Source organism: Corvus cornix, chromosome 9 (assembly GCF_000738735.6).
Source record: "Corvus cornix cornix isolate S_Up_H32 chromosome 9, ASM73873v5, whole genome shotgun sequence".
In the NCBI taxonomy this organism is placed as follows: Eukaryota; Metazoa; Chordata; class Aves; order Passeriformes; family Corvidae; genus Corvus; species Corvus cornix.
Window position 1 is genome coordinate 19,099,452 of NC_046339.1, and position 144,179 is coordinate 19,243,630.

At 41.1% G+C, this 144,179-nt stretch overlaps 1 protein-coding gene across 6 annotated transcripts; it reads left to right on the forward strand.

The window, feature by feature from the left end:
* Positions 1 to 8,025: 8,025 nt before the first annotated feature.
* Positions 8,026 to 89,068, forward strand: SPSB4 (splA/ryanodine receptor domain and SOCS box containing 4). Of its 6 annotated transcripts, XM_039557095.1 has the most exons (6): positions 8,751 to 9,002; positions 24,413 to 24,562; positions 25,605 to 27,139; positions 28,733 to 28,840; positions 31,064 to 31,920; positions 87,757 to 89,068. In XM_039557095.1, the coding sequence occupies exons 5-6, from the start codon at positions 31,227 to 31,229 to the stop codon at positions 87,882 to 87,884; spliced, it is 822 nt and encodes a 273-aa protein (XP_039413029.1). In that variant the 5' UTR covers positions 8,751 to 9,002; positions 24,413 to 24,562; positions 25,605 to 27,139; positions 28,733 to 28,840; positions 31,064 to 31,226; the 3' UTR covers positions 87,885 to 89,068. The 6 variants fall into 6 exon arrangements, with proteins under 6 accessions (XP_039413032.1, XP_039413026.1, XP_039413029.1 ...); XM_039557093.1 differs by having other exon boundaries at positions 25,605 to 28,840; XM_039557097.1 differs by lacking the exons at positions 25,605 to 27,139; positions 28,733 to 28,840.
* The last annotated feature ends 55,111 nt before the right edge of the window (positions 89,069 to 144,179 follow it).

The window sequence follows — 144,179 nt, forward strand, 5'->3', positions numbered from 1 at the left end:
GCAGTAACAAAAACACCCCTGCATTCCCTACACTGCTCCCAGCACAAATCCAAACTATAGCCCTGCACAAGCTACTCTGAAGAAAATTAACTCTACCCCAGCCAAAACCAGCACAACTTGTGGGAGCAGCTGTTACTACAATACCACCTTTTCCCCCATCTGGCAGGCAGATGGGCTAATCCACAAAGAGCCACTATTTGTTCATGGATCAATTTTCAGAGTCTAAAGCGAACAACTGACAACCTTTCCAAAGATGCTGAACATGTCCATGCCTGGGGAATGTTTCACAAAACAAGAAAAGTCTTTCAAGACTTTTAAATATTCCTCTTCCTCTCTCTCTCAGAATAGGAAGAAAGAGCACAGTAAAATTTTTAAATTAGGAGGTTGTTTTGTGTACCCATATATGCAAGAGCTCTGCATTTCTTTATTTCATTCTATTTTTAAAGAGAGAAAATATTACAAAAGGAAAAAGGAAGGACTTTTCTTTCCTAGACAGCAGGTAGCTTAAGTATTTTACAAATTCGGCAAGGATTGTGATCAGAAGACTGATATGCTAGTTTGTATTGACCTATGATCTCTCTGAGTTTTTGGTTTTCCTGCTGACATTCCTGGTCTTTATTTAAATATCTGGGCTTTATTGCCTGTTGAATTACTATATCCTTGCTGTTTAAATACGATGTAAAACATTCTATCCTCTCCTTTTTTTTTTTTTTTTAATTTTTAGAGAAGGGCTAGAAGTACCCTTGGTCTTTCAGAGTTTAGTTAGCAGTGGGATGTATGCCAGAATATATCTGACATTATGTAAACTGCACATTAAGCACCATAACAAAAAAGCTCCATTGGAGGGCAACTTGTTACTTTATGAATCCTATTTTTAAATCAATCATAAAAGATTGGAAGATAAGGGAATAATGGTTGAGTGTGTCAAATGATGCAATTGTTTTCTTTGTCTGCTCAGACCTTGAGTTTCTCTTCCAGAAGTCAGCCAGTGAGCTGTGTCCTCCCTGACAAAGAGTAAACCAGAGCAGTATCTGGCTGCAGCCCATGTTGTTTTCCTTCACAGAGGTGGTACCTCTCTGGTGAGGCCTGTGCATCGTCCCAGGTAGGGCTGGCAATACTTCAGAGGCAATATTAACAGTGGGTTTCTGCCCTGTAGGGCCACACTTTCACTTCTCAGCCCAGGATGTTGCAGGAATTGTACCAGGTTGGAAGACAGGAGTGGAAGTGCTCTCCTGGCCCATGCGCATTTTGTGCTTTTCACCTTTGTTCACCATCTGTCCTCGCTGGAGCTGACGTCTGCCATGTGAGGGCTGCCTCCCTGATGCTTAATTCTCTGATTAGATGCTTATGGCACCCTCAAAAAGCCCCCTCAGAAACCCAGAGACAATCGGGTCTCTTTGTAAGGCGCACACTTCCCTATCCCCGTGGCGCTTTTGTGCACACACCCTTCCCAACAGCCTTTTGTGTGTTCAGACCCCAGATGGTTGCCTGCAGTCACAGCCTTTAGCAGAAGAATCATATTCTAATTGTCTAGTGGATAATAAACAGTACTGACTTTGCTTCTGATGTGAATGGATGTCTTCAAGTTGAAGAAACAAAAGATCTCCTGGGGAAAATCACTGAAGATATGTATCACTGTAAATCTTGAACTGGGGGGGAGGGAAGCTGAATAAATTAAAATTCCTTATTGGTTTTGCTGAGGAAACAAGCACTGCAGAAGTTGAAGATTAAACCCCAGAAAATGTAATAGAATTAGCAGAGTGTCTCTTAAATCCTGCTTTCTAGATTACTGCAGCTAAGCAACTAATACAGCCTTTTTCCTATGTTCTAAATTCACACGGGCCATATTTGATACCCGGAATGCTTAGCAGTTTATTTTTGCTGAAACAAAATGCTTTCAAGAAGACTTTACAGTTGCTAGAGTATTCCCAGAAATTTCCAGTGGCAATAGCTGAAAACCTTTGAGGCTCTCTTCCCTCCGTTCTGCCCTTCAAATCAGGGAACAGAAAAATGTGACACATCCTGAGAGTTTCAGATGGAGTTTCCTGGACTTTCAGATATTGGTAGTCAATCTGAGCAAAAAAAGAGTCCACACTGATATTAGTCAGGCTTCAGTGTTAAGTTTGAGCAAGTATTCCAGGGTTGGAAAAAAAGTTTTCTGTTTGGTTTGGGTTTTTTGTTTGGTTGTTTTTTAATGGGATGAAAAAAATGTGTTAATGTAAACTTTTTTAGCTGTCTAAGGCGTGTTGCTACGACATGTTTTTCTAATATCTAAACAGAGATTTTCAATCTTTTTAGAAGTAGTAATTATCATTTTTATCATAGATAAAATTATCATTTTTATCATAGATAAATCATCATTTTTAACATAGAAAGTAGGATTATGAAATAGTAAAACTCTTAGGTGCACTAATAGTTCCAGAATATTATGTATACATATATATTAAAAAAAACCTGTAAATCACAGGTGAATGTCGGGAACGTGCTGAGTAACAGCAGAAGTGTATTTTTATAGAAGGATTTGAATAAATCTGTCTTTGATACAGCTTCCATAACTTCTGGAAAATGCAGGATTTTTCTTCCAGAAGCAAGGCAGAATGCAGGATAAGCTCTGGCTTTTCAAAGAGAAGGATCTTTTTTGGACCTACCTCTTCACTTGTCTGTTAAGTTATATGTTGAAATCTCATGGAAGTTACCCATTAAGCACTTCAGGAAAGCAGTTTTGAAACAAAAGCAGTCTTTTTCAGTTAAAAAATTTCTGGGCACTATGTATGAGAAATATATTATTATTCCTTACATTTCCAGAAATACATCGCAGGGAAATCTGGGTGACAGACCTCCCCACACAAGCTCATGACAGGATTTGAAACAACAGCTAATGTGCTACGGTTCTGCACACTCAAATTGCCTGTGATCTGAAGTATGCACCTTGTGGCTTTCCATAACTAATTATTTTGGGATGATGTATTCACACTAAAAGAAAAAAGGAGACAAAGATCATTGCAGCCACTTCTTGCTAACTATAGAGTCAAAACTTTCCTGTGGGAGGCCATAAAGACCTATTCTCTCACTGGCTCAATGGACAAGAACCAATATTATCAAAAGTATCAATAACATCTGAGTTTCCTTCACTTGTGTAGTAGCTGAGTTAACAGAATGAATACACAGGGAACAAATGTAGCCAGAGGAGTTGGACCCATCATGATTTAGTCTAAATCAAGGGGAGATGCTATTGATGCATCAAAGAGACTTAAGTGAGCTAATGAGGATCCACTTGCACCCAAAACTCAGTGTCAGTATCACTGTCCTGTAGCAAAACAACCACTTTATGTAAAGTGTCAGCAGTCTCTTCTACTGCCTTGGGTTTAGGTGTTTCTGTGGCAGCCATTGTCCCAGGCTCTACATCCATCTCTTCCAACTGAAAAATCTGTGTTTGATTTTTCTCTTGACATCCATGTTCCTACAGTTGCATGTGATTGTGGCAATGTACTGCAGGCAGTGTGATGTAGTAATACCACTCGAAAGCTATGATTACAGTTATTATTAGAGGCCAAAGCAGAGACCACAGAGTCTGGGATGTGAATTAGCCACCAGTCAGGTTCTGATGGGTTTTGTGGCACTGTAATGACTGAAAGGGTCTGATGTAGTTTCAAAGCAAGTCCTAAGCAAAGGCCTTTATGACCTGGACTGCAGCAGGCAGTGGAGGCACAGGCTCAGTGCTTCCCAAACAGGAACTGCCACCTCAGAGACCATTCTCAGACAGAGGTTTCTGTGTTTGAATTTAACTACTGGAATTTGCTCTTCAAGTTATGCAGAACCCAAAATAAGTAAGTAGAATCAGTTTTGGATTGTTTTCAGTACTGTAATAATGATCTCCATTGTTTATCAGCTGACTCTGTTGCATCCTCTGAGATGTCCCTACCCTGTTTACTGCTGGCACAGGCCAAGGAGTCATTACAGTGTTTGAGACAAAACCCCTCCCTAAAAACCTTGTACTCTCTTGTTTCTGTGTTAGTGGAAACTTATGGTTGTCTTTGTCCAACTATATTTTGCCTGAGAGAAAAACTTGAATACCAGCTCCATAGAGAAATCAGCTCCTTCAGATAGTCCTCGAGACCATGAGCTCTGATAGAGATAACACACGAGGAAAATGAAGGGGAAGCTGAGCTGCTTTCTTCTTACCTGAGACCACTGTGTATGTATAGTCTGATGTTTTTTCCCTTATCTGATGTGTTTGGGAAAGGGACTTGACTGTGTTATAGGACATGAAGTACACAGTAAGCTTTGGAAATACATCTCAGAGTGCAGGTAGCTCTGCTTTTGAATAGATGGACTTCTGACATTTTAAAATACTCCACTTTTGCATTGTTAAGTATTTCCGAATGCCATCCTTATTTCTCAAATGTGGTGTACATGATCTTTATGCTAAGAATCTTTGAACTAAGGAAACATTTATGCAAGTGCTGATTCCCTAATCTCTGTGGATTTTTGTTGTTGTGCTTGCAGGGGGATGAATTCTAAGAAGGTAAATTCTAACTTCTGTCCAATGGCCTAGGGGAGCAGATCTCAGCTTCAGTAGCAATTTGTCAGTTCATTAAGAGATGCAGTATCCTGGCTTCCTGGTTAATGGTTTTGCTAGGCTCCAAGGAGCAGTGGCAAAGTCTGAATTCATGGCTACCAAGATATGGCTGGGTCAGAATGGAAACACCCATGCAGAGAACCTCTGTCCAGACAGTGTTTTGAATGTCTGGAGCAAGGTAGAGGCTTCTGTGCTTCTCTGGGTGCTTTCATACAAATGTCCAGCATTCATGGAAGCAGAGCTTTAGGACTGGAATACTCCTAAAGTTTAAACATCTTGTGTGGGCATTTTGTGGACTTTAGATTACTATAGTTAAGGTCACATCTTCACATGTGGATATCTAAAATGCATGAAAATACAGATTTTCATCATAATTTTCAACTTTGGCTCCTCTGTAGGAATGATGACTGGAGTATTGCTGTACTTAAGAGGGCTGTTAGAAATAATATGCATTGCATAAGCACCATAAATGGAAATTGTGGTGCAATGAAACACAGTTCCTTACAATCCATTAATCTCAGATGTGTATTTGTTTTGTCTTAAGGATTTCTAGGTGGGCTTTGTCCACACTGTCCATCAGCTGATAACCTTTTCTTTGTGGCCTCACTCAACTCTCCCCTCTATCTTATCTGGAGTTCACCCAAAACTCCAACCTGCATCTAAACAAGAAGAATTCCAGGGATGTAGATATACAAGACATAGCAGTGCCTAAATGGCCTTTTGTTGCAAGCTCCTTCTGCCTGTGCTGGGAGACAGCTCTGTCTGGAAAGCCGGGCAGCTGCAGGGCAGCCTGGACTGTCAGCAGAGTAACTCAGCCTGCTACTAAAAACCAGAGCAGAGGTAGCCACCCTGAGTACAGCAATGCCCAGAAACCAGGTGGGTAAAATATCAGTGATCTGATGGGTTGTTTTGATGGATCACAGGATCAGGGCTCAGTACTTTTGTGAGCGTGTGTAGGAAATGTTTCCTAATTGCTTCTGAGTGGAGCTGAGGGTGTAGGAAGGTTCACCATGCAGTAATGTGGAATCTACCTTGAAGGTGAGTGTGTAGGGGAAGAACAAATTTGGGCAGTTACATTTTTTTGGCCTGTTTGCTATCAGATGCCAAGACACAACTTCAAATGATGAGTCTCACGTGAGACCCAAGCAGAAAGCAGATTACCATCTTCTTGATCCAAATCAACTTTCTTTTTCCTCACTTCTTTTTCTTAACTGCACCACTTCATGGGAAGCAGTGAACAAACAACTTTGATTCTCAACTCTCTGCCCAGCAATTCCAAGGTGACTGGAGAGGCAGAAGATTTCTCACCTGGCCCTCAGCACCTAACCATGGTGTTTCCCAGTCAAGTATAAAGTGTATCATTCTTAAGATTTCCTTTCCGACTGTGATTTTTATTTTGTGAGGTAATTTCAAAGTAGTGGAAGACTTTGGGGAATGTGAGTAATGCACAGTGCTTATGATACAGCCTGGGTTCTGCACAGGCTTTATGATGCACAGCTCCAGGAACTGTACCTAAAGGTTCATTTTGTTGACTTTGTCACAGAGTTTATCTTGAAAGGTTTGTAATGTTACACAAACATGTGCCTCTTCCTCCCCTCCCCGGGTATTTTACGGCATCAGCTCAAAAGAATGGGTTGTATCTGTACCATGCTTGTGTGTTTTAAAATCACGTTAATATTTTAAAATGTGATTGTTTCCTATTCTTTTACATTCTCATCTATATACAAATAGCATGTTGTAGCCCTCATTAATCAAAATGACGCCTTCTACACCCTCAAATGTTTTCACATTTGCACATGAAGTGTGTTCCCAAAACTCTGTGCTGCCTGATTGATCTCTGCATTGTGCACTTTTCAGACCTATGTGTCTAAAGCTGGCTGAAAAGATACAAAGCTTGACTTCTAATGTGACTTCTTTAATCTCCTTTTGTAGAATTAGTATTACAAACCATGTAGAAAGTCTTTCTAAGTTTGCTTTTTGCATCAAGCTTGGCACAGGCACGAAGAACCACATCCCATCTTACACTGGAAAACACACTGCTGGCTGCCAAAAGAAGTGTTAGGAAACACTGCTGTTTTGGGAAAGGGTGTAAGAGAAAAAAGGCTGTTAAAAACTGAGGAAAGCAAAACATCGTCCATGGCACAGACTTGCCCCACTGACTGTCCAGACATGGCTCGTTCTAGGGATCCTCTTCCCAATGAGTGCCACAGAACTGACATTCGCTGGTGCACGCATCCAAGAGGAGGATTTAAATTCAGTAACTTGTCTGCTGGTAAGAGCACAGATGACTACTCATGTCAAGACTTCCATGTATGTATATATAAACCAGACAAAGACTGCCTGAGGGAATGGGAAGCAGCAGAAAGCCTTTTCTAGGCATAAAGAACTGTGGAACAGATAGAAAACTCCCATTCATCCTTTTTTTTCCAGCTACTGTACATCCCAAAGGCTGTGGGGATGGGTGTGTATGCAGGGCCTGGAGAGGAACTGGAGTTTAATACTCTGTTTAAAATATTTCATTGGGGTTCAGGAGTGTCTGACCCTGGGAGGCACTGCTAGGTCCCCACAGAAGTGGTGCTGCCATTATCTGACACTTTTTCTGCCCACATGGCATGTGTGAAACACAGCCAGTTTTACTGCAGCTCGTATGGAAGATTTCTTGACTGAAGACTCTCAAAGAATTTGCAGAATTTCCTTTCCATTTTTTTTAATGGTCTGAGCACGGATATTTCTCTTGTCTGTCTCAGTTCTTTGCTAAAAGCCTGTCTGAACATTTTAGTAAAAGAAATAAAAATACTGTAGAAATAAGTATCATCATGAAAGTGCAGTGGGGGTAAATTTTGCCCCCTCCATCCCCAGAAGTATAAAGCATAGGTAGAACAGCAGAATTTGAGGAAAAACACTAATCAGAAAGGTTTTCTTCAACTTTCTCAGTTTTTATTGTCTTGTCCTAGAAGACACAGTAATTTTACGTCACCTTTCTGGACTGGTCTAAGGTCTCTAAGAGAAGATAATCTAGTTTCGGGGTGAGAAGTGCACAGCCCGAGCAGAAGCAGCACCTAACATTTCTTGTCTTGAGTGTGGCCCCAAGCACTGCATGCATGAGAGAGAAAACAGCATGTGCGTGAACCTGTGCTGGTGTTTCTGGGGGCAGAGGGGAGGGAAGGCGGTTTAGGGCCGAGCTTATTAGGATTAGAAACCACTGCTTTTCAGGTTGTTATTTACTGGTATCAATGAGCAGTGATGGAAGCACTCGCCTTATGACTGTTTTGTAACTTGCACTGGGTTTGACAGGACTTGCCTTGCCTGCAGCCTTCTGGGAGACTTGAAGCTCACCCAGACGTGTGGGGTTAGTTTTGGCAGCCAAAAGTTTAATTAGAATTTCACCCGCACGTATCTGGCTTACAGAGCCCGGATAACGCAAACCTCCCGGCAGCCCCAAGGACGCGTGTGCTGACTTTTCACGGCAGTGCCCGATGCCCGGCATTAATCCCGCGGGCGATCCCCGCCCGGCCCCGGCTCCGGCTCCGGCTCCGGCTCGGCTCTGCCTCGCACACCATGAGCCGCCCGCAGGGACTCGCTAGCAGGACTTTGGGCACCTCCGCGTTGCTTCCCCTTGCGAGCGGCACGCCGGAAGATGCTGCTGTGCTCTGCCGGAGGTGCGAAGCCGCCCGCTCTGGCCCGTAGGGCGGCGGCGATGCGGGCGGCAGGCGGCGAGGGGAGCGGAGAGGCGGCGGCGAGACGCGCTGCTGAGAAAGTTTGCCGGTGCCCGAGGGCGAGTTTCACGCGTGAGCGGCCGCGGCTGGCGGGACGGCTCGGCGGGTGCCGGAGCCGCGCCGCGTCCGCGGGGGCCGGGCCGGGCCGGGGCGGGGGGAAGGGGCGTCGCCATCTGCTGTTAATTCCCCGGTCATTGGATTAGTAACCCGCGGTGATGAGATCAGCGGGATCGGCTTTCGCGAGGGGGCACGGCGCTCGCCGCGCTCCCCAGCTGCGCCGGCTCTCGCATGAGGCGGCGGCGGGCGGCCCAGGGGGAGGCAGCGCGCACAAAGCCCGGTAGCCGCCGCAGGCCGCCGCCCCCGGGCACCGGGCGGGGCTCCCGGGCGGCCCGGCCGAGCCGAGCGCAGCCGCCCCGAGCCCCGCAGCCGCCCGCAGCCCCCGGGCACGGCGCCCGTCTCGCTCCGGGCCGCGGCTCCCCCCGGCCGCCCCCGGCTCCTCTCGCTTCCCCGGGGCAACCACGGGCAGCCGGCGGCGGGAGCAGCCTCTGCCGGGCGAGCGCGCTCCGGGCGGGGGCACGGGCTCCGAGCGTGGCGAGCTCGGCCACGGTGGCTCCCGAGTTTGTTTACTTGTACTCCGCGTCTCGTCCCCGGGATCGCCTCTCTGCCGGCATAGCGGATCGGTGGCGGTGCCGTGCTGGGGGTTTATGGTAAGTTTGCGGTGGGCGAATCCCTCGGTTCGTGGGAATTCGCTGTTTTGTTGCAGTGTGTAAAGACACGTTTGTGGGGGGCTTCTTGTATTTTTTTTTTTTTTTTTTTTTAGCACTGGGTTTCAAGCTGGTGTTTAAAGGAATACACTTGCGAAGCGTCTTCTGCTTTATAATGAAATTGTTTGCAATAGAAATTAGTTTCCTGAGCTAATTAAGAGAATTATTTCTAGATGTTGGATAACTAGAGATCTACGTTTCTCATAAACTGAATGTATCTGACTTTGCGCTGCCGAACGCATACCCTCTTGCCTAATGATTGCCACAAGCTAATGTTTTACAGTGGTTACTTGGTGCTTTTTCGGGCAGTAAAAGCTAGACCTCAGTTCTAGAAGGAAACAGATCTGAAATACTAAACTATCCTCTTCGTAAGAGTAAGAGGCAAGCTGAACCTTTGTCAAGACAAGCCTGAATTTGTATGCGAGACTTGTGTTTCAACAAAGGAAGGTATTGACTGAATTTGCCCTCATGTTACTTGTAAGAACTCGGAGCCAGGCGGTGGGTTTGCTGTCGCTGGTAGGAAGCTGTTCCTGCCGAGGGACCAAGGGCAGGGGAGCTGAACGCTGCTCTCGCAGCCCCATTCGTTACTGGAGGGGCTCTGGCGTTGATGTGGCAGCGTCCGTGCTGGCAGCAAGTCATTTTTATTTCTTTGTGCCTAGAACTTGGCGTGTAGACTGCTACAGGGTGGAAAGTGTCCTATATAGAGAGATGGCCGGCTACCACTTCAGCTGCCGGTTTGATGTTGGCTATAGCCCTTTGGTGCTGAAGTCATACCTGATATTTTCACAGTGCTCTGTTTGCCTTCCGGTGACAGAAGCAATCCCTGATAAGATATCTCCACGCTGCAAAAGAGCTTATCAGGAGAAAAAAAACAGTCCCAGAGAGTTGATGCTTGTGGGTGAAACTGGCCTGACTTGTGCAGTGTATCTCGAAGGATGCTACATTTTTAATGTTGTTTCTGTAACTAAAGCAGACTGTCAGGGACATGAATATCAAATTGCTGCTAGATTATTTGGTGCTGCTGACAGAGAAATGCCAGATACTGTACGTTCTCCTAACAACAAGCGGAAGTTTTATAACTGGCCTTAGTCATGTAAGTCTGGTTTCCTTGGTAGCTAATGTGCCTCGGTGTCTTGCTGCTAACTCCGGATGTCCTTGGATGACCGTCCTGTGCCTCAGTGTCCCTGCCAGGGCTGAAGGGAGGCTCGGTACTTCCCTGCATCACCAGCATGACAAAACTTCCCAGCTCCGTGCCTTGCTGAGGCCCTCATGTGGGTGTTGCTCTGGAAGTACACACTGGTGCTGTTGGGCTCGAGAGCCCTGTATGCATTCCCATCCCATCCTGCCGGCCTGTTTGTCTTTGCAAATGTCACTGCAGCCAGCTCTGAAGCACCGGGCTTCCTGCTCAACAGGCTCTGGGGCTCGGGACTAAGAAAGCAGTGCCACCTTTTTGCAAGGAGCTTTTCGGAGTTGTGAGACTTTTGGTCTGTTTGGTTGTTGGGTTGTTGTTTTTTTTTTTTTTTTGGGGGGGGGGGAGGATGTCATGGTGGGGTTTGTTTGTTTTTGTTTGGTTGGTTTTTTAACAGGAGCATAAAACCTCCCATGAGAAGTACTGATCAGGTATCTGTTTTCTTGAAAGAACCTGAACTTCTGATTCTTGGTTTGACCAAATGACAGTCATCTTTATTGCTCGTGCAGCATAGGAATTTCTGAATGATGGGACATCTCTCCTGTGACTCCACAAGCAACAATTCATTAACTCATCAGGCTTCATTGTTGCTGTTTTATAACTTTTTATAATGGATTTTCCATGTACCAAGAAAAACCAAGGAAGCTATTTTTGTCTCCTTTTCCTTCACAGTCACTGTTTTCCCCTCTTCTGTGTATAGGACATTGACCTCTTTTTATGGAGAAGGGAAATAATTTTCACAGTGGCACTCAGTGCCATGTGACAGGACTCCATGTGATGGTTACTTTGAGTTGGCTTCTTGTAATTGAGACAGCTGTGGAGTTTTCCTTTGAAGAGCTGATTTGCTGACACATTTGAGACCTAGTGAGAGCAATCAAGGAAGAAGGCATTACATGATTTTCTGAGGTAGTATTGTTAAAAATCCTTGGCTAAAGTGAGTAGCAAGATCATGCTAGATATTCAACTGTCCCATCCCCATAATTCTTCATGGCCAAGAAGAGGAGGGTAGAAAGAGTGATGCCTTATTCAAATTCTGTAAGCCATGCCGTGTTTGAGCTGTCTGCTCTCTTCAGTCTGCTTGGCTGCTCACTACTGCTGCACTGACATCCTCTGCTTGATTCTTTTTGTGCTGGGGCAACTTCAGTGTAAACTTGTGGCTTTTGCAGTGGTAAATCCCAGGCTGAATAATGGTAATGCAGAGTGGCCTTGATACTCGCATCTATTTCCTGCATCAGTTAGTGAGGATAAATGCACTCTTAATAGAATATCTGTGTAAAGAAAACCTGGATGTATTCTCGTCTCAGCAGGTTTCCCAGGACAGAGGATGGATGTAAATGTTGCTGGACTTCATAAATCCTCTCTGAAGACTGAGGCGAGACTGATGGTAGAGAGGAGTGGAGACTGGTACTGCTGGGTGCCCGCCTTCCTGGCGCCATCCAGGAAGCAAAGCTGGGCTTGTGGCTCCAGGGATGAAGGGCTCCATGCTGGCAGAGCTCTGGATGGATGGATGGATGCAGTGTAGTCTCTCTGAGCTATGTCAATTCAGTATGCACCTTGAGATTAGCAGAGATGGAGGTCACACGTGTTGTCCTGGGAATTTCAAGTATTTACTAAGCCAGAATAAATCCATTTTCTGTGATGAAGGCATTGCTTAAACCTGCCCACTGAACAGTTAACCGGTTTTTGCAATCAAAGCTCTTTGTAAAGTTTCTATGTATGGCTAAATATTTGCTTATAATTTGGAAGTTGATGTTGTTGGACTGACTGAAAATAAACGAGTGCTGTGGGTTGAAACTTGCCAGACCAGATAGCTACCTCGCCCACTGTATTTTTCGTGGCGTTGTGTTCATGCTGGTGAATCTGTGTCACTCCCTGCAGCACACATAGCCTTTGGGGGTGACTTTAGGCTGTCTTTGCAACATGCAACCCCGGCGGCCCAGGGCTCTGTTAGCCGACATAGGTTGTGCTGTAGGATAGGATGTTAATGCATCATGTGCTTCCTGGAAGAGCAGTTCATGTTTTCCAACTTTTTAAACTTCAGTCAACTCATGCTCAGGTTGTTTGTGGGGATTGGTTGTTTGCTTTTTGCCTTGAAAAGGTGTGTGTGCATCACTGCCACTGGTGCTAGACTGTGTACTGCCAATATACTGGGGATTGCTGCTCCAGAAGGGCTGAATGCAGCTTCACTGAAAACTTTCCCAAAGAACAACAGGTGTCTGTTATTTTGTTGTAGTGTCCAAGATCTGTCGCTTGAAGAGAGCAGAGTAGTGTACGTGACCTGTGCTCCCTCAAGAGTTAAAGTATTTGAAATGGGGGGTGCTGTCTGAATCCTGCTTTCAGGTGATGTTCCGAATGATGTCGGGAAATACCTTTTCCTCAGCTGCTTGTACAGTTCTACAGCCCACAGCCCTTTAGATTGGATGGTGATTAAGTTAAAATTTAGTTTTGGTTTGATTTTTTGTGTTTGGAAAGCTGGCAGTATAATCAGTAGCATTCACAGCCTATCAGGGAAAAATCCTTGCCCTGAAGAGATTTAACAGTGTGCTCCAGTGGCCTTGGTGGCAGCATGGAAAAATGTATAAAGGAGAGCTTGAAAGTGTGGGTTATATTTTTTGGGAGCAGTCGTGGTTAAGAAAGATCAGTGCTCACAGGGTGCCATGACTTTGGGCTAAGAACTGTCATTTGGCTGGCAATAATTGATTAAAGCTTGATGGCTCTATTTTGTCTTCCTCTGCTCTATTGAAGACTGGCCCATCAAGAGTGCTGAGCAGAGCTTACCACTTTCCTTCCTTTGGCTCTTTTCCACCGGAAATGAAGTAGTGTCAGGTACTAGCCTGTTGAAATGTACATATGTGTGTGTTTGTATTTTTTGGGGGGTGTCTTTTTTAAGTGGATGTCACCTTTGCCTCAGAGGCCAATGTGGAGCAGCATTTTATTTCTGTAGGAATTGGAATGCAGAAATTTTACATAATTTGCTGTGGTTTGGCCATAGCAAAGAAGCATGTGAGGAGAATTTATATGTTTCCATCCTTAGTAAGAGGTCAGGTGCCTGGACTTGAACATGTGTACTCTGTGACCTAAATCTGTTCATTCTGAAGTCATTTGAACTTAGACCAGTGCTGAGCAGTATTCTGTATAATTTCTTGCTTCTCTTTGCTTATTTGTGTATCTTTGGATTGAACATTTTGGGGTAATCCTGCTCCTGACTGGTGTCAGATGACAAGTTTTATTGTGTTGCATTGCAGAGTGTGGTGACTTAGCAACTTTATCTTTGAGGATTTGTCTGAGGCTGAAGCGACAAGTAAGCTTTGGTGTGCAGCATGAAGTGCAGCAATGTATGAAATCCATCTTGGAGCTGATTGCAAGCTAATTCTTTCAGAGCTGTACAGCAGACTCCTTAGATGAGCTTGCTTTCTTGATTAAACTTGTTTCCAAAAGCTTGTTCTTGTACTACCTTTCTCTTCCTGACCTATTGTTAAAGCCAGGGGTGCACTTGTCTGCTGTTGTGCCTTTCTGCAGTGACAACTCCTAAGGAGAATATTGCCAAGAGATTTCGAGAAAGAGAAAAGATTGGTTGTATTTACAGTGTCTCCTCAAAAGAATGAGGATTTGCTTCCTGCAGAAGTGGGTCCATGCCCTGGGACCTAACCATGGTCCAGACTGCAGGAGCTCATCTCCTGAAGCCTCTGCTTGCTGGGATAGGGAGCTGCTGAGGGAATTCCCTGTGGAGGGGCTGGACAGCCTGGACCTCTTGTCCTGAGGCAGCACAGGCGCTGCTGGCAGCCGACTTTGCTGTTCTGTTTCTTCAGTAGTTTTTCTGCTTGGCACCTGAATATGGCCCAGCTCTGTGTGAGAGGGGAAAGCGAGGCCAGTACCTAGAGACCATTCAAGCTCCTTCTACACCTTGCAGCAGCAGCTTCATGTAGCCTCTGTTAAAAAGGGTGTTTCTTGAATGTTCAAAAATCAACATATTTAGAATTGCTTTTTCAAGGGAGCATTAATCATGCGGGAGCACTCGCATAGCTTTAGGCATGGAAAAAGGTGGGATTTTTCAAATCTGATGAAAGGTTTAGGTACTTAATTATAATTTAATTTTAACTGTTTCTCCTCTGTCTCTTCTTCAAATGAATGCAGAAACAAATTACCACCAGCAGACGGATACCTTTTTCATTAGATATTGGAGGTCATAATTTTAAGAGAGCCACGTTGTGCAAAGTATTTACATCAGTGCTACATTTCATACTGAGAATGAGCTGTCCACAGAAATCCCTACGTGGAGGTTGTAGGCGCAGTCATGATCTGTGTGTTGGTTCTAAAAAATAGTTTTGCTCTGGAAGGATGAAAATGGCTTGGAAGAAAGTTGGCTGGTATCTTTAAACACTGAACTAATTCTCCAAAATATTGAGCTTACTTCCCGATTAAACTATTTCATGATAGAAGCCACGCAAAATGAAGCAATAAATTCACAGTGTTGTCAACAAGGATTGTATTACTTCACCTGTGAGAAAATGCCATGACAATCAAATCGATGTATAGCCAAGGAAATAGTTCGTTTAAGTGGTAAAGGGCATTTTGAATTTTGAGCTTTAACTGTTTTTTGAGTTACTAGTGAAACTGTAAACGGTTTCTTGTTTTGAGAATGACTTTAAGGGCAGCTGGGATGCAGCAATTGGGGCGGGGGCCAGTACTGGTACTTCTGAACCTCTGTTTTCCGAGTGTTTTAGACTCCCATATCCACAATAAGCTCTGCTGTCATTTGCTTTTGACAACAGAATCATTGCAGTGTTATGAAGTCAATGGTTGCTTTAAAATAAAGTTCAAATATTAGTTTGCTTGAACTTCCTTGCTCGATGATGTCACTGCATATAGTTTTGTAGTGTGTCCTGTATTTTACTTCATTTATGTTAGTTGCTGGCTCAAGTTATAAATAATCCCAAAATCCAGTGTAGTTGACCTGGGAATTTATGAGTTAAAACTGAAACTTTGTCCTTACAGCATTGCTTGTGGTATTTTCTGACTGAGACACTTTCTTGAGTTAAAAAAAAGCACCCATTAAAATTTAACTAATTCATTTGTTTGATTATCTTGAAAATTAATTCTAATTTAACTTGTAAAAAGGTGTACTTGTAGATACTTCAGATTTGTGTAACATCTTTGCATGGGGAATTGAGTGTCTGTTCCTCATGGCTTATCACTGGTCTGCTTGAATTTAAATTGAGGGTCTGAGAGTGTGATAGGAGCACATGCTGAACTCTTTCTGAGACTGAGGATATTTTGAGGCTCCAGCTAGTTCACTTGGGCAGGGCCATTACTTTTTTCTTTGCCTAGGAAAGGAGCAGCAGCAGTGCCCTTCTGGGCATGTGCTAAACCTGAGAATAATAAATGAAATTCTGATCTTTGATGTTTTCATCTCATGCTTGAGCAAAGTCCCTGTCTGTAGAGCAGATTGTGGGGGTCTGACCCTGCAAGGAGGTTCAGGTGCATCTTGCTTTCAGAAATTATGATGCAGCATAAAGAAATGGAAATGCTATTTTCCTTGTTGAAATCTGTTGTCAAGCATGGCGGAGATGACAGAAGTTGTTTGAAATAAAGACAGTGGCACATCAAAGTCTATAAAAGACAGAAGCACTGCCATCCCAACCTCATTTTACTGTTGCTGCATACTAGTGTTACATCTGGTTTGTACCAGCACCTGACTATCCCTGTGCTTCAGTACCATCAGCCTCTGATGCTGTTAACATCTGGGTAATACTTGCTGTGATATTCTCACTTCTAAGTGTACTGATCATTCACTAAATATTTATAGAGTCCTTGGGTTTTGATGTTGCAAGATAAAAAGGGTGCATTTTTCATCATCTGTTGTATTCAAAGGCAAATAACACATTGAAGCTGGTGATTATTTAAAATATTATCACATCAAGAAGTTCCTTTGTACTTTGGTCACTGCTGACGTAACTGTTTCCAGTAGTCTAGAAAACCTTGCACGTAGTTCACTGCTGGCCTGTTTAGACTAAGATGCAGTGTTGTAAGTGCAGTGATCATCTACCAAAGATGTGAGAATGTGCTCAGGAAGGATTTGTTACAACATGTGTAGTATCTTGTCTTTTCAGATTTAAATAGAACAAGATGTATTAAACAAGCATGAGCATGAGACCTGGAATATGTCCTTGTTGTTTTTAAATTTTTTAGCATTCATATTAGCGTTGTTTGAAACAAAATGTGTGGGTGGAGAGAAGGAAGAGAGGCTCACCTGTGAGATCTCTTGGTAGCAAAGTACTCAAGTGTGGACAGGGAAAGAGAGGAACACAGAACAGCAGTTCTTGAAGGTGATGGGGAAAAAGGTGATTAATTTGTCAAAGGGACTAAGCTTAAGTATTTGTCAGGATTTAAAAAAGGAAACGGGAGTGAAAACAGACTTCACAGGCAGGGTGCACAAAGGGAACCATCAGGAATTGCTGCAAGGTCCAGCTCCTGTGCTGCTCAAACTCCTGTGAGGAGTCAGCAGTGATGTGGTAACAGAACTTCCCTCACCTCAGTAAGCTGCAGTGGGATGGGAGGAAGTGCATGAAGCTGCTGCCTTGACTTCATGCCTAGGGTTACAGTAGGCTTTCAGTTTATAATAATTGGGTTTTTTTTCAGTGAGTCACCTTCAGCATTGATAACTGGCTTGCATTTCCTGCTCTTAGGCTCGGTAACAAGAATCAGCAGCTTGTTTTCACTCAAATACATCTCTGTCTAGCAATGGTGAATAATAGTGCAAGGGAATTAAAAATCCATATGTTCTAGTTCATCACAGTTTGACTGCTGGAAAAAGACACCAAAGGGAAATTCAAGCTGAAATGTCTCAACACTCCCGGGACATGAGAGTGACTGATGAGCTCGCTTTTACTGCTTTACTCCATCCACATCCTGCTAATAGAGGACATGGGAGCAGGAAGTCTTCCTCAATGCAGAAGCCAACCCTCTCATTTTACTCCCTTTATTTTTAGGTTTTGTTTTCCCTGTGGTAAAATCGTTTGGAACCTGGGTGAGCAGTGCCCAGGGTTAGACAGAAATGTGACTCAGTAGTGCCTGCTGCCTGGTGTGTCATTCAGGAGATGAGCAGAGACTCTTTCTCTCACCCTGTAGCTAGAGGCTGGGGATGTAATTCCAGTGTGTGGAGTTCTGACATCGTGTTTTCTTCTGCAGATGGATGAAGATAGTGAATGGATGCAGAACTGTTTTTCTTTTTGTTTTGACTGTTGGAAGAAGTGGAAAAACCACTGGCTAAACCTGACATCTAAATTTAGATGTCTGAATTAGCAATGCAGGAAGCAGTAGCGAAGCAAACAGCTCGGTTCCTCTGGAGCACTGCTGGCTGGCAGGATAGAAAATCTGGGCACTTAACAGATGCAGGCATCTCTTCACACCTCCTGGGAAAAATGTGTGTGGGATGCTTCCTCTGGATAATCCTTAAGCCTAGGCTAAACTGGCAGTTTAACTTTTGTCAGAATTCCCAGTGAAGAGGTTTTCACAAGGGATTTTTTACTTGTAATTTTTTTTTTTTTTGTCTATTTGCATACAGTGGGGTTTGCTTCCACAGCTGTTCTGCATTTGGTTTCCATAGTGGTAAGGAATGTGGTGTGCTGAAATCAAGGCTGAGCCTAATAGTCTATTGTAGAAATAGGATTGTAAGGAAAAATTCAAGCAGTTACTTTATTACAGCAAAGATGTGTGGGTTGATGGTCTTGGTAGAATTCAGTTCAGTCTCATGGTACAAGAAGAAATTTCATTACCTGTAATAATTAGCTTTTGAAATAGAGAGGATTATCTTTCATTTTAATCACCCTGCCTTAATAGCAGGGAAGAAAAACCATTGTTTTATAAGAGTCCCAACTCTGTTCTCAGTGTTTTCTAGAATGACATTTTAATTGAATTTTATATTTACGGGACTGATACTTAAAACTTGTCATTCTCATGGGTTCTTACCTGTTTCCCCCTGTATATTTACCAGTTGTATTTTTAAAGAGTGTAAGCTTCTGTCCTGCTTGTCCTGCAAAAAAAAAATTCCGCAAACAATTCTTTATGAAGAGAATTATTACTTCTAGTGGTCATTTTTAACATGCAACTCTTTAATATTCAGCCACATTTCTCTTGTTAACACAAAGCATTGTATATATATGCTTCATATCCAGTGTGTGAATAGCTTGTAAATAAATTACAAAAGTAGGTTTAAATTTCATGCCTGTACTTAGCAAAACTAATGGATAGTAATCAGTGTAATGGCTGATGATAGATTGTGCTGTGCCAGCAGGGGAACTGGCACCCAGAAGAAGTAACACCAGCTCAGGAGTGGCTAGAGACTGGCTGGTGAACGTGTTCTTCTCCAGATGCTTTTTTAATTCCTTCAATTAACTTGATTAAGCAGCTTAGCTTAAGTAAGCAGAATTTGTGACTTGGAAGTTCTCCCATGTAGTATTTTCCCATTGCCTTAGGAATTAATTCCTTTAATGTCGTGTCTGTGTAAAGCAGGCAGCCGTGGTCGCTCCTGAGTCTTGCACAGACAGGAGATGGTGTGTGCTTAGTATGAGAGGCACACACAGGGGTGGTGTTTCCCCTCTCTGCAGTTGGCTCTTGGCAGAAGTCATAAATCATGGTGATTTCTGCACAGTGCAATTGAATGGAGCCTGACTACTGTATTTTTTTATTGGTGTTGAAAGTTCCCCGTGCTTAGATCACTCTGAATCCTCCATCAGGAGAGAGGAGCACACTCTCTCCTCTGTGCCCTGTGGTTCCCGAGCAAGGGAATTGCTCTCAGCAACCACTTTGGAATTTCCTAATTGTATCACTGGTGTCCCAACCAGGTAACTTGGTGCATTCTCTTTTCTACCCAATGTTTTATCTTCACAGCATGTGTCATTAGACAGGGAATAGGGACAGGGATGTTAAGTAGGAAGTCAGATGGTAGCACAGAGTTCTTGTCCATCTGTTTGCTTTCCTTGAAGACATCCCCTCCTGTTCCAGTAAGGATGGTGGTTATGTTGCAGTAGCCTGTATTTTTTAGAGCACAGAAAAGTGGCCTCAGCTGGAACCTATTTTGTGTATCCTACAGATCCTGATGGTACTGGGGAACCCACCCATCAGTAACTACTGCAGCACAAGCAGGATTGACGGCTGAGTATTGTGGCAGCTGGAGCTCTCTGAGGCTCAGCTCTTGTGTTTACAGCTGCTGGCCCAACAAATTGTTGTTTTCCAGATTGTAAGTCATTCATTCTGGTCCTGGCTTGCAGTTTTTTGTATAAATATAAGTCTTTCTGCAGCATCAGAAGTTGCAGTGTCTTATATAGATTGCCATTAAATCAATGCAGTAATTTCAGAAATTTAGATCTGTGTTTACAGGTGGGACTTTTTTTCTTAAGAGAATTTCAGAGAGGAGCCTGACACTACATCTCCTTTTTCTGCTCCCCTTGGTTTTAGTGTGTTAGTCAGATGATGATGTACTTTGGTAATTGCTCATGAGTCTGCTACATAATGAAAGGAGAGGGTTGAGTGTGTGCTTCCATGATGCTTCTCTTTCTAGCAGTGCCAGGTGGGGAGGTAAATAACAGGGTGCTAAAAAATGGATAAAATTTTAAGCCGAATGTAGCTTCCCAGTATGAAGGAAACTGACAATGGGATATACAGGAAAAGGAGGGGAAGAGATGAAAAGGAAACGGAAACTAGAAAGACTGGGCTTGTAACAAAAAGCCCTTTGCCACAGATGTGATGAAGATATGTTGGGCAGTTGAAAATACTTTTGTTTTCCATTCCCTCCTTCACTGTGGAGGAAGATCTCTGTTCATGAGAGAGGTTCTTCAGGTAGTTAGAAGTGTTAATAGACCTCTGGGTTTTAATGCTTCTTTGAACTTCCATACTGTGTAAGTTACTTTCTGCAAACTTGCCTCAATTTTTGGTCTCTTGACTGTAAATTGTAACAGAGTTCATGCTAAAAATGAAAATGCACAACTGCTCTTGATTCCATGATTCTTGTAGAGATTTCTGTGTCTGCACAGCACTTCAGTGAAAAATGTCAGTTTATCTGTTCAAAGAATGGTTGGAATTTAAACTGCCTTTGATTTCCAGTATCCTTAGACACTTTTTTCCTTAACCTGTAGGCCAAAAGTCTTGCTTTCCTCCTCTGAAGCTATTTGTAGCATTTGTGCAGTATCCCACATGGTTTTACATTCAACAGTGGTGTGGTTTGTATGTGACTTCCAAGTCTTTTGCAGCAGTAAATGATTGTTTGAGAAATGCAAGTTTGCATTTAGGCTCAAGTGAACATCTTGGTTAGTTGTCAAATGATTCTGGAAGGATCTTTGTATAAACCTACTTCATTTTATGCTACTTGTGCTGCTCTTGAGGATGTAGTAAACAAAAACAAGTTTAGCTCTGATGAAGTTGAAAAAAGAGTAATTTTCCTAGTATTCATTCAGGAATGCAGGCTGTACTGAGTATGTTACAGTTTTTATAACTCAGTGGGAAGATGACTTGTTTTCCTGGAGTTAGTCCTTTACTTTTAAAGATATTTCTAAATGTTACTTTTAATCTTTATCATGATGGAAGTCAAGATGATCTGTATATGCCAATGCAATCTAGGTTTTTGTTTTTCCCAGAATTAAAAACTCTGAGCACTTTGTTTTTAATATATTACACCTGTTGCTGGAGCTTAGCTCCTGATTACTGATGGGCTTTCTCTTTGTCTAAAGTACAGCTGATCTAAATTTAGACTGAGCACATTTTTCTCCAGGGCAGAACAGGTCCCTGCCTGAGTTATTGGAGAATCAGAGTCTGGCAGATTTAGATCATATCTGGAAGATTGTCTGCAATCATATCAAATATGGGGGGTTTGTGCAAAGATTAATTGGAATATGCCCTTTTTTAATTTTTAATATAGCTTTTGCAGGACTTCCAGAATGTGATGCTACTTACTTTATTTCAGCAGCAGTACACCTAAAGATTAAGTGCTAGTATATTTTTAGTCCCATCAAAACTTGCATCCTGGTACAGTTTTCTTCCAGATAACTTTGAATCTTTTTTCCCCCCTTTTCATCCAATGCATTAAAGAAGGAAATATAGTTAGTAATTAATTGTTACAAATAAGTTGCTGCTTAAAAAAAATTCCCTGCAGAAGACTGCTTAGCAGGGTGAACTAGGGTGTAAAGTTATTTTGAGAAATACAGACCTTGTGTGTGAGCTTATAGATCAGTCTGTGTTGAGAGTTGTCCTGTAGGTTGGCACAAAGCTGATTTATTTTTATCCATACCTCTATTAGGAAGTCTAGTGTGGGTTTTTTAAAGTACTTTCCTGTGGTCAAAAATACCTGGAATTGTTGGCTCTTGTAACATGAAATTCTTTGAGGATGTACGTTGTTAGGTCAGTAGTAGAGAGATGTAAATGCTACTCCAAGCAGCAACTTCTTTCACCATGGCTTTTCCTCGTTGGAGGCCCTCTCTGATTTTAACACTGCCATGTCTGGGATAGTTTATCTCTACAGAACAGTATTAATTTGAAAAAGCAGCATTTCTGCTTAAATCTGGCTCTAGGGCAATGAAAGAGCCAGAAGCTGTACCTGACAAATTTGGTGGCCACCTACAGCGACATTTTGGCATTGGTGGATCAGGAAAAAGGAGCTGGTGTAATCTACCTGGATTTATGCAAAGCATCTGACACTGTCCCACAGGACATCTTTGTTTATAAACTGGAGAGACGTGATTTTGATAAATGGATCACTCGGTGGATAAGGAGTTGGCTAGAGCAGGATGCCCAGAGATTTTTGTAGCTGCCCCGTCTTTGGAAGTGTTCAAGGCCAGGTTGGATGGGGCTTTGAACAACCTGGTCTAAGGACAGGTGTCCCTGAACCATGGCAGGGGCGTTTGAACTAAATCATAGAATCACAGAATATCCTGATTTGGAGGGGACCCATCAGGATCATCGAGCCCAACTCCAACAGGACACCCCAAGAGTCACACCTTGTGTCTGAGAGCATTGTCCAAATGCTTCTTGAACAGGCCTGGAGCTGTGACCCCTTCCCTGGGGAGCCTTTTCAGTGCCCAACCACCCTCTGGGTAGAAAACCTATTCTTAATATCCAACCTAAACCTCCCCTTACTCAGCTTTATGCTGTTAACCCGAGTCCTGATGATCTTTAAAGGCCCTTCCAAACCAAGCCATTCTGTGGTTCACCACTGTGGAACCCATTCTGGGTTCTCACCAAGGTGTCCTTTGTGTCTTCAGGAGTCAGATTCTTTACAAGGGGACATAACCGTCTGTAAATCTTTAACTCCTTAAAACCCTGTGCCTTTTTTTCCCCAGCCTCTTCTGTATTACCAAGTGCCCTATTTCCTCAATTAATAGCAAACAGACACAAAAATACTACTTGGTAAAATGGGAAAGCTTTTATGAGCATGAGGAAAATAAATTTTGTTGCTTAGAGCTTAGACGGTTTGTTTCTATGATATTACTTTCCCCATCATCCCCATTTGTCTGTGCAATTGTTCTCTACTGACAGATGGGCTTTAGCAGTGGCTGGTGTTTGAAACAGAAAAAATTCATTGCTGTTGTTTAAAAAATGTGGGGTTTTGAGAAAACATTTATTTGTTTATCAGGAAGTAGTTTTGTCTTTTTGTCAGCACTCCAAAGAGACTTGATTTGTTGCCTCACCTGGGAAATACAGAATCATCTGTGCAATCTGATTTTGTCATGATGCTTCCTTAACATATGTAAAGTGTGTTTACTTAATCTCTGTCCTTTAAAATAAGGAACTGTGGGACTAATGAAGCATTGCTTCCTGGTTTTGTGTCTTCTGGCTGACTTGACATGAAATCTTCAGGTCACTTTGCCTGCAGTTACAGCTTTGATGTGAGCTCATTCTCTTCAGGGTTTCTTGGCAAGATGTGGCCTTGCAGCCCAGCCTGGTGTTCCATGTGCTCACTTCCAGGATGTCTGTCCTGTCCTGTAGGAGCAGTTATCCTTGAGCCTGCTGCTGCTCTGTCAGATTGGGCTGAGGGTGGCTATTGACTGAAGTAGCTGAGGGGAAAGGGTTAGGAGGGATGCAGATGGTGTGATTGTGCAAGTCTATTTTCCTATTAAACAAAAGAATACGCTTTTGTTCAGGATCAAACTTGTTCTCATGCATTCATCTCCTGCATGTTTGTGCAAGAACAATGGCTGGGTTCCCTCCAGCCTTGCCCTCCCTTTCACACTGTGCAGCCCTGAGTGAGGGGAAGTGGGTTTGACCCCCATGTCTGTTTATGTCCACCCGTGGTTTGTCCAAGACAGCCTTTTGAGGCATCTCTTCAACATCAGTCTGTTCAGTTCACTGCAGGGGGAGGAATATCTTCCGCTCTTGTCTGCTGTATTTGGCTGGAGGCGTGGTATCTTTGTGTCACTGGAGTTTTGCAGCACTGCTGGAAGTATTAAAGTAATCCAGGTCACATCAGGAACTGCCTCTTGTGGGCTGCTTCAGCTGAGCAGAAGGTATTGTCTGTACAGTGCTGCTTCAATCCAGATGGGAATTGAACAAAGACTTGGATGCAAAAGAAGATGACAAAAGTATCCTGGTCATTCCAGAAGCATTGCAAATTTTAAGCTGTTAGTGAATGTCTTTTTATAAATGATACAGAGGTGAGGCCCTAGAATCATCCACTGCAAAATATACAGACAGGCACTGAGAGACCGGAGCCATCTCTTGTGGAGTCTGGCAGATCTACAGCAGCCTTGTGATGCTGTAGATGCCTGTGGAGCTACTACTAGTGAGTGTTCCTCCTTATCCCTATCCTCACCATGGTACTGCCCCTAGAAAACCAATTGCAGACCAAGGCTCCCTCATGATGTACGCAGGCTTGCCAAGCTTGGAAAACATTGACACAATCAAAGACTGAAGCTTGAGCTGAGGGGCCAAATTTTCTCTCCAATGTGTTATTACAGTTTCTGCAGTTGCATTAAAGTTCTGGTGAATGATTCGGTCAAGCCAGAGGAGCTCTCATCTGTCTGATTGTCACTTTCTACCATCTGCAAGCCTTTCCTCAGTCTGCTCAGGGATCAGCTCTGGCATGTGCCCTGGGATTTGCAGCTGGCTAGACTGAGGAATGATGCTTTCCAGGAGTATTTCTCTCATTTATGGCTTTTTAACTTATTTCATTTTAAAGGCTGACTGGCTCCACTACACATTACAGCAAAAGGAACTGCAGTGAAAGAAAGGCAGTGGGAATGTATTCGGCGACGTTTTGAGGCCATCACGTAATGGATATTCCAATTTTGAAGCTGTAGGGCTACTGATCCTCTACCAAGCCATAGAGGTAAAATGTAACATGAATTGTCTAAAAAGAAAAGGGTTAGGCTGGTGAAAAGTAGTAATGACTGAGAAATTACAATATCAAAACTTAATCGTTCTTTGGGCTTTAAATCTCAGTGTGTGACACCTATTGGTATTACTTACTTGGTGAAGCAGGGTGAGTAGAAATGTAAAATGGCAAATGATCCTGTAAAATGCAAAGGGAAGCTGAAAACATAATTTTCAATTTAGCATTAAGCCTTCTTGGTGTGTTAATTTGCTGTTTTAGTATAACCCTGACACTTGAATATTCAAAATGGTCACATCAGCTATTTGGCAAGTCAGGAAGGTATTCACTGTGACAGAAGGGTGGCTGAAGGGTGAAAGATGAATGATTTTGTGCCCAAAGAGAGAGGAAGATGTAAGCAGAAGCTCATGCCTGTGCTGAATTCAGACATGAAGTTCAGCTGTGCCCCTTAGGGCAGCTTGAAGTGACTATGGAAATTTGCTCCATGGTTTGGGCTGCTGCCTAAATAGATGGTTCTGCCTTTGAGCTTTTAATTTTTTTCCCTCCCTCTCTCTTTCCTTCCTTTTGCCAGAGCCAGTGTTTACATAACTGTCTGATATTCCAGATCAGAGGGCTTATCCACCTGAAAATAACCTGGCAAAATAAAACACTAGATTTTGCTTGCTTTAGTTTTCTGAGGCAGACCTTTTTCAAGGCCATTTGAATGCAGGTGGCTCAAGGCAAAAGGGAAGAATGACTAGGAAGGGTTGGTAGAAAGGAGGTAGCAGCTTGAACATTTGCACCCTTATGGTAATTGTGGGATCACATGGGTATTCCTGTTAAATACCCTGGAAAGAAAAGTGCCGTTTTCTTTCAGGAGCTTTAGACTGAAATATTGCTAGTTTTAAAAGTACTTGCATAGTACAAGAAAGCAATTTTTGTTGTAATGTGTTACTATATTTGTTTTGTAAATTGCGTTGCTGTATTCTGAGAAGGGATTATGCAGAAGAACTGTTTACAGACTTGAAAGTGTTTTCAGTCTTCTTTCATGTTTCTTCAGGATAGAAATGTCTACATTTAAAACCAGCTTTCATCATGAGAGGGGAGAATTCCAGAAACACGTGCAGAGAGAGGAAGGCTAAAACCAACCCAAAACCTCAAGTCAGCTCAGTTCCAGAGTACAGTAGATGGAAGTATTTAAAAATATACATTCCACTGTATTCATTGCTACTCAGGATTCTTTCTGCATTCTTCATCATATGACTAAACTGCTTCTAAGTCGGGTGGTACAGATGGTGTGGTATTTCAGATTATTCTAATTCCAAGCAGCTAAATGCACAGTCTTTTTTAATAACAAGCTTATCCTGAATTTTGAAACAATTACGTTTTTTTAACATTACAGAACAAGTTGCTCTTTATGGAGGAATGTCCTTGGGATTTTCAGGATTTGCATTCCTTTCAGGAATCGAAGAAATCATGACTTATTGCTGCATTGTTCATCCCACATATTAAATGTCATTTGCTAAGTGTGCACACAGCTTAAAATTTTGTCTGTAGCGCAGGATAGCTTAGAATAGCCAAGCATTTTTGTCTGGTTGCTTTGTTACTGCATAGTCCCAGTTTGACAAAGGAAGCCAACACTGTTGATATATTGCCCATATTGAACAATGTTGGATACCAGCATCTATAGTTGAATCCAAGCTAGCCAGCCTTTTTAAGGTGCCAAAAATGTGTTTAATTCATTGTCACCCTCAAAACTGTGTTGTCATGGTTATGTAGCTGTTTGCACACTGGGAACAAAGTTGATAGACACTGGGCCTTGTGCCTTCACATTGTCTGGGTGGGGGTAAAAGTCCTTGTCCTTGAACATATAAACCCTTTTCATTGATCTGCCCAGCACAGCATATCATGTTTTTTTCTTCTTCCTATTCCTTCTATGGGGACTTTGGGGCTGGAGTTAGATTCAGTTCTCAAACACTGAGGGTATCTGTTCTGTTCAAGCATCTGGGGAGCAAACAGTTTTGGTGCCCACAGAGGAGTGGCCTTGGTTCAGAGCCTCCTGCTGCCTCTCTTGGCATTCAGGAGTCTTGCTGGCTGGCAACAAAGCCCACATTGGCAGGGGAGGTGGCACTGAGGTCTGGCTGAAGGAGGAAAAAAAGGAATGAGGGCAAATAGCAGAAAGAATGAGAACTGCTCTGTAGACATTGGAAATGCCGTTGGATAGAGGCATCTCCTTCCCTGTTTTTTGTGATAGCCACTGTCACTGGTCAGTGTCATTAGCTGGGGCTCACCTGCTGCTTCTCACTCTTTGGCTAAGTGTTGTTTTAGCAGGATTAACCTGAGCCCCCTAGCATGTTCCTAATGTAGTTTTGAATTTCGTTTTATGTGGTTCATTTCTCATGCGTGTTTGTCAAGCCTCCTGCTGTCTAGTTTGTGATCCAGAGGGAAATACAACTATGAATGCTGAAAGCTGACTTTGCAGAAGGCATGTTTCTTTTATCAGAGTTATGTTCTACTGATGCCAACATACCAAACTGTTAAAAAATGCACCCTATTTAATTACAGCAAAGTGATGTCCCAGCAAGCCTTTCTCTGGTAAGTGTAATTTGTGGTTTTATTGTGAATAAGTTCCCTAAATATTTTAGCAGTCTGAATGAAGACACTGCTAAGTGACATTGACACACTTTTCCTGTTTGGAGTTGTATTGTTCCTGTACAGTACATTTAGTCTAATCATTGTAGCCTGACAAAGTTTGGCATGAATGGGAAGCTGTGAGACAGAAATTATTTAGGTTGCAAAAGCTAACAGTCTTCTCATCAGAGATTTCCAGGTGCTGATTATTTTCCACAAAATATCTTTTATCGCAGGGATAACTGGTGAAATTTAGTGTTAGTCACTATACCAGTGTAATGGAGAGGTCATACATTAAGCCAGTAACTCCTGTAGTGGTTAGAAATTACTGGAAGAGCAAAGATTTGGGAAAACCTTCAAAGCAAAACTTTACAGTGGAAATTCAGGTCTTTCTATTTCTGAATATTCATGTGTCTGGTGAGAAGATTTAGGCAAGGAAATCGAAGTTTCTCTAAGAGGTGTAAGATTGCAAAAAGTCACAGGAGTCGAATGACACTGTGCTTTGACAAGTTTTTGTTAACTCAGGAGACGGTAAGAAGGTTTTACAACCAAATATTTCTGTGAATGGGTTGAACACTAATGAGTCTGACAGGAATAATCTTCCGTCCCTAACCCACAGCTTTTGCTAGTGTTGTGTGGTGTATCCATCCAGTGCTGCAGACGGGAAGCCAGTCTGGGGTACCTCTGCCAGATGAATTGTTTGTCACTCCCCTTCCCTCTGGGGGAGTGTGCTCGGCTTTCCCAGGAGCTGCTGGGGTGGGGAGAAGCTGCCTGCAGATCCCCGTAGTAGGGGGGCAGGTATGACTTTGCTGGGGCTTCTGCGCTGCAAGTGTGTGACCTGTGGAAGTAGGGAGGGGATGTTTGATGGTGCAGATAGGCTGAGCCCTGGTGAGCTGTGTCCCTCCAGCAGCAGCTGCTGATGGGGTGGAGGGCAAAGTGGTGCTTCCCTGCTGTTCCGTGCCTTGGCTGTGTCTCTGCCATCTGCTTGGTGTAAAAGGACAGGATACAGGCAAGGCAATAGATGATCTGGCCTTTGAGACACATTGCTCCTGCAAGCACCCAAGGGGACTGTTGTGAGCTGCCAGGAGGAGTTTGTGGATGAGTTGCTCCCCGTGGACCTCACATTGCTGCTGCCTGGCTTGGGAGGCAGGGCTACTCCTCACGTAAAGTCTTCCTGTCAACTACTACTCAGCTCCAGCAACCAGAGCTGTCTAACTGTAAGATTTTTCCACTGTTGTTTCAGCCTATGTCCATACAAAGCTATTTGGCAAAATATTCCATTATTTAATTAATTTATGTGGTAATGTTCATGTGTGAGGGAAAACCTAATATTGTAAGATACAGTTTCAAATCAAAGTACTTACCGAGGGCATCCCAGAGTACAGGCAGGGTTGTGTGTGTATCAAGGTACTCATAATGGTGCATTTTACTCCTCCGAATTACTGATCTATCTATTAGAAGCCTGTTTATGTTACAGTTTGGGGCACATGAGGAAGAATGTCTTTGGCTTGCCAAGTGAGTCAATTCAGTGTTTATAATTTCTTGGTGATTTGCCAGGTAAACCTCTGTGCCAAGTTTAGTTTCTCGTGTGATCAGGAAGTGATACAGCAGGATGCACTGAGGACTTCCCCGGCTGTCTCCCCTCAGCACCCTGACAGGAATGTGGTAAAGTAGAACTTTTCAAAGGCATGTAGAGCTAAATCCTATACAGGAATCACTGACATTCCCCTTGAAAATCTGATGTTTTCCCTTTTCATTTCCTTTCAAGCTCAAATAATCACCTTTTTAAAAGGAACTACCCAGTCCCTGAGCATGTGTCCTCCTATGAAAGTTTGCTTACAAGATTTACTCCTGTTGCTTCCCTGTGTGTGTATTAGTGTCATCATTTAATTTCTCGTGGGATTATTGGTGTGGAATAAAGTCCTGAACTTGCTTTGCTGGGCCAAATTGGCATTGTAGCTTTGAAACAACCCACGAGTGCTTCTGCACTACTGGAAATGGGAAGCATCAACTTAAATGTAATTGCTGTTTAAAGCTTTGGATTCCTTTTACATGGTTTGGAAAGGAATAAGGGGGATCATTCAAGTTGATCTCATGTGGAGAGCTCCTGTGAATTGTGAGTCTTCCTGCAAATGTGACATGAGAGGATTGGATACCTACATATATTTTTTTTTCTTTTCAAAGATTAAAATTAGGTGCAACGAGTTGGTTCTTCCACATTGAGGTGTGGGCGTATGCCCTTGTGGGACCAGTCACCAGAAAATATTTTCATGTAGTAACTTAACTGTCATGTGGTTTTAAAAATTCAATTTTTTACTTTTTTTCTTTTTTTTTTTTTTTTTGAAAGAAGGCTTTCACATAACATAGATGTGGTTTAATTTCTGTGTTTAATATGTACAGAAAATACTTTACATGGTATTTGCCATTGGAAATAATATGAGGACTTCATTCACTTCTCAACTTCGGTTGGCTGGTAAACTTCAGAGGGTTTTTTTCCCTAAACTTTTTTGTTTCCTTCTATTGTGATTGCATGTTTCTTATCATCTTTCAGACATCTTTGGAATGGGATAGTATGTTTGGAGTAGAAGTTCTTTAAAAGGAAGAACATGGACTTGACTTACCAAGTGAAGTCTTGCAGGATGTTTTTTGCAAGAACATTTCTGCCCATCTGCTGTTTGGTATTTTATGACAACCCCCTGTCACCTGGGCTCTTCAGCCTCTTGAGAGTGTGGAGATTTTTTTCTTCTTGAAACACTTCATCACTCTGTCAGTAAATAAACAGAGTGGGTCTACTCGGCTATATTTGAGCATTCCTGGACTTGGCACTGATTTTGCTAGAAGACAGAAGTATGTCTGGTGCTGCAGATACTCTGTTTGATCCCATGTCAATCCCCTATTTGAGTTTTTAGGACTTTGTCTTCATCTTTATTCCTTTAGTACTTTTAGAAGTTCTTGATTTACCTCTGCTCTCTGCCTGAGCTCTAAAACGTGACTAAATCTAGATTATCCAGGTTTTTCCTGGTGCTTTTTTACAATGTTCGCCTGTGGAAGCAGAGAAATAATACACTTCAAAATTATGTATTCCCCTTAATGTGTCTTAATGTGTTCTAGGTGAGCTGAATACTGAAATATGGGAACTGTGGATTAATTAGCCTGCTGTCCATTAGCAGGAGGAACATCCCCAGCTGCACTAGATGCCCATTAGAAATGTCTGCCCAAGAACTGAAACTGCCATTCTTCATTTGTCCTTCCATGGCTCCTCTTCCTCAATCCCTCTCTTTTTTTTAGCTTTTTTAAAAAAAAAACAAAACTGAATCTTGATGAATTTATGATGGTTTTCTCCTTTTATTTAATGGCATGATAAGTTTAAAAAGAAACATTTACATTTTGCAGCCATTTGCTGTTGGCTGCATTTGTTTTAATGAGGGCAGAGAAGCTGAAGTCTCTGTCACCAGGGCCCAGGGCAGAGCACATCTGGAAGTAAAAGGGGATTCTGACCTAGTGCATGTCTGAGACTGAACCAAAAGCACAAGTGAAAGTGAAGCTACTGCTGCACATAAAGTTTATCACTGTTGCTGGGGAACAGCGTCTGCCTGCTTTGGGCCCGCTGTGAACTTGGCCAGACAAAATAGGTGGAAGGGCAGAAGGTGGGGAATGTCTGCATCCTATTATGAATTGGAGGAAATGACTGTCTGCGCTCTGTGCGCTGGTGGGCTCCACATCCTGCTGGCAGCCTGGTTAGCGCTGCAGGACACTTCACAAGGAGGAGTGAATTTAGCTCTGGTGTTTAAAATAGCTCCTAGGGATGAGAAGAAGCTCTTCAAAAATATGCTGTGGGTTTTCTGTTGGCTTTCTTAAACTAACTGGAAACTTTCTGCTTTCTTTCAGGAGCATTTTTTACTCTGGAAACATTGCTGCTAAAAAGCTCCAAACAGGAGGAGTAAATCCAGTCGGCTTGTCAGGTCACTGGCTCAGTGTAACGGTGCTTTCATGAGGTGACGTTGGGCCAAAGTCAACTTTTCTTTCTCCTTTGTAAACCTGCAGCCAAGCAATGGGCCAGAAAATCTCAGGGAGCATAAAGTCTGTAGATGTGAGGGAGCCCCCTTATAGACCTGTGAAACGAGAGCTGAGAGGCCCGGATTTTTGCAAGCCCGCACGCCTGGACATGCTGCTGGATATGCCCCCTGCCAAGCTGGAGGTCCAGTACAAACACGCTTGGAATAACGAAGATCGGTCTTTAAATATATTTGTAAAGGAAGACGATAAACTGACTTTTCACAGACACCCGGTGGCCCAAAGCACAGATTGCATCCGGGGCAAGGTGGGCTACACACGGGGCCTGCACGTGTGGCAGATCCACTGGCCTACGAGGCAGCGGGGGACTCACGCCGTGGTGGGCGTCTCCACAGCCGAGGCGCCGCTGCACTCGGTGGGATACACGTCCTTGGTTGGTAGCAATAGTGAATCCTGGGGCTGGGATCTGGGGCGCAACAAACTCTACCACAACTGTAAAAACCAGCCCGGGGTCACATACCCTGTCTTTTTGGAACCAGATGAGTCTTTTGTACTCCCAGACTCCTTACTGGTGGTTTTGGATATGGATGAAGGGACGCTTAGCTTCATGGTCGATGGACAGTATCTTGGAGTGGCCTTCAGGGGACTAAAAGGGAAAAAACTTTACCCCATAGTCAGTGCAGTTTGGGGGCACTGTGAAATTACAATGAGATACATCAATGGACTTGACCGTAAGTGTTACTGCATTTCTTCATTACCCTCTCAACTTTTCTTTTTCTTTCTCCTTTTGCTGTGGACAGTGTGCAGGAGGGAGCAGACTGTTCAACTGTGAGGAGACTGCACCCCATACTTACTGCCCACAATGAATATATCTCTGTTGTGTCTTATAATGATGGTATGGATTGTATCAAAATACCTTCCTTTTTGGCAGGCACAGAGGCAAGAATTCCATGTCCAAAGAAACTGAACAGGCTGAGAAAAAGATACTGAGAAACTTCCTGGGTATATTTAACAGTAAAACTCTTGTTTACTGGAGGATATGTTTTAAATCTGTGGTTTCCAAATAGGATTTGCGGATCCTGTAAAAATTTCCTGTAGTAGTGGAAACTCTTACATGGTGTGCATAAACATACTTGAACACAGGCCAGACAAGTTCTTTCTATAGTTGCCTTCTCAGGACCCTCAGAAGCAGCTGCGGATCCCCAAGAATCTGGAAACTGAGGTCAAATACTGCTTTCAGCAGTTTTTCTGAAAGAGAGCTCTGTTCCTTAGTTCACTTCAGAAGGTACTCTCTGAGGGTATTGTCCAGAAATCCAGTGTTTGGGATAAGCATGAGCTATGTCTGATCTAACAGGGTAATACCTAATGAAACTGTTACATAATGAGGAGCAGCATGTTGCTGCTGTGACCTCCAAGCAGCAGCCCAGCAGAAGGTGAGTTGCAGAAGTGGGTCCTGTCCTGTTTTCCGTGCCCAGGAAGGCATGGGCTCTGCCAGGTCTGTGCCCAGTTCGCTCGAGGCCAGCCCTTCGCCGTCAGCTTCTCAGCTGCTGGAAGCTAGGGGATAAAAGGATGGGCAAGGTAGCAGGTGGAACTTGGTTCTTGTTTAAAACTGTGTTATCTGAGGTGTAGTAGGAGCTACAAATATAAAGATATAGAAACAAGTAGATGGCAGGGCAACATTTTCATGTTATTTTGGGCTCTTTGAATGGAACTTAGTCTTTTAAGAAGACAGTAAGAGCAAGTGTTCAACACTGGCCTTTCAATTAGTAATTTCTAAAAGAATTTACTATTCTTTTCCATTAGGATGAAGTGGTCTACATTTTTTTCTGTCAAAAATTAATTATCTTCTCATTAACATTACATCTGACATCCCAAGTAGAAACATAATTAAATAGTTCAACCCTGCTTAAGATTACGTTTTCCTAAACATCTGTAATAAGCTCTGGGGGGAAAGACTTTTTATCCACAGAAGCTGTGCAGGTTTTACAGCTAGATGCTAAATGGCAGCTTCCCAAGTGCTTTCATACAGGGGAATATCTGAGTATCTTGAGTATTTTGCAATTACTTAGTCGTTGCAGAATGATGTGCTGACAGTCTTTTTTTGGACTGTAGGGGAGAGAGACTTTTGCAAACTGAGTATTTGTTTGCGAAAGCAGTTTTTGTAATACTGGGAATATCTGCCAAACTAAGCAAAGTACAGCTCAGCTTGGTCCACCAAGTCCACACAAGGAGTTGTTCTGCATTCCTTTTGTAGCTTTCACAGGGCTGCTCAAGGGAGCTCTAGAAAGATGAAAACACAGGAGGAGGATGTGAATGAGTTCAGTAGAAATCATAAAATAAAAGGGACTAAATGGAGAAGGATAGCTGTGGTCTGTGAGATGTCAGAGAAAAATTCCTATCCGGTTTCTCGTGGGATAATTTCGCTGGAAGAGGCAGGATAGCTTCCTAAACTATCCCTGAGAAAGTCAAAGTCTCTATTTTTTTTAAGCACGTGAACCCGTGGATAAAAGCAAACTTGTGAACTAAACTTTTATGTAGGCCTGAGTGTTAATCTGATCATGTGAAGAGGAAGTTTAAAGCCTCTTCGCCGTGGGGCAGTTTGACATCCTGGATTCACATAATTTGCTATCACATGTTTGCTGATCCATTACTGTCCTACAACAAAAACAGCATTCAAGAAACCAAATGAGCTTGTTTAGCTGGTGCTCCAAAGCAAACACTGTCTCTTTTCTGCTAAAGGTGTTTCTATATAGCTAGCCCATGTGCAACAATGCAAGCTTGGCTGTGGCACTCTTCATGTTTGCTCTCATTGCACTTTTGATTGCAGGTTTTTATAATTGCTTGTTCTTGTGAAAATCAGAGCAGGTATTGAAGGACAGTTGTGTTCACGAATGTAAATACATTGGAACATACATATATGTGGGGTGTTGTTATTTTTTGGTTCTTTTCTAATCTTACCAATTAGCTCTGTTTTTCTTTTTTTCCCCTAATACTTTTTTTCCCCCTTCTATTCCCTGGAAGTATCTCCTGCAGCTTTTAGTAGATCTGGCCATAGTAACTTAGCTGGTTTTGCAGCTGCTGTCAAGCAGTGCCTCATAACTTGCTATTCAGTGATTGATTGTTGCTGCTCAGAATGCAAACCACAGCTTGTGATGGTTGTTTGTGTGGTGTCCTACAGAGCAAACGGAGACCTCCACGGCAGGGATTTCTAGTGTTTTCAATACTTGCTGCTTAAATTGAAGACCTCTGAATACTTTAAAGGCCCATGTATTTCAGTTGCTTGGCAAAGAATGAAAAGCTTGCAGGAATGGAAGAGTGAAAGGCTCAGATGATGGGCTTTCATGCAGCTGCAATGAACTTAAACATACGTCACAGATGATGCAGGCTTCCAAGTGTGTTAATTACTGCAGAGATGGCAGATTCACAGGAGGATAAGGCTGCAGGTCAAAGATCAAGGACCCGTGTGCCCTCTGGGCTCTGGATATTGCTCCTAGAATAATGCTGTAATTAAAATCAGTTGTACTTCTTCCAGCTGCATCTGATACCCACAGTATTCTGCTTCAGAAACTACTTTGAACATCACATGATGATGATCTGTGACTTTTCACAAGACTTTTTTTCCTTTTTTTTTTTTGAGAGACTTGGAGTTGCAAATATTTTCAGGATTTGGGAGGAAAGGCAGAGGGACAGGATGGAGAGTGCTCATAGTAAGTACATTGAGTTCTTCCCAGCACAAACTCTTTGATCAAATGCTATCAGTACTTACCACACTGATGTTTGCCCAGTTCCTAAGCTGGACAGAAATTTACATCAGCCTTCTGACTTACTGCCTATTGCAGTAATTAGAAACCTCAAATAACATAAAAGCAGTAGATGTTACTTTTCAGATCAGGGTATGTGCTTGTGTACAAAAAGCTGGTCTATTTATATCTGGTGTCTGATGAGGAGTCCTGGAGACTATTTATAGACTGGAACAGAGAAATAGCAAAACACGTCTGTGTAAATGTACATTGCAGATCATGAACTGATCCATTAGTGTTTAAACAAAGCATTGGGAGGACAATCAATGTAACAGTGCTGTGATGGAAAACTTGGTCATTGAGTAGGTAAACTGAACTCATTGCAGTTCTTGCACTAAACCTCCCACGGTCCTTACTCAATTCTGAAAATAATTGTTGAGCTCAGGAAGCTGGAAGCATTTGTCTCAGAAGAGAAGACTTTACTTCCAAGTATGATCTATGAAAAACATTTGTCTGTACCCATTTGTGTTTTAACCTGCAGATCCTTCTTGCAGGATCTGGCCCTCACCAGCAAGGGTCCCTGGGCTCTGTGTCAGCAGTTACTGAGCACTGCCATGCAACAGATCCCCTGCTTTTAATATCTCTGTTTACATCCCCAAAGGAAACAGAAGTATTATTCGATGTATATTCTTTGAATTTACCGACCATGAAGGAATAGGTGGACTAAAGATCATCCGAACAGAAATTTTGGCTCCTGTTTTTGTGTGCCAGTCGCCTGCTCGCTCTGCCTGCAAGTTGGTTCAGTTCAGGGAGTTACGAGCCAGCGCATGCTGCTGTGTAGAGGCCCAGGAGCAGTAGTTCATGTTCCTGGATCCTGGGTTGCCTGGGGAAAGGGTGATGGTCCCTTGGGCTCCTGCCTCTCTTGGCTGCTGGGGTGCTTGCAGCCCACCAGGGAGGAGCTGGGGGTGGTTGTGTACTTCAGGTCTGGGGAGGAAGGAGGGGGTTCAGTGCATGTCCTTTCTGTTAGCTCATACAGCTACAGAACTTCTGGCATGTGGGGTGAGTTCAAACCTTTGGCTCTCAGCTGTTAAGACCACAGTGTAACCCCTGAAACTCTTTCAGACCTGAGGCTCTGTGTGTTTAGCATTTTGAATGAAGGGTGGTGCTTCTAAGCTAAAATAGCAATTTTGGAGCTATGCACAACTTCTTTCCTCTTTCCTACTGTTCTCAGTTTATTTTCATTTGCATTGGTCTAACACACCACAATTGCTAATTATAAGCATACACTCTTCCCCTTGGAGGCCTTTTTGCCATAAAGAAATCTAAGTCAAAATTGCGGCATTATTAACTGCCAGGAGAAATCCATAATCTCTCATCAGACTGGGTTTTCCCCCCACATGGTTTTCAATTAAAATTTTTAAATGGATTTGGTTTTTTGTTTATCTAAACTTGTTTTATGCTATTTATATAATACATTACTCAGGAGACTGCAGTGGGAATAATGTACTCTGAAAATCTGGTATTGCTAAACCTTAAAAAGGATTTTCCCTACAGACATGTAGTCAGAGGATGAAGCAGCAGCAATTAAGCAGCCAATGCTGTGAAGAAGCAATCTTTAACGTTTGAGATAATTTAACAGGAAACAGCATTTCAAGCTTCAAGAGCTTGAACTATTGTTGGGGGTTTTTTGTCTTCTTCTATGTGCACCCCCCATCTCTGGCTTAAGTGTGTTTTTTGTCCTTTAATCTTAATTTGTTGATACTTTCTAATTAATTCTCAGCCTTTTCCCAGCAGGTTGAAATCACTTTATTGTCACTAGAATATGCCACTCTGCTAAGTGGCTTTTCACCCCAGCCACCTCCTGCCCCTTCTTGGTGATCTCTGCATTACATCTCTCTCCCAGATACTCGTCATTTATTTAGTCCCTGTTTCTTTCTTTCCTTCCCCAGCTGAGTTTCTCTTGTTTTCTGTTACCACACTAAGCAATAATAAATTCCTACCTATCTTTTTTTTTTTTTCTTGTCCCCAACTTCAGGTAGTGCATTTTTGTTACTGATAACTAGAAGATCAGATGCAGTATCACTCTTCCAGAGAAGGACATTTCAGATTTAAATGTGTGACTTTAACTGTAATGATGAATGGCATTTGTTTTATATAAGTTTGTCCTGTTAATACCTCCAGTGACAGAGCCTCCTCAGACAATCTGAGGCACATATCAGCTTTACAGATAGCAGGTTTGTTGGTTTGGGTTTTTTTTGTGAGGGTTTTTTTTTTTTTTCCCCCTCATTACAGTCTTGTCTACTTTGTTTATCAGCAAGGAATCCAGTTATCATTGGCCTAGCACGTAAGAAGGTGCTGGGATACTTTATTTCAAGCTCGGTAGTTCCCAAGGCTAAGAACAGGCATCAGTAGTCCACAGCTGGGTTGTGGTTTCTTTGCATCCTGACATACCTGTGCTGTATCTTCCTTCTTTGGTTCATAAAGGTGCCATGGCAACTGCCAAATCTACAGTTTTAAGGAAAAAGTGCCTGATCATGTTTCCACTGATTTCCCATGTATCATGTTTTTAAGAAATAAGAACCTTGAAGAGCAGTGACTCTACCTCTGTTCTCAAAATTGATGTGAACAAGTTACACTGTGAATATTGTACTTACTACACTGAAATAGCAGCTTGGTAGCATTGCTTAATTCTTTTATGAATTTGCTTGAGCTATGATGCTGGAACTGCTCAGCAATATGAACTGGTTATCACAGGTTCATATTAGAAGTGGAAATTTGTAAAGGATTATTATTTTTGGATTTTCTCTATCTCTCTTGTTTTGGGGATTGTAGACTAGAAATCCAAGTTTCAGGGCAAATAGTGGTGCTTCTGTTATTCAATGAAATATTTATTTTATTGCCAAAAATGCACGCTTTTTAAATTAAGACTGTTTTCATACATGTTTCCTCATAAGTTATATTTCTCCTTAAGATACTCCTTTTTTTTGTCTCTCTAGCCATGGAAGTTTCTACCCTTCCGTAATCATAAGCTCTTTTTGCAGATGGCCTCTTTCTCTTAAATCCAGTGTAGCTTCTTTGCTTGGAGAGGCAGTTAAACAACCTGATTTCTAGTTTGAGCCCAGAGAAATTTACACTCTGAAAAAGAATGTGTTGTGGTGAGTGGCAATTCCTACACCAGTCTTCGTATTATGGCAAAATCCATTTTATATGGTAAACTGACAGGCAGTGAGTCCAAAATGAGCATGTCCAGAGATGCTGCTTTATTCTGCAGGTGGTTCCACTGTGTACAGGAGAACAAAGCTAGCAGCAACACTGTGTGAAAATAATGCTGAGGCTGTGCAGTCAAGCACCTGGAAGCTGGCAAATGGCAGAATGGGTTTTGCTTTTTTGCTGCTGTCAATCTGAGCTGGGCAGCCTTATCCCACTTGGTCGAGATAGTTTCACTCTGCTAAAAGGTGCTAGGTTCAGCTGCAAGTCATCCTTTTGTACTCACTTTTTCCTTGACTCTTTTCTCCCCAGTCCTGTGTGTCCATGAGTTGGTGTATTCTGTAGTTTCCCCCGGAGAGCCAGAGTGGAAACCCCCAGAGCACGCCAGTCCCTGTGTTCTCAGGTTCAAGTTTGTGTTACCCTTTGAAGATAGCAGTGGAAAAGCCCTGCTAGCAGGACGGCACTGGATCAAAGCTCCCCCTCATCTGCTTTGGTTTGGCAGTATACCTTCAGTCTTTCACTTCAAACTGCTTTGGGGTGGGACTGATGATCAAATCTGTCTTCAGGTCTGTTATCAAACCTGATTTTTGCTGAAAACCTCCAACACTAGAAGTGTGAGATGGAGCATTTCAGTCTTCAGTGCTGGAACTCAGGGTTGAGGCAGAGGAGATGTTATGCTTGAAGTTATTGACAAAATTGAACTTCATGTACAAGTACTGAGAGAATGTTTTCAGTTGATTAAATGTTAGTTGGTGATGAAATACAGAAGATAAAATGATGACACTACAAAGAGAATTTCTGTTGGTAATTTCCAGTGTAACCTCAGATCAGTTAGTGAAAGCTATACCTGTATTTTCCATGGTCATGCTTAAGAGAACACAAATTTCATTTTGATACATGTGTCAAACTTGTATCATGAGTAACAATATAAGAGTATATCTCTGCTTTCTCTGAACATTTCTTTCTGAAAGTAATAAACTTCAGATGTGGGATGTCTTTGAGCTGGGTTGGCTTTTTTTTCTAAGAAAAGGTTCTTATTAGCTCTGTCTCTGCCAATTTCTTATCACTGGTTGGCCAAACAAATTGTCTTCTTCCAGAGAAGTGATTTGTATGAAACCAAAATGTATTATGACCAAAGTAGGTAACATTAAAAAAGGATAACTTTTGTTTGAGAGTTTTATTTCTCACAACAGACACTTGAATTTTTACAACATGCTGTGTCCCCATTGGAAATGGGAATTCCATTTCTGCATATGTTGGTTTGGACACAACATTTAAAAGCGTGGTGTTCCTGCTTTTCAATAAAAAGTAACTATAGAAGTTAATAATATTCTTGTGTGTGCCACATATCTGCGTGTCTATTCACTGTGCCACTGAATGGGCCACAAAGCTTTGAGACACCATCTTGAAGCTAAAAAAAATCTGTTTCCTCCTCCCTCTGGTTTCAGCAAGCTTGACAGCTACAGTTTATTTGAGCAAGACAAAATGATTAATTTCTTTTAGATCCTGGTACTTTTCATCATTTCTTGTAGTGTTTACCTTTCATATTTTGGTGTTCTGTTAAGCATAGAGGCTGTAATTGCTCTCAAAAATATGTTCCTCTGTCCATCAGAACAGAACAGAATGTGGGGTTATACTAATGCCCTGTTCACATGTTCAAAACTGAAATGCTTTGTGCTTCTGAAAACTCATTTTCAAGTGATTTGTATTACGTAAAATACACTATCTGGAGAGGCTTTTAAAAGATCTTTATGAAAGTTAAAATAATTTTTAAAGGCTTAGGATCTTGGTTTGTTTAGAACCTGGTGCTCAAACAAGTGCAACCCAGCAGCGTGTTTGGGGTTTGTGTACTGTCAGCAACAGCTTCTCTTCCAGCCTCACATTCTGAGCTTTTATATTCTTTGCAGTGTTAACTGCCACCCTGCTGAATTAGCTCATGCACTTGAAATTTTGTAATATTTTGACACTGGTGATGTCAAAGGCTGCCACTTCTCATTAAACAGGCAGTGTTGGGGTAAGTGACTTGGGTTAGGTTGGCGTGGAAATGTGTGCCTTGGCTCCTGAAGAAATACCAGTTAATTTCTTGGTTCGTACTTGAGTTTCACTGCACTGGAAGGTCTCCTCATCACATGTGTGGACTCACTCTGTCTTTGTTGTTTTAACTAAAGCAATTGCTTTAATGTGCTGTGTTGTAGCCATGACTCCAGCCCTGTTCCATGCATGCTTGCCATATGTGTAAACAATTTGCTGATTTTAGTGGTATGACCTGATGGCCTCTGCTTGTATAAACAAATGAAGGCCAAAGTTCAGAGAGATCAGAAGGGAAACTTTAAACATCCTGCAAAATCTGCAGTCCATTAAGTCTATGTTAGTATTTGGTTACAGCCAATCCTTTTGTACTTCTGAGTAATTTGTTCATGGCACGTTTGGGAAAGGAGAGATGGCTTCACCTGGGGCTTGGACTTAAACTGAGAAATCAGCTTCAGTGGTATTTTCTTGACTTGGGAAGGCAATGCTCACACATTCTTCACTTTTCATTTAGATTGTGATTTGGAAGTTAAAGTTGTGGGGACCTTGGCCAAAGGGCTGTAGTGTGCAAAGGATGTGTGATATCATGAAGGACCTGTGACCCACAGGCAACAGAATGAAACGTGTGGCAAGGGAGGAGGAAGAGCAAGAGCTAAAGTGAGAAGTGCCAGCAAGATCTAGGAAGATGTACTTGGAAGAGCAAATGTGAAGAAGGCTCTAGTGCTTAAAAGGAAGAGAGAAAGCAGACAAGTCTGGAAAGAGGGTTAAAGGAAAAAGATGCTGAGATTTTAACAGAAGGAAATAAGCCTTGATGTAGTAAGCCAAGTAGCACATGGAAAAGAAGGGTCAGGACTATCCAATCTCCTGACTGACCAGACATCCCTCCTGTACTTTCTTTACTTTCATCACCAGTTTTTTCTGGCCGGAGCGCAGGAGCTCCGATTCCAACCCCCAGCTGCATGGTAGGGAGTGAAAATTCACCTGGCTCCTCCTGGTGTTAAGCACAGCTATGCTGAGCTTTCCTGGCCACTGCTTGTAACTGCTTGTTTTTGTAAGTCAGACTAAGAGCCTGTATAAGTCAAACAACCTGACACATGTTCCCTGTGTTTTCAGTATGAACTTTGCAGGAATCACTGTGATGCTATTGGCATCTCCCAGGATTTTTTGTCATTCATGACTTTACAAATGGAGTTTTCAATTTGAGTAGAAATGAGTGAATTGTTAATACTTCTGGATCTGAGAGGCTGAATTAATGCTGCATATTTTTGAGTGACATATTCTTAATTTCTGATAGACTTTTATAAGTTCTTAAAATTTTTTTCCTCAGTTTTCTGAACTTACTGTAAATTTAAATCTGTTACTTCTATGTAATAGATCTTGTGTCCTCTAAAATAATTAGCTGAACTTGCAGGTATTACTGATCATCAGGAATATGTTCAAGGCATTTTATAATTTCATTTCAAGAATAAAGCAGAAACTAAATCATCTGTGATGTAAATGTTTTCAGAGTCCTGCATGTAACTTGATGTACTTGAAGTACTGGAGTTCCAACCTTCTAGCGTCATCCCCAGCAGCATTTCTGATAAGAAACTCTGATAATAATTCTGAAATGCAATTCTGTTAACTGGCCAGCATCTGTATGCAAGCAGCGACTTCCCGAGAATGCAATTTTTTTTTTTTTCCCTGAATCACTTATGCAGAGGAAGTTCCAGACTTCCTCTGGCCCATTTTTCCCCCAGCACCTTTAATACATAATGCATACATAGGCTATAATCTTCAAGTGTTCATGAAAATAAGTTTGTCTTTAAAACAGAACAGAACTGGAACAAACCAGGATGGTTTGGACTTCGTATCGAAGTGGGTGATGCTTTCAAGCTGCTTCCCTTGCCACAGAGCAGCAGTTCTGTGCTGCTTCTTACCCACGTGCTGCTGCTGTGGCTCATGATGCCCCAGCTCCAGGCTGGGGTAAATGTCAGGTGCTGCACATGAGTCATTAGTGGTTACGGCTCTGCAGAGAAGGAGCTGAAGGAGGAATTGGCCAGGAATTGACTGCTTCCAGAAAAACGAGCTTGGGGAGGGGTGTCTGTGCATGAGAGGCCTCTCTGGCAGTGTTTGGCTGCTGTCATTAGAGGCTCTCTATTAGAGGGGGAAGCAGCCCATCCTTCTGTGCTGCTTTGGGAGCAAGAGCAGCCATTACCCTGTTGTGGTGGATGGGTTTCTCAGCAACCCATAGGAAAGTGCTGGTCAACAAATCCCACGGCTCCCAGGAACTTCTCATCAGCTGGAACTACCATCTGCTTTCTGTTCCCCAGATTTCTGTGCTGATACAAACTTCCTTAAAATGGCAATACAAAGAAGCATTTTGTGTGTGAAATGTGAGCGTAAAATCGAAGGGTCACTTTGACCATGGTACACTAAATCACTTATTCCCCATTATTGTGAATTACTGTAATTTTGATTTAGAGTGAATTTCTGTTAAGTTCTCATTTGCTTTATAAGACACCCTTAACAAGTTATTGCAGTAGGCATCTTATGTTAAATAGGGAAAAGATTTGCTTTCCTAGGTAGAAAATAAGAAAACATTTTGTAGAATTTCTTGTTTTCCCCTTGCTGACAATTCCTTGCAATAACAAATGTCCTAGTTTGCTATTTTCCCTGTTGTATGCTTACCTACCCTTATAAGCAGGATAAGCTGTAGCCCCAAAACCCCATCAGTTAGCATCTTCTGGTTATGTTCTCAGTACACAATTGCCTTTGCAGTGGTAATATTTAAAAGAGAGATTAGGCTTTTAAACTAGAGCTTTTGGCTAACTCTGCATAATTAGTTTTTGAAGTAGTGCATGAAAGGAGGTGTTTGGTAGGATCTGCTCTTGGAGCAGGGGAAAATGAAAATCCAGTGTTCTCTCTTCTTGAGAAGTTGCTCAGTACTAAGAAAAGAAGAAAACCCCATTTACATAACCAATACAAGAACACACATTGAGTGTAAAAAAACTTTGTTTTTCAGGCTTTTAGGATTAAGATTTTGGGCCAAAAAGGCAGATGGTAAATTCATTTCCCAATGCTAATCTTACAGTAATGTTCTGATCCTCTGTGGAGCTCAGCACGGCCGTGTGCTTCTCTGAAATGCTCTGGCTGCTGGGAAGTGGTATCTCCTTGTGCAAGGAAGTCTTCTCTGCTTTAGATGGAGATGGAGGAGTGTCTCCTTTTTGTGAGCAGGTGGACAATACTGTTTCTCTAGTTTCTCTGCAGGGAGTATGATAAAATGTTTTTTCAGGAGTTGGGGAAGAAGAGTAGAGTGCTTTGGTGTCCTTCTCTGAGTGGACAGCTGTAAATTGTCTCTTACTCATTCTTTCCTTTCTTTAATCTGCAAATGATACTGTCTCTGTTCACACAGGGGCTCTGTTCAGCTGATTCTGCCAGTTGTTTTGCAAAAACAGTATTTTAAAATAGTCTTTTGAGATAAAATGTGAGAAATGACCTTTGAAGAAATTAGGGTAAACCAAGTGAGTCGTACAAATGCAATTGTGCAAAGCTGTCTAGGTGTCTTGAACACAACTAGATTTTACTTGATCCCCTGAATAAACCCTAGAATTCTTGTGTTTTTAAAAAAGAACAATATTCTTTGACTGTCAAGAAGTCACTAGTTTCATTTAATGTGGAAAATCATGATAAAGCTGATTCAATTGTAGAGCTCTCCTTTGACCTTGCAGAATAAGAAGCAGACAAAGAGATGGATTTTCAGGTGGTAGATGGGGGAGGTACTGACTAAAGGCCCTTCTGGATCTTCTTGCTGCCAGTGCTTAGAAAGACCCGATCTGCTTCTGTTTCTCTGTCCAAGTTAGTTGCAGTCACAGGAGGTTTTTAGGGGCTCTCTGGCTTGGTTTGACAGCTTTTTACTCTGTTCTACCTAGAGTGCAGTAAATGGGTAAGCAGAGAGAGCCTTTTCACGGAAGGGCTGATGTTCTGTATTACACAGCACTTCCAAAGAATGAAGTGTTCTGGATTAAGCAGGACTAGACCTGTAATTTTTCAGATCTTTATCTGTTTTTTAGGTAATAACTTGCACATTTTGGTGCATTATAATTTTACAAATAAGCTTCTGCAGACAGAGCCAAACTATCCATGTCTCAAATGGGCCATCCAAGATGAATGATAAGTATATTTCATCTATATCTATCTATATAGCTCTCTCTCTCTCTCTCTATATATATATATATATCTCATTCTTATCCCTTGTAGGGCCTTTCTTGAAATTCTCATAGAACGCATTCAGCTATTTTTGGAAAGGTGAAACCAAATCCTTTATTAAACATGTAATTGTGTGGTGCAGACAGCAGGCTCCAAAGATGTTACTACTCTTTTTGCCAGGTAATTGTAGCAGGGAATTCAGTGCCTCCTGGGGCACTTCTGTCAGCGGTCTCCAGTCATTTCCCGCCTCTCAGGGAAAACAATGAGCAGTAAATGATTTCTGGTTTTAATTAGGCTGACAAGGATGTGCCCTGAAGTACATTAGAAGGCGCAGTCATTAAGTGTAGAGTCCCTGGAGGCATTTCCTGCCTGTGCCTTGGGGCTGCCCATGTCCTGGGATTTGCTGGTATGCAGCATCTAACACCTATATTTTCAATTATATAGTCAACGTTATGTACAGTAGATTCCATTACAGAGGGGACCTCGTCTAGTCTGCGCTTCCCATTGATCCAGGCTGGAGATCTAGTGTTCAGATAAAGACTAAATTAAAAATCTAACAACAATTTCGGCTTTTGATATTAGAAACTGTAACAAAGAACAGGATGATTAGACAGGTGAATATATATGATGATTATTTCATGGAAGGGAGTGTAAGGCTTTTTAGTTGTCTGAAGGTGGGAATGTGTGGGAGTAAGGGCAGTCCAATAGGTTTTGAAATTTAGATACTTCAGAGAACCTGATGAAAGAATCCCTTCTGAAAAACTTGTATGTTGGTGAAGTCAGGCAGTTCTTTTGGGAACCTTCTTTAAAAACAGGCAAGAAAAGATGGAAGCGAATGGTCAGGTTCTAAGTTGGGAGGAGATTATTAGTAGGATTTCTGCTGGGATCTACTCTGCTCAGTATAGTAATAGTGAACTGGAAAATAAGGTGAAGTAATTTACACACAATCTTTCATGGTAGATAAATCCAAATTGGACTCTGAGCAGAATCCTGCAGTAATTAACTTGACAGTAAAGAAGTAGGTGAAGTTTGGTGATGTCATCTGCCCAGTGATGTGTAACAGGATGGGGTGAGGGGAGCAAATGTGCTTCTGTGTGGTGTGTGAGGAGTTCTGTGCAGGATGAACTGTTGCCACCTTGAAAGAGATCCTGGAGACATTGTGCCTAATATGATGAAAATGTCACTAATGAGTCACCCACAGGCTGAATGTGATGTTGTGAACTGGGACAGAGCAGGGAACTGGTGATGTTATTGTGGCCAGCTTGTGTCTTGAGTACCACATGCTCTTGTCCATACCTGCCCTCTCCTACCCCTTCTCCCCAGATGTTAAAACATGTAAATAGATACTAAACTAAATAAATACTAAAAATTAATAGGCTGAATAGGAAGAAAAGTATGGCTTCTGCACAAGGAAAGAATAAATAAACCTGGATCTGACCAATAGTCCCCCTACATCTGTATCCTCGACAGCTACAATTACTAGCTGGCTAAGGGACAGTGTGGGAGCTGGATAAGCTTAGAGGGAGAGTGATCCCTTTCTTTCCCTGATTCCTCTGAAGCTTTATTTCATCTGGGTGATCCCTTAGCCTCTATTCATCTGGATTTCATACTTAGCCAGATGTATATGTGTTTAGGAACCCTTAATAGTTAGTTTCCTAAACTCTCTGGTCTCCTTTTGTGGAGCTGTGTAAGCTTTTTGCATCCAGAGCACGTTGTGGCAGCTTACATATGTGTTATGTGACAAAACACCTCTCTTGGTTTGTTTTGGCTTAACTCTTCAGTCTGAAAAAGAAATAACTGCAGAGAATATTAAAAAAATGTCTGTGCATTCATAAATGGCACAGAAAAAGTCACTGTGGAAGGTTCTGTGTCAAAATCTGATGACTGAGGTGTTCCAGTGAAATACCAGGTGCCTTATTAAAAAAAAAAAAAAAAAAAAATTGAAAAAATCAGTCCTATAAATTATTGCAGTGAGATTATGTGAAAATCAAAAGTATAAATGGGCTTGAAAAGGAATGAAATATATTCTTAGAGGATCTACTGATACTGGTTGAATGTGGCAGTTCGGTTACATCCTTCAGCACAGGAAGTGTCATAAAATGGAAAACAAAATAGCGCCAGGCAAGCTATCATAAAATTATCTGCTCATAAAAAATAGTTGAAATTTTATATGGTGCTTCCTCGTGTATTAAAATAAATACGAGATTTAGCTATATGTTTTTTGAAACACCTAAAGGTAACAGAAGTGAATCTGTGATAAGCACATTCTATGATCTCTGACAGGAGAGACAGGATAACTTGATATTTAGTAAAATGTCAGGTATTTCTGAAGACCACTAAAGCTGCTACAGGAGTTGCAGCAGGGATTACAGGTTTGTCTGGTCATGTAAGGTGAATTTCTTCACCTCTATGAGTAAGATGAAAATAAAATATGGAAATACTACTGCTAGAATTATTTGATACTCTGTTTCTCACATGTGTTTTCCATTACCAAGTAAATGCTTAAAATAGTTCCAGGAGACTGAAAACAAGTTTTTGTCAGACACAGTTTATAAAATAGTTTCAACCACTTAAAATGGAAACAGCTTAAAATGGATTATTATAGGTAAGCCTAAAAACTGCCCTCAATAAAGATTAGACCATGGCAGAATTCCTGCTGTTGCTTGGTAGTGAAGTTAGTTCTGTCTTTTTTCTTGAGCTGAATATGGGCATCTGTTCATACTTAGGTAACCTTTAGACCTAAAAGGAAGCTGTGCATGTTGTTTGCAGGTATCCTTATGGCTACTCACCAGCTGTTCATTCAGAACTGGTCATCACAAACACACTGTAAATGTAAAACTTCCCCTGGTGAAGAAAGGCAGCAGATCCTTTGCCTTCTCTCTCACTGAAGAAAGTAGATGGGAAAATATTCTGCTTAGAATTAAGTGCCTTATTAGGCCTGAACTAAAAATCAGCTGTTCATTCAAACCCAGCACCAGTGCTTCAGCACAGCAAGGGAAGCAAATGCTGCCTCCTGACTAATTTTAGATTGACTTCATTAGACACAGTTTTGTATGAGTTTTGTTGGCACTGACAAATAACTGGTATGGTATCTGAAATAGGAGTTGTATTGAAAAAATAGGGGAAAACTGCTATTGCTAAAATTGCTGATGGGTATCCTTGAAATGGCTCACTTTAGGTGGGTTTTCTCTGACTTAGAGTAAATCTGCCCTTTCTGGTCTGCTTACACTGTGTGTATGTGGATTGATTCCTTTTAAAGATGTTTTTTTTAATATCCTAAATATTTGGTGACTGACACCAGTCTGCCCTGCCTTGTTCCTGCTTACAGTTGGAGACTGATGCTTCATGATGCATCCTTAAAGCATCGTTCAGCATGGGACAAAAGCTGCCTCTTGCCTCATGTCCTTGCAATGCTGTCGGTCTAAGCCTTGGTGTAAGTTGGCTTTCAGTGGGCTGGTTGGCTTTCATTGCTGCTGAATCTGAGGGCAAGCAGTGAAGCATCAGGACATCTTTCTGGCAGTCAGTGTGGTTAGTGTGACTCTCTTTGTTGGAAATCCTCACTTCCACCAAAGCATTGCTAACAAATACATCTCTGAAATAGCATCTCAGTGAAGGTGTCTATCAGCAACACTTTGCTATCTAAAAAAGATGGATTAAAAGAAAAAGAAACACATTTATTTTTAACTTACCTCTTTTTTAACCTGAGAAGTTTATTGGAAAAGATACTGAGTTTTAGAAAAATTAGTTATGGATACCTTGGATCCCTGAACCAGCTGGGAGTAGTTCATTTGCAGATTGACTTATCTGCCAGCAGCCTTAATCTATTTGACATCCATTGATGCAGTCCATTAAAGAAGGTCACTTTTTTGTTATTGCCTGAATTGGAGCTTAAGATTCCAAACTGCCCAACTTTGGCAAGGTTTTACATTCGGTAACCAAGTCTTCTCCCAGCTCAGAATCACACCACCACCCCCTGCCTTGTTTCTTCCAGGTTTTATCCTTCAATAGCACCAGATGTTAAACAAGCTTATGTTTTCAGCAAACCTCCTGGGCCTGTTTATTCTCAGACTGTTGCACTGCAGTGTTGGGGGGTCAGCAGTTGACCTATTAAAAAAAATAAGTAGTTGATTTCAGGGGAAAATTAAATGCCTGAAGTGACAGGTGAAAGTGGTGTGCATTTTTAATGTTTAATTCTGTGTGAGAGAGTGAATGAGGGATGTTTTGTTGTTGGTACCTAGTGATGAGTTCTTGAAATTTAAAAAAAAAATCAAACCGTGGTATTTAATTAATTGAGCAGGAGAAATCGCAGCAGCTTCTACACAAGAGTTTCAACCATTTGGGTTTTTTTACCATTCGAGTTTTTTTATTTGGATGATTGTTTTAAATTCAGTGCTGTTTCAATTCACTTTCCCTGAGGAGGTTTTGTGTTTCTGAGGTAGGGAGGCAGGAGGCCACCCCTTCAGCTGCTGGGGTTGTGCTGCTGGTGCTGATGCAGCGCGAGCACTGGGCCAGCCTCTGTTAGGTGAGAACTGGCGCAGCTTCTCTGGCCTCCTGGCCAGTTTTCCCTTTTTATTGAGGTTTGCAGGGTGTCATACAGGCCACTATGACAAGTCAAATTCAACTTGGTACCTGGTTCACCCTTCTGGCTTTCCATTCTTTGGTTAAGCCCATAGTTTCAGCATTAAGATCTCTTTCAGAGCTGAGTGTGTGTCCTGCTAAAGGAGTTACCTGAGCTTTGTATCTTCTCTACTTTATTATTTTTGTGTCTCTTAAAGTCTCTTTTTTTCCAAGTGTTGTTTATTACACCCTGTAACTTGGCAGTGTGGTCTGTGCAATCCTCTTCTACACTCCCTGCTGCTGTTTTATTGAGTGCAAGTAACCTCTTCAAAAACAAATAATGTAACAGTGATGTGAGGATGTCAGGGCTTTGAAACACTTCATGTTCTTGATGTTCAGGTCCCAATAAAGTGCCAAAAATGCCCAGGAAGGGAACTGATAATATGTTGTACACATCACACAAGGGACTTGACTGTGAAAAACATTGGTTTTCTTTTAACATTGATGTTTTGGGTTTATTGTCTAGGTGCAATTGAACAAAATGGTGAACTACCCCTTCTCCTCCCCCCCGTGCTCTGTGTACTTGGGGTCACTTTTGGTGCTCTGGCCATAGTTCGCTTTTCATCCTTTGCAAGCATTGAACTCGCTTTCCCTTGGGAACGTGAAAATATTGGAAATAAGCAGACTTGGACTGCGGTCACAAGATAAAGAAGGGACTTACAGGGTCAGTGTTGTCCAATGACATTTAATACTTGACTAGATTGCTCCCCGAGCATGGGAGCTACATTTAGATACTGGGGCTGTGTTGGTCATACTGAGTTAAGTTTCAAGAAAAGCATGTAAAATCACACAGCATAATTCTTTGTGTTATTTACAAAGCTCATGTTCTTAAGTATCTGAGAGAGTAACACGTATTTTAATGAAACTAATAAATCCTGGACTGAAAAGAAAGAAGGATAACTTCGTAGTATGGTCACCTTGGGCTATAGGATGATTTTGAAGATAGACTTATTAAATGTTTTTTCATTAAGAAAATTATTTGAGCTTCATATTGGGATTGACTTCCATTTAAATAGACATCAGCATACTTAAAAAATAAGACACATGAAAAATTTGCAGAAGAGGCTTTTGTATAAGAACCAGTTTTATCAGATACCCTTTCTTGTTGTTACTCTTTATTTTTGAAGCATTTGTTGCATAAGCACTCAGTGCAAACTTTTATTTGCTATTAAATTCTATTACAAAGTTCTTTTGACTGGAGTACTACTGTGTTAGAAACACAGACTCTATTATTAAGACATGTCCTACTTGACATTGCTTTCTTACAAGGGAACTTTTTGTGCAGAAAATGGTTGTCTGTCATGCTTCAGGTAGCTGTGATTACTGCAGCGTTAACGTGGCCATATGCTCCTAGAAAGTTCATAAGGCAAGGAAAAAAGCTTGGCACTTCTTGAGCTAAAGAGCTTGTGTTGGGATGAGGCCAAGCTAAACACCTCCAGGTTTATGATTTGCATCTCTCCTCAGCTGTTGGGGTTCCCTGGGATTTGTACCATTGCTCAGGGGCTGCCTGCAGGCACTATGGATCCCACTGTCAAGTAGAACAAATATATGGAGAGTACCTGGGGAGAAATAAAATTCCTATTCTTTGACCTTTTTAAGAGAAACTTTACTGCATCTGCCTTTGCAAACAGTTCCTGTAGGTGCGTGATTCCCGTTTTCCATGAGAGGAAGTGTTGAGAAATGTGTGGGTGAATCCACGCGTTTTTCCATTGCTGTTTAAATGTGCGCTTCAGCGTTAGATTTTAAAAGTATGTGTAAACCAACCAGCAAACCATAAATCCTTATAAAACTTACTGAAACTGTTGAAATGTGTATTTTTCTTGAAATCACACTCAGGCCTTGTTTGTGTCTTTGGGTTTTGTTTAAAAAAGTTCAGAAAAGTTTGTTTTTCAGAAAACTCCACATCAAGTCTTATGTCAGTTTTTTCTCTCCCTCTCCATACACCTACATATTTTTATAGGTATAAATAATAACCATAATGTTCTTGAGCTTGAATAACCCTTTTCTGTCTTAGTCCATCAGAGATGAGGTTGCCCTCTTTACTCAGCTGTCAGCTGCCTTGGTCCCCTCCCTGCATGGTTCAGTGCTCCTTGCTGAATGCTCCTCCAGCCAGAAACCACATCATGCTCTAGCAGTTGGTATTCAAGGAAAAAAATGATGAGAAAGAGTCCTTTGAGTTTGCATGTGCAGGGCCCAGCAGGAGCTGCTGGTTAGAAGGAAAATATGAACTAGAAGTTGTATGTTTTAATAGTGAGGGTAATTTATTATCCTTTGGAACGCTTTATTGGGATACGCGGTAAATTGCCCGGTTGTGTGGCTTTTTACATTTAAGTTCATCTACCTTGATACAGCTGCTAATTCTGCTTACTAGATCAGAGGCAGGAGTTGCAGGGTGATTTTTCCGTGGGAGCACAACTGAGCACCTTTGGAAATGCCCCCCGTGGCCACCGGCGTAGTTTGTAGCTATGGCAGCCGAGGTGACTCTGCTGTTGCTGCTCAGAGCACGTTTACAGCTGTGACAAGGTACATAATGTGGCCATTGTGTTCTCCATTCTGAAATGGAAAATCAGCGCAGGCTGGGGATCTGTCAGTTCCTGGGCACGGTTAGGCAGCTGCTCCTCTCCCTCTGTATCAGATCTGGAAGTTAAAGGTTTTCAGGTACACATGCAGCAAAGTAACCCTTAATACTGGGTCATTTTCATGGCCAGCTGGATAAAGCACAAAGGCCGTGACCGATTTTTGGTGTGCAGAGCCTCTGATGCCCTTGAGTAATGCCTGGCTTGACAGCTGCTTCCATGGATCCCTGTGCAGGACAAGGGCTGGTTTGAGAGATCTGTACCATGGGGTTCTTGTCTCTTTGTCATTAAATACCATGTGCTTACTAACATTTCTTTCAGACAGCAGCTAATGGAATTAAGGGTATTTTATGTCATCTCTACATCAATAATGCAATGTGGGCCACATCAAGAATTGATTTTTTTGGTGTGTGTTTGGGGAAGGAAGTGGAAAGATAATTTAACTCTTGACAGTGAGAGATTTCTTTCTGTTACTCCAGTTTGATGTAGATTCTGGTTGTGACCTTGAAGTCACATCTAGAAGCAAGGAGGCTAATTAGTAGAATTTTGTAATTACTTTGGATGACTCCCTAAATTACAGCCATGCAGTAAAATCAATACCCCTGGAGCAAAGCAAGTTGTACTGCAAAGACAGGTTAGTGTGTAGGGTCATTCCGGTTGTACTGCTGTGCTGCATAGGTTGTAATATCAGTATTTTATTGTGTCTGCAATCTGTGTGTTGGTTGGTTGAGTTTGTTTGGTTTTCAGGGTTTTTTCCCTCCGTAGGGTAGCCTGTGAGCAGAATTGTTAATTTTTCCATGTGCTATTTCCACGGCCGTTCTCCTTCAGTCAGAGAAAATCAGCACTTCTACTTGCTGGTGCCAAGTTTGCTGTGTCCTTTGAGAGGATCAGTGGCATCCTCTAAGCTGCCTCCATAAAGGAGGAATAACTTGAGCTTGCCTGTGCCTTTGCAGATGGTGAGGGAATGCCCTGACTTAGCAGAAATAATCCAAGGCAGGAGCATATCCAAAAGGAGATGACAATTCCATGGGGCAGTAGAGAGCACTGGCAGTGTTTGCCATTTCTAGATAAGCAAGGAATGGATTTTTATAAGCTGCAGGTTTGGTTGACAAAACTTCCCCTGAAGGCTGACAGGAAGCTTTTAATTCAACACTGAGCATTGCAAAGGTCTGGAGTTTGTATGCATGAGCTGCCATTCACCTGCTTGGGTTTGTTTGCCCTGGGTATTAAGTACTGAAAAAACAGTTTTGATGTGTTTATTTCTACAATTTGATTTTTTTGTTTTGCACATTGTAAATATATATTCCAACGTTTGTAGCAAACACGTATTTGGGGACATGATGTGCAAGAACTGATGTTTTTAACATATAATTGTTTGTTTGTTTTTTAAAGCGAAAAAGATTTCAGGTGAAGCTTTTGCTTATGTCTGTGGTACTGAAAACTTTCTGTTCAAGATGCAGCATTTTTATGTAGCAAGTACTTCAAAAGTCTTATGGCCATTACTGCTAAGTCACAGTTCTAATGCAGATTATTTATTTGTTGATGGAAAGGTAGCATTTAGGTAGCATTTCCAGATTAATATATTGCTTTTTTCTTTGTTTTATAGGGTGATAAATATAAGTGGGATTTCTCTTTCATGCTGTTTTCTAGTGGTTTTGATTCCTTGTATTTGCAAATGGGGTACTAAAACATGAGGACAGGCCTTTTGGTGCTGAAAATCTCCCTGTATATATCATTCATTTCAAGAGAAAACTTTTTGGTAGGCTGAATCTTGTGTCTTGATGGAGAAGCTTAGAAGGTCCATTTTTATTTTAGACAAGGGCTTCAACCGTGTCTCTTGCAGCTGAAGAGACATGCAATGTCTCTTCATTCAGAATGAATGTGTTGGATGCCTGTTGCATAGCACAGAATATTCTTTTATTAAATATTAAAGGTTCTAATTCCATGCTGTGCTACAAACAGCTCCAGGGTTTCCTGGTATTTCTGCAGTTCACACAGGAACTGTTTGTGTGTTAGGCCACCCAGTGTTTCTGGGCATTGGTGTAGTACAGAAGTCAAACTTCAGTGTCCTCAGGTTTAGCTTAGCAAAGGCATTCGGGCTTTTCCCATTCTCCAAAGCGCCAAAGCCATGGCCATGTACTAAGCGCCACTCCCAGTTCACAGCATCATCTCTGTTTACCAAATTCTTCCAATGTATGCCTAAATTCATTGGAAGTCACCAACATGTAGGCATGTGCTTGATGACTCTCCTTGAGGACCTCCTGGTGCCTGGCCAAAATCTGTAGAAAGAGCCCAACCCACCTGTGGCAGGAGCTGGTGACGAGCCCATCCTGCTGAGCCAGCTGATTCATCATTACCTATGGAGCTGCGGGATCCTGGTTCTCCTCTTGGTGCACCCTGCATTAAGGTAATAGGCTGTGATTATAGACTGACTTAGCCAGTTTGCAAAAAATCAAACCCACAAGCCCTTCTCAGCCTTTCATCAAATATTCTTTTGCTGATGCTGACAGAAAGGAGAGCAGGCAAGCTATGAATACACTTACCCTCTTTTAAATTTGTCTGTGGCGATGCAGACTCTCATCCTTGCCCATTGACACACGGAGCAGACGTGCTCCTGCCTGCAGCCTTGCTGAATTGACAGTCTCTGTCACCAGTCTGTGCTATCAGCCCATCATATGGTCATATTTTTATTCTGCTGGCAAATCTGCTCCATTGAGATCATTGATGGAAAATGTCAAGTTTTTTGTTTCTTCTGATGCTTCATCTTCCTGTGATGTATTTAAGTTTATGATAATAGATTTTTAATTTATTGCATGCTGTTTAGTGTACGTGGCAAGGAGATGTGCACTCATGGCACTGGGATATCAGCCTTTGCGAGCACACAGGTACTGGAACTCTGGAGTAAGTGCCTGTTTATTGGTGGGTTTACATGTACTGAAATACTAAAAATTATATATATTCTAGGATTATTTTTTGTCATTGCAGACACAAGTAAAGACTTATGTTCTAATGTATTTTAAACACAGAGCAAAGTCTTTGCAATTCACCTTTCCCTGCTTCCCATGGGCTGTCACTCTGTCTCCATCTTCCTTTGTGTGATTTCAGCTGAAGAGGGAAAAAGGATGAGTCATCCATCAGCTTATTGTAAGACAGTGTAGACAGCTGTAAATATATCCTGTCTGGAGATTGGATTCCAGTAATCAGCACAAAATAACCATTGACATCACACAGGGTAATTCTGAGCTCGACTCGCTCAAAAAAAGGGGGTGGGGGAAAGGGATTAATGGTGCCAAAATAGCAAAGGGCAGTACTCCTTCCTGTCTACATCGTGTGTGTCCCTGTGGTGTTCGTGGCCTCCACAAACTGCATGGGAGCAATTAACTTGCACACTGTTGCTGGGGGCTGGTGTCTTAATACGGCTTTCTTTTAAAAAATATGAATAATAAAAATCAAGACACGAGGCCACAGCAGTTTCTGTGCCTAGGGCTAAACTCGTGGCATGGGGAACAGGTACATCATGGTACCTTTCTTAATTGTAGACAGTTTGGGTTGAAATCTTGAATTTTGCTTGCAGAACTATTTGAGGAGGATGTGGCTAAAATGGAATGTGTATTTAATTTGTATGAGCACAGCTTTTGTATGCCTGTGGTTCAAGGCTTATGGCTTGCATGTCTCCACTTGAAGTCTGAAAGTGGAAGTGAGTGAAGTGAACCAGTTTCCCCTGAATATCTTGCGTTTGTTTATTTGGAGTGCTCAAAGCTACCAAGGCATTAAGGCAAAATAGCTGCTTCCAAAGGCAAATGAGAAACATGGCCAAGAGCTAGGAATAGCATGAAGTTTGACATTATTTTCTGTCTGGCTGAGCAACAGCCAGAGAGACAACAAATATCCAGGAGAGATTGAGGAAGAGATTGCACTCTTCAATGTCACTATGACCAGCTGCTGTTTTCTTCAGGGATACTATTTTAGTATAGGTCTTTATTAAAGCTCCTTTTTCTTTCTGGAGTTACTGGAGTGGTTAGGATCACTCCATAATAACCCTGTCCAAACCAGCAGTTGCAATTGATATGTTTTATTTTACCCAATATTATGAGTTTCATAATCTGTTGAATATGTGCACAGTGTAAATTAGAGATTTTGCATCCATTTGAAAAAGGCTAATTTGTAGTGCCTCATGCAAATCAACTCTTTATCAAAAAGCTCCAGGGAGCATGTGTTCATGCCCTTCTCAGATGGATCTGTAGGTTGGAAGCTTCCACAGTACAGACCAGAAGAAGCAGGTCTCTGCCTGGCATATGGAAATGAGATTTAAGAAATCGTTTAAACAGTGGTGCCTAGATTTGCTGCTTTGCAATGGAAATTGGTTGCAAAAAAAAAAATGTTGCTTTTATATGGGTTCTGATGGTCTTGCTAGTTCTGCTACAGGAGGCAGGAATGAAGTGAAAGGTATTTTAATAACTAAACCACCAAATCCTCTTTTTTCCTTTCAGCCTAGCTGTATGTAGTCCATGTTCAAGGAGTTGTTGCTTTTGTTGGAAACTTCCCAGATTAACATAAAGACTGTAATTCTGTTAAACAAATGTTTGAAGTGTTCACATCAAATGTAGGTGCAGCAGGATCTACATCCATAGGTCTGGAAGCGGGCAGCCTGCATGGCTCCCCAGGCTCCTGTACCTTCAGGAAGCCCTGAAGGGGTTTTGGTGGTCAAGTGCTGGCAGTCCTGGGCCCCACACACTGTGTGTGGCTCAAAACCAGCAGGAAATGCAGGTTCTAGACTGGGGTTTAAGATGCTTAATCCTGGAAATAGTGTCTCTGTGGGAACATGTACGAGTTAATCAGTGCTGTTACATTGTTTGGGGCTTTTTTTCTTCTCCTTGTTTTCCTCCAAGTTTTTAGAACCTAACATTATTAATTGTAATTTTAGTTCTTTTAGTGAGTGTCTTCCTCCTTGAAGCAGCAGCAGGTCTGCTGTCCCTGCTGTTGCTGGGGGCAGAGTACAGGTGACAACGAATGCTGCTAATGAAGAGCAGGACTCAAACCAGCCACAGCAGCAGCCCTCTCTCATACATAAGAGTACAAATAATGAAAAGTTTCCTCTTCTGGTTCAGGACTACGTTTCATGCATTAAAAATTTCAGGAGAAGGGGAGGGTGGTGACTGTGTGTGGTCTGAGAAAAGAGATTCACCAGTTTAATACTGAAAGATGTGCCTTAACTGCTGAATTATGCTCCTGGGGATCCTTTGAACTTTAATGTGGCTGGAAAGAAGTGAACGTACTGTTTCTGTGCAGTATAGCATAAATGTGGTGCCTTTCTCTAAGGGCTTAGTATTTAATATGAAATTTGTTATTTGCATTTAAAAATGTATTTAGAAGTTTGTAAATAAGCAGCTCAGGTTAATTGTTGGAATTAACCTGTGCAAAATGCATGGTCTTTCCCAGAGGGAATTCTGGATGAGCACTTTGAAGTTTTTTCCTTGTGCAGCTACCTAATTTTTTTCAGATGACTTGAAAGGCTGCCAGTATCTCTGCTGATTCAGAACAAGCTGACAGTGTTCTCTGCAGAGCTGGCTGTGTCTTTGGGGGCTGGCCTGAATGAATTAACACAATGTTTACGGGGGACAGTCTGGGAAACCAGGGCAGAATCAGTTTTAGAGAGCCTCTCCTTTCATGTAAAATCAAGAAAACCAAAAGAGTGGTGTATTTCATATATGTGTAACTAGGAAATTTCAGTGGGGTGTGTGGTGAGTGCTGTGCTACGAAGGTAGTAACTGGGTGGGGATCAGGAGCTTGTGTTTCTGTGTGTTTTCTAGGAATTTGTACAGCAGCTCAAGCTGCTGGCACAGGTGGTGTGGTGATATGTGCTTCTTATGGCTGTTGGAATTGGTGTTACAGGAATCAGTGTTCCAGTATCAATGTCTCATTTTAATTTGGCATAAACCTTGACTTGAATGCTACATATTATTGAAGATAATGGAGAATATCCAGAAAGTTGTTGTAAACAGTTGTATGCGATATGGAACATGAATTTCTCTTTTATTCTTTATTCTTTTCTGTGATGAGGTGATCATTTTACTGTATTGTGGTCTGCTTTCTGCTTTAAAAACCTGGGGATGAGTTGCTGCCAACAGCACAAGAAAATTACTGTGGCTTTGCTCGCTAGTGGTATAATACAGGAGCAAACCCTGCACTCCCTGCTGTCAGTAGGGCTTGCAGTAAGTGCCATGGACTTGCTTACAGTTACTTCCCGTAGTAACTTCACCAGCTCTGGGCCTGCCATCTCCTCTTCCTTGAGGGCATCTTGCCCTTTTTCTTACTGTTTCCAACCCCACAACCTTTTAGTTTCAGCTGATGTGCTGTAGCTCCATGTATTTGGAATCATGTTCATATTCTGGCTCTCCAGATGTGTTACTATAATCAAGGGCAACTTTTATCCTTTTGTTAACCAAGGAAGCAAGATCAGAAGCATGTATTTGTATCCCACTGCAATTTATAAAAGAGAAGTGATCAGATTAGGATTTACAGGATGGTTTTTTGAAATGTTTTTCCTTTTACTTTATTTCTCCTTTATTAGAAATCTGAAAATTATACTTCTGCAGGAAGTTTGAGCACCGAAATAAAGTCAGTGTAATGCAGGAGCTGAAGAAGCAGGAGCAGCATGTGTGGAGAAGCCATGCTGGCTCCCAGGGAGGGTGGTATTCCTGGAGACTGGTTCTACTTCGGCTGGTTGTGATCCAAGGTGATGGAAGCCCACTGGCATATTGCTGCAGACTGATGGATTTTTTTTTTCGTTAAAATCTTTGGATAAGAGTATGAGAAGAAATCCAATTCAGGCCACATGTGTGTCTGTGGATAGTGATCCTCAGAAAGACAGTCTCAGGGAATAAATCTGTTTTTTATGAACGAGCACCTGTTGCTCTTCATGGAAGTGATAATCCTGGAGCAGCTGCTGGTCAGGACCAGTGGTATCAGCTCTTGGCCCTGCTTTAACACAGTGTGTTTCAGCCCCGTCTGTGGACTCGCTGATCTGCTTTATGATAAACAGAGGTGGCTCTTTGATCACGAGGACTGACAAATGGAAAGTCACAGAAGGCTCCTTGTTGCAGCCCCACATAAGTTCCTTTGCCCACTCGAGGAGGCGTCACTGCAGGGCTCAGTCACCCTGCATGCTGCCCTAGGCACTGCCTGCTCCTGTCCTTCCAGTCTCCCTGGAGCACAGAAACTCCCACAGTGTTTTAAAGTGAATAAATGGGTATGTTTCTGTTTCTTGAACCTCGTTTTTAGAATGTTACAACATAGAAAATTGCGGAACTGTGGTTGTGCTCCTTCTCTCGTGTGCTGAACTGGCACTGACGGAGACAGGACTTCAGGAGGTTCTGATTTAACAGGAGCTTGGAAGCCTGGTGGCACTGATGAGCCCTTCAAAACCTATTTTTAGACTGGGAATACTGAAGACTGACAGTGTAGTCTTTTGGGATCAGTCTTTCCCCATGTTTCTCTGTAACGCCAGCTCAACGGCTGTTTTGTGTGCAGAGTGTTTGCATAAAATGGGGGAAATAAACCAAACTCACAACATTTTAAGCTCCTACAAAATCAAATCAAGCCCAGAGATTGCTCTGTAATTACAGGGGGCTTGCTTCTGAAACACGTTTTTTCCTGTATCTTTCTTTCTTCCTCTTAAAGTGCCTGCACGTCACTTTGTAAGGATACAATTGCCCTTACAAGGGCTGTGCAACTTCTTGGTAATGTCATTTATGTAGACCCAGGTGGCTGCTGTATTTCAGTGATTTCATTTGAAAGAATTGGACTGATAAGCCTCAGGTCAGATCCACCATTCCTATACCTGGGCAGAGGTCTGAAACTGTGTGGCTTCTGTAAGCAGACATGGATATTTATAAGCAGAAAATCAGAGGATGCTGCTTCATTGACCACTGCTTCTTATAATTTGCCTTTTGTAGAAAGTACCATGTGCTATGTATGTGTGCAAATGCACAGAGAGTATACATGTGTACGCACACCCTCTCAGCACTGGTTTCAAAACTTCAGTGGCAGCACTGGGCAAGCAGAATTATCCTGAGCGCTCCCAGAAGAAACTCTTGGTTCCCAGAAAAGTCTTTCCAGCCCCAGTGCAGCTCACATGGAAGCAGTTCTTATTAGCAAGAGGTGTGGCTTTCTCAGTTATCTAAAAGTCACAAAGCATGTCATAATTATCTGAAAGAAGAGATTAAAAATTCCTTTCCCATTTTCCTTCTCTCCCTACTATCTCTACTTCTCCTTTTAATCTGTTTTGGTGTGTGTCTGTGTATTTAAAATTTTTGAGGGGCAGGGAAATTTGTGGGGTTTTTTTTAATCAGTCAGGGTACTCCTTTAATGCGTTAGAAATCTGCATTTTTTTATCTACATTTATCTCAGTGTTTTCTGGAAGCTGGGAGGAGGAAAAGAGATGTGGAACAGCAGTTGCCTGTTAGCTGTGTTAGATGGTCGCAGCCTGAAGTACACAGCTTGTACTTGAGATGACCAGACTTTTATTCATGCTTCAATTTCTTTCTGTTTAAAATACAAAAGACAATTTTTTAAAAAACTCTTTTTGTTCTGGCTTTTGCTGTTGTTCAAGTATCATTTGTCAAGTTCAAGCAAGCATGGTAAATCCATTGGCAGAGGCTTATCCGGCCCTGCGGTGCAGCACCAGCAGCACACTGAGCCCTGGGCCCAGGCCAGGTGCTTGGCTAACCCCGGTAAGTTGATAAATGTTGATAACCCAATGGACAGTGGGGCAAATTTCTGCATTTGTCAAGGTACTAAATATGTTTATGGCAAAAAATATAATTACAGTATTTTTAGGTATGCAATACATGCTACCAGCTGTATTAATTTTCTTTCCTCATCACTGCAGGTTTTCCATTATTCCTCTTTTTCACAAGTCCTGATGAACTTCAGTGTTTCCATGACTCAGGGTATAACATTTGTTAGTTTTTCAAAACATTTATCGCAGTATCATGAGCCCCAGTGACTGAGACAACGCACTTTGGAATGTGCACAGATGGATAATTGTAAGCAATGCTCAGTTTATATTAGCAGAAAATAAAATTAGATTCCCAGCTGAGGCAGTGGAGTGCCCCTTACACAGAGCACAGCCCGTCAGGAGCCACCCATGTGTCCTGTGTTGCCCAGCGTGGGAACACCTGGCCTTGACAGAGAGGGCATCTCCTGTTGGACACAGCAAGGCATCTTGGTGGATGCATTTCCCGAGCCTGAGAAGCGGCAGAAAGATGACGCCACGTTTCATAGAGCTTGTTTTAGGTCATTGTGGCTGTTTGCCTGCAGAGGACGAGCCTTTGTCAGTCAGCACTGCTGCCATGAAGCGCAGTGACGTTCTTCTGCTGACTCCAATAGCAGCAGATCAAGCCCTGTCATGTTTGTAACAGCTGAAGCTCCATTTTCCTGCTCTGGCAGCATCTGGTGAGCATCTGCACGCTCTGTGTTGAAGCCACAACAATGAGACTTCTGTTACATGGAGTATTTTGGGAGAGGAGGAGGCTGTGTGAAAATTATCCCGGGGGGTAGCAGCTCATCCCAGCATGTTTCCCATCACCCTTGAGTTGGTGCTGCTGATGCAGTGATCTGTTGCCTGGTAAGGAGACTTGAGCAACTTTGTCACATCAGAAATTAAACCTTGTAGAGGAAATCATTCTCTGGAGCTTCTTTGTGGCCTCCTTAATGAGTGGGAGCTGGGATTTGGGCTAAACGACAGAAGTAGGGTTAATGAAGTGGAACTTTCCCTGCCTTTCATCTCTCATAGCTTGTGATTCAACAATGACTTTTGCATTCAGTTGTTTCATTTGGTCTCCTGCTGCAGCCAGGTTTGGAGACACATGCTGATTAAATTATTTAGTAGTAATAGATCTGAAGCACTCACACATAAATTTACAGGAATATTAAAGAAATCAAATGCTATTCCAGGTGGGAAGTAACATTTGAGTAGACAATTCATAATAACATGAGCTCCTAAAACTTTCTCAGAACTGAGGAAGGCAGTTTGTAAGAACAAACTCTAAATGTCAAGTTTATGGCTTTTGTTGTTAATATTTATGTATTATTGATAGTAATGTATACCATAATGGTGCTATGCAACCAAGTTACTTTCTTCCAGTTAAGCAGAAGAGTTGAGTGTGTGATCAAAAAGCAGGCCCCAAAGGAAACCATTACAAGTCTGTGTTAATGTTTGCTCTCATCCTCTTCCTTAATAACAGAAATGACTCAAAGCTATTTAGGTGGGCAAGTTAGGGGTGGTTTGGTTTTTTCTGTTGGTTTTCCCCAGATCTTTCAGTAGAAACGCTTTATGAGAGAGAGGACTCCTGTCCCTGGATTGCCAGAGGGCCTTTCTAGTGGTCACACTGCTGTCCCCCATCCTCTTGCTGTCCTCACACTCAATACAGGAGTGGGTGGGCACAGTCCGTGTCCACCCAACCTCTTCCTAGTCCAGTGCTTAAGTTACAGATTTCTTTTTTCATACACATCAAAACTAATTCAGCTTTTAGGCAGTCACTAAGATTTCTGCAGATCAATGTTTTTGTTAACAAAGTCAGAACAGACAAATACTGGCTTTACAGTGAAGGCTGAGCAAATTCTACCAAAAGTTAAGAAGGTATGAGTGGTGATAAACCTGCTTATGCCTTCATTCCCCATTTACTGAATGTTAGTAGATGTTGTGTTTTTAAAAGGGGAGGGACTGGGCAGCCTGGACGAGGACTGTTCTGTTTTACCCTGAGGTTGCACCCTGCCAGCATGTGGGACGCAGGAGAGGAAGGAGTGACGGTTCCTTCCTCGAAAGCAGCCTTGTCCACGCAGCCAAGGGGTGGGAGGCAGCCGGACACAAGCCCAGAGGAGGTGACCTCGAGCTCAGCAGGACTCGAGCGGCTGCCAAAAGGAGCAGGAAGGTGATGCATGGCCAGGGTCTGTGTCTCTGAGGCAATGGAAGAAACAGTTTCTCTGTGGATGTGCTGGGGGAATTTGTTCCAAGCCGGAAGGCGGCCGAGTGGATTAGCAAAAGGCAAGCCAGACGACAGCACCTCCCTGCCAAACCATGGCAGGAGGTGTCTTTACAAACCTTCTGACTTGAGTAGTATTACCTATGGGAGCCAAATTTCAGTATTTAACATTTCCTTGTTCTAGTTTGTTCTGATGAAATGAGGCTTTGAAAAGGGGTTTCTGGGGCACTTACTTTAAGGTCAAGTTTGCAGAAGATTTTTCCCAAACTTATTGCAGACTTGCACATCCTTTTCTGTTGTTCTCCAAATATTAAGGAGCAAGTACATTTTTTAAACTCTTATTTCTGTGAATAGAATAACAAGCCAGAGAAAGTGTATTTGCTCTAAATACTTGAGATCTACACAGCTGGTGTGTGTATGTGATGCAGTTGAATTCAGCTGGTTATGGTGAATATTACGTAAGATGCAGCAAGGAAGCTCTTTGACTGAGGTGACACTTGCTAATGAGTTTAGAGTAGAGCTTTTGTCATGGGATTTAATGTCTGCATGCTCTAGAGAGGAGGGTGGGATTTGAGAAAGGAAAGTAGGCTGCATGGAGCAATGGTGGTGGTGCTGCAATGAAGTAGTAATTCATCAGTCTGGTGACCTGCAAAGAGAGGGTGTGAGGGGAAAACTCTTGGCTGAAATGATGTTTAACAGATAAGTGCTTTCACCATACATCTACAGAATAATAGAAAAATTTTACTTGAAAACTCCTGACTTTTATAGTCTTAGTTAAACTTTGATTATGGGAGATCTGTCTGGAGCAGTCAAGCACTTTACTCTTCTCTGTCCCCATCTCTGGGCTGTGTGAGGCTGGGGGTACTCCATCCTCATTTGTCCTGCCTGCAGAGGAGATGTCAACAGTAAAGGATTCAGTGGGGGAAAGTACAGTTAAATCTCTTGTAAACAGTGAAACTACCAATGCCTCTGTCTGTCACAAGGTTCTAGAGTCTGAAGATAGGCGGGGCAGCAGGAGCTGGGGCTGGTGGCTGCCTGTATTGGGGTGGCTGTGGTGGCAGGGACAGTGTGCAGGGCTGGGGCTGTGTGGGGTGGCTGTGCTGGCAGGGACAGTGTGCAGGGCTGGGGCTGGGGGCAGTCTGTAGCACCCAGGCCTTTGGAGCAGGGGAAAAGGAAGCTGTTAGGGATAGAAAGATAAACAACCACAGAGGTTCAAAGCATTAAGTATTTCCCTCACCGTAAGGGATTGGGCTCATAGTTTTTGTTTGTAGAGGAATAAAAAAAACTACTTGGAGTTTATTTGCAGAGCACAGTAAGTACCTTGACTGACTTACAAAACAATGAAAAACTGAAGCCTCTTCACCTGGCAGCAGCATCCCCAGCACAGTGGTTCTCATGGCTGTGGGATCAGGCCATGGGGAGGGCAGGAGGTGGCAGGTTATGTCCTATGGCAGCTGCAGTGTGTGGTAGGAAAGGAACAGTGGAGTTGAGAACCAGCTCCTTTGCAGTGCCTTCATTGCTGGGGACAGCTCAACGTGCAATTGTATTTCTGTATTTCTGACTCAAGAGCTTTGCCGTCACACACCCGCCACAGGCCAGACTAGCAGCACCTCATGTACAGACAGAATGGACAAGGATGAGCCTAAGGCTGCACAGAAAAAGGGTTTTAGACAGTGGAGGAGGGGCATGCATAGCCAAAGCAGAAAATGGGGGAAGGAGGAAAGAATCAATAGTTCATTAGATTTATAGAGTAGAAGAAGGAGAAAAGGGATCGATAGTTCATCTGCTCTGGAGATGCTGCTTGTGAGATGTGTGTGGTTAAGACAAGGACATTATGCAGCAGCTCATATCAGCATATGGGAAAGAATGAAGGAGAAGTAGAAATTAAGGGTAGCCAAATTGTAAAGCCTGATTTAAGGGAGGGCACCCTCTTAAAGAGAGTTTGTTGACAAATATGAAATAATTCTTTGAGGTTCTTCAGCCTTCCTTCACCAACACTGTCTGTGGCATGAACAGCTTTGCTGAAAATTCTGCAGTTTTCAATTGGGATTTCAGTGAATGTGAGTTTTGTCTGCAGGATTTAGCGTTGTGGTTTTAATAGTTTACAGCCCAAGTAAAAAGTAAATACGGTATTGTAACAGACAGATTTCAGACATGGGTGTGAAATTTTCTACAGAATGAGCTCATTTATTTAACACATATGGACTAGAAGTAATGCAGTGATGCAGTTTCCATGATTATACTGTAGAGAAATAATAGCTACTGTACTCTGAGGCTGTATTTTTAGAAGGAAGGTTGCAGACATGCAAGGTTGGTTTGGACTGGCACTTCAGAGTGGATGTAAATAGTTTAAGTGTAAAGGGCTGCTTTTAGTACAAAGCAGCTATTTTCTTTGGGTTTATTAATTTAAAGGATTGTGTATTGGCCAGCATTAAGTGCTGATGGTCTCATTAGGGTCCATGAAAGCACCTGTGTAATATCCACATGCACTGACATCTTCTAGTAACAAAAGCATTCTTTCTTGCCTTTAGGAATATCAGTTGGCTTAAATATTCCTTCATGTTTCCTTGCTGTGCCTGAGGGAGAACAGTCAAGTTCTCCTGTGAACTCTGCAGTGCCTGTGAGAACCAGAAGCAGGCTCTTTGCCTACGTGGGTAGGCTCTGTAGGAGATGCAGCAGTTAACTGTCTCTTGCTTTCAGATAAAATAATGCAGCTTGCCTTTTTAATGGCTACAAATCATGGGAGCTTCAGATTTCAAGTTCCCTGTGGCCCTCTTAGCTGAGTGTACTCCTGTCCTCCATTCATGAATAATGCATGACCTCACTGGCTTTGGTAAGATACAGCTAATTCTCTTGACCTTTAAGGGTTTTTTCTCCCTCCATTATTACTTAGCTGCCATCCTGTTGGAAGGGAATGAATTAACCACAGGACTACAAATGCTGGTGAATGAAGGAGACAATAACATTATATGGATAAAGCAGCTCCAGAGTTCAAATTCTTCAGCAGAGATTTGTGTCTCTAGACTTACTAAACATCTCTCTTGTGCTGTGGACACAGTTGGTCTACCAATATTCAGATAGTTTTGTGTGTAAAGCTTTATTAGACGTAGTGAAAGCCCCTGGGCGTTGCTGTGTGGGTGAGGTGGGCAGGGCAGAGCAAGGAGCCGCACACGTGGGGCAGGATCTGCACCTGGTCCCACCTGTTCTCCTGGCCTTGCCAGTGAGCATGGCACAGAGGTGGTGGCAGGGTGCCCTTTGCAGTCCTTTTTCTGCATTTGATACCATTTCTGAAGGTCAGACAGCTGTTGGAACACAGGTGCACCCTTCCTGGGACGGCTAGGGAAGAGAAACCTGCCTTTCTTTATTTGTTTATCCAGATGGAATATCCTTCTGAAAGTCGTACTTCAAGCTTAAATCTCTTTTTCTCCTGTTTACCCAGCACAGCTGCGGGGAGAATTTTGGCGTGGTCTGTTCATTTTAGTGTCGTGTTCTCTCCATGTTGAGTAGGTAAGGCAAGACTTGAGAATGACAGGGATTGACAGAGCACCTGCTAAAACAGACTGCTCTTTATAATCTGTAATTCAAATGTTTATTTTAAAGGGAAATACTTTGGTTGGCAGGCTGTGAAGTGTGTGATGATAGCTGAGTAAGCCTCAGCCTATCTGGGTAGCAGGAGGTAGAACCAGGTTGTGACATGTTGTGCTTTTTCTCAAGGCACAATTTTTCATCTGGTTAATTTGATGTGCTGACCCCTGTAAAGAATAACTGAACCCTAACAAAATGATTTTTGATTCATGGCAAGCTGTAGCTGGACTGACAAATGAGGAACATTTAAAGTCTTTTGTGGTATCTAGTGACATTTATATACAGTCCTAAATAGTTGACAATAGGTGAGATTTATTGGCATAACATATTAACAGCTCAGTGCTGGGTCTTAGCTCTTATTCATTCTAAAATGAGAAAGGGAGGCCACTTACATTGTTTCACAGTACAGGAGAAACATTTTAGGAAAACAATAGGTGATGGAAAAAGTAATTTAGGCTGACAACATTGTGTTATTTTCTTTGCTTAACAGGTATTTTCTTATGAAAGAAAAGTGGTATTGTAAGATTTTTAAATCCACAGGTGCTGCATATTATATGCAGAATTTATCTGCTTTAAATTTTTGCAAGTTCTAACAATTGTTTAATTGGTGCATAAATTACTTACGTGTCTTGTTCTCCCTGACAGTGTTTCACTGAATTTTGTAAAGACTAATTACTGTCGTCCCCAGTAGAGTTGCTCTTTTACATCAGCAATCATTCACAACTTACTAGGTGCCTGCAGCTACAAATCAGTCATTTAAGCAACCCTGGAAAGTGTTTTGTAATTTATTTTTCACATTATCCAGCCCATCTGGTAATGGAAGAAGCTAATAGCTCTAACCATATTATCAACTTGAAATCCAGCCATTTCAGAAGCGTTGTAATTAGCAATTCCCTCAGCCGGGGACACAGTCTGAGTGCCACTCACATGTGCCACGGTGTGTGCAGAGAGGACAGGGGCTTTTCCCTCTTTTTTGTCTGCCTAAAAGACTTCCAGGAGGACAGAAGGGGTAGTTGGAGCTCTGATGTGAAGATAGGTACTACACACAAAATTTAAACTAAAGGCCACAGCTTTGCTCAACCAACCAGGCAATTTCTGAAAGGATTTCAAAGTTCCAGGAAAAACAGTTAATACCTTGAGACCCACCTTCCATGAACTATCTGGAACAGGGCAGTGGCAAGCTTTAATTAGGGAAGCAGTCGCTCATCCATCACCTCTAAGAGTCAGTGGGCTGACTTCCAGGAGCAGGAGTCAGATGTGGCCAGTAAGAAGAGCCACCTGTCCTGTCAGCCCTGTGTCACCTGCCCAGCTCTGCCCCTGCCACAGTGCCGGTGCTCCAGCCAGAGCATGCCTGGGAGCTGCCAACCAACGCAAACACCAAGTGGAACCTGCTTGAAAGGCACCTTTTGCATTGGTGCATGGTAATAGTGGGTATATTTTACAGCAGGAGTCAATTTAAAAAATAAAAATAAAAAATTAATGAAAAAGGTGTGTTTTGTTAGGTTCCTCAGCCATCTATTCAAAACCAGTTTATTTTAAATGGCCTTTGAACAGAAGCCAACTAGAAGTTTATTGCAAAAATGCAAAGTAACTTTCCTGTAGGTCCTGTAGGAAACAGTATTTCTCTTTAGATTATAGCTGTATATTTGGTGTTTCATTTTCCAGTGCCTATTGGAGTAATAAGAGGATAGAAAATAAAAATTTTTACTTATCCCCTTTCTAATTTACCCAGTCTCTTTCTAGATGTTGGGACTGACCTTTTGTTACTCTAAAGGGAAAGAAACTCAGCCTGCTCTAAGATGAGGCTCAGTCAGTTAATGAAATAGTATATACTGCATTATTTACAGTGGCAACATAGTAAACTCAATGACCCTTTTGTTTCATTTTTTTGAAGGCTTTTGTTCATCTGCCTGAAGACTCTGTTGTTCTGGGCTGAATGGTTTTAGCATCTTTCCCCTCTCCACAGCCCCATTCCTATTCTGCAAGTACCAAATGATAAAACTCCCATACTCTGTCTCAGGAGGTTATTCCACAGTTCATTTCTGGTATTCATCTTGGACCACTTTTGTTTCCAAAGTTGTAGGATTTCCTGAGCAGTTGTTCTTCATGCTGAGAGCTGCCGCATTTGATTTTTGTCTGTCCCAGCATCTCCTCATTACTGCTTTCATTTAAACGAGTTCTGTGGTGTGAGTTCTTTTAATCTCCCCTCCAGAGCTAAATTTAGTCAATCTTAAATCAGGCTTAAATGTTGTATTATTGCACACAAGTGTTGGAGCATTAGAGCTGTACTAATGTAGTGCAGTCATATAGCATATACTACAATTTAATGGTTCTGCACCAGGAAACTGGATTAGGGATTGCATTTTACACCAAATTTGAGACGTTGAGGGCTGGTTTTTTTCTTGCTATGAAGTGGAAGGAGCTGGAGATTGGCTGGGCTTTGCCTTGGACTCACGCTCCATAATTCACTGCTGAGAGACACTTCGTGTGTCCATCCCCTTGATGTGTTCTGTTGCCCAGTTTCAGAGCAAGCCATCTGTTATGCATTCAGTATATTTCACAGTCACTTTTATTCAAATATGCTGAAAGCTGCTTAAGGAAGAGATTTTTTTTCGGACTCCTAAGTCTGACTGCGTGGAATGAGTGATGTCTAGCTTCACTCTTCAAGACTGAATGGTTTAATAATGGAATTACGCCGGGCACATCCAAACCCGGAGTGCTTCAATGTCATTCCTGCCTGCGTGAGCAGCCACTGTGATTCTTCCTGCTTGGCATGATAAACCAGACTAAGACGACAGTATTCATCTTCTGAAAAATGAATTTGACAGGTGCTTTTGCTACTAAATTAGTACTGGGAATTTTGTCAGCAGTACCCAGGCTGGCTCTTGGTGCTGGCAAGTGAGTAACCTTGTCTCTTGGCTTATTTGCAGGAGCTGCTGGCACTTAGGTGAGCTCTTTTCATCTGCTTGAGAAGAATGCTCCAAAGGCAGTCCTTGGGTTTTTTTGTGGGTTTTTTGTGGTTTTTTAAAGCTTGGTTTGGTAATTGTGCTTCAAAGGCAAGGATGCTGACAGAATGATGAAACTGTTGGTAAATAATTTATGCCGAGGTTGCCACTGGGTTGTGGAACACTGTCTCCATATTTTACCCTTTATGAGCAGTGACTGAGTTGAAGTGAAGGTGAAACTTTATTTTAGAGTAGAGAAGGCTGCCGTGAGTCAAACTGTGGTGGCTCATGGTTGCTGTTCCTGGCATTCTTCCCCTGCCCTGCAGCAGGACAGGCAGGTAAGGTGTGTGTGTTGCTGGGGAGGGAGGGCAGTGGGTTGTTACTGGGGTTCACACCATTCCCAAAGCCCTTGCTGCCTCCCTCAGTGCAGGACAAGGTGGTTTCACAGTTTGCTCACTCTGGGTATGTCCCCTCTGTCCCAGAAAGGTGCTGTGTGTGAGCCAAGAGAATGGCCCAGGCTAAGCATGATAAACACGGTAGCTCCTCAAGAGGTGACCAGATGTTACAGTTCATTTATCCAGCTTAGATATTGTTGCACCTCTTCTGCATTATTGAAAAACAAAGAAGTATTTAGGTCTCTATCACTCATTTTTATTGGTAACAAGAAAGAAGCAAGCGTGTGATTTAATGCACTAAGTGTCTCCTTCCCTGTTCCTCCCAAGTGGCGCAGCTGGTTTGTTTTCAGAACTCCTCTCTTTGGTGTTGTTTTTAACTGAGCAAATTTCATTTCATGGAGGAGGCAGGTGCTCATTCTGTTAATATCTTTATAATTTTCTTCACTGTGTGAAAACTGCTGTAATGGAAGCCAGCCTGGCAGAAAGGTCACCTCCTTTTAATTACTTGGTTTTTTCTTTTCTTTCTTAGCAGTAGGAACAGGACAACTTAAAACTCTTTGGAAATTGGTCTTTAACATATGTGCTCTGGGAGGGAAATGTTTTTCCCAGTGAGAAAGGCAGACCATGGGGGATGTGTTGTCAAATGTTGCTACCAAGACAGAGGTCCAGTAAATGGATCTCTCCTGGTGATAAAGTGTAACAGCGAAGAGATCGTGAGGTGACAGCACAAGAGCTGAGCTAGTCTTTACACCCCTGATTTTGGTTTTAACACAATTTTTACTTCACAAAGACACATTTTAATGAAGCTTTGGCGGGGGGGGGGGGGGTGTTGTTGTTTTTGTTCTTCTTGTTGTTTGTTGGGTTTTTTCCAGAAAATTCCCACTGTGGCACAGCAGTGTAACAGATCCTGGCAGGAGCCAATCCCAGCTCCTGCTTGGCACAGGCACTTCAGGCATCCCTCAGCACAGGGTTGATGACTTGCCTGTGCCAAGCAGAAGCCACTGCTTTGGGCTGGGGTGGCTTCTTGGGTGCCTGTGTTGGGTGATAGATCCACCAGGCTTCTTGAGTGGTTCCATGAGGGTGTTTGCTTCTGGGCCAGGCCGTGGACCGGTTTAAGCTGAGTTCATTGTGGTAGGATGTCCTTTGTGGTCTTCTATTCACAGGGGGAATTTCTCAGCTCTTCAGGCCCATGTTACGCACACGCAATATTTGCCAGGATTTCCTGCCAGTTTTTACTCTGTCTCATGTCCAGCACATTCCAAGCAAACATTGCAAGACAAACATTGCACCTGGCATAGCCACTTGAGCGGGAGGATACAGACAGGAGACTCTGCATCTAAATGTTCTCTTACAGGATGCTTTTAAGACAAAGCCAAACGGTGTAACTCTCTTCCAAATTCCAAAGCAGAAGCCCCCCAGGGATGTGTCTGTTTCAGTGCAACCCCAGTGTGTTAGTTTGGACATGGCTCGATGCTGCAGTGCAGCTCATGAATCCAGCTCCTCTCCCTACAAGCAGCAGAGCTCACTGATAGCAGAACCTTTTTGGTGTGGCCAACCTTGCATAGGAAATGTGTCAGAATCCTCCGTGACTGCCATGTTCTCACATGTGCTGTGGTTTGGTGTTCATAAAGCCTCCAGACTCCCAAAAACCACTGTGGTGGTTCTTACAGTGTTGAAATAATGATTTTTGTAGTGTTTTGAAGGTTCTGGCTAACAAACACCGCTGTATATTTACACCAGATGTCCGTAATCCAAAAGTAATACAAGATAATTTCTTTCTCTGATGTTGGTTTTTATTAGTTAGATGTATAGTTTTAAGTTGATTACACTGTATTTTTTTCTTATTACAGATGTGAGCAGTAACTTCTCAGTGCTGTTTCATGATACATCTAAAACCCAGAGTTACATATCTCAAAATTTGCTGACATGCAACTAAAGTATCACTGGATCTGAGTGAATGTGGCCCACTCTCTCCCATGCCTTTCATGTTGTTTTCCTAATTTCTGTCACTACTTACAGGAAATAAAAATGTGCATCAGGTGTGTAAATCATCCTTCACTGGTGAAAAAGAAGAGTCCATCAGTTGATGCCAGGTGAAAGCATTTACCTGCAGTTTGTTGGACTGTCTGCTGGTTTAAGAACTCTGCTCCTGTCATAATGCTCAGCTTCAGTGAAAATTTCCATTAGGAAGGCACAGTCTCAGTTGTACTTTAGTTATTCCTTCCTTTCTACAAGATCTTTCTAGAAATACTTTGAAAGCCTTTTAATGCCTTATTTTACAGTGACCTTGCTGGAATGAAAGATTTGATGCGGAGATTGGCCTGCGAGTGTACATTCCTTTATTAACGAAACTGGAGGGGGTGTGTGTAGGAGAAGCTCTTGCAGGGAAAAAGGTACCTGCTGTTGCCTACCAGAGCTGCAGCACTTTAAGAGGTCCTGCCTGTTGCCTGACCACAGGTCAAATGCTCTTACTCGAATTTAAAAAAAATATTTTGCAGTTATTTAACAAACCATTTTGGAGCTCATAAAAGTGAACTGTTCTTTGCAGAGTGTTTTGATGCCCTCCCCAAAGCTTTCTTGAACCCTTGCAATATTTGTTCTGTTTCAGATATAGCAGGTTTCCATACTAAGGGCTAGTTTAACTTCCTCTCTCTATGGCTGTTAATCTGTGTAATATATAATTAATGTAGAAAAAGCAGTGTATAATTTGTTTGCGCAGATGGACCACACTATTTTATTTTAAAGAGTCTAGTAAAACTTGATGGTTTACCACTTAGAAACATTCTTAAACGTTCAGAATCCATGGTATTCCCCCAGAGTGATTTATAATACAGCAAGAAATGGAAAGCTTAAGAAAAAGGAGGAGGGTTTGGATGGGAACACTTAACATTTCTTGGCAGCTGTTTGCTGCTAGGAAATCTTAGGGTTTTTTCTCTTTCCTTCTGGGAGTGAGAGATTTCAAGGAGGAAATGGCAGATCTGGGTTGCTGAGAGTGTTTTCTGAAGGCATGCTCAGGGAGAGCCTCATTTACATCGCAGACCACATCCCTGGGAAAGTGTAGCCTGGGCTCCTCACCTGGAGGCTGCCTGGGGCTTTGGGAAGGAGCCCCAGCTGTCTGACCAGGGTGGCTGCCACTGCTGCCTGCCTGGGGCTCCCTGCACTGCCCACAGCTCATAGAGGAGCAGTAAGAAACAGCCTTTTTCTCCTTGGAGAGAATGGAGTCACAGAGGTGCAACTAGAAATTTAAATTGCTGTTCCTGAAACCCAGGGGTAAAGACCTGCATAAGATTTAAACTGTTCTGGCATTTGCATGAGCAGTGCTATTTTGCTCTGATCAGATGCACTTCAGGGTTGTGATGTTTGAAATTCTCACAAATGGTAGATGCAGAGGGTCATGCTAGTTATTACATAAAAAAAACCCCAACAAACAAATTAATTTCCAGCACTGTGTGTTGTTTATGATACTTAGGGGAATAATTATTATTTGCATTTCAGGTAACAGTTCTTAGTTTTACATTCTTCTGAGCAGAGCCTCCCAAAAACGTGGCTGACTGCTTCCAGGAGGCAGAGTTTTACTGAGGCTCTGCAGGGTTAAGACCATACCCCATGTTAGATATGCACAGCACAGTTTGCACAGAGGAATCCTCAAAAGATCTGGAGGCTCCAGAGAGCTGCTGGTTTGTTTACATTTTGTTTTCTTTGTCATTCTTTTAACTCCCCTGCTTTGTGGCCTCTAGATTACTTTGTGCATGCAAATATAATTAGTTTAAATGTCAATACTAACGTTTTAGTAATGGGTTGGAAATGTATTATGGACGTGTTCCCTGTGTATGGCAATGGGTCTAGCTATATATTAGCAGTGTATTTGTTGTAATACTTGTATGTCTAATGGGCCATGCTGCCCAGGAGGTGTGTTTTGGGAAAACAGGAAAGCCAAAGCATGGCAGGTGTCACTGAGGCTACCTGTCAGCCAAAAATAGTTTAGGCGTTGCCCTGTCTGTATGGTGATGTTTGCCTTCATTTTCTCTGAACTGCAGCTTTGGCCTGAATAGGCAGTGGAAGAGCAGTGCCAAACCCCAGAGCTGTGACTCTGAAATGGGTTTTCAGGAAGGAAATAGACAGTAGCTATTTAGAACAGCTCTGAAGTGCAGTGTGTGTAGGGAGCCATCAGCATCTGAAGGGTTACCAGGCATTGGGACCTTAGGGAAGACAGAAATTTTTGTAGGCTTGCTCTGAAGTCCTTTTTCTCTAAATGTTTTGTCACTATTGTAAATCCCCTCCCATTCCTCTCCTTTCCCCTTCTGGTGCACTTGTCCTAAGAGGAACCACAAGTCCTGGGCATGCTTGGAATTCTGGTGGGGAGTGGCGTGGTTTTAACTCTGGTAGCTCAGGGAGGAACTGCATCCCTGCTGCCAAGAGCATGGCAACGAGCTGAATCTTTCATCAAAACTGGGTAAAGCCCATAAGGAAAAATGTACATAAAATTAATTGAGGTTTGCATACTTGGAAGCAAGGATTCAGTCCTGCTGTGACTACTGAGCAACAGAAGGGGAACAGACAGGTTTGGAACCGGCAAAATTTTGAGACCTTTCCTGTCAGTGGTAGTTGCTAAACCCATATGGATAATCCTAGGCATGAATTTGATGAAATTACAAGTATCATGCACAGCTGGCTTCTAAAATAATGTGGGATGCTTCTGAGAGAGAAGTAGTGCAAATGTTTTTATTGGGAATACGTTCGCATGGTGCTGGAAGGTTACAAACACAATGTGCTCGGTCCTGGTCCACCCTGGAAATCTGCTTAGAAGGGCTGTGGTCTCCTGTTGCTGCAGGGTGAGTGTTGCTTTTCTGTGAGACCCTCAAGCAGTGATACAGGTTGCTCTCTATGACGTTTGCTTGTGCCCAGGCGTAGAAGTTCTTGTTCAAAGCTGAATGGGAGAGGGGTCTGGGAGTTTTGAGGAACTGTCATCTGGCTTTGTTGTTTTGAAGGGGAGAATGTCCTGGAATGTCAGTGTTAAGTGATGTTACCTACCAAGGAAGAAGCAGTGATGAATAATATACAGTCCTGCTTTTGTCTTTGGAAGGTACACCAATAAAGGAAAAAAGATTAAAACATTGGCCTTTTTTCTAATCTGGAAAGTTACCATAGAGACAGTGAAATATATATTTCAGTTAGTACCAGGATCCCAAATATACAAAGCCCAGAATTCTGGTTTTGTGTCAGTAAATAAAAATTACAGTATATATGATAAAAATATTTCATTCAGAATATGAAATTCATGACATCAACATTCAAATCATAGCAGAGATGATGGAAGCAATGCACTGAACAGAAACACAGAGAAAGGAAAGCTTTCATTTTTCCTTTATTCATTGATATTTTTCCACTGATCTTGGTGTGGTGCTGGCCACTCCCAAATTACTTTTGTCTTTGTCCATTAGTAATCTCCTGCTCTCTCAACCTTCCCAGGCAGGGTGTGAGCAGGAGGAAGCATGCCGTGCCTCGCTGGGAATGTCTGTAGAGGAAAGCAGGAGGGACAGGCAATGGAGGGCTCCAGGGCTCTCTTCTGTCGCTGCAGCACACACAGAGCTGCCTTTTGAGTTCCCTGGGAAGTATCTGGATGGTCACTGCCCTTCTTTCTTCACTACCTCTTGAGCTGGAAGATGTTTGGAAGGATAAAGTCAGCCCAGTTCTCTTTGCTTTGGTGCCACTTCGGTTTTTGCTCCCGTCTCCCAGCTCTGAAGGAAGGCGTCTTCCTTGATGTGTTAGTCCTTCTTACTGAAGAATTTTTTCTGATTTTTGAAAAGACAAAGAGATGCAGACCAAGTCTCAGCACTTCGGGAAGTAGGATACATCCTGTTTCTTCCCCTTACAGCTGGACTACAGTGTGCTTTGGGGTTGTGGGTTTGATTCTCTGTATGGTTGAATAAGACGTAAAACAAGCACGAGGTCTTGATCTCTCCTCCTGGAGTAAAAGCATATCCAAAGTAAACAATGAACTAATGCCATGGGTGTAGAGGATGGGTTTGGAATGCTCCCCAGGAAGTCTGCTCTGGTTGGCTGTTCCCACCCCTGTGAAGGTTGGTTTTGGAAAGCTCTGTGTAGCTTTTTGCTCAGTCATTGTCTACATGATTAACTTAATTAGTTAAGAAATATCCAAGACATCAGAGTGGCCTGGGCATGTTCCTATGCCCGAGGGGTCAGTGTTTATCTCAAACTCTGAGTACTTGGGAAAAAAATCAAATTAATCTTACAGGCAGATTGACTTGGCAATCAGAAATGACTTGGCTACAGGGATAAAGTGAAATATATATGGATGGGGGACCCCATTTAGCAGTATTTACCCTGGTAAAAATCCCTTTGGCTTTGCTGACAGTGCTGGAGGAGTCAAAAAGGCTGAGTCGCCAGGGAGCGGAAGGAATTCGGTGGGAAGCATTCTTTTGTGCTCTGTGTAATTCTGAATGTGCTTTTAATACTTTGGCGGGGGGTGGGGGGGTTGTACTTTGGATTAAGTACCAAGTTAAAGAATTTAGGCTTAGAAGTTAGCATTTCATCTGTTGCACCAATGTCACCTAGATTTTTATATAAAACAAGTAAAATACTCTGTGCCTGATGTTTCCAAACCCACAAGTAGAAGGGCTTTTTCTTTTTAAACCCCAGTGCACTGACTGACACTATTTGAGAGTAGGAGGTTAGAAGATAGGGAAGGAGCCAGCTGATAAGAGAGAAAATAAGACAAATGGTTTAATAGGTCAGAAGATTTGACTGAAAAGAGTCAGAATAGAGTTATATATAAACGATAAAAATTACATATATGTGTATATCTGCCACACAAGCTTAAAATGGGATTGATATTTGTCTCTCACCTTTTTGGTTTTGTTATCACATTAATGAAACACTACAAATTAGTGTTCAAAATATGAGGCTGATAATTAAGGAGTCTGTCCAGAATCTATTAAAACATAGTAGAAATTTAGCGTCAAATTGATACGCCAGTACCTGGAAGAAAACTAAAACAGAAGTCCCCACTATTATTCCCATTGAAGAACTTAACTGTGTAAGTTTGAAATTGATATTCTGAACTGTAAATAAAATGTGAAAACCCCAAAAAATGACCAAAAAAGCCATCCCTGTTGTAGGGGCTGGAAATAGCCTCATTGTGTTCAGTAAGCTGTGCTGTCTGCTTGGCACTGTAATGAACCAAGTCATTTATTGTGAGACCTCACTGTGGGCTTGCATAAACTCATTTATTGTAGAAAATGGGTACCTGCATATTTACCAATGCCCAGATAAGAAAATAGATCCCACTGGAGCTAAAACCATATTGAAAAAAGTTTATATTTCATGTTAAGAAATTATTGTACACCTCCCCAGGTTGTAGAATTCTAGAAATGTTTTTTTTTTCTGTAGTGTCAATCACACACATATGTTATAGTGAGCTGAGTGCCTAGAGCTCCTGCCTGAAAGTCTTTAGGAATCTGAAAACACATGTGATAAGGTTTTTTGCACATATTCGGTTTCTTTCATTTTAGGTTTTTATTTGCTATCAGCTGTATTAGTGGGTGGATGAGATTCCCTTTCCTACAGAAATCAGGCGTGCAAGTACATGAAAGATGTGGGTGAATTGCTAGGCTTTGCTTTGTTGTTCCCAGATGCCTTTTTTAATTGCCAGCCTCACAAATTGACTTAGGGACCTGAAATTCTAGATAAATCTTTGTTCATAATAGCTTTTCTGCAGGCCAGATGATGCTTTCGTTTACACCTGTGCAACTGCTGCCAGCTGGCTGCTGGGGCAGAGCGAGCTGGAACAGGCTGTTCATGGACAAGGCATGTTTGATAATGAATCAGTGAGAAGCAATAAAGCCAGACCCTCTGTGGTGTTTTGTAGTTCCTTCCAGAGCACGGCCACACCACTCAGGGGTTCAGCTGCTCCTGGCTTTCTGCTCTTCTTGTCTGACACCAGTGGGGTCCTGTGCAGATGGTGGTCATAAAACCACGAGTGGGGACAGAAGCACCAAGCATGAAGCTGGGAGATGTGTCAGGAAGAGAGGGCCGGGGTCAAAGTCCCCCTGGTCACTCCTTGCTGCCCTCCGCTTTGTGCTTGAACTCATTGGAACAAGTGAGCAACTCTGGAGGAAGAGTCGTTGTGTGGAGTTTGAGAGGTCCAAAGGAAATGTGTTGCCTGGATCTGGTGGGCTGCAGAGGACAGGGAAAAGTTGAGTGGTATTACCCTGCAGGCCTAGTTCTCAAAGTATAATAAGCAGTGTTGTGAGGAGTAGGCTGATGGATGGATGGAGAATGGCAGCAGGTCCATCCCAGCTGCCACCCTCTCTTCCAGCTGTTCTGGCCAGAGAAGACAGCTCATAGGGGGCTCCTGCTGTCCATGTATCCAGAAGGACCAAGTACAGTAAAGTTTTGCTCAGTGATGCTGCCCTAGAGGTGAAGAAATTCAGAGCGAATGAAACTCGGTTAGCTATCAGATTTTAGGAATCCTGTGTGAAACTCCAGGGGATGTTTTTGTGAGTTTTAATGTTTGTCTTCATGTTGTATTCCCCTAACCCCCACATGCCCAGGAACAAGAAAAGTCACTTCAGTGGGCAGACCACTCCCTAGCCCACCTACCCTCTCACCTCTCCCGCTGTGTCAGTGGGTTTGTGCTGGTGCTTCAGAGGCTTGGGGTGTGATAACACATCTCACACAGTGGCTGTAGAATGCATAATATGGAAATCCTTTCCACACTCGTATATCTCAAAAAAAGTGAGTTTGTAAGATGACGTGGCAGTACTGTTGATTGTAGGTGGGGCACAGGGCTGTGACATTTCAGACAGAGCTTTGTCAGCATTGAAAAATGGTAACAAGAGCTTGTGATTGAGAAGAGCTGCGCAATGGTGAGTGGAAGCAGCCCTGTGTGCTCTACCTGTGCTGCGAGAGTGCATTTGTGTTCAAACTGAATGCTTTAGAATGTGTTCAGAGAGCATCAGCTGTGTTTGCATGCCAGGAACAATGATGAATCCTAAATTCAGTAGGAAAATAATTCACATCATCTCCAGTACCCATTTTCTGCTGGTGAAGATTATGGTTCTTAAGAAAAAAATTGCTTTCAAGAAGTCCAAAATATAAATGGTACTAAACTAATTGGATCAAATTAATTATATTGAGCTTAATTGCAACTTCATGGCTCCAGATTTATTCCTATGTAATTCTGTTAATACCAAAACTAGAATAAAGTGGTGAGTCAGGTCTATTGTTGGTGAATCTCCACTAGAGATCATTAGCTTGTATACAACTGCATTAAAATTTAAATGACATGCTGCTGTCATTTTTTCTCTTGGTTTGAGAAAATCTGCATTATGTTGGAGCCTCTGGTTAATTTAAATTGAAGCAGCTGAGAAAATGTCATGTAACGATGATACGAGGAATGTAGTCAAATATTAATTGTCTGAAACAGCTCAGCACAATTTGTATTAATGTAAGTAGGAGAGTCATCAGTTCTGTTACCCTGTCAATATGGTGAAACTTCAAAGAAAGCTGCAGTGTGGTGCAAAAGATGCTTTGAATCAATTTAATTGCTAACTAGGGTATACAACTTTGGTATAATACTAAAGAGCCATGCAGAAAACTATTGTGAGAGGTTCCAGCTGAGAGTGGGAGTTGTAAGCAGTGGAAATGTCGAATGAGGGTGTGTTATTTCAGTGTGGTGGTGTGGAGAAATTCTGGTGAGGCTCCAGCATGCCAGGCACAGTACAAGAAAAGATGAAAAGGAATACTTCACTGTCCCACACAACAAACATGTCACACAAAACGCAACAGGTATAAAAGAGGCCAGTGGGAGAAGGGCAGAGGGGGCAGTCGGGCAATCAGGGACCCACTGGGTTCAGCGCATAGTCCAACATTTTGGTTCTTTGCATGCTTCTCATTCATTCTCTTCCCTTTTCCCTCTCCTCCTCTCATCCTTGATTAGCTAACCCAAAATAAAAATGTGTTTAAGAACAGCTGTGAAAACGTACGAGTTTGAATTTTAGGATATTATAATCAGTATGATTAGGTTTCCCACCAAGAAATCTCCTCATCTGCTGTCATGCTGTTAAGGCAGAAATGTGTTAATGAATTAAAGGAATCAGAAGAGGTTCACCAAAAATATCTTTGACTTCCTGCCCCCCTTTCCTGAGCAATAAGGACTTGTTCACAGCCGTAAAGGTGGTTTTAGGTGTGTGCCTATGCATGCTATTTTATATGCCCTTTTATGAAACACATCTCATGAAGAGATGAAATGCAAGGAATTGTTTCAGTGTATTTCAGTCAGGGTGTTGCTCACAGTGTGCGGGTGCCTGTTGGAATAGTTGTCTGCAGTGGTTTGTCCTTGAATCCTGAACTTTCCTTCAACTTTTTCTGTTACTACTTTGTCTATAAATCTGTCTATAACCCCTGAACAACATTGTCTTTGAACTCCGGTGCATCTACTCAGTGAAATTCTCATCCAAGCTTTAATCTTCTCTCACCTTGATACATTTTAACTTCCCTGTTTATGGGCTGGCACACAAACTGAATTTAATGGTGATAAACGTGTTTCTGAGATTAAAAGCTATAAAGTATATATTACGGATTATTCTGAGCCAAATCTTCATTCCCAGCGTGGTAAACTTGGGGAAGTTCGAGCAGGGAGGAGCTGGGGAGCCTGTGGTTGTAGCTTAGGCTCATCTCTGATGTCAAACCACTTGGTTTTGTTTGTTGGTTTTAAAGGGCGCCTGTTAATTTTTGGTGTCTTTGCTATACAGGACATTTAAATTATCACTGAAGCAACTGTCCCAATTTACCTTCACACTGTGTTCAAGAGCAAAGCTTGAAATGTGGAAGTATCTGCGGGGAGAAGAACAACAAACAAATCAAGGCAGAAAGGAAATCTTTCCAGCCCATCCTCCTTTATTTACATTTTCCTGATGCACATAGGGAATGAATTCATGTGTCCTTCCTCTTTCAGAAGGGAAGTGGCCACTGGTTTTGCTTATGCTCTTTGTCAGCATGCAAATTTATCAAGATATGGCAAAACCAGTTTAATACAGAGCCTTGCTCAATTTAAAAAAAAAAAAAAAGCCACTTGTTTGCTGTTAAAATTTCTTAGTATCTGACTCTCTTGCAGTTTCTGATTCAGAGCAGTATAATTTAGTAATCTAAATTGTAGAAAGAGTGTGTTAAAATGTTTTAAAATAGGAGTTGTACATGTGGTTTTGGAGGTGGTGATGGAAATTGAATTATTATGATGCATATATACATTTAAATTAGCAGTTGTAATTCAGAAAAAGAGGATTTTCAGGTGAGTTTTCCAGTGAGGTGTGCTTGTAGATTTGGCCTGGGCCAGACTTTGACTGTGCCTGTTCTTCATATTAAATGTGGTGGATCAGGGCTTTTTTTGGGTCGATCATAAACCTACCTAGAGGGTAAGAACTATTAGAGACCACGAGGAGCCTCTCAAGAGGGGTCACTGCAGGTATAGGTGTGTATAACTATGGATATAGCCTTCCTACAAATGTACACAGACAAATTACTTTTCCAAAAACACTCCTATAACCAATACGACTAAAAAAAATGTTTAGGCCTATGCTTAAGTCTACTAAGTTGAAATCTTTAGGAGTAAATTTTAAGCCTGTGTTGAATTAATTGAATTTAGGCTCTGGTGCTCATGAGTCAGGACCAGTTGTCTGAGTCTTGTGTCTACCTCCCAGGAGACTACAAGCTCTGAACTGCAAAAAGGACATTGCACGGAGCTGTGTATTTGTGCTGAAAGGACAGATTCTTTATCGAAGCCATAACAAGAGGCCACTGGCTTTGGGGCTTGGTTTTGGTTTGTTTTCGTTCTGTTCTGCTTTTCGACCATTTTCCTCTCAAGAAAGCACAGCTGGAGAGCATTAACTGAAAACAAATGATGCTGCAGAATATCTGCTTGTTCACTGCTGCTCTTTCTGCTTAATTCTGCTAAATGCTGCTTGATTGAAGTTTTGAACTGCCCTTAATTGCATCATTTAACACTTAAAAGCCAAAGGTATCTGTAAACTAATCCTCCCTGCCCAGCCCAAGGCATGCAGAGGAGTGTGGGGGAGGGTTACCCCTGAGCCCTTCCCCCTGTTCAAGCTTTCTTGCCTTCCTTTCTCCCTTTAACATACTAAATTCCAAGTGCCGAATTTTTGTGGGATGCGGGTGAGCTCAAATACAGGGCGGTGTTTGTGTTGTTTTTGTATTTCACCTTCCCCACCGTGCCTGCTAAAAGCGAGGGGCGGGTGTGGACAGCACAGAGCTGTATTTGTGCAGGCAGACAACTGTTGGAGACAGTGGCTCCTTATCAGCCGTGCCTGATAACACAACATCTCCCCATCTGCCACCCGGGAGCTTTGGAGGACCGAGTGCCAAAGCTCCCAGCTGCCTGGGAAGGGGCTGCCGGCGGGGGCGGATGGATAAACCTGGGACTTAGGGGAAAATGACAGTGCTGTCCTGCAAATCGCGCTGTGCCCTTTCGAATTGCAGAATTCTCGAGAGAGGTGATTGCTCTGGATCGCCTGGACCGTGATTTAAATGTGATTTCTAAGGTGCTTCACTTAGAAAGTTAGGCTGCACAGAGCTTAAAGACATCTGTGGGGAAAACAGATAAGTGTTATCCTTTGTCCGAGTTTTCGTTGCTGTTAGGAGATTTATTAGCATTTTTTATGGCTGGTCGTAGCCTGTGTTCTTTAATATATTATTTGCAATTTCCTTTCTCTAGATTGTGCCATTTGAGGAACACAGCTCAAATTCTCCATCAGTTGCATCAGGGAAGCCATAAATATGTCACAAGGGGTGTATTTATGTACCCTATTATGCTTTGGAAAGAATTTGGCCTGTACTGTGTAAAATTAAAACAATAATTAAGCTTTGACAGAAAGGTTGGAAGGAAAACTCCTGGCTTACATATATTTGTATTCTTATTGTGTGTGATAATTAAATGGTAGTTACAGATTTCTGCATACTCTAAATCACCCTAATGGAAACACTTAGGCCACGTTACCTCTTAGCAGGTGTCTTAATAACTGGAGGAGGGATGAAAATTGAGGAAAAAGGATTTAATAAAAGCATGCTGCAGTCTGTAATACGGTGGGCACTTCAGTGCACTGCTGGGGGACAGAGGATTGTCCCTCGGAGCAGGTAAACATCAGGGAGCTGAGTGCTGGCAAGCTGTGGAGGAGCTTTCCCATCCCTCTTTCTGCATGTGGGAGTCCCACCAGAGCAGGCCCAGTGTAGGACTGATACCTCGTGTCCATATTGGAGCCCTTTCCATGGCAAGGGATCAGTCGTTGGGAGACACCATCCCTCTGAAGATCATGATGCTCACTGATCTTGGCAAAGTATGAGGTAAAAATGGAGCAGTGAAAGGCAGTGCTGGGCAAAACCTGAGTGCTGCTGACTTAGAGAGGTAAAGACTCAGGAGCAGGAAGGGGAACTGGGCAATAACCACAAAGTGTGGAAAATACAGAAAACCTTGTGCCATGTAGGACACAAACAGTGGCATTGGGATATGAACAGTGGCGTCAGGATAGGAACAGTGCCATCCTGCTTTTTCCTCCTTTCCAGACTGCTTTCTGTGCACTGGCTGTGCAGCACTTCTGCAAGACTTCTTTCTTGAGGCATTGTGGCTTCAGCTCCTTAATGAGCTGCCTCATCCCTTGTGGGGAGTGCAAAGTTGGGACTGGAGAGATGTCCTCCACTTATTTAATGATGTGCTATCCCATCTCTGTCTCCTAACACTGTATTTTTTTTTTTTTTAAATCTAACTTTAAAACTGCCTTTCAGCACTTGGAAATATTAACATGGATCACTGAATATAAGTGCTTTTTAGTAAGTTTAAGGTCAAAACTATGGAAATATAAGGTAGCTTGGTGTCTTAGGTATGTATATGAAATAACTAAAAAAAAAAAATTCTTAATTTTTGGTGACATCAATTCTTATAAAAACTTCCTTCACCCAGCTTTAATTTTGCTGATTGTGGTTCCCCCTCCCAGTTATATCTGCTTTGATAACATGAGATAAAAATACGTTCTTCCTAGATTATTGAAAGCCATGAACATGAGGTGCTGTTAGAGCTTTACAAATTTATTTTAAAAAATAGTGTTGTCATTTGGCAAATAAGTGTTGTGTGCTAAGAGCTGCTCTTTTGAGTGAGCCATATGTAACATTGCAGTTAATAACATTTATTGTTATCGGCTGCTAGATGCCTTTATCTCAACTACAAAAGCCTGTTTGCAGAGAGGAGGCAGCCTTGCTGGAGTGCCAGATTGTTAAATAACTGCAGGTTGCCAAAACTAAATGAACTTTTCGGCTGGTAATGATGTGCAAATTGCTCTCAAAAATGTATGTGCACTGGAGGAATGCTCACAAGCACAGGGTTGTGTCTGGTTACAAACTTCTTTGCCTTTGTCCTTAACCCAGCAATGACACCGTTAGAATGAATGTATCTGTATGTATAATAATACAGTTTTGTGTTATTCATAGCTGAATAGTTACTTAATAGCTATTTTAATTAATGTAAGTAACCAAATATATATTTAAGGAATTTTTAAGTTATTAGCTATTATGTTAAATAGCCATTTAAGCTGTGTTGTGGCCCTCTTGGTGAAATGCAGCTCTGGGTGAGAGGAGTGCTCCCAAAGTGTTCCCCTGGGTGTGACTGTAGTGTAGGGAAAGGAAGGTTTGCAAATGGCCTTTTTTTAAACTACTGGTACCAGACGGGGAGACACAGGAATTCAACACTGACATGTCAATTAAGCAGTATTTTTTTTATAATTAATTTTTTATATTTTTTATTTTCTTGAAAAATAATTTCCTGTAATATGGCAGATACGAGGAGATACCTTCGGGTGAAGAGGTCTCAGAGTAAACTTTGAATGAGAAGGTGATTAGTTAAAGTACGTTCAGGAAGGTGGCTGGAGTTGGCCCAGGCATGGAGCTGTGTTACCCAAAAGCTGCAGTTCCTCCCCAAGTGCTGCTGCAGCCCAGAGGAAGCGCTGGATTTCCTGTGCAAGGCTTGCTCCCTTGCCCTGGAGTGTCTCGCCTTGGATTTCTTAGCCTGGTTGGGAATTTTGTACAAAGAGCCATTCTTGTGAATCATGTTTTCTTTGCAATTTTGCATTCCAGCTCAGCAATTCATTCCTTCTTTTTCTAATGGCAAGGACATTCCTGGAGTTCACATGACTTTGGAAAAATGGTTAGTTCAGGTTCTTCTGGGGGCCTTGAATGTTCCAGTTGCAATCTGTTGGGGGTTGTTTTAAAAATACAACTCTTGGTATACCTAATATGCATTAGAAGTAGTGGGATGTTCAGACAAACAGTTAATATCCCTGAATTTAAGAGTTTTTCAAAGGTAAATATTTAAAGGTGTGAAAGAAAGGCTTTTTCAGTAGCCAAGTTAAAGGTAACGATGTGGCCTCAGAGTATTCATCTTCCCAACCCTCGCATTATTAGACTCTTCCCAGCAGTATTTGTATGACCTCAAATGAAAACAGCATTTTGGAAATATGATTTGAGCGTTTGAATGTGCTGTGGAGTGTTTTGGATACATCAAGTCTGTGTGCGTGTTTCAGGTGGGGTGCATGGCAACATCCTCAGGTTGAACCAGTCCTTTCCTTTCTGGAAGGACTGAGTTACTCGTGCTTTTATTCCTGCTTTGTAAAATACGTAGTAAAAATGTGAGATGTGGTGAAAGGGGGGTGCTGGCATTAAGGTACACACGAAATGGTTAATGATGGTTCTTTTGAGCTAGGCTGCCTGAAAAATGTCAGTCTTTAATTTTAAAGTTCTGCCTTGGTCCCATAAATTATTTTGAAATTAAGATTATTTCTTTTTCTGAATTTAATTTTTATTCATTTAGGACTGTGCACAGCTACATAAATTTTTAACTTAAAACGCTCTTATTACAATTTTTTCTCAAGTTATTACAACCAGCACCCAGAAAACACAATTTTTATTTAGTATTGTAGGACTAACCTGTTCTGAATTTGTTGTAGGTTTGAACTGCTGTCGGGCAGAATAAAAAGAATATAGTTCAATTTTCAAGTTGCAAAAACACATTTAGTATGTGCAATTTAGCAGCTGTTGCAAACACTTGAGGGCATTTCTTCAGCATTTGAAAATTCCCTGTAGAAGTGAGACAGGAGACATTCATTTCGCATTTCAAGCTTGAAAAATAATTTAACCTTTCCTTAAATTGTGTTTTGAAGTTTGGGATTGACGCTGTGCCTGGCTGCACAGATGGTTACATTTTACATATTCCTTTGTCTAGGGAAAAAAAAAGAGACCACATGGTCAGTTAATGGCTTTAAACACTCCTAGTCCTCATTTTATATCTTCCTAATGGGACCTCAGAGATTGTGGGAAGATACTCAGAAAACTGTTGTTTATGGTGTAAGACTTGTAAGATGTGTTGTATTCTGTGTCCCAGAACTCATGAGCTATTTTTGCTCCTGCTTATTAATCCTGGTTAATGAATTTTACAGCTTCATCCCTTAAGATTTAACATTCATAATTCTGCTGTGGAAAAAATTGAAACTAAGATCACCGATGTGTAGAAAATGTTGCTTTGTTACTGGAATGTGAGGGCTCTTATTTTGTAATTTTTAATAGGTAAAATTATCAATGAGGTGTATTTTCAAGAAGTAGACTCCATATCAAGTCACTGAAATGGGTTACAAGCTAAAAAAGCTTTAGTCTTTCAGAATGCTTTCTAAGCTTTTTTGCAGCCACTTTGGGGAAATACCATAGTGAACCGTGGACAACACAAATCAAATGTGTTGCTGGGATAAATGATGGAAAATCTATTAAGTCAGTGGTGTGTCACCAGAGGAGACAATTACAGCGTATAAAACCAGTCCTTAATTGGATATTTTGTGATTTGCAATGATTTTTTTTTTTTTTGGAAGTAGTTTTAAAAATATCAGCTAACAAATTGATAGATTAACACAGAATTATAGAATAAAGTCATGGAATGGTTTGGGTTAAAAGGGACTTTAAAGGTCATCTGGTTCCATCCCCCTGCTGTGAGAGGACACCTTCCACTAGACACAGTGTGTGTAAACCTGCACGTGGCACATAAAAGAGTGCTCTACAATGTTGAGCGCTTTTAAGAAATCTGTCAAGTTTATAAAATGTCATCACTACAGTATAGGCACAGGACTTTTTTCCCCTCCATTTGAAAGTGCTAGTAAGGGTTTTAAGACTACTTCTGTTTTAGCATGTAAAGAGGAAGAGCTTCCTTTAATCTTTTGAGTTCTTACCCTTTTAAACCAGCACGTGCAAAAAAAATCCATCTGGTTGGAGTTCTTAAAGATAGCGGTAACTGGTACAAGACTTCACAGCTTTATTCCAGTTCCCGGGGCAAAAAGATTTCCATTGCCAACACTGCAGTCACAGAGATGGTTCTTGCTACTATGAGGTGGAAATTTCATGATGTTCCTGCAGTTCTGTGCAAGCTTTGCAGGCCAGGATGAGACGTAGGGGTGAGATGGTTTGAGATGCTGGGGATCAGTGTTTGGGTCTCCAGTATTAAGTGCTATCAGCGAGGCATTTCTGGCAGATACTTAATTCACTTTGATTAAATTAAACTTGAGACATCTGAAGATGTTGTTTATATATTTTGGGGGTGTTGGTGTACATCCATATCAGAACACACACCCTGCCTTCCAGTCAGCCAAATTCTCCTCCCCTAATTCATTCACAGAGGAAAAGGTTATGTTTCCTCTAGATTTTTGAGGGTGTTTTGTTTGGTTTTTTCTTCCAAGGAACTTCCTAGAAAGTAAGGAAAAGCACTGTTGGCTGAGAAGTTTGGTTACCCCTAAGTGCCAGTTCCAGTTCCTAAGATGCAGAAGGAGCTGGGATGTAAAGGTCAGGAGCTGCCAGTGTAGTTCGCGTTAACACAACATGACAAATGTTGTATTATAAACACAGAAACTCTTTGTCTTGTTTGAGATCTGGAAATGTAGGAACTTCTCATGCTGCAGCTTAGTAGGGTGGCCTGAGGAGTGGTTTGGCATTATTATTGTAAACTTCACAGATAAAGAAGCCTAGTGTGAAACTTTGCAGCGCCTTACCATGGGTGAAACATAGAAAATTCTGCCTTGGTTTCTAGTGATTATCTTAACTGCTTCAAGATACCAAGGTTTTCCCAATACCATTACTATCTTTATGACTGATCGATAGAATACAGAATCTCTGTTAATAAATAAAACATCTGTAAATGGAGCTGCTGAAAAATTAACTCTTTCTTTTCTTTCTCCTGTTTTTCCAGCGGAACCCCTGCCTTTAATGGACTTGTGCCGAAGATCAATTCGTTTTGCTCTTGGCAGAGACCGCCTGCATGACATAGAAATTCTACCTTTGCCTCTGTCTCTGAAAAATTATTTACAGTACCAATAAGACATCTAGAACCCTCTGGCCTCACATTGGACTTCATCAATGCAAATGGCAGAAAATTGTTTACAGCAAAATATAAATCTTTGTGATGGACACTTAAGTGTTATTTAATTTTTAATATATATTTTTTTTCTGAACCAGTGAAAGCAGGTCACTGTGGGGGACTACTAAAGAATGTGAAAACATTGATTTGATTGAGGTTCATGTGTTACCTGTTGCCTGTTGTGTTTACAGTCCTGAAGGCTAAAATTCTCATCTCTCATACATTGGTTTATCTTTGTTGCCTCTGGTAAATGCCAATAGAAAATCTGACCTGCAAGATTCACTGTCCTGCAGGACAGAGCATTCTTCAATATTATGATTTTTATTTTTCTTTTTCTTTCTCTCTCCTACACTTTACCCCAATAAATAAAAATAAATTAGCAAAAGTCTTGACAGTAACTTCTGAAAAATATTTAAACCTTGTCTTTGGTAAGCAGAGTTGTTGAGAGTTCTGCATGTTCAGTGCTCAACATAATTAGGCCTATAATATCTAAAAGCTCTAATGTTTAAAAAAAGCAGGTTATTGTGTAGAAGAAGAGAACGTGGTTTAAAAACATGAGAGGAAAAAAATGGTTTATGTGTCAGATCAGTTTCTGGACTTGGTAACAGTAAGGTGCAGTTCGTTGTTTTCAAGACCAAATCTAGTCCCTCCAAAGTTCTGCAGTTTAAAACAAAGTGTTCACTTTGTCCCAAGAATTTAGGATATTCACATTTTAGAAAGCTTGTCACTTTTTTTTATTTGAACAAATTTATGATTTTTATGTGGTATGAACTCTAAGTACTTTGTTTTCTTTTTAATGTATGTGTGGTTATAATGTTTATTTATCTGTTTAGCATCTGTGGAGTTCTCATTTAACTGTTTCCCATCTTGGGGTGACTGATTTTGGTTTTCTCCCCAGCTCAATCTGAAATGTATCAATTTTTCAGGCTCATCCCTTTTTTTTTAAGATGCTGCTTTCTGTTTGCGTTTCTTACATGTTTCAAGTTATCTGCCTGAATCATTATTTAGTTTTTAAACTGGAAGTTGTTGTTATGGCAGAATGTCCAATGTTTAGACTGAGCTGCCTTCAGCATATTTTAATGTGAATTTACTGATGAATGAGGAGAAAATTTCTAATAAAGTCTACTGTCCAAAGTAAAACTCCTCTCTCCTTTGATGAAGTGTTAAAACCTGTACTGCTCATAGCCCAGAGGTGAAGTTCAGTTCGTCATGCAGCATTGCAAATGCTTCTGTTTTATTCTTCTGTGGGATTGCTGTTCTGGGTTCCTGTGTGAGAGATGTGGCAGGCAACGTCCTGTCCCATTCCTGACTTGTCCCACTCACCGTGAGTGTGGCCTTGCTCTTGCTCCCAATACCATTCTGCTCAGATTCCTCAGAACAAAACCTTACTTCTGAGCCAAGCTGTGCTTTGGGACTTGGTGCTTTTGAGGCTGGTTGGAGTTTGACTGCTGTGCACTGGTGATCCAGGCAAAATCACAGCCCACAGAGGGCTGCCCTGCTCTCAGTCACCTCTGGGAACAGAATTACAGTTCCAGCTGGCAAAAAGAAATGTGAGATACAACAACACAAGCAAGAGTGGAAGCAACAAGGGCAAGGTAACACAGGGGTGTCAAAAATGAAATAACTAATATTTGCTTGTCTGGGCTTAACTGTAAGCTGATGTCTGCTTCAGCATGGAATTATTTTAGACTTGCTTTCACTTAAGGTGAGAGGTACATACTGCATTCCTTCCCTTAATCTTAACAGAGGGGAAGAAACTACTGCAGTGATCCCCATTTTTTACTTTTCCTGCTTGCTTTTATTTCATTTAAATGTTTTGTCTCAGTAGGTATGTAGGAAGAAGGAGCTATAAAATTATGATAGCTAACACAAAAGGCAGAACAAAGCTGTGCCAAGTGATCTGTTGTAAGCAAGGTAAGCACCTGTTCAGGAATGGCAGAGCAATCCTGGTAGATCTTATTTTTCCACCCCCAAAGTCCATGTAAGGTAAGCATTCCCTAAAGCTAGTGTTCTACTGTGTGTAACTACAGACTTCATGTTCCTTTGAATAACTGCAGTGACACAAGTGTTCTTTCACGTGACCCAGGCCAACAGCTTCTTAATGTTACGGTAAAGTCGGAACTGATATCATAAGACAAACGAATGGTGCCTCTGTATGTTAATTAACCTAATTACAGTTGCATTGGAATGTCAGTTGGTGCCCTTTCTGTGATGATTCCTCTAAACCAAACATCCTTACTTTTAACTTTCAAATATTTTTTCTAACACTTAGTGTCTTCCAAGGAGTGCTTGTTCTACAGGAACGATAATTTTCTTCTTTTACTGTTTCCTAATTGCATGTTGTGATTCTGTGGATGGTAGATAAACTCCTTTGTATGGGATTAGGGCCATGTTTTTGGAGATCAAAGTCTTTTTGATACAGTTTTCTTGGTCTTTGTAATGAGAATGCACTGTGGAGAATATTAATGATACTTCAGTGTTCTTCCTAACCATCCCTGTGCAAATGGATTCTCTTCCAAGAGCGTTTATAGGAAACACAGAGTACAGGTAAGGATGAATCAAGCATTGAGGCTAAACAAGTGTCAGAGAACCTTCTCACAAGGAGTACCAGGAAGAGTCTCCTCTCTGCTGGTGAGCTCCAGCCTGGGTGCTGTGTCCCTCATGTTGATTCTCCAGGCTCCCTTTACTGGAATGCAAACGTTGCTTCAGGAGGGAATTGAGCAATAATTTAGAAAGTGGCCATGCATTGCCTTTTGCCCAAATCAGAGGTCAAACGCTAAATTGTTACCTTCCTTCAACCAAAGCAGTTGAAACTTCTCAGAATCTCTATCCTGGCCACCTAAATGCAGGAAGATCCCTACCCAGAGGTCCACTCTGGGGGATATCTGACAGAGGGGATGATCACTTACTACGAAGCTGCACTCCTTTGAGATTTGGAGTGAGATCTTCCTTGCCTTTGTATTTTTAATTTCCTGCCACTTCTGCCTTTCATTACATGAAAAAACATAATCGATGTGATGGTTTTCAGCTTTCACTGTGTCCCTGTGCCTGAGTAACAGGAGTGTGGCTTCTCTAGACATTCTATGGAAGTGAATTTCAGAATCACAGAATATTCTGCGTTGGAAGGACCCACAAGGATCATTGAGTCCAACTCTCAAGTGAATGGCCCATATGGGGATCAAACCCACAATCTTTTATTAGCACTCTGCTCTGACCAGCTGAGCTAATCTCACACCCAGTGTTCCTATGGCTGATAAACTGAGGGGAACAGAAGCTCTGTAATGCAAAACACCGGAGTTTGTTGTAGTATTCGATCGGAAAGGGCACATGCCTGGGAACTGCAACCAAATTGCAACCTTTGTGAGGGGTGCATGCTAATTAGTGGGTTGCAAAAGGAAATATTTTACCTACTCTGCATGTGATTCTCTAATGTGGCCCCTTCCTAGGAATTATTGAAGGTTCAGAATCTCTTCTGTTACAATAGTGGTTAAGACTTGTGGGAACATGTATCATAGCTTCTCTTCTTTACTTCTCAGTATTCTTCACCCCTCTGCAACTCATGTGGGGTTGGGGTATTGATTTATCTCCCTGGAGGTGCTGCTTTGGTGATCACGATTCACAGGTGCTGTAATCTGAGTGACACACTCAGCTTTTAGACTTACTAAGGCTGTAATTTTCTAACACCTACATTCGGAGTCAAATTTGAGAAGCCACTGTCCTTTGGTGTAACAGCTGTCACATGTGTCCCACTACTAGGCTGATAAAGTCTGTGCTACAAAGGCTTTATTTCTGCTTCAGATTGAACCACTGGGGATGTGTTGAAATGTCTGCATTCTCATCCAGAGACAATGTAGTACAATCTGCAGGGAAACCATCAAGTTTTATTTTAGTCTTCACATGTAGTCTTTCTGGTGTTCATGCTTTTATATCAACAGATCAACTTTTGCTGTTGCGGTAGGACCTAACTTTGGAGCAGTTGCTCAGTGTTCACTTGAAGCTGGGAAAAGCTGTTACAGAGCAGACGTGTACAAATCATTTGAGTGTTTTTGATAGTTATAAAAGAGCAGCAAGCCAGAAATGCTATAAACTTTCCTTCTCATCTCCATTACAGTTGGTGTTGTTAAACTATAACCATATGTTCTCCTGTCAGTCAGCGGCAGGCACAGAACAGCCAGCTCTGTATCAGCCCCAGCAGAGCCCATTCAGGTGCAATTCCCACTGACATCAGCGGGAGATCTGCCTGAGTCAGCACTGCTGCTTTTGGTTCCCATGTAAAGATCCCCAAACATTTCCAATACATTGTATTGAGCCATACTTTATTATATGTAAGCAATCTCGAGCAGATGGTTTCTGCAGCAGTTTTTCTAATTTGGCAAAACATGCTGGCAAGTGGAGTTAGGTGAATGTTGTGAGAAAGTTGAACAAAAAAATGCATCTCGTTGAGGCTGAGAGCAGTATTCAAAGGGGAAGCCAGACTTCTTGGCTCCTTGGTGATGGTTTTTCATTTATAAACCTTTAGAATCTCACAGTGGTTTTTATTCTGTATGCTTAAAGGAATGTAGGATCTTTATCCACTCCTGTTTATCTCAAAAGAATGTCTGGTGATCATAAAGTGGAAATCCCTCTGCTTGATTCAAAAAGACACCAAAAAACCTCCTTCCTCCTTGGGAAACGTTCTCTGTAGACACAGAGCCATGGGAAAGATACAATACACATCAGCCTGGATGGCCCCCGCCTTATGTTTTTTTTTTCTTTTTCTTGAGGTAGCAACTGTTCCTTCAGAGAAGGTGTCAATGGGTTCTGCAGGCATTGTCTAAAATAGAAATGTTTTGAAACACCTGCAACAAAGCTAAACACCCTGCTGAAGGTATATTGAAGCAAATTTGGGTGTACTGAGGTGGGGGCAGAGAACAAAGAATCAGAGCTCAGAAGAATAGTGTTCACCTTGTTTTCTTTTTTTTGCCCCACTATTGAGTAGAAGTAAATTCAGAGTGGAAAGGAATAAAGAAAAGTTGTTCATGCTTCCATTGCCATCGAGTGTTTAGTTTAAAGCTTAAGCATCTGTTTTCCCCAGTAAACCTTTTTTGCGCAGCCTTAACATCCCAGGGCTCTACCACTGACTGCTGCAAAAGCCTCTGAATGTCTCTGGACTCTGCAGTTGGGTGTAATAGCACCCAGTTCCATGTCTTGTCCTGTTAGAACTTAATTCATTAACTTCTGGGCAAAGAGCACAGCCACTCTGTCATCATTGACACTGCTGCAGCAACATGTGGGGGTACCCAAACCAGCTCCCATCCTCAGCAGAGAGAGCCCAGCCCTTGGCAGAGCAGAGCTCAGTGTGGGGCAGTTCCTGTGCCAGGCGGCAATGGGACAGCAGCACGAGCATGTCTGCAGGCAGTGATGGATGGCTGAGCTGAAGCGGGTCTGCATTTCAGTTGGGAGGCAGCTTTGCAAATCCTGTTTAAGACAGGTGTCAGGATCAGGTACTTGCAGTTTCATTTGTGTAGCTGTGAAGATTTGTAAGGTATATATAGGCTCTGATCTCTGCAGGTGACAGCAGATGTAGAAGCAGAGTTGATGTCTTTAATAACTTTAACATATTAGGGGTGCTTACAGTGGAGACAGCTATGTTGGATTTTCATGTACTGTTTCTGTGCCTTTGAAAGCTACAGCACAAAAGGCAGGTGTCTTCAGACTTCTAGGGAAGAGCAAACAAAACACATAAATGAGCTGATATTTCTGCCAGTCCTCATGTATGACAAATGCTATTGCCAGTTCCGGATGCCTGTCACAAGCCAGCATCACAGAGGCACTTAGCTGAGATCAGAATCTTCTCAGTGGTGCCTGCATCGGTTTCCTCCATATTTACCTATTTTTTTAAGAAGAAAAAAGGTATTAAATAAAGCTACTCAAATTGTGAGCTTAACTTGAAAATGCAGTCTTCTAATGAATAAAATGTTTATATCACACTTAAGACTTTATTAGTACACAAATAACTGCTGCACAAATACCTGGGAAACTAGTGCATGTTTTTAATGGGAAAATGGTTCAGCCTTTTCTCATTTTACTGAGAAAATCAGTTTGGCAAGTGCTGTGCTTCTCATGTAGCAAAATGTGAACAGCTCTAAGGCAAGGAGCCAGAATTTCAGTATATGCATTTGGAAGTGACTTCCTAAGCACACTAAACATACCTGTGGCATTATTTTGGGGACTGAAGTCTTACTTCATTTGTAGATAACTTTTAACTTTTGGGAACTAATAGGATTGGGATCCTTGTAAGCTAAGTATTCTATACTCTCTTTCTCTATTGTCTAGAAATGAACCATACCAAAACCAAACTCCCCCCTTTAATTAAGCTACCTGGGTAAACTTGGCCTGGCATCAGGTGCTGCTGGTATTAAAATGTTACCCAAGTACCATCTAATTACATAAACCTCCACTGGAAAAAGCCATCTAGAATAGGAAAGGATGTTTATTAAATTGGCCTCCAGAAGTACTGAGATGAATTCCAAGTGGTGCTGTAAACTTTTATGTTCTTGATTATTTGCTGATTCTCCCTCCAACCCGCCTCTACCATTTCCTGTGTACATCAAAGACAGCAGTCCAATTTTTCCATTTTTTCTTTGACCCTAAGTTTTCATACAAATAAAACTACCCAATTCTTTTATTCATTGTTACTAATCTTGGTGCATCTTTTATCTCATTTTACCTCATTACCATCTTTTACCTCATTACCATCTCTTACCTGGTATTTGAGACTCAGGCTGTGTTTCCCAAGCTGAGCTTCATGAAAATCCACCTTGTAATTTCATTCTTCTCCTCACCATCCGCTTTTGGAAAAGCATCTTACTATTGAACTTCACTGTTATGACTCCAAGAGCCCACTCAAAAGGATATTGGGACATGTCACATTGGTGGCTTGCTGTTGAAGTGACCTAATTAGTTTTTAATGTAATAACTGTCCAGTTATTAAGGTCAGTGTCCCCAAATGGCCTCATTCTGCACATCTACACAAAGACACAGGAGACCATTCCTAATTTGCAGCTAATACACCTTTTGTCTTGTGTGTTTGCCTTTTATATGCAATTTCCCTTGACTCTTCTACTGGGGCGTCACCCTGGGAAACAGTGGGTGCTTCAGCCTTCCATGACCCCAGTTTAATTTGCCTTTTCAGAAGGATCAGCAGTATTTAAAGTAAGAATTTGTTTTAGATCAAAGTTCTTTGAGCTGTCACAAGAGCATTGCACAAGATTGGAATAAATCTGGATTTTAATAATAGAGCTGCTTAATGTTGAGGTTTAAAACTCAACGCTTCAGTTCCTCTCACATCATTAACTCTCCTACACTAAGGAATGTTATACACAACTTTACTATCAGTGATTACTCTGACATAAAAATAAGAGAAATAAATCTGTAGTTGTAATACAGAAAATTCCTCATCTCTGAGATCCATGACCTCCAGCTTCCTGCTGAATCTGAGCTGGAAAAAAGAGATCTGGAGAGGCTGGTTCCTTGCATTGCTTGGTATTCCCATCCGCCACAGAAGGGGGAACAAATGTTTTTAGTTGTCAAATAACTGATAATAAATGGACAGCTGGGATAGGAACCTCTCCTAGGATGTTGTGTCTTGTGCACTGAAAGGTGAAATACATGTTTGGGGTTTTTTTCCCAAAATTTTATCTCTCCAGAAAGATCTCCTAAATCTTTATCTTCTAAACATGTGCTTCCCATTGGGCATGAGGAGATGCTTCTAATCCTTTTGAAATACTAGTCTTTTGGATCAGGCAACTTTGTGACTTGGGAAAAGGAAGGACACTTTATATCATGCCCTCTTTTTATTTATTTTATCTTTAGTTAAGACTTTAAAGTTTTGTTTGATTTCCGATTTTGGAATTTATCTGTAGAAATACAAAAATATTCTCTTTCTTTTTTGAGTTTCCTTACTGAATAGTCTTGCTATAATTAAAGAAATTGGAGAGTCAAATGATGTCTTTTATGAGACCAACTGAATGAAACTGAAGAGACATTTTCAGGCACAGAAATGCTTCACTGAAATACAAACACCAGTTTTCAAAATTAAATTCAGATTAAGAACTGTTTAAACTTGATTTTGCCGCACAGAAATTTGAGAGTTGATAAATGTACTGGTTCTGTGCCCAGTTACAATTTTTCCCATTCCTGAACCACCAGCAGTTCCTGTATGTGCTGCTGAACCCAGCTTTCCTCTCTGTCATGACTTACTGAGTCTTCCCTGTCTGTGTTGCACGTACAAACCTCTTTGATGGTGTAATTGATTAACTTGTGTGAGTTAAACTTGTATCACGAGTTTGAAGCTGTATTTTGCCTTGAGGATCAAAGCTTCAGCCTGCATATCCTGAAAGCTGGTCTGGCTCTTAGAGTACAGCATTAGTCACATTAAAGATATTATCTTTGTAAATTCGATCCTGTATATATCCTGCAGTAATGGTGTGTATGTTCGCACCATCCCTTCTACAGAGAAGGTAACTAAAAAGAGCAGATGTCATATATTTAATCAAGACCTTTCCTTTTCATGGTTTTTCTGTTTAAAGAAAACGAAGATTAATGAGTTCTGAGAACTGAAGTCCTGTGCTGTTTGCACAGAGCTCTTTTTTGAATGGGCCTGTAGGCTTACACCTACTCTGCTGTCATGCAGAAACATGGTAGGAGCTCACTGTGAATTTCTGTAATGGAGTAATGGCATTCAGGCGCAGGGAGGGCCTTCCCCCCCCCGCCCCCCCGCCATCGGAGGTGCGATTAAAAGAAGGCTCTAGGGAGCGAGGCGAGCAGGGGCGCGGCGCGTCTTTGAGGGTGTGGCAGGGCAACTTGCGCAGGCAGGGTTGCAGTCATCCTCCTGCTAGTGGGGTTTTTATTTTGTGTTGGGGGTTGGTTGGTTGGGTTTGGGGTTTTTTTTCAGCAGTGGTCTCCAAACGAGCAAAAACTATAGCTAGTAGAAGTGTACCGACCCAAACAGAACCCCCCAAGAAGGACACATCTGCCCAGATGCCTTCCTGTAAGGAGCATTTTAACCCGCCAGTAGTACCAGGGGACGGTGCAAAAGGTGCCTGCGTGCGGTGCGAGCAGGTGAATGAGCTCCTCTGTCTGGTGGCCGAGCTTAACGAGAAAGTAGAAAGACAAAGGAGTGTTAGGGAAAGTGAAAGGGAAGGGAAGTAGACCGGTGAAGTTTCACCCTTCCATCCCTGAGAGAAGCCCACCAGGAGTCACAGCAACCTTACTTTCCTTCCCACCATCAACTATGAATAGGGGGTTTTAAAATCAGTGTTTGGGATCCCCTGACATTTGTATATCAAAGCTTTTATTTAAAATTGCAGATTTTTTTCCACTTTTCAACATCTTAGCTTTTGGCTAGAAACTGTGTCTCCTGGCACAGAATATGCCCTCTGTGTTCCTCTCTTATGCTGTCAGCTCCTGGAATTTTGAAATTATTTCACAATGATTTGCATCCTTTTGCTCTAGAGAAACTCCTTCTCTCTAATCCTTTTCTGCAAGAAAAGAAGCGCAAAACTGTTGCCTCCAGTCTTCTCTGGAACAGCAACTACTCTTGCTCTAGTAGCAGGAGTGTGAAATGGTAAGAGGGAAGAAAATAAACTGGAACTTAGAAATTACAGAGGTGGGTTCTTCAAATCACAAAACCTACATGTCTTGGCAAGTGCTAACGTGGGTGAAAAGTCAAATTTCACTCTTTAACTAGAACTTGCTAAGCAGTGCATGGGAAACACAGCTCCAGACTCATCTCTGAGTGCCTCTGTATAACTTAAAGCAGATTTTCAGCTGTCTGGTTCCTAACTCAAGCAATTCCAGGTGAGCAAAGCAGCTATTGGCTACCTGTTGCTCTCCCAAGATCCCTATGCCAGGTGTTTTCTCTTTCTGCAGTACAAGCACAGCAAGGACGTCCCAAAACATCATTATCTGCAATACACCTTAAGCAATGCAAAGAAAACCTGTGTTTCTGTGGCAAGATGTGCTGCTTGCCTGTGCTGGTGAAGGGAGGGAGAATGATGAAGATTTTCCCCAACAGTTTTATGCCATAGCATCCACATGGGTATAGAAGGGGGGAAGAAATCACAGGTTTTTACAGATTTTTAGGTGTAATAGAAATTCATTTAATAATTTTAGAAAGAAGGTCATAACTTAGCAAGCCAAATTCCTTCTATTGGACTATGATGGAACTCTTCTTGGACTATGATGAAACCCTTCTATTGGATTATGATGCTTAGTTAGAGAACAGTAAATGTGTTTTTCATTCACTTTTTCTTATTATAGTTTGTTCCAGTTCTGGATGACAACCACAATTAATGGTAGAATTAAGTTCTTTCCCCCACCTAAAATTATCTACCTGGAGCTCCAAGCCACTGGTGCTGGTTCTTGTGTGAAATTTAAGAATGATGTGGCACTGAGTATTACCTTACCAGTCTGATATATGTGCATTGTAAATTAATCACAACCTGATCATCTTTTGATGATCTAACTATACAGTGAAATCTTAAATTGTAAGGAAACATCTCTAACTTTTTATAAAGGTCATATCTCTCTGTGCCAGATTTTACAGTCTCTTAAAAATGGTTTTATGAGTCAATGGTCTACAGCCAGGTAAAAAAAAAATTCTGTCTCTGGCTGTCCCCCACTTCATTTTTGATGTGAGGAACAGATTATCCTTGCTTTCACTTTCTTTCCTTGTTTCATTTGCCATGGAATTGCTTTGAAAACTCTTATTCTTAGCTGCATGTCTGTTGTTACCCACATGTTTTTTAGCTTCTACTTTCTGAAATAGTCTCTCATAATTAAAACCTGGTATCTTGTTCTTTGATGTAGAACTTTATTTTTTTCATCAGCATTTGAATTGGTCTAATTCTTCAAGTAGCCCCATTTTTTTTCTGTACAACTGCCCTGTTCTCTGTCATTATCTCTCACCCCCTCAGTCCTTTTTTTAGTCTGTAAATTTGATAACCTGTGATCTGAGAGTTGCACCCGAATCACCATGGAAACTTCAAACAGCATCAAACTCAGCTGGAAACACTTTTCAGTAATGATCACCTGTGGATAACCTCTTCAGGGGTTACCAGCAGTCAGTGCTTATCCACAAAATGGGCACTTTGCTCAGGGTGCTGCCATTTTCTAAAATAAGGCATCAGGTACTAGGTCAGATTGTTCACCAAAGTTAAAACAGTGCTTTCTTTTTTGCAGCTTAAAATGATGTTCAAAAGAAGCATGTGAGGGAGATGTGGAAAACAAAACTGTGGAGTTCAGGAATGGAACCGAGAAAAGGCAATGGGGGGAAAAAAAAGAGGATCTTTGTTACGAATGGAAGTATAGTAAAGTTTCCTGGTGACCCAATCATTTAATGCAGTCATTGTGACACTCTCCAAAAAACACTGAGCAGGTTCTTCAAGGCCAAATGATTAATTCTTTTTTCTTTATATTTCAATTACGCTCATGCTGTGCACTCTTTGGTTGTTGATGACATTGTTTTATTTATTTATATCATTTTTTTATTTCATTTTATTTCATTTACTTCATATGCTTGTGTTCGGACTGAAACATTGAGGCACTGTCAGTTCTCTTCCATTTGACTGTATTTCGTAAACACATTTCCAAGCACTGCATCGGAAAGTTAATATCAGTGATCTGATTTTGTCCCGTCTGTCTCATGTCTCAGTCTGTAGGGAGTGTTGGAGGTCGGGAGGAGGTAAAGAGTTACTGCTGTACAAAAGTTGTTGCCTCAAAAGAGAGTTGCTGAACGGAAATGCAGTTCCTGCAGTGCACTTCATGAGGAAAACATAATCACTTGTCACATAGTGATACAAGTTCGCTTTCTAGTTTTGATACACTTTTTGTATGTGGCTCAAGCTTGTGCCTTGGTTGCTCCTTCATTTAGAGGTGTTTGAACTGTTTCCAAGCGGTTAATAGGTGAAAATAGTTCTTCTAAATTGTATCAATCTCCGGTGCTCCAGAAGTACTTTGAGAGATAAAAGGACAATGAAGATGATAATGAGGTACTTAAGGTTACGCAAGCACTGCTGGGGTAGTTTCCTTTAGGCATCAGGTTTTTGTTCCTACGGAGGCTGATCCTACCATGCTAATGGATTTATAGTAATGATGCTGGATCAAGTTTTTAGGATTTATAGTAAAATGGTGATTTATAGTAAGATTTATGGTAAGGTGCACACAGGGTTCTCAGGAAGATGCCAGGTTCTTACGGCTTGGCAGCCTCAGGTGTATCTGTTCAGGAAGGAAACATTGTTTAGCACCTTAGCAGGGTTATCCGAGGCTTTGTTAGCAGCATAAATTGAAAATACGTTTGTCCCGGTGGAGTTTGGCTCATGGCAGGTGATGAGGGAGGGTTCGGGGAGCAGCGCTTAGTGGATCACCTCACATCATCTGGCCACCAGGGCCATTCCTGCTGCCACAGCGGTGGCAGGAGGAGCCCGAGGTGGGATTCTCTTCTCTTACAGCAGCTACAAGTGAGGTTGCCTCTGAAAGGTCCTGCGTGCTCCCTTGCTTCAGGGTGTTTTTTTCTCCTGCTTCTGTATTAGCACTTACATGTTATTATGTAATTTATTTCCAGTCAGATAGAACGACTGTGTAAAATAGATCAGGGAATGCAAAACCAAACCAAAGCTGTCATTGCCTTTACTACCTCCTCTTAAAGAGACTTGTTCTTCAACTCTCCAGGAGTAAGCTAAAAAAGTACATGTCTTTTCTGTCTTAAGGTTTCTGCTGAGTTCTGCATTTTATATTTTGTTTTATTCACTTGATGATATCAAAAGCCATCATTGCCTGGCCCTGCTGGCAGCCCCAGGGTGAAGGTCTCTGAGGGCGCTCACCTGAGGGGGTGGTGGATCGAGCCCAAACGGGTTAGGCCCAAATGTGTTTTTACCTTGCTTGAGGCTGTTTTTTCTCTAGAGAAGGGAAAGCTGGTGGAGGTGGAAGGGCAGGATTGGCCTCAGTCATGTCTGTGTGTGGTGACCGTGGGAGGCAGCCCAGATGGTGGTGAGAAAGAAGAGGTACCTGAATCCTGGAAAACACAATCCCCACCTGGGGGGGCCCCTGGAGCAAACGGCACCAGAGGGGCAGTGTCAGAGTGACACACGTGCCAGGGACGGAAACACAGCTTTTGAGGTGAAGAAGACAAATCTGTGCTTTCCCAGCGAAGGGCAGCATGGCGGGCACTCCTGAGGGCTGGCCTTCTCCCCAGGGGCGATGCTCATGGTGCCAGTGAGGTGAGGGGTGCCCTGCAAACCCCAAAGGCTGAGCTGGGGAGATGCAGCTGTCCCAGTAATGGGCTTCATGGTGTTTGGTCTGCCCAGGTAACACGTGGTGAGTTTGATGTTCTGTCCCTTCCCACAGGAAGGGTTTGGCAGAGCAACAGCTCAGGCAGCATAAACTGCTTTTAAGTTTTGGGTGTAATTTGTCCCCTCAGTTTGGTCACCCTTGTTGGGTATAAGTAAATATTGAAGGGGAATGCAAAAATAATTATTTGTCCCTCAGCTTAGGCCAGGCAAGTTTTCATCTGTCCTTTTCCACAGCTCTGTTTTACTGCTCATCTTCTGGCTTTAACTGCATTGTAAAGGAATGGGAAACAGGGTCAATGTTCTGGTATAGTTTGTGTTATTGATGTATTTTTCTGTAGGTACATATGTTAAAGTGAGGAATCCAGCTTGGGCTGTGGTTGCTGACGTTGTATTCAGAGTTGTGTTCCTGAGTGAAATCATGATTTGCTGTTAAATAATTCAAACCCTATTCAAATTGATCCGTTTTACTGTCTAAGACCTGCAGAGATCATACGATATGGCAGGAGGCCACGAGCTTATCACTTAGTACAAAGGGGAGATAGCTGGTGTTGACACAGCATCAGCTGTCAGCAATTCTCATAACCCACCAGCATCCACTGAGGCAGACTCTTAGATATTTCTGGGTTTCTTCTTTTTGTGTTTTATTTTCTTCTTATGGTGACCTTTTCTGATTTCATTTAAGAGGCTATGCTATGGTAATTGTGCATTACTAACTTTTGCCTAATTGAATCAATATTCTGAATTTGACTTTATGCTTTACAGCACCCTATTCATAAATTATTGCATGATGATTCATGTTGTGTTGGTTGCTAAATTAGCTCCAAAGAGTGAAGCATAGCATGTATTCAGCACTTTTTGCACAGAAAATTTGTGAATGCACAGAGCTGCCTGTCTTGGAAGACTGATGCCAAATGGCTTGTGATGTACTTTATTGCAGCTCTTCAAGCTGGGTGTTTCAGGTTTCTCATAATTCAAAGTAATAGAAAAGATTAGAAAAATGTGGTTATTCTATGATCTTACTTTCCCAGGTTTGCTGTCATAAATCACCCTAAGAGCCTGTAGCTGCTGATGAAAAGGGTAATCCAATCTTTTCCTCTTATCCCTGGCAGTGACTGTGCTCTGCCTTCCCTGTGTCGGTGGTAGCAGTTGTGTGGCCATGTAGGCAGCAGAAGAGGAAGAAAACAAATAAACTTTTAGCTGTTTCAGCATGTTTTGTGACTTGCCACATACCAGTGATTGCTGGTGGTGACACAAAAAAGGGCAGGAGCACACAGACGTTTGTGTGGGCTCTGATGGGTTTAAGTTGGTGATGAAATCACGTCTGAAGAAGCAACACAAAGGGAAGAGGAATTCATCTTTTGTACAGATATGCTGTGTCTTGTTTTTTTCTCCAAATTAGCTATTTGCAAAGAAGGAACACTTTCTCAGTTTTCATCTGCGATTTTTAAACCTTCCTCTTGTGCTGCTCATCCCATATTCCTCAAAACAGCAGAGTGTTTACTGAGCAGAGGGAAGTGCATTAGCTGAGGAATCATGAGATTGTGCGTGAAATTCCTTTAGTAACACTTGTATTTCATGGCAGCATGTTTTTGTTTTCTTTGTGACTTCTCTTGATCTTAAAACATAGGTAGGTAGCTTTTACTAGAATATGAATTACGCTCATTATGTCTTTTTTAGAGTTTCAAATAAATCTTAGTGCAAGCACTTTACCTGTTATCCTGGTAGAAGTATTTTTTTTTAATTTTTTTGTTGTTTTTTCTTTTTTAACCTGAGGTTTGCTCTGTGTTTATAGAGTTCTCTGTTTCAGAAGGCTGGTTGGGTTTGTTTGTTTGTTGGTTTGGTTTTTTTCCTCAGAGTGTTACTGGAACGCAACTCAAGGTTACTGATTTAGGCAGTTATTCTTATGAGAGCTGTGTAGGTCATAGGTCCCAGGTCACAATATATTTTATAGGTGTTCCTCAATTCCAGACCCTTCCTCAGGAAGGTTCTATTTTCCTTATTTTCTGAATGTCCACTTGGTATTGAATGCAGCAGGGTTTTTTGTTTTGTTTTAACAATATCCATCTTACTGACAAATCGATTTATAGTCCTCCTGCTTTTAGGGAAAAGTCCGAGATAATCTAACAGGTTGTGGTTTCTCTGAATTTTCTTAAAGAAGTGTAAGGATTTTGTAGCCCTCTCTTAAACCTGGTATGTGTTTGAGATATAGATGCAGAATCCTTACTAAAAGCTTTATCTCTGAAATACTGTAAACAGGTAAGCTGGCCAGGACACAGGGTGCTGCATCAGTGAGTGAGCTCTGGTAAAATGTCTCTGTCCTGATGGGGATGTTTTGTTTGAATGTTGAGGTAGTCTCTGTGATGCTGTGGATTCAATGAAAGCCCACGTGGATTGTCACTGTTTAGTTTTGGGTTTGTTTTCCTTACACTGCCACTCAGCGGTCAGTAATGTGCCGTCGGGAGATTCCAAGAGCTGAGAAATGACTCTCCCAAACGGTCAGCTCCTTGTTTTGGGAGTTCTTTCACGGTGGCATCACACTGGAACTATCTCAGGGTTCAGAGGAAGCCTTGCTACATCACCAGATGAAATCTTGTTTAACTACAAAGTGTTCAAGCATCGCAATTGAATCCCCTGCCAAGAACTTGCTGTTCTGCTGTAGAGAATAAAGATTGCACTTCCATTTAGAGGAAAGAGAATCAAATAAGAGGTTTGCTTTGGGTTTTTTTGGTTGGTTTTTTGGGGTTTTTTTCTATTCTTTTCCTATTGCTGCTGTGTTTGTGTCTTGGTATTTGTCTCACTTAGATGACTCATCTTGCCAAAGGCCAAAGCAATGGGAACATCTAGAGCGCAACTCAGCCTAGCCTGAAGTCATTCCACAGAAATGAAAAAGAAAGGTGTTTAGGAGGAGAAATGAAACATTTTTCATGTCCAAAAATATAGGCATTTAATTTAGAATATTTGTAATATTTTAAAATTTAAAAGTATTCTATTTACTTTTGGATAATTGAATACATTTAAATTCAAACTATTAGTTTACAGATAATTATTTCAATTGTAATGCTTGATTTTTTTAATAGTTTGATTAAATGAATTGCAAAATCATGAACGCTTTCGATCAAGTAACCATCTGGAAAATTTTGCTCCTCTTTGTTCTTCCAGAACCATTCCATCTTCAATGTGCATTTGGTGTGTTGTGGACTCTTCCATAGGATGCTGCAAAACAGATGCAGCAATCCAGTTTTAAATGAAAAGTTATAAATGGGGCCCTTTCATCCTCTTCTGTGAATGTGTGAGGAAATCAGTGGGACCTACCTGTGACCAGTTTTTCAGCTGAACATATGTGGGTGTTCTCTAAAACTTTTCTGTGATTATTTTTCAAGCTCTAAGTTTATTGAGACACCTGCATCTTGTCATTTGAATTCCTGTTCTTTGGCTATCTACATCTCATGAAATAATTTTCCAGTCTCTGATTGCATAATAGTGGCATCTTGCAGCATATAAATTATTAGGTAGATAACTGGTATCTCAAACTTAAGTAGCTACAAAATGTTCCTGCAATGGAGGGTGCTTGTGAAAATTAGCACTTGTAAGTGCAGGAGGTTCACCAGACTGGCAGAGGAATAGGGCTTATGGTGTGTGTAGTCACCAATGAATTGTGCCAGGCAGGACCAAAATTTTGCTAGTATTTTTCAGTTAGGAACATTTACACATGCTTGGAGATGGGAAAGTTTAATTTATGATGAAATGTGCAGTTTGAACACTTCTTTCTCCCTACGTGTCCTTTACTGGCTGCATTTCGCTATGGACTTGGCAGAGCAGGGGTGTGAAAGGCTCAGTCTCAGATATTTGGGGTCCAATCAGAGGTGACTTTCTGCCTGTGTCTTGACAGCTTAGAAGCATCTGAGTCAAGGAAAGCAGCACAAAATTATGGTAAATTTCTCTCCTTTCTAAAAGAAGAGACATTTGTGGGAAAATACAGTACAATGATGGGCATGAAGAGCAACGACCATTGACTGACCTGGAAGAGAACAGAGCTTATTGTAGAAAAGTTTGATGTTATTAACACTATTTACAGAGTCATCATTAGAAAGGGGGGAAAAAGGAAGAAGAAAGGAGGGCACATGGGATGATAAGGAGAAGCAGAGGAGGCAGCACTTCACCCTGGTTGGAATTTCTCTGTGCTGCTGCCATGCAGTGCTGGATGTTGACAACAGGAGGGATATCACCACTGAGAGGCTGGGATGCTCAGCAGTTAGGATGGAACCCAGTCCCAAAACATGAAGTTAAAAGAATGTTTAAAAGAAATGCTGCTTTTTTACCTCCTGCTAGACAATATTCTTCAGGGATAAACTGAAAGTTTGTGTTTTGGAAGGAGAGGACAAAAGCAGGTGGAAGCAGATGGCTTACAGTGGCGACCAATAGAAATGTGAGATGGAATTAAATAGAAAGCTTGGGCTACGTATTTCTGTGCTAAAATAAGTGACTAAGCCGGCAATTCAGCAAAAGCTTTTCAAAACCATCCCCAAATCCACTCTTATTCAGCAACAGCGTATTTCTCAAAAATACCAACCTGAACAACACTAAGTCTGCTAAATTACTTGAGTGCTCTTGAAAATGTCACAGCATAACACGGAAGTACTGATTCAGGAAGACATCCCTACTAAGCAAAGGGTTTAAACAAGGGGTTATGTCCATTTTGGAATTAGAACTGTTAACATTGCTTCCATGACAAATGGATTTTCATAAAGCTTAAGAATCTGTTTAAATTTAAAGACAATTACATGGTCTCTTGAATTAGGGGCTAGTTTAGCAGAAGGAAACAGCTGAAGCAAGTATGATAAATTGATTGGAAGCATCTAGAAATTGGTTTGGAAGGAATGTGACTGAAAATAAGGAAGATGGTTTTAAAGGAAGCTGAAAAGGATTGTGATATCAAGAAAATGTGTTAATTCAACCTTTTTACTCTACCTTCTCTTGTGTTGTGAACAGCTGTAAAGAAAGCCCAATTTTATACCTATGAGGTTGGACATTTGGAGGTTCTGAGGATGATTAACAGTATGCAGCACTCTTTGGCAGGAATAACTAACAGAGGAGTAAGAGTGATGGAGTTTAGTGTCTTGAAATGCTGCTGGTGCTCTCCATTTAGAACTTTCTTGCCTATTATTCATCCAAATCAGTACAAGCTATCGTCTTTCAAATTTTAGGCTTTCACAGCTCATTAAAATGTGAAGTTAGTCAGGCAAAATAATTCTGTCACCACTCTGTAACAAATCTTTAAGGATTGTTGAACACATTTGAAAATAGTCCAGAAGAACAGCTGCATAGGATTAATCATTCTAAGGCAAAACCTGGTTTTTCCAGACCTGTGCATACACTTCACAGTCTCTTTTTCTCAAATGAAAAGCCTATTCCTATTAAAAATCTGAAACAAACCAATCTACAATTACTTTTGTCAAGTTTGTCTTCTTGACCAAACAATCGGCTAATAAAAATCTCTGGCAACAAGCAACTAAATGATGATCCTTCTGAGTGTGGGCTTTCATTAAATTCCAGCCCCATCACTGCACTTCTGATGGCTGTTCCATCCTCATGTGGAATTGGGCCTGTGGTTGGCAGCTGGGAGCTCCAAGCCTGCGTGCCTGGTTCTCTGTGTCAGACTTGGTGGCGACCCCAGGTCTGAAGCGCGTCAGGACTGAAAGGGCTCTTGAAGAGGTTTGGAGCATCATTTCAAGGGGTTGTGCAAGAAGCACACGTTACTACTTACCTTATAGCAACTGCAGGAATTTAGCGGATGTCTGCTCTCTGTCTCCTGGGTTACCAAACTAGTGTTTCTAACTTCATACACATGCCAAAAATAACAGCAGGTACAATTTGTTTTAATTTCATCTCGTTTTGTTTCCTTTCAGGAGAGGGAAGCAAATAAAAAGTTTATTTATGACAGAAGGAAGTAATATTTTTGCAAAACTCCATATTCCAAATTGCCCTCTGGCTTTGTGATCTCCACTCCAGGATGAGAGTTTTCTGTCAGCTCTTCCCTGGCTGTGGCTCCATCAATATTATTCAATAGGAGCATGAAGTCTGTGGAACAAAATCTGCCATGCAAAGAAAGGTCTCTTTAATGAAACAGTCCTGGGTCTGGAGCAGATTATACTTTTGGAAAGAGCTGATCTCTGAATGCACAAGAGATCCCCTCACACTTCAGCTAGTCTGCTGAATTTTGCATAATTAAAGATGAGCAGTGAGAAACTGGTGATGGGTGTGGTGCATCCATAAATAGAGATGGCAAAGGTACATCGAACATTTTTGACATTTGAGCATTCTACCTACATGAATTCTAGTGTTTATTGAATGGAAACATATTCTTTTTGGAATATATTCATAAAGGCAATCTGTTTGAGGTACACTGAATTTTCAGCAGGTGTGAGCCAGCAGTTCGGTGATGGATGGAATGAACAAGCATTCAGTGGGACATATTTTCTTTAGAAAGCAAAATTCTAAATACCTGATGGACCTGAAAGCACAGTGGCTCCAATTAAGAACTGGTTGGCTCTTTAGTTAGACAAATACTTTTGGTTGTTTACTGTCAATAAACAGCTAAGGTGCTGGAGACATAAAAAGAAAGAAGCACCATGATCACCTGGCAGTGGTGTGGGGGTTTTTTTCTATACTATAATTAATTTTAAAGATATTCAAATATATATGTGTGTATGTGTGCACGCGTGTATACATATATATATATATATATATATATATGTTTCTTACAGGCCATAAGCCTCCAGTTCCTGGCTGTAGTCGTAATTGTTAATAGTTGGATGTGATGGATTTTCCCAGCTTGCTTCAAGGACCAGGAAAAAGAAAGATGTTTAAGTAAGGAAGCAATGAGTGAGCACTTCTCAAACAAGCCTGCTAGACTTTTGCAGCGGAAACAGCACGAGATCCCATTAGAATAACTGAATGTCCCACACACCACCCCAGTGATTCTGGGATTCAGCAACCACAGTGCACCTGGCGCCAGACACTGTCTGCATTTGCAGAGTGTTTCTCTGGATGAGAATGACCCAGCTGTCAGACACTGAGTCTGGACAACTAAAAGATGACTGTGGTACAGATGGACAAAACTCTCTTGTCAGATTATGTTTCTGAAAGAGCTAAGTTTTAAAGAATTTGTCAAAAATAACCACTCTATTTTTTCAGGACAGAAATAAACATCATTTTGGGAATAAGTCAAATACCAAACAGGAAACAACTGCTTATTTTTAGGAGTAAGGAGCTGAGATAAAACATGGTTGCATGAAGCCACTCGCAAACACATAAATTATTAAAATGTGTTGCAGCTATTACTCAGACACTCAATAGGATGAATTAAAACTTGCCTGCGAGAAACTAGGCAGGAATCTTTTAACTCTACTACTGCTGTTTAGAAGCTGTGCTCAGTGCTTATGGCTTGCATGTCTGGAAAAGGGATGGAATACTTTGTGGGAGCTGTTACATTACACTTGCCTTGATAGGAAGTTGTTTAAGCTAACAAAAGCAAATTATCCCACTTAAGTTGTTGGGGTTTTTTTAAGTATTTACTCCAATGTTTTATGAAGAGCAGTGTTCTGTTATCCACCATCATGCCCTTTGTAGCCTGAATCTTGGGTATTATTATCCTAAATTTATATCCCCTGCAGCCCACCATCAAAATGGTACCTGTAAAGAGTAAGGCTATTTCACAGGTGCACTAATGTTCATTCTACTGTTGTAATTTTTAGTTTGTGGAAAGGAAAGTACTTTTCAAGATAATTATATTTATGCTATATTTGGAGGGAGTGAGGCCAGTTGCCTTCCCCAGGGTTAGAGCAGCAGAGCCAACACAAGAGCAGAAATCTTATGGTGGAAAGCTGATTTCATGCTGTACTTAGAGCTGCATGGTGCACAGATCTCTGTTTCAAGAACAACTGAAAGCATCCATGCTCTTTTAAAAAAACATTTCATAGCCCAAACAGTAAGATGTGACCAGTAACTCTCACATACTGTAGCTGATAGGCAGGTTTCAGTTAATTTCTATTCCTCACTGTTTATTCAAATAAAATCTTTGCCACTCAGAATGAGTGAGAGCTGGAAGCACTGCACCCAGAAGCAAACTGAAGTGAATTTCATAGAAAGGAGCACAGGACAAAACATTTCTAAAGGCTGTGCAGATAGGCAAACTTTGAATTAGTTCTAATACATACTAATAAGTTTTAAATGTTCGTGAAGCAGAGAAAGGTTACCTTAAATAATTTAGTGTTTGCTAATGTCCATGCCAACCAGAAAATATATGTATATAAATTCCATGCAGATATAGTGACCTTCTTGTCTTACTATACTATTTACACTATTTACAGTCAGGTAATTTATGAGCTGTGGTGTTCACAGTATGCCCATAGAATAAATATTCAATATAAGGAGAGAAACAGCAGATTTTTCTGTTAATCTTTCGTAGGTGGAATATATATCTCTGTATAATGGAACCCTTATTCATGTATTTCTACCTTGTTCCATTTCTTCACAAACCAGCCGTTGGGGCATGGGGTCTTTTTCCCATGAAAATGTGTTGAAGCTCTTTGCCTCGTAAGTTTGGGAAAAACTGAAAATATGATCATCCCCACCAGTATGATCAACAGCCTCGCTTTGGCTCTTCAAAATCAAGTCACCTCCTCAGTCTGAGTCCTCTAGACTTCTCTTTAATCAATGGGAAAAGAAAGAGAAATCTACAGGATAGCCTCTTTCACAAACCCTAGATACTGATATTAAAATGGCAGTGTTAGATTATTTTGCATTTTCTGACCAATATTAGTGTACCATAGAGCAAATCATTGTAGTTAAGTAGTTTAAGATTAAAATAATAAGATTAAAAATATATTGTAGGATTGTTCCAGTGAGCAGTATTTAGGTCTAACTCCTGTGCTTAGTTGTAGACTAAATAATAATAAATATTTACTTTAAATAATTTACTTTAAATAAATATTTACTTTACTTGTCTTGGTAAAGTCTCTGAGGTGACAAGGCAAGTTCCTAATAGAGATTTCAGCAGGTGTATGGTATATTATATGTAAGTTGTCCCATCTAGATTGCTTATGAACTCAATTTGGTGGAAGAAGTTGAGGTAGAAAGTCTATGTGATCCTATGTTTCTACATAATTTCATTGCTGCTATTTCACTTCTTTTTTCTTTTTGCACCTGAACTATTTGATTTCTTGATTTATGGTAGTTTTTATTTTCAGAAGTGGGTGGCTGCTAGAAGGCAAAGCTGCATTTGTGGTACCCAGCTTCAATTTCTCAATTTACCAAATGCCTTCATTGTGACCTTGAGTGAAGTAAATCTCAGGTGTCCAAAACTGCTTCTGAGCACATGAGCAAATTAAGATCAGTCATGTTCTACTTCACTTCCCCATCTTCCCCATTTATTCCAAAGAAGTTCTGAAGATAAACAAAATAAAGGCTTCGTGGTGTATTACTGTGAGAGGAATTACAGGAGTACTTGAGACAGTGAAGTTACAATTACTTTCTAGACAACCTTTGACAGAGTCCTCCAGCACTTCCCTCCCAGTGTCATTGTATGCAGTTAATGAGCTCCTGTAAGGCAGAGTTGTGCTTTGTTACTTGAAATTCAGGGCTGTTCCCCAGCTGTAGCAGCATCTCAAGCCATGAGAGCTGTTATCAATGTTAGTAAAATGCCACTTTCCTCACCAAATGGCACACTGGCCATTAGCAACAATCTGCCCACCTGCCATGTGATGAAACACCACTGCAGAGATGCCATCCAGGAAAATTATATTCTTTGCCCAAGCTGTCAAGTGGAGGCTGAGTATTTGTTATTGACTAAGAGGGGATATACTTACTTTTGTATCACATTTCTAAGTAAATTTTATGACTGAATTTGAATGATGGCTCAAATGTTACCACAAGCAAGCTCTTTCTTCTACATTGAAGAATGTAATCAAATCAGGTATAAAAATGCAAGGGCTCTTGAGAGCACTGTATAACTGCTACAAAACAGAGTGGCAGTAAGTAGGGACCCTTCACTACAAATGCTTTCTGGTAGCAGAAAATGAGTGTTTGCTTTGAAGTGAATGATGAAGTGAATTAAGCAAGACTCTCTGTATTCGTCACAGTTAACAATGTGGTTATTGGGCTCTATTTTTATCTATTCACCACCATGAGTGAAACAGTTACCAGCCCTTTATAAGTTTATAAGTTCTTTATAAGTTTTTTATAAGTTCTTTATAAGTTCTTTGTAAGACTGAACATGGAAACACTAAATACTAGTAAATAATGATCTCCAATAGACCTGGTAACTGTAATCCAAAGCAACAGAATATTGTAAAAAAAAAAAAAGGGGGGCAAATCAACAAGTGTTGAAGGAGGTAGAAAATATTGATAATTAAAAAAAAAAAAATTCTCTTTCCTCCACTTCATTATTTCCATATTCCTATCATTACTACTTTCTTCTGATGTGGTAAAAATTATCTGATGTTATCTGAGAGTCACACTCATGAGGGTTTGGCAGTGTGTTAATTTCCATAGTAATGCGCTTCATTTTTCTTTCTGTATTACAGAATCAGGTTTCCAGCAGTCTCTGGAGGAACTTCAGAAGAGTAAGTTGGAAATGGATGAACACTGCATCAGTCACATTTTACAGTCTTGCCATGAGAGAAAGGCAGTGGTGGACTGGGCTCCAGGTTCCAGTGCTGTAGGTACCTCTCTTAACGTGTAGATAAATCATGTCAGTGTAGTAGGATTGCTTGAGAACAGAAAGTCAAACACATTAATCTGAGTGCCTGAGATCGCTGATGTATTTGCAGGAAGTGTCAAAAACATTAGCAGCACTAGAGTTTTGTTTATAAAAGTGACAGGTTAGCTAAAATGGGATTGCTGTACCTTGCCTTAGCTGCATTATAATTTTTGTATCAAATATGAACAAGTGACAACTGTGTTGACTGCAAAGCGCTGCTGCTTGGTGGCATTAGAGAATCAGCTCTATCACCAGTATTGTTTCTATCTGGGAAAGACTCCCACCTGTGCTTGCAACTGCTGTGATGACTGAACTTCTTGCTGTCTGATTTCTTATTTTGCATTTCTGTGATACAGATGAGTTCACAGTTGTGATTGCCTGTGGTTTTCCAAACAGTAAACATAGCACTTCATTTTGTAATAAATCATAATGAGCATGAAAATGGGCACAATAGCAGCTGTTACTTGGTACTAACATACAGTTTCAAAGTAATACACAGATTTTGAACCACTAGAGAACAACCCTGTCCTTCCCAGGTGGTAGGAAAGATGTAGTTTACCAGATATTGTTGCCTTAGCCATTCCCTATCACCATATTTTAGAAAAAAAAAGTTCAGTTCCTTAATTTGAGCTGTTTCTATGATTGTGTTTATAAGCTGTTAATTATCCCTGACAAAGAGAACTTGTTCTTTGCTTTTCAAAGGACCCAGGTATGGCACACTGCTTTCAGAGCAAGCAAGCTGCTACCTTAAAACAACCCATTTGCCTGATCTAGTACAGTTGTGTGTGCTGCAGAGACACAATTTTAGTCACACGCCACTGGCAGGATAGGAGTGGAAGTGTCAGCCGCAGGTTGGCCCTGATGATTGAACAAATCTCATGCTTATTCCACCCCATCAGGCAGCTCAGTGAATCCACTCCTCTCCCACTCGTACTGGGCTGTTGAGAAGACCAGCTTTGGCAAAAGTGACCTTCCTCTGAGTAGTCCTTCTTGTACATTTATTCTCTGTGGGCTCATCGTTCATCTCTCCTGTTTTGCAGTTCTTTCTGTGTATGCTGGAGGTTGTTTTGTTGCTGTTTTAATAATAACAGATTGCCTATTTTGCAAAGGTTTCCAGCTGCTGCTGCCATCTGTCCTCTTCACACACCACACAAAACACTTTTTTAATCAGCGTTTGGTCTCTGTGGCCACTGGAGCTGGTGTGATGCAGACTCAGTACTGCTAGGGACAGGCAGCCTAGCAGAGGGCAGAATGAGTTTGAATGATCCTTGTGGGGTTGGACTCAGCATATGGACTCTTTCTGTCAGTCTTATATCATGTGCCTCTGTATGAGAGACCTGGAATGCGCGGTTGGTGACACAGGAGCACACAGGTGAGCCTGGGAGCTGGACATTTGCTGTTGGAAGCCAGTGGAGTTTGACATTCTTTGTAAAGGTTTCCTACTGAAGCTGTATTTCCTCTTGTTCTAAGGGGTCCCATCTGTACACATCACTGCCTCTTACACATGTTAATTCACAGCATAGTGAATGTGCCCCTGAAAACAGTTGTCCCTGATGACTTTTTGCCCTGAGTGACCTCTTCATCTGTCATTAAATTCAGTTTTCTCATCAGCACCTTTAATCTTTAGTGTTTAGGGTGACCAGAAATGAATGCTTCAAAGCACACAAGAAGATAAAAATCTGTTACATCAAGTGGGATAGTTCCTCATGTCTAATCAATAGATAAGTGTGATGTGGATTTATCAGATCTCTCTTTGCTTTATTTTGAGTCATAGTTTCTTTTTTTTTTTTTTTTAACTTTGGGGAGAACAGCATTGTCCTCTTCCTACCTGAGGTGCAGAACATGGACCATCTGATACAGCAGTTTCCAAACAGATGGTTTATCTCTTTCTGTGCTTGAATGCAATTTCTTTTCATTTTTCATCAATATTGTAGCATAAGGGACATCTCTACTGAAAGCTGATAAAATTCTCCTTGACTTCTATTGCTGTAATAACCTAGGGAGCTACTCTGTGATTTCCAGCATTATTCCTTTCAGCTTTCTGATATCTTACCCAAATTCTCCTCTGTGAAGCTCTCTTGCCACTATGCTCTTAACTGAAATACTTTGCTCCTAATTAGCTTTAATAATATTCAGTCTTTACAGTGGGCCAGTGGCCACTGTGGCCCCTTAATCTCAGTTAAGGAGTTATGTATATTGCCACTGATTCCAGCTTCTTTCAGAATCAGAAAACCCTGATTCCAAGATAAAAATATTCTTTCAAGGAAATAAAAGATAAATTAAATTTTACAAGAGACATTTGAGAAGTAGTGAGTAAAATGTGCACACTCCTGTTGATGTTATTTTGATTTAACCAAATCTAAGAATAATAGGACTCTGTCTGGTTTAAAATCCCCATAATTACTAGAACAAAGACTATAAAGAATAATAATAAAAAAACCCTTATATTAATCCTGAACTCAGCTGCTCCATAGCAAAAGCTTGCAGTGAGCCATTGAGAAGGAAGAGATAGAAGCGTGAATTGCAGATTTAGATGATCATTATTAAAAACTAATGATGTTTGGAACGAGAAACATATAAATAAGAAGGAATGGAGAAATTTATTAACTCTTCTAACATTACAATATAAAGATTTCCTAAAGACTTTTACTTACTTCTCCTTGCCAGGCAGCTGGGCTCAGCATGTAGCTGGAAAGCAGAAGGGATGAAGGGAACATGTCCTGGAATCTCATGGGGATTGCACAAAACCTATCAATCCTGTAGGCTGTTGAAAAGGGGCTTATCAATTCAATCTATGTTTTTACCCCCCCGTCAACCAACAGAGCACTCATTTAGGATATTTCTGAAATAGCTTCTTGGGTTTATGGAAGGGTAAAAGTGATCATGCTCTAAAGCCACTATCTCCCTTGCTTTGCCCAGTGGCAATTCTACCTCTCCTGGAGCAGTGCTCAGTCTTAGAAACTATTTCTTTAATGGTTTTACTTCCACCCAGATTTTTAACAGATGTCTAAAGCTTCAGCCACTATGAAGGGTGGATGAGACCATGTGTCTGTTTGCTGATTGGGCTTTTAATTTATTCCATATGGAATTAAGAATAAACATTTAAACAACAGTATTTTAGTGCTGACAACTGTGTCAAGAAGAGTTAATCTAGCAAGAAGAGCAGGAATGATCTGTGTGAACTCCTTGGTGGCCTGCAGTTCTGTCCGCATGAAAAGCGATGGAAACAAGCAAAAACCTTTCAAAGAAAAATAACTTTGCTTTTTTCTTTGTTGCTTTGTTAGTTCTGTTGTGTACAAGCTGAAACATGTGGGGAATCAGCATCATTAAGGCTGGAAAAGATCTCCAGGATCACTGAGTCCAACCTTTGACCTAACACTGCCATGTCAACTAAACCAGAGCACCAAGTGCCACACCCAGTCATTTCTTGAACACTTCCAGGGATGGTGACTCCACCACTTCCCTGGGCAGCCCATTCCAGTGCTTAACCACCCTTTCAGGGAAGTGGGAAGGTGGTGGGTTAAGACAGACTTGTGAGATAAGTAGCAAAGAGTTGACTATAGTTCTGCCTGAATCCCACCATGTGTGCCATTGTCACTGGGAAAGTCGTGGCTCTGGCACCTTGTACCTCTCTTGCCTCAGGCAGGCAGCCTGTCAGCCAAACTGGGAAGGAGTACTGGACAGCAAAAGGAGTGATAACATGAGATTGGAAGTAGAAAGAAATGAGAGGACATGTCTAGTTCAAGTATTCTTCCCAACGCTGAAGTTTTGTTACAGTCGTTACAGGTCAAGGGTACACCCAAACTCAGTCACAGCTGAATTTTTATTTCAGCAGCTACTCTGTTGTTTCCTCTGAATCGCTGCACATGTTCATCTGGATGTTTGGTAAAGGGAAGTGACCTTCCACACTCACTGATGCTTATAGGCATTGTTGCTAATCAAGATTTACATTTATTTGTACTTCTGGATCATAACATCCATGATGTTTTTCTGGCTTGTTGGATTCATGTGACCTTGGGAGAGAAGGAGAAAGATGAATTATTTCTATGCAATGTTATTTTCTTCTGTCTTTGTGTTGCTAAGTATAGGGATCCACAGTTGTATTCAGAAGCTGCTGCAAGTTGCATATTTCACGCTTTATTCTCAAATCTCTGCATTATTTAATTGAGTTGTTGCCTCTTCTAATTCATGACATTGTAAATTAAGTCAGAATCATATGTCTGTGCACACCTTTTCCTTTGCAGGGGTGCTGTTGGGAAAGCCCCACTTTTTCAGAGGTTCTCAAGTATTCTATATCCAATTAGTTTACATTCATGGATAGATAAAGTTCTCTTTAATTTTTCCAGCCTCAAATTTAATGCTACCAGATAAAATATTAAGCCATCAGATAATGCCAAAAATGTTTTTCTACAATGGTTCTCTACAGTTACAGAGTGAAATTAATGAACATGATAAAATTAACCAGCAAAATGCCCTTTTGAGTCTTGAGAATGAGATTTTATTCCCACTACTTCACAGTTCCATTCTGTCACTGGTTTTGTGCTGTGCCTTCTGTGCAGGCATTCCTGCGAAGGGGAGGTCTGTGTAGATCAAAAAGGGTGTTCTGCCTCAGCAAGGGTGACAGAATCAGGCCTTCTGTCTCCAGGCACAACCAATTAATCCCTGTTAATAAATGTGTAACTATGGAGGGGTTGAGGAATTCTGTAGGAATCAAAACTTGGAGCAGTGCCTCAGCTCCTGCAGAGAGCAGAGTTAAATACTTTCAGTGGGAAGGTCGCCCTCTGTCTATCCCCAAGCGTGTCATCAGCTGGGGGTGAGGAAAACACGTCTCAGTTAGTGACTGCCCTGCTTGCAGGACTAGCTTTTATACACGGCTCATCTTCAGTTTGATGTAATTAGTTCATGTTCATTCCATGGCCAACTCATCACTCTGATAACTTACAGCGCCGATTCATTAAAGTCATAATTGGCCATCATATTTATTTAACTACCAAGTATTTTACATAATGAGTGAATATACTTAGCCACTATTGGGAAAGAGTTTGTTAATCTCATTAAAAATGACACACATACGGGGCTTTTGAACTTATTAAGAATGTATAACAAGTTCAGGTAAGCTCTTCTAAAGCGTGATTATTTTTAACCTTGACCACAGTGTCTTTTCTACAGTGTGTTTTCCTTTTGACCAAATGAAAATGTCAAAAACCAACACATCCACAGATCAGGAGCCACTGGTCCTGGCAAACTGCAGCTAACTTGGTTTCAACACAGATGAGAAAATCAATTTTAATTATTTTATCTCAACATTTTCAGTAAACTGTTTATCCATGCTTTTAATTTGTAAGAGCATAATTTTCCTTTCTGATTTCCCATGTAGTATCAGAATTTGCTGTTACTTGCCATGAAGATATTTTTTATTTATTAATATTGAGTACATTATGTATGTATGTATATAAACACCATATCTATACTTAATAAAATAAAAACCTTAAATATCTTTATCTATAGAAAAAAAATACCTTACATGTGCTATGTATGACTACAGCCACTAATTTGGTGAATTTAATATGCACAAAATGTGTTAACTTTGTAACACAGGTTTATACAATGAAAAAAGTAGTGTTTGGGAACTTTAATGATTCTGTAATGAGTTTGATCTCCTCAGAAAGGAAACAAGTGGTGAGAATCTGATAGCATGGCTCTTCAAAGCCTGCCACAATTGTGATGCTCATTATATTTTGTTCCAGTGCTGCGTCACTCCAGAAATGCAGAAAGATGTTTTAAAAATAAAGGGGCCTTTTCTCATCAAAAAGCACCATCTAGTGTTGGTTTGTAAAACTTTGGCCAAAAATATAAAGAACAATGGAAAAACCCCCAAACTCAGGACTTCACTGTAAAATAAATGAAAAGTCCAGAAAGGAAAAATAACACTGGCTCCACAAGTGTTAGTTCTTGGGACACAGTAAGATTTCCTTGGCACTTGGAGTAATAAGTTCACTCTACGGGCCTTCCAAACTGTTTTCAATAATCTTTCAGAGTCTTGTATTTTGATCTCTTGCCTTCCAACCTGAGATACAGGGCAGAAACATCTCCTTTTGACCCAGCTGCTTGTAAAATGGCTATACTTTGTACAGAACCTAAGAGAGAAATTACTTCATTAAACAGGCAGGAAGCCGTAGGAAAACATGGTATTTTTCCTCCTAAGTATGCTTATTCTTATCACAATGTTAAAGCCTTTTTTCTCTGCTAGATCGCACATTTTACCTTTAGGCTTGGTTCAAAATCCCTTCACCTGTCATTTGGTGCTCCCAGAGGGACGCTGTTCACACCAAGCCCCCAGGGTAGCCTGGTGTCTGTGGCAATAGCAAACCTCAGGTGATTGGTGCTTCTAATGTGTGTGATTCAGGAGAAAGCTGAAATTTTGGTGGGATAAAAATGAGCAGGGTTAGAGGTAGGAAGAGGATTCTTCTTTGCTTGCCACTCACATGCCTGTGGTTAGGAGTGCACAAAGAGAGACCTGGGCTCTTTCCATGGCCTAGTGAGATTTTTGTACAAGTTCCAACAAAACATTTCAGACAGACGAAGAGAGTTCCAGCAGAGACCGCTGAGAAAGACCTGCCATTGTGTTCCTGTTGTATTCCCAGTAGCCCAGGGCTTGGAACAGCCTCACTGAGGTGAGTGAAAGCTGTTTATCCTGTTATCACATTTTTCCTGGCAAGGAAAACAGCCAGATTTCTGCTCACTGTAGATCATGTGAATGATTCTTGAAATTGCAGAGCACTAGGAGTCTTCTTATCTCAGTAGAAGGTCTAGGTGTAAAATCTTTCCATGAATTGCTAATATATAACCAGAGACTGGTGCCTGCCGTAAGGAAAATATCTCAGATGTGGCACAGTGAATGTGACATACAATTATCTACTCTGGGAAGAGGACAGATTGAAAGTTAAGGTTAAGCTGGAAGAAAAATGGAGCAGTAGTTAGCTTGCCTGATCTCTCTTGAATCTATATTATTTAATACATAGCAGAATTTTAAATTTCAGTCTCTGGAGATCAAACACTGGCATAAATAATTATCAAGAATTTGACCTAGAAGCCACTGGAGTCTAGGAGATATTTGCAGTAACTGCTGAGAATTTTGGATCTGTCCCAAAGTAATCTGCTTGATTAATAAAGCATGTTCTGAAAAAATTATAGGCTTATAAATAAAGAAATAGATAGAACAACCTTAACAGAATTCCTCAGTAAACTGATATCTTTACAGTTTAAATAAGGTCTAAAGTTCCAGAGAACCATTTTTCATATGTGGAAAGATTTTGCCTCTGGGAAAAAAAACAAAGAAAAACAATGCCTGATGTCCCATGAGCCCCTAAAAGAATCCCAACAAAATAAATAAGTGGTAGAGAGAAATGAAATACAATGTTTTCAGAACAGGGGGCAGGAAAGATGCTATAGAAACCATCTGAAAAAATGACAAAAAGTCTGTGCAGTGAAATTCAAATTTACTACAGAGACTAACAGTAGATCACTTGCGATTGTTGCCTTTACTGTGGTAGCTATTGCTTTAGAATTATCTAGTTTTTATTTTAGAGCAAACCTGGGGAAAAACTTCAGATGCATTAAGCATGTAAAGAAAAGTTTAGAAAAAACACGTGAAAGCAACTTGTATTGTTTTAGACCGGGCCAAAGCTGAATTAAAACATTAAAATACAATGTTTCAGAATTTCTGGGAGGTTAAAGTAAAATGTTATGTTTCTGCACTAATCCATAGGGGTTTTATATTGAAAGATTCATTAATTACCTTAGGTTTTGGAGCCATTCCTAAAACATTAAACTGGAGAAATACAACATGGCTGTTTCTAAAATTGGTGAGATAATCCCAGCTCTCCAATACAAACAACTTTCTTAATGCTTCAGCTTCATAAATCACAGTTTATATGAGAATCATAGATGTCTCAGTGTAAAATTCAGAAAGTCTTCAAGGTAACAGAACAACCTTAAACAATTACGGACTTCGTATGTAGAGAATTCAGAAGATATCTGAAATACATGCCAAAATATCTCATTGTATTTAAGACAATTTAATCATTTTCTTAGCTGGATTAGTGTTATCAGAATATTGGGAAGGGAAAATAGACAAAAGGAAAAAAGGAAAATAGACAAAATAGTCTGTGTTACATCTTGTTTTCTGCTTGCAAGGAAGATGCATTCTTGGGTTTTATCTTGAGGCTGCAGGTGAATTTTAGATAAAAGGTGACCTCCTAAGAAGATACACACCTTATGTGTATGCATAAATGTCGCTACATGGATACGGATTTGGATATGCATACAGTGATTTATCAGTGTCCTTTGATGTATTGGCCTGTAAAATTTTCCCAGAGGAATGAACCACAAATTGAAAATTCGAGTCTCCTGAAAGTGAATGTAGATTATAGTCAGGTTTTGCAGTCCTCCCAGATTTATTCCACGGACCTCCAGACACTTCGGAGGCTGGATTAAGGTTTAGAATATACCTGTGGTTACGTGATTGGAACACCAGATGGCAATAGAATGACGTTGGAAACATTTCCGTGCCCTTCTGCTTTGAATGCAGTAATGAGGAAGTGAAGGACAATAAAACTGCTTTGACCGTGTGTTTGAAAACGTTGATTAGTAGGAATTGATATTCTGCCCAACCAAGCATGATTTTATATGGATTTCATGGTCAGGAGGTTTTGAGAAGAGATCAATGAGAAATTACCCCAGATGTTGGTTTGTTTAATTCTGAAGATTCAAAAATAAACTTTGAATTGCATTAGTAGCTGTATTAATATTAGGTGGAGCTCACAGCCCTTTCTTGTTAGCCAAACACGGAACAGTAACAAACACACCTGCTCTGATCAGGAGTACAGGGAAGGGCTGCTTCAGCTGCCACTGCCTAGGCTGGGCAAGGAGAGTAGCACAGCAAGTGCAAGGGACCAGGTGAGTGGTGGAATGCAGGTGTTAGAATGGAGCATCACTAATTTCACTGCTGCAGCTCTGGTTGCATAATGTTCCCAGTGGTGAGGAAATATAGTTTTCTATGTTTTGCAGAGTTGCTTCTGCATAAGCGTGAACATAGCTGCCTCTGGCTTTAGTCAGGTTGCAATCCAAACCTTGAAAAGCTTGTTGTCTAGAGAGAGTGTTAAATGCTAACTGGCTAGTGACCTCAATAATGCATTAAATATAAAAAAAGTAGAGATATTATTAAAAAAAGGACATGTTTTTAGTGGAGATTTGGGTTAAATCTGCCGTTCTGAGTGAATGTGACCTGCTGTCTGGAGCCCTGTTGAGACTTACATCCAAAATGGCATGGAGTTCACTAAGATGAGAGGCAGTGGCTCCAGCAGTGAGCATAGGGTTCTGAAAGTGGGACTCCAGGTACAGCTGGGTTTATTCTGTGTTGAAGCTTCTCCCCAGAATAGCCTCAGACTTAATTTTCACAAGCACATCTATTTATAGCCATTTTATCCAATAAAGTGGCAATTGTTTTGTTCTGAACCAGTAGAAAGGAGATTAACTCTGCTGTGTTGGCTTTTATATGAGATTTTTGGTGTGTGCTTATGCTAGGGGAAGCTGGTGACTCTGCAGCTATCTGAAAGAATTAGATTCATCTTCAGTCAACAAGATGCTTTCTGCCGGTTAAAGTCTGAAAAAGCCAAAGTGACACTTGCTAAATTATTCTCACTATCCAGCTGAAAACTGTTTTCTCATTCAATAATTTTTTTCCCTTTTATCCTTGCAAGGGGTACTTCCTTATGTTACTTACAGAAGTGCAGAAAGGTTGACAACCTTGTTTAATTTTCATCTCAGCTAAAATGTTTTCTCCCCTCCAGAGATCTGTGGGGGATCTCAAACTGAGAGTGAAGAAATGTGAAGTTTTTCTGTTGATCAAAATGTGTTGCAGCTGCAAATTTTAACCCCAGCCAGGGTAAAGATTAGCCTGTAATTGTATTTAATGTTGAAGAAGTAACCAGATAGCTGCCAGGCCTGTGAGCTAAGAGTTCAATAAAGGTTTTAATAATGCTGAATTTTGGCCATGAATCAGTACAGTATTTTACAACAGAGTCATACATTGATGTAGGTGTTTCTGTGCATGGAAATAAACACACCCATGCACATCTTGGTGTGGACAGTAATGATATATCAGTAACTGTGGTGAAAAAGTCTGCAGTGTGTTAGAACAGAACCGGTAGCAACTTAATTGGTAACATCTTTTCAAAGGAGACATCTGGGTGCAGTAGAAGTTTACCTTGAATCCATAGCAGCATTTAAGATTCCAGGTTTAGTTAACAGATGGCAGATAGGAAGCTGTAAAAGAGTAAGACTGAATTAAATGCCTATAACCCATTTTGTTTCCTCTAATAATCTCAAAGACCTTGGCAGAGGTCTGAAAGCTCATTTGATTGCAATAGACTAGGTGATATATCCTCTAAGGTACAATGGGGAAAACTTTCTCAGTATGTCACAACCGTAATATTATGCATCAAATAAGGCAAACTCTGAATTTAGCTCCTGGTGTATGGTTTGTGTATGACACTCTCCACTTTTCACAAAGGAATTTTTCTGGTCCAACCTCAAACTGTAGGGAATTTAATATCTCGTTTACTATTTGTACTACTACTTAACTGCACTGAGATAGTGAGAAAGTGAAAACATTTACTTCCCTTCCATTATATTGAAATATCCTGTTTACCCAGAGGATGGAAGCACCTGACCTCTGATCTCCAGTGAGCCGTTTCTGTTTGTTAATTTAGTTTCCTTGTTAAACAGACAGGGCATAAGGAAGATAGAGGGGAAGAGCACCTTGGCTTTTTAAAAATCAAGTGTTCCTTGTTAGTTTTGCATGCAAACTGGTCTACATTTCATTGTCCTTAATTTCCTGACATAAAATTTTTCTGGATTGTTCTGGTAAGTGAACTATGTCAGCATGTAAACTGCACTTTCAGCTTACACACTAATGGATTTTCTTTCCTTAGAGCCATAAGAAAATTGTATCCAAAAGTGGAGAGCAAATAGCTCTTTATGTTTGTAATAGCTGTTTATTTTTCAGTTGTGTATCTTGCATTTTCCGCACTTTCAGTGATACCAGGAGCTTGACATTGCAATTAAGACATTACCTAAGTACTCAAAAGATCGCATTGATGTGGGTTTACAAAAGCCTTTTGGATTCAAGGATAAAGTAGTATCTTGGAAGAAAATGGGATTAACAATTCTTTCAAACTGCCACCTTGTGAAGGCTCTTAGAGCCACTGATAAATTAAGGCAGGAGCATTGACCAGTGAGGGGGTATTATGGGAACAGAGAGGCTGCACGGGCCACAGGTCAGAACAAAGGTGGTGATGTTGAGGAGGAAGGGGAATTGTGGTGAACCTTACGAATTTAGGCTATGCTGCTTTCCCAGACACAGCAAATGAAAATAGACCAAGGTGGACGGGCATCTGTCTTCAGGTTTTTGTAGCCCCCTGCCAAGCTGGGTATGGTGAATCCAGGATCAGACCTTTACTGGAGAATTGCTCCTAATAAGCACGGGCCAGTGTTTCTCATGCAAGGAGAAAAGGACTGAGCCATACCCTTTGAACCTCAGCCATGCCTGAGATGTCACTATGAAGCGCAGCCTGAGGTCAGCTGAGATACACTGGGAATTTTCCACCAGAGCAACCCATAGCAGGTCGTCCTTCTGAAACTCAGTGGTATTCTTTTTAACCTGTTTTCATGCCTCACTATGGCCAGGGGCCCTGATTGTGTGAGGCTTTAAAAATCAGCTTTCCCTCCTGTATTATTATTTATTTTTTGTAGGTGAAGATGGGGATATTTGTTAATCATAACACATTGGTTTCATGGAACTAAGTTAGTCGTAGTTACTTGACATGTTCTGGCCAAACTCAGTTAAAAATGGAGTGTACTTAGAGCCTTGGACAGGGAACCAGATATTGTTACCAACTGGAATGGACCAAAAATGGCTTGAAAGGATGTTTTCCCATCTGTGTTCACTAGAATCTGAATACAATTATACATCATGAGAAGTACATGGAGTGTACATATAAATCTTTACTATGTTAAGGAGAGTAACGTAATCAAGCCGTTTTGAAAGACTGAAGGTGAAAGGGCTACTCTAGATACTGTCACTTGTATTTTTTGAATTTCAGCCCTTGCAAGTGGAGAAACTGATCCTGGGGTTTCTAGGTGGCTCCATTACTCTGAATTGTTTGTTGATAAATGAAAAAAACGCCACACGTTGTTTTGAAAGTTTGATTTTTAGCTTTTGTTGGATGTTTGCCATTCCAGAGGCTTGCTGGTCTATTATCTACCTTCCCTCGGGAGTTCTGAGGTGTTTAGAAAGAAAATAACAAATGATGCAATTTCTGTGTCAATTATTTTTATGGCGAATGTTAAATGTTTGATAAACTGAGCAACATTTTTAGTTTTCAAGGGGTAATATGATGATTATTCTCATTATATTACACGATCAATGCTATCACACCACATATAACAATGAGATTAATTTGCATATGGATTAAATATTTGCTAATCTAACTTTGTATTTGACCCAAAACTATTGTGGACAAGAAAAATATCCCATAATAAATATTTTGTAGCCACTGCCTTTTATGTGTAGCACAGGATTAATTGTACAGTTCAGTGAAAAACAAATTGAAAAATAAGTGAGAAGATTATATTAAGAAATAGATAGGATAATGTATCTTGGAGCTAAATTTACAGTGTAAAACCAATAGTGTACATGGATAGCACCTGAGAGTAATGCATGTACTAGGGAAAATTATATTGCAATATGCCTTGATTACCATCTGCTTGATTTTAATTAATTTCCTTAATTGGAGAACAATGCATTTTCTAATTACACATGAAAACACCACTAGCTACTGCAGTCTTTATCTACTGCACCAACTCTCCTGGTAGATCCACTGCCTGTCTAATTTATAAAGCCTCATCTCAGTGAACATGGGCTGTTTGGCAGACCCATGACAATTACTCAAATTAATTACATGTGAAGCAACATTCCAAACTTGTAATTTAGGTGCAATAAATTTCTAACAGTGAATAACTCAGCTCACACGGATATAAGGGTGAAACCTCCACCAGAAATGTAATTAGAAAACAGTACAGTTGAAGCTAGAATCAAATTTAAAGTGAAATGTACCATCTGAGTAAATGCTTTGGAGATAATGGCTTTGACCACAGGAATGGAAATTAGTCTTACTTCAGACCAAAAAGGTAGTATAATGTAAAAATATCTTATCAGGTAAATAATAAAATATTTAAGCCACAAAATCAAAACATCAAGCGCAGAGGACAAATTTATTCTACTTGTAGCTCTGTTGAGATCTAACTTAGTTACGGATGAAATAAAATTGCCTCAGTGATTTAAACTAGAATTTCTTCACATTAAATGTCCCTCTTTTCTGCAGACTAATGGAATAAATCCATCAAGGTATTTCTATCTTGTGGCTTAATCTTCTTTTGGATATAGTCCATCACAGTTCAGCAAGGTACCCTTTCACAGATTCCCATTTCTCAGTCTGAAGCTCAAGAGTGTCCTGAATAAGAAGGGGGAGTGGCTCTTATCTGATTTATCACCTGCCTCATTTTTGCAAGATTAATTCTATGCCAGGTATTTGAGTTGTTTTGAAATGGGTTCACATTCATCTGTGTTATGTGATCCTGTCTTCAAGGGCAAACTGTAAAATCGGGGCAGCGCCTTGGGTGGAAAGAGGAGCCAGGGCTTCAGACAGAGAACTCCAGGGGTTTTCTGTTCACCTTGGAGGGAAGCACTTTGCAGTGCTGCAGCCAAATACTGCCCTTACGAACATCTGCTGTCAGTTATTCATTTGGACACCTCTGCTAGATGTACTTTGAGATCAAATCTGTTAAGTGGCACATTTCTGAAAGTTTGAAATGCGCAAAACCCCCTCAAATTACAAGTCCCTGTTCGTAGTTTGCAGAGTAGGATATCAGTGATATGATACTAAAAATGTCAGCCTGGTGCAGAACTCAGCACAACCTTTTCAGCACATTTGACTAATACCTTACTGGACATGAGATCAAGTTTCCATGCGTGGTTTTGATCATCCATTCTTTAATACCACTATTAGATTAACAAATTTTGCACTAAGATTAACTTGGGTAAGAAACAGGAAAATTGTTCAAGCTGCAGCATACACAAGGCCTGGAAGAAGTATTAGACAAGAAAATTCAGGAAAATAATCAGCCAGAGGGCAACTGAAAAGGGTTTCATTTCCAAGGAGAGACTGAACAAGGAATTTGGGAGAAACTGCAGCACAGGTGAATACACAGCCTGCCATACACATAGAGGGGAGGAGAGAGGAAGGCCCTGATTACTTTGCTCTGCAGTTATGTCCGTGACTGAGATAGGAACTTTTGGAAGAGCTGATATATACATGATTGCAATATTTACACAGCAAAGTACATACTAAGTATTTTTTCTATAGCTGCCATTAAAAGAAACCAACAGAAAAATGTCTCCAGTGCATTCTGGTTTCTTGTTGCTTGGGTAGAATGTGTTTGGAGGCTTTCCCGTGCAGGTTTGAATTTCTCTGCAGGTATTCTATTGTCTACACATATGAAGTCTATACATTTGTTTTAAACTGACTTTAATCAAAGAAAAATGATGTTTATTTTGACTCTTGATGTGCTTTTTATGCTACTCTCATCCTCTAAAACATTTTATTCATCTGTTGTGCATCTGTTTGCCAGTGGCACTAATGACTGAGTGTGGTTCCTTTAAAGAAACTTGAATGAAGCTCTTTGAATGTGTCAAAATGTTTTCAATTATTCAGTATCAGGAAAGCTACAAGGATATGGGAAATTGATCCTTGGAAACAAAATATCTGAATCAGGGAGAAGAACTGATTTGACTCAGAACTAACCATCCAGGTTGGGGTTTTGTGATGTTCTCTGATAATCCAGGTACATACTTGACAGTCCTGTCTGTGATCTCATGAATTTATTTAACCTCTTGTTGTCATGCTTAAATACAAAGGTTGAGCCTGGACCTCCACCTTTGAGGGCTATTGTCACCTGAGGTAAAAACCCAAGGTCTTCTGGGGAATAGATACTGCAAAATGACTGTGTTGGCACGTGTTATTTCTCTCTTTATCCAAGTAGATGGGCTCCCCTTGCTGAAGTTAGCTCCATGTAATCATTTTGCTCTAACTGCTGCACGAAAACTGTGTAACCTGCAGATTGCATGTCCAGGAGCACTGGGAACAACACACAGAGCATGGGAGAGGGCGATGTAAATTATATGAACTATGTGGTCCTGTATAGAAATAGATACTGGTATGATAATGAGAAGATCTAACACGTAGACATAATGATGAAATGAAATTTTTCACATAGTTTTTAAAATGAAAAAAATGACAGCAGTCTGGTTTCTCTTGTGCCTTCATTTTTCAGGGTAATACTGACACTTACTAAAGCAGTATTTTGTTTGACTGAAAAAAAAACTGCCTGTAAGCCTAGGCTTACTCCATGTTCTGCTGGTTTCATCACTGAACCCAATGAAGTTGTCTAATACCAGCTTGAGTACTGTATTACAGCTGCACTGTGAAGTACGTCCAGGTTATCCCTTTGTGGCTCTTCACAAAGGATGTACTTGAAAACTTGCTGGCAAATAATCACTTCTTTTTATGTGAACTTTTAAATTTTTTCAGTGATTAAAACTCATTATATATTCCAGAGTTCTCTGGCAGCTGTTACCTGCCCTCCTTATTCTCTTTCTGTCTCATAAATGTTCTATTTTAACCCTATTATTCACATAAATAATGGTGATTTTTCTTTTTCAAAATGAGAGACCTAACTCATTATTAGAAATATTTATAATGGTCAAATAACAGTAGTAAAAACTCTTATATGTGATTCTTCTGTATCTGAAGGACGGAAAACAACTCAGGAGAATTTTATTCTCCTGGTTTTAATCATTTGCCTCATACACCACCAAGAAAGAATGAGGAAGATATTCAATCTCTCCTCATAAACTCACTATAAATATTGTGGTTCAAATATAATACATACAGATTGCAGGAGGGATTTTCTGGGACTCTTAGATGATTTAAATATTTCAGTCACAGGAAGTGTTACATTTTATTTAACTCCTACTGCTAATGTAACTTTCAATTATTTTAGAATATTTAAAGAAAAATTTAATTGTTTGAGAAATGTTTGCTCTCAAACAGTCCATCTCCTCTGTGTGGAGCAGGGATTCCTGGTTTGTTCCCTGTCATTCCTGGAGCATGCGGTCTTTCAGATTCCCAGCTCCTGATCAGTTGTCACAGCTGCCAGCTGGAGGTGGGAGGCAGGACTCTGTGCCACCCTCTCAGTAGGCACAGGCTTTGTGGAACACTCAGAGCTGTTCCCCAGCCCAGCTAGCAGGAGGCTGTGGAAGCTCTGGAATTCCAGCTCCCTCACCCACTCTGTGCCTCCTGAGCCTTCTCTGCGCAGCTGAGGCTGTGCTTGGTGACACTCTGTGCTTGGTGACACCGTGTCTGCCACCAGGGCTCAGAGACACCTTCTCCTGCACTGCTGTGATATCCTGCATCTGGCAACTGAAGGAAGGTTTTTAACCTACCTAGACTGCATTTGTTAGCAGGAACCTTTCTTCTTACTGCTAAGGGAATTCTGCACCAGCAAGAATTGGCAAGCCTGGATATCCACATCACAAAGGGAGGTTTCATACAGTCTGCAACCAGCTTTGCGTTCTCAGGCATTCTTACACTTGTTTTATCAAGATATTGCAAAGCCTTATTTCAGTTACTTTCAAATCCAAGCACCTTATACCAAAATATAAATAAAATGGGCAGAAAGTTACACTCCTTATATGGGATTACACTTTTTACAGCAGTAGCAGTATTGTCAGAAAAATGAGAGTAAGCAAATTTAAGGGAGTAGAATTTTGTTCCAGGTGGTTTAAGTTAGTGTGCTAGGTGTAAGATGATATTATCTCTGCTTCCAGTCTACTAATTTTTTAATTTAGAAATATAGTTAATGAGCATGCTGTATCTGACAAACTTGTCAAGTCCTTGTGATGCCATGAATAAATATTTAGATTGAGGACAGCTTTCTCTAGCTGAAGAAGCAGGCAGACAACTGAATTGAACAACAGTGATGTATATCATGCAGGAAATTAATTTCTTCTCAGCAAAGTTCCATGGAGATACTGGGCATAGCAGTGCAAGGCAGTATTAGGGACTTTATTTAAGATCTGTACCTAAGATTAAATCCCTGTAAGATTATTTGAGGACTGCCTTTCCCTATAGGACATTTTTGGCAGCATTTGTTGGAGTTCACAAATGTGGTGCCTTCAGGTGACAGTTGCCTTGATGCATTTTTGATAGAATCCTGCTACTTTTTCCTTAACAACTGGTGGGAAGCCAGATGGGTGCAGTACAGCAGGAGGGTAGGACTGACCTATTTGCTGGGTGGTCCTGAAGCAACAATCTCCTCTAACAATGATCTGTGAATTGTGGTGGGTGAATTTCTTGTCAGATGAGTTTGTACAATTACCAAACCTCTGCTAACTTTAACAGCAAAATTATGAATAAATGTCTCTACAGTCTTTTTTTGACATGTGCATGTAAAGCCTGCAAGCAGTAAGGGTGCAGTAATGCAGATTTGCCAATGAAGCTTCAGAGAACTGATCCTGTGAGATTTAAGCTGAAGGGAATGATTGGAGAGTAGCTGTATTTTAAATGGCACAGTTCTAAATTATCTCCCAGCAGCTTTTCAAGAGTGGTTTTGCAACAATCAGAATATTGTCTGTTAATTTTTTTTCCTCTGAGGGTACCTTGGGTTTTGTTTCTCAGGTCTTTCAAAGATTTTCTGCTGAACTATTAAACTTTCTGACTCATTTCTCTCTGAAGGAACAAAAGAGAAAATTCCAGGCTAGGCTGTAGAAGGGCTAAATTTCCAGAGAGCAAAGTGTAATGATGAATTGTGTGCAAAATGGCACTGGTCCTCCTGCACCCTTCCCTCAGCAATTTCACTCCCCTGTCTGGAGGTTCAGTTGCCTAAAACTATTCCAATATCAAAAATGAGGAAAGCTTTCCAGCCTCGAGGTATATGATATTTCATGTCAACAACAGAAGAAAATGGATTGACATGATTAGCTACATTTTGTATCCAGCAAGAGTTTGCCAGGAAGATAAAGAATGTTATTGATGATCAATTAATCTTTTCTTTTTGAAAGCCTAGGATGGGAAAAGTCCCCTTAGGGTTGATTTGCAGGAACTTATAGGCACTAAATCATCTTTTAGATGCCAGTATTTAGATGTCACTAGCATTCACAAAAACCTTTACTCAGCCCTTGATTGACCATGGGGGCAGCTGTCCCTCAGCAGTGAAGATTTTTCTGGTGAAGCACCTATAAATCTTCTGTGTATTTGTGTAATTACTTGATGACAGTCTTAGCCCGTACCTGAGTTGTGCCAGGATTCACCAGCAGCCTTGTACCCGTATGCTGGGGCTCTATAATGGTGGTAAAACCCCTCTGTACAGCGGTGCCTCTAGGAAACAGATGAGAACTGTCCTGCCTTGGACTAATGCAGAGTGGGAATATGAGTGTGGATCTTCCATTTCTTCTGACAATATCTAATGTCTGATGCAGAGAATGTTCTGGAAATAATCCCAGATCTCAGTTCTTCCCCTTGTTCCAGTTTATGTATAAAGTGAAACATTTCTTAGACTGTACTTCTGAAGTAACCATCAGACTAGAGAGTCACTCTCAATTTGCCACTGGCCCAAAACTTGCTTAGAAAGGGCAGATAAAACTACAACTTTTAACAAAACAGACTGGGGGGGATCAACCAGTCACACCAGTGTTTTTGGCAAAGGTACAGTGGAAATGGTAACTTTATTTTAGAAACTTCATTTGTTCTACATATTTCTGAACAAGAATTTTAAGAAACGATCATGTCCATAAATTGAAAAGGCTAGTAATGTGCACAAAAGGATTTATATGTAGGGCTTACATAATTCAACTCCAGTTCCTTTCAGTTTATCCAACTGCTCTTAGAGGCTTCTCCAAGTGTGTTTTTATCTTTTAGGAGTGATTCTGAAACAAATAGTTTAATTTAGTCATTGCTTCTAATGGCAATCCTTTTAGAGAAATGCGAGAAAAGAGAGAAATGGGCAGAAACTGCAGAAGGTAAGATTCTACAATCTGACGGTTAATGCTGTTGGTAAAATATTACATTTTAGTACTCCCTGCTGCAAATTTAAGCAAAATATTAGGCTTTACTGGTCTATCACTAAGATTCCACGTTTTATTTTGAAGAAATGTATTTTTCTTTTGAGAAGTACAGATGGCAGTGTTGAATAAATTACTTGAGCTGTATCTTCACAGAAAATATAGAAATTTAGTTTTTGTGCTGATGAGCTAAAGCTCAGTGACTGTCTCATTATTCTCCCAGGTCAGTGACCACCTCATTGTATTATCTTAAATAATTAAGAGGGTAAAGCTTCTGCTAATACTGGAGAACAGCAAAGATTTTCTATCCTGTATAAATTGAGCATGAGTGAGGTGCTTGCCAGGTAGTTAATCAAAGTAAAGGGCAGCATTTTGAATCCAGCCTTTTAGTTCATCTAAAATGGTGCAGTTCTGTTGAATGCATTGAAATTATGCAGATTACATTACCCGTGAATTCATTGAATTCATATTTTGGATTATTTTTCCTAGAATGAAAATCTCTTTTAAGCTGAATTATTTCATAATTAGATACTAGTTGAATTTAAAGGCATTAAAGGCACTTGCTGGCTTCCCAGCTAGGTAAGGTCAGGGGCTGGCACTGCAGCCCTGGGTGCTGGGAGTGTGAGCAGTGCCACTGGCTCTGTGGGGAGAGCAGGCTGCACGTGACAGAAACAATCTGGCCCAGTGATGGTCACAGCCCAAGTGTCAGTGGCCACCAAATACCCTGTGAATTCCAGCATGAGCCCTACTGAAGGCTCTGCTCCAAGCTCAGGAGCTGTTCCCAGTGCTGCAGAGGACTCAAATGTGGGGGTTTTGAGCTGTAACTGATGGAGCCTGGTTTCTTCTGGAGTTGTGCATTGTAGCTGAGTGCCTGTCATGTTAAAGAACCCCTGACTGAAGTCTGTGCCGGAGTAAAGATATACATAAAGTGCTTTATTTCATGTAGTTTCTCTGCTGTCTAGCATGGAATATTTTTAAGTCTTCTATCTTGTGGTTAAGTTTCAGGGAACCTGGCCAAGGAATTTATAAGGCAAAGGCTGAGAATTTTTTGTACCTACAGTACAAAAGACCCAGTTTCCCAAGAAGGAAATATATGTGGGTGAAGAGGAATGCTCAGAGTATGAGAGAGACCAGGACTGTACCAGCTCTGTGCAGCTGCGTGTCTTCTGCTTTGGGGGGACAGACAGAAGTATAACAAGTCTAGAGGAGAGACAGACTTAATACAAACTTCTGCCCAGGAAGGGGGGCCTCACCTGCAGGTGGTGGAGGATTGCCATCGCTGCAATCGCTGTCATCGCCAGGTACATTCTCTGCCTTGCAGCGTCATTCTGGGGCAGTCCCTCCTTATGTATTTTGTGTCTCTCCCTGTCATACAAACAGACACATAGACAAGAGGTCATGAAAACAGGCAACAGGAGATGCCACATACATCTCACCATTTCCTCTCTTCATATTTCTGTGGACTTTGTTCAGTGTGGCTGAGATGTCTATACTTCATTTAATTTTTTTCAGTTCCAACCACTCTCCCTGCTTCATGAATTAAGGGAAGTTCAGGCCTTTCTCTTACAAATAAAATAATATATTTTTCTGTAATCTTATCTCTTCAAAATTGACTGAACCTGTTGTGCTGAGGTATTGCCAAAATACTCATTTTGAAATGGGGCCAGACATTGCAGGAAAGTACCGGTTGGCTTTTAACACAAACACCATTTGCAAGTATGTGAAATGAGTCTAGGCATTCAAACCCCAAAAACTGTGAGTTTAAGGAAAATAGCAGCATATTTCAGAAATGTCAAATCTTAAACTGCTGTGGATCCAGGGTTTTACTTTGTGACATCCACAGTCACACTGGAAGTATGTTAATGCTGGCAGAAATGTAATACTATCACTTCTGTTCTTCATTTCATTTATCTCCTCCTACTTCTCAGCCTACTCTTATCTGAAGTGTCTGCTGAATTGTGCTGGAGTGTCTCATCCACAGATGAAGTCAAGGTAAAGCACATAATCCCATCTCTTTGTCAGGATGTGTTGAGTTCAGTGTACTCACCGCATTTCCAAGGAAAAGAGCAGGAAAGTCAGCAAAGGCAGCAGAGTTATGAAAGGTGTTTGGCATTTAGTTCTGCTATTTTATGAAATGTGAGCAAACAGGACAAAGAAAGGGTGAATATTTTCTGTTTACATGATGCCCTGCTGGTAAGACATAAACCTTTAGATTACTTATCTGTGTCCTGTGGAGTACCTGATGGCTGGGGAGACATGTACTGAAGATCAAACTGCTGTGATTTTTGCATGCAATATTTTCCTAGGCAATGTTCTTGTTTTCCTTTATAATTGCATTTGTTGGATAACACAGTCATGTGTGGGCTGGCTCACCTGCAAATGCAATCACTGTCATTATCACAGTTACACAGAAACTGAAGGGCTTTATTCATATCTATATCAAAGCTTCCTTAGTCTTCTTTGGTGTTTTAAAGTTGCAATAAATATTCTTCAAGTCTCTTTACACTGTCATAGTGGGATGAAAAAACCTAGCTGATAGTGTCCCCTCAGTTGCTCACACCTGGGGACAAGTCATAGCATGGTTTGAGTTGGAAATGACCTTAAAGATCATCTCGTTCCAGCCCCTGCCATGGGCTGAGACACCTTCTACTAGATCAGGTTGCTCAGAGCCTCATCCAGCCTGGCCTTGAACACTTCCAGGGATGGGGCATTCACAACTTCTCTGGGCAACCTGTGCCAGGGCCTCACCCCTCTCACAGGGAAGAATTTTTCCTTAATATCTAATCCAAATCTTCTCTCAGTTTGAAGCCCTTCCCCCTTGTCCTGTCACTCCAGGCTCCTGTAGAAAGTCCCTCTTCATCTTTCCTGTAGGTTCCCTTCAGTTACTGGAAGGCTGCAATTAGGTTACCCCAAAGCATTCTCTTTTCTAGGCAGAACAACCCCAGTTCCCTCAGTCTCTCCTCGTAGCCATGGTGCTCCATCCCTCTGATCACGTTGGTGGCCCTCAAGTCACATAATGCAGAGCAAGAAAATACAGTCTATTAAGGACTGTATTTTTTTTTTTTGCCTATATGCTGATTATCTTTGCATTCATTTTTATATCTAAATGCCACCCTTTTCTCTAAACTCCTCAAAAAGTAAATTTTTGGTAATTTTTTTTCTCCTAAGTCATTGCAAGAGAAAAATCTGTAGAGCGGCTTGCGAAAAATCAGTCAGTTCAGAGGTGGTTCTCTGTGTGAGGGCAGCTTGGCTGAAGGGAAGGCATGCAAGGCATGCTTGCATGAGAAGCTGACAAATGGGTAGATGAGGCTGGGAGCTGTGCCCTTAAAAGCATCCTAGGAGAGATGCACATGTTCAAGGGAGTACTGTGGAAACTCTGAGACTGTACTGCTTCATTTATCCTTGGAAATTAAAATGGAGAAGAAGATGCTGTGAGCAGCTCAATATGATTATCATTTGTGACATGCCACAGGACTTACAATTGCTTGTGGCTGTGGCCTTAACTGCTAATGAGTAAATGCTTCCCTTGGTTACACCTGTGCTGCTCCACTGACTCCATGGATCTGTTATGGCAAATGGGAATGAAACTGGAATAAAGCACTTAAAATGCACCGCTGTAACTAAAATGCTGATCACAACAGTAAGCATTTTTGGAGAAGAAATTGTAAGAAGCAGGCACCTATGTTTGGTTCATATTATTTATTTACAGTCTACTTCTCTTTCTCCTGTGAATAAACTGTAAAGTGATCAAACACAGGCTGGATCGTAAAAAAAAAAAATAATGTGTGAACTAAACATAATGAGTTTTGTTCCTTTCTGAGAAGATTCAAATTAGAAGGTGCAAGGGCTGCTCTGCTATATACACATATTTTTGGACACACATAGGAATTCTGTGTAGATGAACTTCACTGATACCCAAATTGGCTCAGAAACTGACATTATGGGATTTGAAATATTTGAAGCTGAGGCTAGGAGAGTTTCCTCCATTAATGTGACTTCATGAGTTAAAGCTCCGCAGTGTCCTTTTTATTCTTAATTACTCTCAAGAAGCCCTTGTTAAAATTCTTGCTGGTTTTGACAATAAGATAGAAGCCCCCTAGTGAATGGCATCTTTTAAATAAAACAGTTCTGCTTACATCACTCAATAGCAATTTTGTCTGACATGTACTAGTTTTCCATCTTTGTGTATTTTGTTTTGCTTAGGAGTCATTCCCCTCACTTGAGGTCAGAGACATTTGCAAACCTTCTGCCTGAACCAGCTCCAATGAATTCTCTAAGCATAAGCATTGCAGTACCTTAGCTGTGTGACTGATGAGCTATCAGCTCCATCAAAGGAACAATACTCAGCCACTGGCACAGCTGAATTAAGGCAGACATGGAAGAAGAACCTCTTTTAATTGTGGTGTCATAAGAATTCACAAAATTACCTACATACAATGGTGAGTACACACATGTGGGGACAGGACAGCTTGAGATACTGATAATATTCCATACAGATTACACAGCTGAATTTACCCCAGCTTAGAAGTAGCTGTAGTTGTTTGGTGTCTACTCATTGGTCTCTGCAGCTTGGATAAGAAGGTTTCCAGTGCTAAGCAGCCAAAAATTTGGATCATTCATTAGTTGTAACCACTGTGGTAACAGTAAGATTGTTGTAACAAGTTAATAAGAAATAAGGCAGTAATGAAACTGTCATATTTAATTGGATATGAATTAGTGTGGCAGATAAAAGCTCTTCCCAGACCTGGTAGCACCCATTCCAGAGCTGGACTGAAACACAGCAGTACACAGGAGCTGCTGTTGTCTTTGCTCCTCTACTGATGAAAGAGGGACCTGGACCCCAACACTTCCAGTCTGGCACTTTTCACAAGAACGAAGAAACAAACTTGGCACAAAGGATGTGGCAAATTGAAAGGAGTTTGGTGTGTGGCACATTTTATGCAGTTGGTGTTGTGGTTGGTAAGAGAGTGACTTGCTGGGTTAACACGCTGTGAAACCTCTCCTGGGTTACTGTTCAGTCCATTTGGCCTGCTCTATCTCCTTATCACATAATCCCCTATTGGACTGAGGATATTTTCTGTTTAATCTTAGCTTTGAAATGATGAATCAGGGTTGATTACAGTCAAATATGTCCTGATTAGATAAATGGTTTGATGGGCAGAGCAATTGTTTGATGGAGGTATTATTTATAAAGTAAAACACTCCTGTTGGTGACACCCTGGCTGTTTCCATCTGGGATGGGTGCCAAGGGAACTCATTTTCCCTCGGCAGCACAAAGCTTAGCTGCCTGAGGTTATGGACTCTCATGCACCCTGGGCATTGCAACCACGGTTACATTTTCTGTGCTACTCTTTGGATAATGCTGCAGGAGCTGAACCCATTTCTGAGAAAGAGTGTGTGGAAAAATGAGCTATTCTGGAACGGCATTGCTGAACCTTGTGTGTGCAAATTTTGATAAAGAAGCAATTTCCTGGCCCTTTGTGCTTCACCACCTTTGCAGCTCTAGCCCAGTGAGCTCAGCATAGGAAAGTTTCAACCAGGTGTCTCTGTGGCAGGTAGATTGTTTTCAAAATGCCTGGAACTTTAGTTCAATATGGAGATCTGCAGAGGAAGGGGTAACAATGCTGTTTTACTGTTGATCATGAAATAAGTTTGACAAAGATGAATTGCTAAATCAATGTTGCCTTGAAAATGCTCTGATATTTTCTTTACTACATTCCTGTTGGGTAAAAGTTTATTACTTCTTAATTGAATTTCATTTTATAATGAGAACATCTTGAATGCATGTTAATTGTGCTGTATCAAAAGCCATGGATTTCTGAAAATGTGTTAAAATAAAAATATACTCAAGAAATAAAATGCCGTATGTCCCTCCCCCTCTGTGATAATGACTAAAATTCCCTAATATTTTATCATTTTTTCAGCACAATTTTCCAAATTTACTATAGATAACACTGGTTATGAAAGGCAGCTTTTTCCAGTACCTTTTCTCAAGAACCAGGGGTGGTAGTTAATTTGAATTTTAGCATGTGAGAGAGAACTAAGAACTATTACTAATGCTTATACAGTTTCCTGATTAAATATTAAATTCATCTGATGATTAGTGCCTGGTTTAATTCGATTGCTTCTGGTATTTGGACTAAAATATTAAGTGATCTCACCAGGAAACAACAGCAGACATGCAGCTGAGATGAGCACCAGCTCACAAGAGAGACAGGGGCAGATGAGCGTCTTGTGAAGGAGAACTACCAGGACAGTCTGCAAAATATTACCAAATTCTTGCCATGTGCCTTGTCATCTCACCAGGGTGAAATATTTCATTTCCCTTCTCTAGGATGTTGTAACTGGAGCGAGGAAAAAGTGAGATCAGGTCTCTGGCTCCTAGCTGATAACTTGAGGACAGCTAAGGCAAGGATGGAACTGGAATCAAGAATGTTGTCAGTAAAAATTTCAGGATGTCTTTAAACCTTTATCTCTCTGGTAGCTGGAAATCCCCCAAGGGTATATCTACACATGACAAAGAGCCAGCTGAGTTCTCTTTAAACAAGATGATTTCAGGAAAGGGAATGGTATAACTTTTTTATTGTGTCATATGACTTTTATAATGTATTGTGAAACGTAAGTAACTTCAAAGAAGTTGTTGGTAGAAAACTCATGTTATTCTACAGCCCTTTCACAGAAGTATTAACATACATATGCACATGACTAAATGTTTATTTATTTATTTTAGTAATACCAGAGTCCTCAACACAAAAGCAATGTTTTACAACTTCTTTCTATATACATATAGTCATATGTCTTCAAATCTCCTTTTGTCTTTTCAAGGTATTTTCTTGTTTCACCTATCTTTCTAATTCTCTTTAGCTGGCACGTGTGTTTATGAACACTGGTGTTGTCCATATTCTAGGAGTTTTTGAACTGTTCCAAAATTAGTGTGGATTAGATTATATGTAAGAAACTAATGAAGAATATCCCTTTGGACAAAAATCAGTAGTGACTATGTATCAAATTATGTATCAAATGCTCATTTTAGCTATTTTTTAAATGCGGAAAAATAGAAAAATATGTGCTATCTATAGAGATTTTTGTATATCATATTTTTAGTGCTAATTCCATTATTTTCATGACATTCATCCTTCACTTCAATGTTAATGAGGTGGCTGGCAAGAGGGCCTCTAATGATCCAGATTTCTTTTTCACTGCCTGTTGAGAGGAGACCTCCTCCCATGGGACAGACACTGTTTGGTTGATTGCTTGGCTATTTGCATAATTATTCACTCAAAAAATAGTTTATATGTGGATTTCAACAGCAGAGTAGTAGGTAACATTATTCAACTTCTTTGATTAATGTATTACTATTTATTTTTTTGAAGTATTAAATTTTAACTACTTAAATACATAAGTGAAAGTATTAAGAGTGTTATAAGTAGTGAAATTATTATAAACAAACAGGTCTACTCTTCAGGTAAATTCTGCTTTCACATTTACAGAACAGGCTGGATTAGATGACCTGTAAGGGTCCCTTCTAATCCCAGCTCTTTTATGACCTTGGGGAAATGAAATGTAACTTATTCCCTGCTCACTTTCCCCAAGGCTCCATTTCTCCTTCATTCCAGGTTCCTGTACATTTTTCCCCTTCGCCCCTGCCCGAAGCAGCACATGGGGATAGGGAATGGCGACTGTTGCCAGCCCATAACACCTCATCCTCACGCCTCTGCCCTGCTCCAGCATGGGGCCTGCCCACAGACTGCCCTTCCTTCAGGACAAACCTGCTCCAACAGGGCATCTCCCCGGCCACAGCTCCTTCAGGGAACATACCCTGCTCTGGTGGGCTCTTACCGTTCCCTCAGAAGGAAATGGTGAGGTCAGCCAGCTCCTCAAACAGGCTGTGCTCTAACAGAATCTATAGCGTTTCCCTGTGGAACACCAACTTCCCTAGTTTGGAGGAGAAGCTCTTGAAGTGTTGGCACAACAACATAGGTGCTTCAGGCTCTTAAATACCGGGGTAATGTTTTAAGATTAATTGGAACCCACTTTCTAAGAAGAATAAAGTACTATAAATCATGGATCCATATCCTGTCAGTCTGAGCAGAGGGTGTTGGATACCTGAAAAACCTCAGCTCAGCATATGCAACACTCTTATCCTGGATTTCCTGTTTCAATTTAGTGTTCTCAGGATAGTACAGGTAAGGAAAAGGATTTCTCTTAGCCTCTAGCAAAGCATAATTTAGCGTACAACCGGTTGATTTTCCTCATCTTTTATAGCATACTAGAAATCAGCTTTTGAGAAAGTATTGGTAGGAATATCAGTGCTTAGATATTAAAAATGAGATCAACAAATTCCTTCAGATTGTTTTCAGCACTTTTTTTAGGAACAATAAAATAATACAAAGTGGATTCCTGTGTATGGTTAAGCTGGAAACCATTTTAGCCTGTGATGGCCCTTCTTGGATGTTAATCATCGTTGTCTTTAATGCAATTAGTCACAGTCGTGGTTTTTTAAAAGTAGTAGGACAGACCACTTTGGTGGAAGCCATAATTCTACCTTTTTCTGAGGAAAATGTGGAGCAAACATTTCAGTATGACCAAAAATCCCAAACAGACAAACTCCAGGAGGGAAAAGTGTGAATTGGTCAGATGCTTAGGGAGAAAGAGCAGAACTATAGCTGTTACTTAAATTTAAGATGGAAAGCTGTATTTAGAGACATCATTGCGTTTGTGGCAACGTGGCCAAAGGAATATGTGAGGGATTCTGTGGAACTAGTGAAAGTGCTGAGAAGCACAACTACTGTGCTCTGTTTTTCATGCAGTCATTGCATCCAGTATTTCAGTTTCTTTGGCATTTTTGCTGATGCTGACAGGAGGGGTTGGATATTTATGCGAGGGAGATGACCGATTAGGGCTGTGGAAGGGAGCGTGTGTTTTGTCAGGGTATTAACGCAGCTCAAGGTCTCTTGTCACAAGTGTTTATGGTGACGAGACAAATACAGAGCAATTACCAGTTACTGGGCAATAATTTGGCAACATTTTCAAAGTGGTAAACAGAAGTGACTGGAGTAATATATGAGTTGGGGCATCATCCCAAAAACCTATCAACACTAATTACAGATTTGGTGCACCAGGTGATGGTTCAGCAAACATTTGCAACTCTTATGCTTTTTTTGTTTGTTTGCTTCCATGAGATGCAGTTGTCAGCATGGGACCATAGCTCTTCCCTGCCAGTCTCCCACACTGTGCTTTGCCTGCTTCCTTTCGCACGTGGATTTGTCATGGAAAGACAAGATACTTGAGAATTATGTGGGCTGGAGAAAACCAGTTGCGCCTCACGGACTATCTTTCAAGGGTGAAAATTATACTGTTAATAATTGATATACATGTTCATGTTTCTAATAAAGATAATAAGGAATATATTTAATTGGGAATTGTACACAGGACACTTGAGATCTGTTCTTAGCTCTGCCAGACTTTCTGTGTCAATATTGGTTAGGTGTCTGTGGTTACAGCTCCTGCTTTTAAAGAGAAAGGATACTTCTGTGTGAGGGTAGCAAATGTACCTGTGACTGAAGGCAGAAACCTCATCAATAAGGTGCATATAAATATCTAGAATAGATGTGAAATTGTCAGACAATATAGGTCACAGTTGTGCTGAGGGACATCTTTATTTGTAAAATCGAAAGACTTCAGTTCATAAATACACTGACAGGCATACATTCTTAATGAATCATTGGGGGAGGGGAAGCAAAAAATCCAAAACGCCCGTCCTTAAAAACACAACCAGAATACCCCCACACAGAATCCTAAAAGACAAAAGAAAAAAACCTAACCCTTATAAAAAGCCAACAAACCAACAAAACCCCAAAACAGTAAGATATTGAATATGGCAGTCCTTACATTAAACCTTTAAAGCAAAATTTTTCCAGCAGACGGAACAATTTAATTTTCAGCTTGTTGCTCCCATCTTCTCCCATGCAGAAAAACTCTGTATGCACAGGTGAGCTCAAGCACAGCAGCAGCTGCACTTAAATTAGTGAGGCTCTACATCTACTTATCTGCACGGGCTGCAGCTGAGCTGAAATGAGGACACAATTAACAAAACTTTTGATTGTTTTTTTTCTTCTGGTTTCCTGGCAACTTTAAACACTTTTTCATGGCATTCACTCTCTTGTGAAAAGAGGGAGTATAGTGGCAATATTGTAGCTACTTCAGATTTATGTTTTTACATGCATTTTTAACACAGGGATAATGTGAGAGGAGCTTTCAAAGGGTGAAAGAGTTGTACTATGAGTTGGATCTTTCTTTTTGACGGGATTTATTTTCAAAAATATTTCTATTTAATGACTGTGTTACCATACTGTGTGTACTGATTTCTGAAGGGGAGTTTAATGTTCTTGTACTTTGGTAGGTTTTTCCTTAAATTATAGATGGAATGATTTTGGTGGGAATGCTACTGCTTGAAGGAGATAAAGCACTACTTTGGCATGCTTCACTTCAAGTCTCACATGAAGCCACCCTGGTGGTCTGAGCCCTGGCTGGTGACAGTTCTTCAGTGTGGTACTTGACCTTCTTTTGTGGTGCAAGCCCAGCCCTTCCCTCTAACAAATGCCCCAGACACCTGTTTCTAGGCTGTCCTCCCCCTCTATGGCTTTTCTACATCACCGAAACAGCCTCTGTGAGAACACGGTCTAAGTGACCTTCTGTGATGTGATTTGCACAGTCTCATTAACTTTCTTATCAAGCCTAGTCCTGAACACTGAAGTCTGCGGCTTTGCCAAGGGAGCTGACACTGCATAGAAACATTATAGCTTCAAGTGCCAGTGGATGGATTACTGTTAAATCTGTTAGGAGTGCTTGCATGAGCCTTGCTGAAGCTGAAAAAAACCCCCATAACTTGTAACATGCTGTCATAAATCTGTAATTTTTTTTCATTTGTAAAATAGGTAGCCTTTTAAGGGTAAAAGCATATTAGCTGGATAGCCCCTGGACACTTCTCCAGGCAGAGTGTATAGCTGAATCCCTGGAGCTTTGAGACTTATTCAACAAGGTGTCAAGAATTTCAATTTATGTTAAACAGTTTAAGAATTCTTTCCTTGAAACTGAAATAAGAGCCAGTATAGTAGACCAAGCAGTTGCCTTCTCAGGGTAGCTAAGGATGTTAAAGCATTTGACCTTAACTTCACATTGCAAACTGTTGGTGTTGTCTCATCACAGTTTTTGCAGGCAGTCTGTATTTATCCTGTCTTCTGGGAGTAGAGGAGTTGTGATATGAAAGGGTTTTTTGTGTTAATATTGACATTATAAAACAAGTTTCAATCTAAACAGTTAAAGTTGGCTAGTTGTTTAAAACCTAAACCTACTACTGAGTATTCCAATTAATGATGCAGTCACCTTCTGTGAACAGGGAAGACTTGCACTTTTAGACCTACGGTAGCCCACGAAGTGGTGGTAAGATCTACTGAGTAAAAAAAGATTTGCCCAGTTAGCCTGGGTCCTTGTGGTTATTCTGGCACATGTTTAGATCACTGGGTTTGTTACATGTGTAAAAAGCAGCAGCCCTGTAGGTGCCTGCACTCTCTGCTCATGAGTAGTACAAAACATGTGGGTTTTTTTCTTTATTTTCTTGTGACTGCAAGGAATAGAGTGTGTTTCCACAGGTAAGTATTGTTTTGGACAAGTCTACCTCTTTTTGTTAATAATCCCACCCATGTCCTGATTCTGACTGAGATTCATCCTTTAGGCTCAAGTTGTTTAACAGACTCTTCTGGCTTTTACCTCTGGGTGACCAGAATAGTTGGATATTACCAAATACAGATAATAACTGGAGATTGGCAGGATCTGTAGAAGAACTTCTGCTCTCCATTAACCCTAACTGTGCTCCTGAGGGCAGAAGAAAAGCAGTGGTAGAGAGTTTCACAGCCAAGGTTGTAGCCACAACTCCTTCAGAATTATCAGCTCTAGTGGGTTCTTTTTAAAGTGAATAGAGGAGTTCTGAAGGCTGGATGGGAGTTTTAAATATCTTCCAAGAAGGAGTGGCAAAGATGGTGAAAGCTGCTTGGTTTTAAAGAACAAAGTGAGAATATGAGAGGAGGAAGTGCAGCATCCAAAGGAACAGAGGAGTCTTTTAGAACCCATTTAAACAGAAACTCAGAAGTTTTCTTTTGATACACCTTGGTGGTTTTGTTATACCTGCACTGTAATTCACAGTCATCCCACACACAGCCCAGTGTTGCTGTGTTAATTGAAGATTTAGTCATCCAGGAAGATTAGCCCAGTGTACTCCTTGAAAATTGCATATCATGTCATTAAACTAAAGTTAATGTTGGGCAGTTTGTTGCAGAAAGTTAATCATTTTGTCCTCCAGGTCCTTGGAGAGCCATGAGAAAAATTATATTCCTTTAACTGTTTTTCAGAATGTAGTCTGCATTTTATTTTTCTGGTGCTAGTAATAGTGCATTTAATCCTCATGGTATTGTCTTTTTGGTTCTGTTATTCCATGACCATCACAAAATATGCAGCAGCAAAATGCATCAAGAAACAAAGTGCTACCTTTACCAAGAGCTCCATATTATATTAGCCAAACTTTGCTATTAACATTTCATGAACAGAGATTAATAAAATGTTACACAATTAAATCTTTCATATTATCAATTGCTTCTGATTAGCAAGCTCATGAACAGTGTGGGAAAATATGATAGGTTGAACACTCTTCAGTATTATATGTGATGCTGGAAGGGCAAACCTATTACTTTAGTAAGTCATAGTTGATTTGGTGCAAATCACACATTCATTTAGCAAATTTATTCTTTTAACCAAACTAATCACAAATAATTGTTATGTCACTATTTAGTTTATACTTTAGTTAGTCACAGTAATTAGTTTATACTTTAACTGGTGTGCAGAAAGTTTAATTTTTCAATAGGTTTATTCT

What these genes read in the sequence shown, in the direction of transcription:
- SPSB4 (XM_039557098.1), top strand. Translation starts at nt 31,227, where the DNA reads ATGGGCCAGAAAATCTCAGGGAGCATAAAGTCTGTAGATGTGAGGGAG. An exon ending in ATACATCAATGGACTTGACC is followed by an intron (nt 31,921 to 87,756) that starts GTAAGTGTTACT and finishes CTGTTTTTCCAG; the next exon opens with CGGAACCCCTGCCTTTAATG.